This window comes from the organism of the source record quoted next, unplaced genomic scaffold (assembly GCF_019419815.1).
Source record: "Pyrus x bretschneideri cultivar Hongxiangsu unplaced genomic scaffold, Pyrus_bretschneideri_v1 Contig41, whole genome shotgun sequence".
Classification (NCBI taxonomy): domain Eukaryota; kingdom Viridiplantae; phylum Streptophyta; class Magnoliopsida; order Rosales; family Rosaceae; genus Pyrus; species Pyrus x bretschneideri.
In genome coordinates this window covers 2,562,375-2,704,730 of record NW_025999735.1, presented here as the reverse complement: position 1 = coordinate 2,704,730, position 142,356 = coordinate 2,562,375, and the positions used below count along the sequence as shown (strand labels likewise).

Below are 142,356 nucleotides of genomic sequence, written 5' to 3'. Positions count from 1 at the left end.
AAAGAAACACCTAAACATTCCAACAACTCAAACTTGAATTGTATGAACGTTTAGGCACTCTTCTCCTCCTCTTCGTTGTAGCATAAGGTCTAAGGGATGTTGTTGATGTGTTGAATGGATTGGGGAATTATGGAAATGGATGAGGAGTGGTGTGTTGTGTATGAAATGAGATGTTTTTGAATGAATGAATGCAAGGGTATTTATAGGAGTAGTGGAGGGAACATATGGCTATGTCATTTGTAGGTGAAGTAGGTGGATGTTGTAGGTGAAGTAGGTGGATGTTGTAGGTGAAGTGGATGTTGTAGGTGAAGTAGGTGGATGTTGTAGGTGAAATAGGTGGATGTTGTAGGTGAAGTGGGTGGATGTTGTAGGTGAAGTAGGTGGATGTTGTAGGTGAAGTGGATGTTGTAGGTGAAGTAGGTGGATGTTATGTTAAGTGATAAGTGATAAGTGATATGATATGTGGTTATGATATGATAAGTGGTTAAGTGGTGATGATAAGTGATAAGTGATTAAGTGATATGATATGTGGTGATGATAAGTGATAAGTGCATGTGGGTTAACTAATGAAGGAAATGCATGTGCAATGACAATGTGTTAGAATGGATGTGTGTTATGCATGGCATGATTGGGATTAGGAAAGGTTTAAATGTCCTAAAACTAAAGAGAACAAGGTTCCAACACTTTGGCTCCAATTAGGTCTTCAATTTCGTCCAACACTTTGGCTTCAAGCATAAGCTATCCGTCCTTAGCCCAAAAGTGCTCCAAAAGTCTCCAAAATGCATCTTTTTGCTCCTTTAGCCCTTTGGACCTACAAACACACGAAAATAGCTTAAAGTACTAAAATAACTAAAGAAACATAACGTAAATGTACGAGAACAAGCCATTTAAGTCGCATAAATATGCTCCTATCAGTGAACCACTAAATGGGGTTACACGTGAGGGGGAGTGTTGGTGGATCTCTATGTGTAAACCACTAAATGAGGTTACACGTGAGAATGAGTGTTGATGTGTTGGAATCTCATATCGGTGGGTGAAAAAGAAAAGAATGGGGTTTAAATATGATTACCTCTACTCTAACTAATATCAAGGCCTTTTATGATAAAATAAATTAAACAAGCCATGACTCTTAACATAGAGCCTGCCTCTGAATTCCATTTGCCGATGTGTGGATCTTCACGTGTGAACCACTAAATGGAGTTACACGTGAGGGGGAGTGTTGGAATCTCACATCGGTGGGTGAAAAGAAAATAATGGGGTTTAAATATGATCACCCTCACTCTAACTAATATCGAGACTTTTTGTGATAAAACCCCACACTTGACAGATTGGACAGGTGGTAAAGTTGGGGAACAATATTAGTGTTGTTAGAGTGGGCCTCACGGGCCCGCCGATCCAAAAATCCTACACATTTTAACAGAAATTTCATCTTTAGATTAAATTGCTAACGGTCTTTCACCACAAGGACGTAAATCCTATTTGTCTACCACGAAGGTCATCTTCCGACTATCCTATAACCACGAAGACCATTTATCCAACTAATCCTGAGATTTATGTAGTTACTAGCAAACAATATTTTTAACAACTTTCAGATCACAAAATAAATATGTTAAACATGTCGGAAAGCAAACCCGCTTTTCTCACAATTAAAATTCACTATTATTCAATGGCCAAAAGATCAAAAAATTATTCACATTCGTTTCAGCTTCTAGATCGATTTTAACCTATACAAGCAGCTTTGCCCACAGCAAACTGGAACATGATCAAAGACTTTCTTCACCAGCAAGCCATATTTAAGGATCAATTTACATTTATAACAGCCGGGTTTTGCGCGCCGATCGGATTCAAGAGGCGAGGCAGATCACTTGAGTTCTTCAGGTCTCTTGAACTCCTATTCCTATACGTTTATCTTGATGAACAAATTTTCATTGCAGTCAACCGACTTGGTGCCAAATCTATGCGTTAAGTTAACCTGTCATTTTTCTCGCTTGCTACTACTTTGTACTTAAACACGTACGATTCCTTCTGATGATGAATTTTGAATTTTGAGCAGAATCATCTCCGACCTTCTTTTTTCTTTTATCTCATTCAATTTGCTTCACTGTCTTCTGATAATTGCTCCACGAATACCCTCTCCCTTGCCCTCTTTGCCTGTAATACATACATAAAAAGGATGTTCAGATACTATTTTTTGGTGTATAGAATTGGAAAATTCTATCATTGAACAATATACATACATACTCTTTTAACTATTCGATCGACGTGACACGTTCAATTTTTCTTATTTTAGAAATGAAATGATAATCCCCGTTGAAAAAATAATGTATGTCACAGTCATATATCATTGTATTGTAGAAAACCCTCTTTTAAAAACAGTATTTTTAAATTAACAAATTACCGAGAGAAATATTTAAAGAAAAATTAATTGGGAGTTCAAACCTGTTTTGTCCAATTGGTGAAACAAGTGACAAGAGCAAGAAGAGCAGATTGTACAGCAGACCCGGCCACTATTCCAATCCAAAGGCCCTTCCCCCGTAAGCCTAGAGCAAATCCTAGTGCACAACCCAAAGGAAGTCCAAACAGATAAAACGCCCCGAGATTCACATATGCCCCTATATGTTGCCATCCACTTCCTCTAGCAATACCTGATGCATGCAGGAAAATCTCTCTTATATGTTCGTGTCCCAAGTTAGGGCAGGGTACGTACGGAATTGCCAAAATCGCTTTAAATAACCAAAAACTTGTTTGGAAGCGTTTCCATAAATATAGCTAGCAGTGTTACAAGTTGTAAAGATACTATTTAGTGCTTTCTGCAATAAAGTAATTTTTCAAAAGCTGTTGGGATTTTTAGTAAATTTAGTTGTGCTTCTAATAATAAAAGCGTCAAACATAAGTTCTTTATGTTTGACAGAGATGTTGTGGGAAGCACTTTTATGCCTAAGGCCATTTGTTGGAAGCACTTTTGAAAAAGCAATCGAAAACTCTTCAAATGAGCACTTGGCAAGTATTTCTTCAATGTTAAAAAAGTAAGTACTACTTTAAATGCCACTGAAAAAACTGCTTTTGGCTGTAGAACGTGATTTTAGTGATTCTAAAAGCCTCACCAAATAGGCGTGTAACATACATTTGTAATCCATGTGGCATTACTTGCGCCCAATAAACAAGCACATATATGAGAAAAAAGATGATGATATGAACCTGAAAGAACAGCTTGTAAGCTATCCATGAACACTGAGATACAAATCAGAGGTGCCATGACTTCAACATAATCCACGACTGGCTTCTCACTGCTAAAAACATGCCCCAAAACGTAGCGGCAGCAGAAGAGAGTTGTGCTCACAATAACTGCCTCAGTGATTGATAGAAACATTGCAGCCCATACAGCCACTCGAGCTGCTTGTGGATTGCCAGCTCCTAATTCATTCGACACCCGAATACTGTAAAAATAGTTGAAGTTTAGGTTTACTTCAGTCATTACTTCCATGCCCTTACCACTAAGGCACTTAATATTCAAAAAGGGTAAAATGGAGGAAAATGTTGAATAGTAGGTTATTTTTTCAGACTTTTGGAATTTTAACCCCTTGTGGGCAGTTTGAGCACTGCTCGAGTGGTCTTGAGGGGAGCTCGAGTATTGCTCGAGGAGTTCTCCCTAAATTTACCTAAAATAGAAAATGCGCTACAAACAATAACATGCTGAGTGGTACCTTGCAGCAGCTCCAAATCCATACGATATAGTGAAGTGCAATGTAGAGATTGTAAGGCTGTATAACCACAAAGAATACACGAGAGTTTAAGCACATCATCCGACGATCATCACCTATATAGAAAGTAATGTGATCAAGCACAGAAATTGAAGTTTACCATATTGAAAGCACCGAAGTCTCCAGCTTTGGATTTGGTAGAAGGCCGGACAGCAAAATAATCAGCTCACATGACCACCATTTAAGACTATATTTTTGGTCAAAGCAATACAAATTAAGATACATAAGTACTCATGAAGTAAATAGGGTCAATACATTTTGCAATCTTTTCATCTAGAACCAAGCACAATTTGCTTCGTTTTTGAAAGTTCACAAAAACAATAGTATAAAGTTAAAAACAGTTGCATCATTGATCCGTCAAGTGTTGCATCGAAAAACAACTATTAACTTGATGCTTAGATTAATGGATGTCAATGCTGAAAGGCAATCATTAAGTCTGTCACATATCGTAAATAAAAGGAGTAAGAAAATTACCAAATCATTACAGCGGAGGGGATGGCTAAGCGAAAGAACTGTCCAATATGGACCAAAGACTCCATAGAAAATGCAAGACGGGTTTCCTCGAAGGATGAAGAAAACATTGCATACAACCACAGCAGTACCACATACAACCAAGTTGACAAACTAAAGGATATGGCCGAACCCTTAACTCCTAGTTCCAGCTTATATATAAAGGCCCATGAGGTAAGAATATGGAAAAGAAGAATGACAAAGGAGGATAAAATCATTGGAAAAATTGAACTCTGAGACTGGAAATATCGAGTTAAAGGCTTAAGAATTGCACCGCCAAAAAGTGCAGGAATTAGCCAAACTGAGTATATTTGTGCTTCATGTGATATTTGGGGGTTTTGGCCTACTAAGGGTAATAATTTGTCAAAGAAAATCCAGAGGACACATATTGGGGGACAAACCAAGAGAAGAGAGATCATTGCAGTGCAAGTGTAAGTTCCAAGTTTTTGATATTGTCCTGCTCCAAATGCTTGCCCACATAGTGTTTCCAGTCCACCTGCCATTCCTGACTGTGATCAACAAATACATGCAAATGGGTTCATTAGTCTCAAATTGGTATTAAAAAATGGGCTTAGTCAATATAATTATACAATACTAGAATTATATCAATCAAATTTTTTTCTAATTAGCAACGTGTTCATGGACTTTGAAATGCCTTGCAGTTTCCATTTTAGTGCCAAGAAAAAGGAAAGAAACTTGATGCAAAGAAAAAAAAAAAAAAAAGAAGCGATGGATGTTGGATGATGAGAAGGAAGGGACTTACAAGAAGGCTAAAACCAGTGACATTGGTGAGAGAGATGGCAATCGCAACACCGGAGAGTGCGAGCTGATCAAGATGTCCAGCCATTATCATGGACACCAGTTGCAGCAGATACTGCAGCACTGAGACTGCCGCCATTGGAGCAGCTATAAAACCTTCCTTCTTCACCTCACTCTGGAATGTACCCCATGTTACGGCCCATGTCTTCTCTTCTTTCATCTCCGCCGTCGCTTGATCCGTCGTCGCCATCTGCACTCCTCTCGCTTAATTATACTTACCCTTTTATATGTTCGAGACGAGCTGTTTAATGTGTGAAGTGAGAGTGTAATTTATAACTATTCATATATACACACACATATATGTGTATGTATGCATTTGAGTTTCAGAAGAGAAGCACGAATGGCCGGACTATATTCCTCAAGTTGTCTATCAGTTTAATTACGCATAGCGTTATATGTTGTATGCCGTCTTTACCGGCCTACAGAAACAAAGTTGGACTCCTGCATTGATTTAGTTAATAATTAATCAGAGAAGAAAACAAATGCAGCGACATTTGTTTTATCTTTTTACTTTGCGACAGCAGCCCGTCAATAGTAACTCAAATGTAGAATTTTTAATTTACTTATTTCTTAAATGAATTATATTTGGCTTCTCAATAATCAGTAGAAACTCCTACTCTTCGTAGTAAATTTGTAGAATTTTATGCTTATAATCAAAATCGATTCATAGAACCACAATATTATAAATTACTATGTAAATATTATATATGTAAAAAATTAATTAAAACTAAGTTCGTTAATCAATTAACTATAATATTTTAAACCATTTATCTATTTACTCCAGTTGATTGACCAAATAACCTTGATTTTAATTGATTATATGAGGAAATGAGCTTTATAGAGTAATTTATAATACGATCAATTGCAATCATAAATATGAAATTCTATGATTCGACCACAAAAGAATTTGATTAGAATTTTCTAGTTTCATCGGTTATTTTTATTTTATATAACGTGCGTAAGAATTTGATTAGACCCGTTTGAAAATGTTTTTTTTTTTTTTTTTTAAAGCACTACTGCTAGAAAGTGTTTACAGCAAAAGCGCATCAAATTTTAATTAAAATGCATGCACATGAAGTAACATGAAAGTTTTTCAAGTGCTTATAGCTTTTTTCTGCGAAACAGGAGTAAAAGAGGTTTTGGTGATCTGGAAGTGCTTTTCGTTACCAAATTCCTCCTGTTGAAATAGATAGAGAAATACAAAACTTGTACAATTTCAAAATAAATGACTGATTGCAGATGAAGACTGAAACAAGCACAATAAGTATTCATATACCATCACAATCATCAACAAACATAAGCTCCTCCACTTTCCGACCATTCTTCCAACATTTGTATACCACAATATCTAAAATAAAAATGAACACTTCCTTGACTTAATGGCATTCATTTGAAAATCTCTTCGATATACGTGCCTGACGAAACTCTGAGATTAGCGGAATTCGTAAAAATGAGCAAAATGAGCAACTTTACCGGGAGAAAATGAGCATGCTAAAACGCAGCTAAGGCCTAATTCAGTTCTTGTGTTGAAGCCTCCCACTTTCTGCACCAGCATAAGGATCAATAATTACATTTATAACAGCAGGTTTTCGTGCGGAGAATGATTCTGAAAGGGCAGACTTGAGTTCTTCAGGTGTCCCAACAAGATATCCTTTGCCTCCAAATGCTTCAATCAGAATGTGATAACCCGCTTTTGGGACGAAGGAAGTGGGAGCAGGGTCATCTTTGTAAGGCCCACTAATTTCATCTGGGCTTCTTCGATCACCGCCATATACACCACCATTGTTAAAGACTATCACAACAACAGGTAACTGGTACCGAACCAATGTCTGCAGAAATCAAGAAATAAGCATACAGCAATGAACTATGGTCCTTTGTGCAGCCAGAAACACGCACGCACACGCCAGAACACAGACAGACACACACTAAGATAAAATTTAACAGTGAAGACATATTGACCAAGAAACATAGATGATATACTGGAAAGTTCAAAGGGAATCTTGATTACAGAAAAGAAACTGAAAAGGATAGTCATGAAAGAGCAATCAAACTTCATAACAAAACAGCTTCGAGCTCTCTAGCCTTAACAAGAGCTGCGTACAGTAATAAGGGCAAATTATGAATAGGACAACAGTCTGGCAATGTGTCCAGGTTAAGCTTCTGACTACCTTTTCTTTCCTTTTTTTTATTTTTTTATTTCCCGATTATACAGAAGACAACCGGAACCTCTTCAAAGTTTGGACCAAAATGAAGCTACCAACGACATCTCCCACCAGAAAAGATGCCAAAACCTTACTCCAACTATGGGAAAAGATGACCTTACATGGAAAATCCTATGTAGTAAGAAACTTATCGTTGCATGAATTCTCAATACAGCACCGACGTAAATGGAACCTTGTCCCCCTTCCACCGAAAGCTAACCTTGCTGAGGCTTTCATTAGCTAAGAGAGAGAGAGAGAGAGAGAGAGAGAGAGAGAGAGAGAGAGACAGTGAGAGGGAAGTGCCCTCAGGAAGCCACTGACCATCATTTATCAGTCCTAGAACAATTAAGACAAATATAGCAAATGTCTATTATTTGTTTATATGTCTTGAGGACTGTGTGCTCAAAGAACAAGAAACAACGATAGATATCTACAAAGGAAATCGTGAATAGAAAGGATTTCAATGGAAAGCCAACATCAGACATGATGTCGAGACCAAAACATTCGAATAAAGCTGTCTTTGTTAAAGATAAGTCTCTAATACAAAGTAAAGCCAACATCAGACATGATGTGGAGATCAAGGGGATCGCAAACTTTTGGAACAAAAAGTCCTTACTTAAGAAGATAGAGACAAAAAACCCCCAACTTCTAGAACCTAGAATGTGTATACTGCACGACAGTCACCCTCAAGGCCCAACTGCTCCTACCTCTCCAAGTGTAATCCAGCCCGGTTCTTAAACCCCGCCAGCACTTAACCTGCCCATTCCTTAAGGCTCTACCCTAACCTAAGCTGTCCATTTTTCAACCCCATCGTCAAATAAGTTGCTCACTCCCTACTTAGGCTAATCATATCTAACCATGCGACTGCAAAAAGTGAGACGACCGTTTAAGGTGTCCAACTACCTTTTCTTCTCTACTATGTCTTTTAAAACAAAAAGGAAAAACCAAAAGGAAAAGGTTACTACAATTTTAATACTACTTGTGCTACTACTTTCATGAACCCAATAAACAATACCTAGGTTGATACTCCAGCACACATATCCACTTATTAAAGTATCTCGCTTCCAAATTCTTTTAATTCCTATACTAACATGGGCCACCAAATTTTCTTCCACATCTTTTGAACTAAATGGAAACCGCATCAAAACCAACAACCAGAAATCAGAGCTCGGATGAACACAAATCAAAGCACTCCAACTCTTTAAACCATTAGTGAGATTTTGACCAACTCAAATCCAAAACAGATTCACTGGGAGATAAAAAATATCTCGGCAACAATCAGTGTCTGCTTTCTCATGAAACTAATTATGTAAACAAACAGGTTCTCCTTGCTAAAGGAATCAGTCACAGCTATCAAGCATACACTAGCAGATAATTTGCCACAAGTAATAACCATTAGCACATATTTTGTAAGAACAAGCATCAAAACGATCATACCTCAACTTCCATTGCACTGAACCCAAAACCTGAATCCCCTTCCACTGCAACAACAAGCCGGTCAGGAGAAGCCACCGCAGCCGCAATGCAGTAACCCAAACCAACCCCCATTGTTCCCCAAGTCCCTGCATCCAACCTGGTCCTTGGCTCGGTCTGAACCAACACAGACCGACCCACATCCATGGTGTTAGCCCCCTCGGAAACCAGTATAGGAGCAGGGCTCCCTAACCCTGCAATTGCATCTCTAATAATCTTCATTGGCGTCAAGAAATTAAATGGCACAACTTCCTTAGCCAACTGAGCCTCCATTTTTGAAACATTGTCCTTCACCTTACTCGAAATCGCTGCAACCCACGAATGAGACTTCCCCAAACAAAAAGGGTCATCCTTGATCCCCAAATTGATCTTTTCCAACACCAACTTTGCATCTCCAACCAGACCCAAATGCGGTTTTCGCAGCTCAATCTCTTCCTTACTAACATCAACCAAAATGAACTTCACATCCTTAGACCATTTGGGAGGCTCACCAAAGTGCAAAAGCCAGTTAAGCCTGGCGCCGACGACAAGCGCCACATCACATTTCCCGATCGCCAGAGACCTCGCCGCCGTTGCCGCCAGCTCATGAGTATCAGGCAACAGTCCCTTCCCCATTGGAGTGGGCAAAAATGGGATTCCGGTCCTCTCCACTAGTTTCCCCAACTCATTCTCCGCTCGAGCAAATGCAGCTCCTTTCCCAAACACAATCAACGGCCGCTCCGCGTGCCGGAGCAGCGAAACCGCTTCATCAATCTGCGAATTCTGTACTTTCAGAACCTTCTCCGACTCCGACTCTGCGAATTTCTCGGCAGCGGTGGCCAATAAGCTCTCAGCCTCCGCCTCAGAAATTGTCTGGTGCAGAACATCCGACGGAAAATCCAAATAACACCCTCCGGGTCGACCCGAACCAGCTTCAGCGAGAGCCTGAAACACGCAATCCGGGATTTCTTTGATTGATTTAGCTTTGGCGGAGAATTTGGAAAAGGGTTCGACGGCGGCGATCTGATCGAGCTCCTGGAAATCGCCGCGGCCGAAATCTTTCTGGTCGCACGAACCAGAGATCATCACCATGGGCCAAGCATTGGCCATGGCGTTGGAAAGACCGGCAAGCCCGTGGACGCATCCGGGACCCGAGACCGTGAGAAGGACCCCGGGTCGACCAGTTAGATACCCGTAGGCGGAGGCGGCGTAACCCGCGGACTGCTCGTTGTGGAAGGCAATAAACCGGACTCCGAGCGAGACCGCACGGTTCGCGAGCGAGGTAACAGGAATTCCCACGACGCCGAACATGCGGTCGACGCCGAACCGGGCAAGGGCCTTGGCGATCAGCTGGTTGCCATCGAGTGCGGTTGTGGTTGATTCATCCATTGAAGCTGATTGCTGTGATTCTTCTGGTTTGGTGGGAAATGAGTGTGTGGAGTGGGTACATATATAGGCACAGAAGTTGGAGGACGATTATGCCCTGAGAGATTGTTGGGAAATGTGTTATATGGGGGAGGTGGTGGAGAATGAGGAGATGGGTTGATGGAGAAATCAAATTTGATAAGGGATGATGAGTACAGTTAGCCGCCGTTGCTTTTCTGGTTTGGTGGGCGGGTCTGTCGATGCCTTAGTGAAAGGCTAAACAATATTTTTTTTTTTTTTTTAACAACTGATATTATTTACGTTAAAGAAAAAGGATGTGAGCTTGACCTCATAGTATACTAGTAATAATATAGTTCAAATTCACCTTTGAGGAAAATCGAATCTAAGACCTTGTGAAGAAGAATACCGTTAAACCGTAATACTATGTGACATAAGATAAACAATTTATTAAATAGCTTATTTACTAGTAATATTTTTGCTTATTTTTAGTTACGGCCTCTAGGATACAATTTTGATAAAAATGCAGCCACTACAAAAAGTAAAACAAATCTCAAAAGTGAGCCCGTAACAATGCCTAAGCCGAAAACTCTAGAATTGGAAATGAAAACCAGCCTACTCCGACAAAATAAACGCACTATCATTGTCAAGCAGTCGTCACCAAGAGGAAGAACCAACGAACCCAAAAAATGAAAAGAAAAAAAAATGGAGGTGAGCGAGCAACCCTTGCTAGAAGCGCTCCTATAATCATGCCAAGTAGTGCGAATTACACTTTAGCAACCACCAAAACTCGAAGCACGCCTCCAATTGAAGTCCATGGAGGAAGAACTTGAGGAGCCAAATCCGAACTCGATGGGCAGTAGCTCATGGTAGTTTGAAAAAAGACATGAAACTCAAATATGCGATAAGAATTGCCAACAATTGAGATAAAGCTTAAAGAAATTGAGACAAATCTCAAGGAAACGAGACAAGCTTATAGCAAAATTACTAGAAATCAAGGGCCAAATGAAAAGAAAAGGAAGAAGATGGGGTTTAGGGAAGAAGGAGAAAGGAATTAGTAAAGAAGGAGATGGGATTGCCACTGACCCCATGCAAGAAGAAAGGTTGGTGGCTAAAGGGAGAGTTGGGTTTTGCGGTTTCTGTCATAGGTGATTTTGAGCAAACGATATTATTCACATTAAGGAAGTGAGGGAGTAGGTTAAGCATCTTATTAGTAATAATGTGGTTCAAATTTGCCTTTGACGATAATCAAATTTAAGACCTCTCACTTACAAGTGAAGATGAATATTATTATAGGTGATTAAAAGTGGGAAGCAACTTCCTATGCCACATCATGAAGCTGACATGGTAAACGTGTAATTAACCAAAGGGAAAGGGATCCTCTCCAGATCCCTTTCACCAAATCTACCAAAGTCAAGGAATTCGTGCTCTTAAAATTTGGTCTAACGGTTAAAGTTGTTATAATTTTTAGGGTAAATCTCAATTTACTACAATCAAGTTTCGTGGTTTTCAACATTTGGTACATGAAGTTTTTTTATCCCAGAATCATACATAAAGTGTTAATTTTGGGTCCACATGGAAATTAAAAATTCAAAAAAATAATTATTTAAAGAAAAGTAATTTTAAAAAAAAAAAAAAAACCAAAACCCCCTTGGTCTTCCCCAGAATCCCCACCCGTGCCCACCCTTCCACCTCACATCACCCACCCTATCCCCCATCCCCTATCACCTGCAACCACTTCCCTCCCCACTTAACAAAACAGGGGGCTGATGGAGACGAGAATCCAACCGCTGTCACTCAAATTTGACGAAAGGATCTCCATCAAATCGAAGCTCAATGTGTTTAATGGGTTCAGGGGAACATGAGTTCGCTACTGCTAATGATCCTACTGTACGGGCTGGTGTTCTGTTGGCCGGAGGATGAGTCATTCATGGTATCGACGGTGAAGCTACAGCACAAGGTTATGGCGGAGATAAAGCAGATCAGGAAGAGGTCAAGGGTTCTGATGTGGGAGTTCAGGAGGTCGAAGGCGGCGATGGAAAAGCTAAAAGGGGATATGGATAAGAGGGGACCACAGGGGTGGTGGAGTGGGAAGAGGAAGGCGACGACGGGATTTTTGGGATGGGAGAAGGGAGTGTGTCACATCCCGGCCCGGGGCGGATCACTTCCCGGGCCCGCTCCACCACCGTAGCACGATATTGTCCGCTTTGAGCTTACCATTCCCTCACGGTTTTGTTTTTGGGAACTCACGAGCAACTTCCCAGTGGGTCACCCATCATGGGATTGCTCTAGCCCCCTTCTCGCTTAACTTCGGAGTTCCGACGGAACCCGAAGCCAGTGAGCTCCCAAAAGGCCTCGTGCTAGGTAGGGATGTGAATATACATTTAAGGATCACTTCCCTGGGCGATGTGGGATGTCACAATCAAATTGGTATCAGAGCCTAACCCTGGTTGCGTGTGTGCCGACGAGGACGTCGGGCCCCTAAGGGGGGTGGATTGTGACATCCCACATCGCCCAGGGAAGTGATCCTTAAATGTATATTCACATCCCTACCTCGCACGAGGCCTTTTGGGAGCTCACTGGCTTCGGGTTCCGTCGGAACTCCGAAGTTAAGCGAGAAGGGGCTAGAGCAATCTCATGATGGGTGACCCACTGGGAAGTTGCTCGTGAGTTCCCAAAAACAAAACCGTAAATTGTCACATCCCCGCCCGGGGCGGATCACTTCCCGGGCCCACTCCACTACCGTAGCACGATATTGTCCGCTTTGGGCTTACCATTCCCTCACGGTTTTGTTTTTGGGAACCCACGAGCAACTTTCCAGTGGGTCACCTATCATGGGATTGCTCTAGCCCCCTTCTCGCTTAACTTCGGAGTTCCTACGGAACCCGAAGCCAGTGAGCTCCCAAAAGGCCTCGTGCTAAGTAGAGATGGGAATATACATATAAGGATCACTCCCTTGGGCGATGTGGGATGTCACAGAGTGGGCTCGGGGTGGCGACGATGGGATTTTTGAGAGGGGGGATGGGGGATGGGAGAAGGGGATAGGCTCGGGTGGGATAGAGGCGCAGTGGGTAGGGAAGTGGTTGCGGGTGATGGGGGATAGGGGAAGGGTTGGGTGGGCACATATACGGATTCTGGGGAAGACAAAGGGGATTTAGTTTTTTATTTATTTATTTTTTTCTTTAAATAATTTTTTTTTAATTTTTATTTTCCACGTGGATCCCTTAATGACACTTGTTGCCCATTGTTTACATAGGTATTGCATCATCAGTTAACGGAAGACTTAATACCCAGACTAACGGATATATGAGACTGTCTCAAAATTAACAATTTAAGTATGACTTTAGGACGAAAAAACTTTATGTACCAAATATTGAAAACCACGAAACTTGAGGGTAGTAAATTGAGATTTATCCTAATTTTTTAAGAGAACCTGTCTTTAACCGTTGGATTAAATTTTAAGGAACCAGATTCCTTGACTTGGTGGGTTTGGCAGAAGGGATTCGGAGAGGATCCCTTTCCTAACCAAAGCAGCTCCTTCTTCTCATACCGCTAAGCCATCCCTCCCTTCCCTTTCTCCCCGCTCAGCCGCCGCCCTCACTCATTCAGTCATTCTCTCACTCTCTCTCTCCTCTCTTTCTCTCTCTCTGAGTTAGCAAAATGATAAAGCGGCGATTCTACAAGCTAGAACATGGCGACAGAGATGGCCCCTCCAATTCATCTTCATCCTCGTCGGATTCTGAAATGGAACCACAAGCCACAGACGACTCGGATGAAGAAGAAGAAGAAGAAGAAGAAGAATATGATGCAGTCCAAGAACTCAAGGACGATGCTCAGTCCTGCTCTACCTCCTCTGGTTTTCTCTTCCTTCCCGGCCCTTTAATTATATAATTTTTTGTTAAATTATTTTCTGAATTGATTAAAAGAAAAGGATGGTATTGATTAATATTGGCTGAAATTCAGTTTTTCTTCTGGTTTTTTGGTTTCCAGGATATCAAAGTGAGGATAGCTCAGCGACTGAACTTCCTGTTGACTCCTCAGGTAAGGCTTGTTTGGAAGAATATGAGCGTTTTTTTATTGTCAGTGAAGTTTTAGTTGTTCCATGGATATTGAGTTTTCAATTTTCTTTTTGGCATTGATGTTATGGATTGTTCTATCGAGATACATTGTCTATTGAAACAAGAAGTTTTCGCTACAGTTCGGATTGTAGAGTCTATCATAACTTTCCCACCCATGTTAGTTTTTGTCTTCCTCCTTTCATAGCACTACTTCCTCCCGAAAAATTGAATGAAAGAGAAAGAAATAGTCAGAAAATGAGGAGAAAATACGGGCTTATCAGTTTTACTTGATGTATTATTGTGCATAAAAGTTGTAACTCTCATCCTTAGGAGTGCCGTAAAGTTGATATGAAAATTAGAATTCAACTTCCAATCATGAAACACGCAGCATCTTGTTACGCCATTTTTGCATAAAAAATAGATGTTACTACATCCTCCCCTTGCAAAGAACAGAACCGTGTTAAGGGACATTTTCGGTTGCAAGATAGATGCTTACGTGGACTTAAGTATAGATCATCAAAGTTTAAATTTCGTAGAATAGTGCAGGTAACTAAAACTTAAGGATAGCTACGGGTTGAAATTCTTCACTCACAACTGTTGCCTTCACTCAGGTGCTATAAAACTTTTCACAAAAGGTTTTTGCATCGTATGGTCATATAATGTTGCACATAAGTAGAACTTCAGGACAGTGTTCGGGTGAACTTCTTAACTCACACAAATATTTCCTTCAGGAAGCTATCTATAAAAGGTTACACCTTTCTATTTCTGAATGATTTTAGGATGAAATACAAGATTGTAATTCTAATTACAACCAAGTGTCCAAAGAAGCATTAGAAACGGAAGAATGGTTTGATGACACAATGGTATATGGTCTTTGGAGGATTGAAAGTGGAGATGTTTTGAGAAATTGCTACTGCAACCTCTTATCATTTGTGGAATTATGGAACCGTGCAAGATACTGTTATCCTAGACAGTTAAACAAAGGGAAATTTGTATCATAACTTTCACAACTTGATTGATTTGCTTGCTTGAGTGCATTCTATATCTTAATGTTTGACCAGAATGATTACGCTTATGTTTTGACAAGATACATGACATCATTTTTCATGTTAGGTCTACCAATAACTGAAGATGATGATGCTTCAACCGGACATGAAAGACCGGCTCTTATGGTTGATCAGTTGCTTGGTAAAAGTGGTTCAAAATTACCAGAGGAAGAATCTAAAATCATGCCAGACGAGGAGTCAATACCAGTAGATTTACCAGACTGTATCGTGAAATGCAAATCAGCTTTTAAATGCAGGTTATGCCCTAGAATTGTCTGTTTGAATGAGGAGAGTTTAAGGGCTCATCTGAATTCCAAGGTAAGATGTGTGGCTTACGTATCTTTCTATAGAGTTAAATCATCAGTTGGTTTTTGCTACTTCAATTGTTTGTCATTGTATACGACTTGCTACTATTTCTTGACTGTCTCGGATATGAGATCATTTCCAATATGCGAAACTGGTAATGCAAAATGAAGAAGCGCCAGACTGATTGATACAGCTTTGTTGTGTTTGCTAGCCTGCATTTAATTGAAGAAGCGCCAGCAATTTTATGTGGTCTTATCAAGACAATTACTAGTGACTAATTATATTGTTGTTATTATTGCAGAGGCATGCTCGGTCTGAGAAACTATTGGACGAAGGTAGGCTGAAGACCATACTGAACGCTGATGGGAAAATTGATGAAGAAGAGACCCCTGCTTTATATGCTAAAATTCTAGCTAATTCACAGGTACGTCTCTCATTGCTAAAATAAACCAGAAAATATGTCGAGTGGGCGTGCAGGAAGCTAACCTTCTCCGCTAAATTATTCCAGGGTATGCCGAGAAAGAAAAGTAAAAGACAAGACAAGAATGGGTCGAAAAAGAAGGTAAAAAAAACATCACCACAATGTTAGGATATATTTAAGCTTTAAAGTGTGACGTCTCTTATAACGGATGGTTTAATATGCAGAGGACGAGATACGGTGGGAAGCAATCCAAAGGGAACCCGTCCAAGAGAAGGCGTGGATAAAGTGCTACGAATGTTGTTTTTGGTTGGGATTTTGCCATTTTGTACCGAATTAAGGAAGCTATCTTAAGATTTTCGTCGCTTTCGAGTGATGTGGCCAAACTGACTGCTTGATGATACTTTGCTCTGTTATTTAGTTTCAGCCACTTCTAAGCTTGTTATCAGAAGAATGAGAATGATCAGGTCTTGCATTCGTAAGACTTACTCTACAAGCATAATGTATTGCATATACATACCGACTGATGCGAATCCAATAATTTTCGACAAATTATACGAGTTATGCTAGGGACAGTCGTGCATGCTTTCTGACCATTTAACAGAGACTCGCATTCAACTTTAAGGGTTGAAAATTTCCCCTTAAAACCCTGAGACTCGGAAGAGATAGAAGAAGTGTAATAAAAGCCACAACAAAAATCATACACAACTTTTTAACAAACATCTGGTTGAATGGTTCAGCCCATCCACAAGCCAAAATGTAAGCATGGCTCTTCAGTGACTTAAATCAGTTAGGGTGCCGATGCAATAACCCCCAATAACTAAAACATGCTACCCCTAAAATTCTTGATACAGGCTAGCGGGGCCAATAACACAAGTGAAAGACCAAACCATTGCATTTTCCATTAACGACGATCCTTGATTAAGCAAACTTGAAACAATGAAAAAACTCCACAAAGTGAGATTAGTACAAAAAGTTAAGATCATACACAAGGTTCAATGAGATTTCAGGCTAATAGTGAACATCTGTCTCCTATTACTACAAATTTGATAATCCTAGTCAGCACAAAATATCACCTGAATGAAACAGACTTCCAACAACCACAAGTCAGCACAGCTTCATGAACCAATGTTACTGTATTTACAGGGTAGAAGTTATAAACTTCAAAACCCCTTCCCAGGTAGGGCCAAAGCATTTGGTATCCTTCGAAAATTTTGGCAATCGCCCAGTGAAACAATATGCATAAAGTTTTCCCAGAAAGAGGATAACGAAAGTCAAAAAGGAAGTGGAAGCCTGTGATTCAATACCTAAGGTTTCTGCTCCTCTGAAGGATTTACAGGCAAAACAAGCTGTTCTGTGCTTCCATCCGCTTCATTGGGCTGATCAAGTGGAGGGGGTTGTTCTCCACTCTCAGTATTCTCTGGCTGGAAATTGATGGGGAACTTTGTGACCCTAGGTTTGTCAGACAAAATGTTTCTTTGAACCCTATCAATCAAGACCTTTGGAGGAGGTTCTTCCCGCAGCTGCTCATCATCATAATCATTGTTAACGTAGTAGCCCACTCGGATAAATTCCTGACCAATATAAGAGCAGGTCAACAGAAGCACTGTCACACCAATGATGTCTTCATCACGAATCTTGGATGGGTCAGGAGGATCTGCCTGCAAAATGATCAACAAAATTAATGAAGGTGATTCAAATTCAAATGCACCTTGTGGATCAGATGTGAAAAGGATACGGTAGAAGGATCTAGTGGAAGCTTACCTGTAGTACAAAACGATAGTTTCCGACATTGACAGGCCCAACAAGTACACTCTCCAGGAGTTGGTCATAAGTCTCATCCTCAGCAGATCCCACGTAGATGAGCTTCCATTCCAAATCTGCGTTGCTATGAAAATTACTCAACAATTAAACAAGGCATCACTTTTAGAGTTCACCCAAAACTAGAAAAGCATGTGCAACTTGGTGCTACTTGTGCAAACCTCAGAAGGCATCACTTTTAAAGTTCACCCAGAACTAGAAAAGCATGTGCAACTTGGTGCTACTTGTGCAAACCTCAGAAATTCAGCTCCCCATTCTATTCAATTTTCATGCAAACAATCATCACCGTTAGCAGGGATGACTCATGAAACTGGAAACCAGATGACCCTAAAAGTCCTCTTATTTACACTCTTAAAGTTATTTAATGAGATAGGGTATGGAACTAGAAGATTAAACATTTTAACAAGAATCTATACATAACTATTTACTAGTCTGTTGTCCTCAATGAGTCCATATCCCTACCCGGTGCAACTCGGTGGTTAAATAATTTCCTGTCGATCAAACCTACAAAATTAGAAATTTTTTAGAGTTACAGCTCTACAAATTTTCCTAATTTACATACTGCTACCTTTTCACTCTTTCAGAGATACCTATCTATATAGACCTGTGCAGTACCTATGCAATGACCAATCACCAGTTGTAGCACCTCAGACAAGTACTATAATTACAGTCATGTGACTGAAACGTTAAACAATATTCCATACCTGAAGCACCTCAACAATGCATCTGTTGTTTGCTAAATTTTATTTCTATTCCAAAATTCATTCAACTCCTTTAGCTGTATTGAATTGCTAACAGTCTAAATAGATCCAGTTGCACATACGACATAAAGAACACGAGGGATGGGAAAAGGTTTCGAGAGGGGTCAAGGGTAAGGGCACAACAAAACATTGAAACTCAAATGACCACAATAGCTATACAGATATATATAATGCACCCTTGAAATGCAGAAATTACTTGTTATTAGCTAAGCTGATAAATCCAACATGGTCATGGATAGAAAATATAGCACCAATCTTTTTTCTTTTAAATTCATAAAGGAAACACAAAACGGTGTATTTTGGAACATATGCTCTCTTGAAATGCAGATACATGACATATTTGCGAAGCTGGTAATCGTGAATGCATACAAAACACAGTTGACTTCTTTGAGCATCACACCGCATCCACTGCGACAACATTTTCTTATTTTCTACTTCTCGCAGTGCTACAGAAATCTTCTAGCATACTACAATGTTCATTTTGAAAAACGAAAAGAAGAAGAAACACTCAACAACCAAGAAATCGTCCATGGGTTTCACTTCCGGCTCAAAAACCCTAGCAATAAACTCAATCAATTGGGCGTATGCCGCCAGTGTATCATATCAATAAAACATAATTATCCAAGCTATAGTATATGAGCTCCTGAACACCCATTTCCTTGCAAGCCAAGGAAACCCGATTTTCGGAAGATATCCTCTACCCATTCAACATTACATCTAACACTTCCATTTCCAATTGTACTACCAATTTCTCAATCAAACACGAAAAAACCCTAATTGAAACTCAATCACACAATTAAAAACAAAAAAGCAAGAGAGAGAGAGGGGAAACGGTACCGTCTTTGAGAGGAGTGTTGCACTCGTAAGAAATTTCAAACTGGAAGGGTGCGAGAAACAGAGCCGGATTGTCAAGCACCGTCACGTTTGTGATGTTAATGGCGCTCATTGCAACGAAACCCAGAGGAAGAAGACGACGACTGTAACTACTACTCTACTCGCGTAGGGTTCCTTGTACGGACGGATTGAAACCCTAGGTTCCAGAACCTTCATCGAAATCCCAACCGGAATCGCAAACTGCTTTCGGAACACTACGGTACGGTAATGAAAAGACAATTTGGTCTTATGTGACTGCATAAAAGTAGGGACAGTAATGTAATTCGCATAAATTAAATTAAATATTTTTTTATACTCACATTCATATCTAAATGTGGGTTCGGTTTTTTACCAAAATTGAAACCAAACTTTGATTCAGTTCGGTTTAATTTTTTTTCGATTTTTTTCGGTTTGGTATTGTTCGCTTTGGTTTCGGCACAGTTTGGATTTTTATTTTATAAAACTTGATCCTTTTTTAATATGAAATTTAGAAAAGAGGTTTGTATTGGTAAACTAATAATAAAAATATAGGTATAGTGCGAAAGTGGAAAAGTAGTTATACATATACAAGATCATATAAACCAATCTATTCTATCAACAACCTCATTTGCAAAGAAAAATGATCACCGTATCCATTAAAAAAGCAAACAAATAGAAAAACTCTTCCAAGTTCCAAAGCCTTCCAAAACTTTCCTCTATAACCAATGAAATATTCTACCTAATTGAACCAAGTATGCTCCTTGAAAAAACTATAAGCTTAGTTTTAAACTTGGCAACAAAGTTTCACAAAGAAGCATCATGGGCATAAATTCATAAAGTGTAAAGGGATTCGGTTCAGTTCATTTCCAAACCTCCAAAATTGAAACCAAATAAGGTTTGGTTTGGTTTTTTCCTTTTTGGTTCAATTTTTTTCAAATTTTCGGTGTTCAATCCCCTTTTGTTTCACTTTTCCATTTTTTGAACCCACCCTTATCCACATCGTCATAACATATCTCTAATTTAAAAAATATAATATAAAAACATAAATCTCTCCCTGGTGCCTCTCTCTTTCACATTTCTCTCCAATTTTCTCTCTCCCATATATTTTTCAAAAAAAAAAAAAAAAAAAATTGTTTCGGCTTACGCTAGTATAATTTATACGACTTATTATTGACAGTACACAAACCTAATTCTACACAAGTGTATTTTTCTTTCTAAATGTAAAATGTTGGGAGTTAATAATTAGATTTTTAGAGTGCCAATGACAATTCTCATATTTATTTATTGTAATTTAGGGTTTTCTTGGAGACGGAATTGATTTTTCGGTTCAATTTGGGAGTTTTGAATTTTGTGGGATTTGATTTTTTGTCATTTTAAAGAGCAAAATAGAAACGAGATAGTTATCTGATGGATACGGGCGATAGGCACTGTCAAAATGGCGGGAGTTTTTTTTGTGAAGGCTACTGAAACGGCTATTTAGCAGTACTAACTTGGAGCAAGAAGGGGGCAGAGCCTAAAAGGAAGGAAAAAAAATGGATTGACTAAGAAGTGATAATTGACGCAATGACAGCTATGTCATATCACTCAAAGCTGAAACTTAATAATCAACTCTCTCACACAATCTATCAGCGAATCTAAAGAGAAACTATTATGACATGTCTATGATTTTCCTGTATTTTAATTCTTGAAGGTCGAAGATGACCAAAATGCCCCAAGATGGGTAAGTGTTGACTTCTGTTGACCTTTGATCTTATGACACGTTTAAGCTATCACCTTAGTATATTCTTGTAGTCTCGACGATACAAATGCGTGAGCGCAAGCAAAATGAAATTTAGAGTTAAAACGAAGATTCTTATAGTTCAAAGGCGTTTTAATAATATTACTATATTCTGGATATTTTCCTTTAGCTTATTTTATTTATGTTTGCATTCAGGTCCAGAGGGGTTCACTCCATTTTTCTTTTCTTCCCACATGCTTTCTCTCACTCTGATTCTCTCATTTCCCTCATTTCTCTCTTTTTCCTCATCTATCTCATCCTTCCCCGACAACCTCAAAAACATCGGTAGCGGAGCCACAGTTCTCCGGCGAACCGAGCCACCCAACCATCACCATCCTGACCACTTTTCACCACGAACCATACCCTGGTTGTTGTTCCTTGAAATTCAAACCCAATATACCGATTTAAAGAACTCCAACATTGAGGAACTTTCCCAATAATTTTTCTGCCATTTTAGTGAAAGTAAGCCCTGATGTCACTACTGTTAGATATGCATTGAATTTATCAATTTTCATATATTGCATGTGTGAAATGGTTGAGAAATGGCGCAGATTCGAAGAGGAAAAGTCTATAGGTTCTCCAGCGAGAAAACCTAGAATATGTGAGAGGACGGAGGGGATTCCGGCTAAACAGCAAGGAATCGATCATCTAGACTTGTACTAATGTGTTCGTTGAAGTGGAGCAAAACCCAAACCTTGGATCAGACATTGAAGCAACGATGGTAGCACAGCGAAGACTTGACGTTTTCCAACCAATTCCCCATATTCTTTCAAGTTATAGTGGTAGACCAATTCAAACCCAGTCCAAGCCCAGTTCAAGCAGTTGAACCTCAAATATTTCAAAAGTATATTCCTTTCAAATTCTCATTAGATGCCAATGAAATATTCCAATGTCAATAGAATATTTCAATTTTATATTTCAACGGCGACATAATATTCAATTGTATACTTCAACGACGACGAAATATTCCACCGTCAGCAACCATCATTGATACCGGCTCGTGGCAACGCGTCCTAGCCCCTGTAGGCATCTGAAGGCCACATCTAGAATTACAAAGAGTGTGCAAGGCAAACTGACACACCCCAATCTGGAATGTCCAACTGGGCTCCGAATCGAGCTGTGTTGGCCGACATCAGCAAGATGATGAAGTCATAAAGTGCAACGATGTGGAAAGTGTGAATAAATTTAAACCTAAAAGTGCCTAAATGTAAGAGTGCGCTAGTGAGTAGGGATGAACCCATTCCACACGTGATGCCTGAGCATAAGTGAAGTACAGTAGAGGTAGGATGAGAATTATATCATCGAAGGTAATCTCCAATACCAAGATTGCCAAGAATCCTCGTCAATACGAAAGCTCAGCTACTAAAACTTGGAAGGGTGAAAAACAAAGGTGAGTTGGCCTAAAAAAATAGTTTTGTAAAAACCTTTTCGAAAACATAATAACACATCGCCGTAAAATAAGTATAGTTTCCAAAATATACATACTACATATAGTATGGAAATACTTATTGTAAATCGTAATATCTCGAACATGCAATATTTCACAATATCTCCTAAGTAAGCACATAACATCTGATAATCATCACATCTCGCACAAACGATATATCATATCGGGTGCTCATTGACATATGCTGACACACGAGTTCATGCAGAGATATTCTAGCATGAACAGGACTAGGTGTAATCTAGTAGTACAATCAAGTGAAGACTAGTGATGAGCGCATCACATACGAGTCCTAATCGATAATTCACGTCGACGTAATACTATTCACGGCCATAAATATAATTAAGGCATCCCGTAATAATATGCATACATGTGCATCCCATAAGATTATTCATAATTCTCCAACAATACGACATTTCCTTATAATCGTTAATTTAATTATGGCAATCACGTAGAAAATTCATTAATAAATATATGTGCGGAAACTATCAAATATATATATACACACACACTTACGGGGTCGCAGCCATTCAAACGAGTAAATACGAATCACTGATGTTAATTGTACCTAAGCATAATAGAGACCCATTAGTAAAACTCAATTAAAATGTTTGAATTTGGAGAAATGAATGGTGGATTCGAAATCAGCGCGTCGAAATACGCTAAGAATGGTCATGGGCAATTTTTGTAAAAAGTCAACGAAAAGTCAACAATCAACTCTAAAAATTCAACCAAGACGCCCTGGTGGTCAACTATGTTAAAACTTTAGAATTTCACTGAATGGACTCAAGATGTCGAAATTAGCCTAGGAGGGTTTTCGATAAGGAATATTCTAGGAAATATTCCAGGAATATTTAAGGATCCATTTTGGAATGGGCTGGATCAGATTAATAGACCAAAGCCTTGGGAAGGCCCATGGATCAGGTTTTTGGGCCGAATTTGGCTTAGGCCTTTTTTTTTTTTTTTTTTTTTTTTTTTTTTTTTTTTTTTTGGGCTCGCGGGTCGCCGGACCCAACGAAGAAGAAGACCAAATTTTGTGGAGGGAGGCCAGAAAACTTCAAACACCAACCACAAGTTCAAAACTCAACCATTCTCTATGATTCAAAAGGAAAAATGAAGCTTAGAGCATAAGGAACAAGAATCTTCCTAAGTGGGGTTGAGCTGTGGTTGGAGTTGATCGGAAAAAGCTTGTAAAGGCTTCAGGTCAGCCGAAAAATCTGAGAATTGAAGGGCAAGGTTAAATTCGTCGATTTTTAGTTCGAAAACAACCCAGATAGTTAGGAAAAGTAACAAGAGACTGGAATAAATCCAATTCAATTGGAGTTTACCTTAATTTTGTTGATTTCAAAGTAGAACTTGCCAGAGAGGAGGTTGGTAGTTACGGTGTGTTTGCAGAGAGAGAAAAGAGACGTGAGGGAGTCTGGGGCTTTTCTCGTTTCGTAAAATTCATGGAGATTGTGAGGTTGTGGTGGTAGAGCTCGTCATTCCGATGAAGGTGGTGATGGTGGTCTCGGTATTGCTGAGGGAGGACAGATGAGAGAGCGAGAGAAATGAGAGCTTGGAGAATGAGAGAGAGAAAGTCCAAGATTATGGAGGAGGAATTGCCATGTGGCAAGAAGAAAATGGAGGGTTTGTGCTAAGTGGGCCCTATGCCAAAATAAGTTATTAAAATATTAATATTCACTCAAAAAATATTAAAACAATATAAATAATATAAAATAATTTAGAAAACATTAAATAATAATATAATAATATATAAATAATATAAAATAATTAAAATAGTAATTTCTTAAAAAAAATAATCTTTCGGATTCGTAAATCCGTAAAATCTTCGTCGTAACTCCTAATTCGATTCCGCTTGCGCCTACGCATTCATACACTCGAGTACTTTGAGAATACGGTAAAATAATAGTTCAAATGCATCACGAAATGACGGACAATAAAAGTCAACGTTCTTGCTTTTAAGGGCATTTTCATCAATTTACTCTTTTAAATTTAATAAAATCGTAAAATTAAGGACGGGTTGTTACAGGTTGTGTGTGAGTGGGCTTTTTCTTTTAAACTATATTTGAAATTGGTTTTATGTGTTGCTTTTATATCATGCTTTGCTTTTACTTAGCTTATGCAAATGTTTTTTGAGATGTTGATGTTGTGATTTATGAGATTTGAGAACCTTTCTTTGGAATGTTATACAACTGTGCATTACTTTTGGTAATGCGATATTATGATTTGCAACACGTGTTATATGAGAGATTATCCATGCATGTTTTCATATAATTTATCCGCTCATCATGCTTACATGGTGCCTATAGGACTATCTAGGGCCAGGACCAACTTCACGTGTCTGGCTATACTATTGTAGGTGCGAGGCTATAGTTGAACGTAGATTTATACACCCAGCATGTTCATGTTACAATATTTCAGCATAAGCTCGTGTGTCCACATTATTTGATAAGCATACCTTATCAGCTTTATTGATGATTTCTAACACACCCACTCTCTTCTATTTATAATTTCTTTGAGAAGTGATTTTGGTTGGTGGTTTTGGAAGAGATAATGTCAAATTCATATATAAACTAAGAAAAATAATATGCAATGTATAATGAAGTGGAAATTTTCATGGTATTATTAACATGCATGTTATAAATTTAGTTGTTGATTTTGACTTGGCATGAAGAATGGTGTGAAAAAAAAAAATGAAAAACTAGAGCTACTTTTACTGTTTATGCAGTGAGGGAAGGGAAGGAAAGGAAAAATAGTAAATTTAATGCTCCAATTTCTCAATCACTCTTCACGTTTTCTGCAAGCTCAAATCTTATTTATGATTATAAGTTTGTAGTTATTTAGATTTTGAAGTTTTTATCTCTGATTTTGAAGATTTCAGTCTCTATATCGTGTTTTTGTTGTAAAAGAATGTGATTTTGTTGATGCTACCTTTTGAGTATGATTCTTTGATAGGTGTTGTGATCCATAATTTGTGTATCTTTTTGTGGAAATGATTCATAGTTGTTGTGGATTGTTGTTTCAAAACGGACGGCTTTTCTAGTTTCGTCTAAAGTTTAAGAACTATAAACGAAGGTTGAAAATTCCACTTCAAGGTGTTTGACAAAATAATTTACACTTACAATTACATGGTTCAATTTGTAATTACATTGAATCTTTTAGGATAAAACTTTACTCATGTTTGGCTAGGTGGGTTTTGGGGTCACAGTCTCACGAGCTGGCTGCCAAGGCCCGAAGGCCTAAGCCCACACGGCCCTGAGGCCTGAGTCCGAAAGGGTTTAGGGTTTCCAATTGGGCTAGGCATTGAAGCCTGTCCTTATTGTTTTTGGGTTAATACAATAAAATAGAAATAATTAAAATTGAAAAAGGTTTGGGTTTAAACGGGGCCTAAGGCCCGAGTTCTATACACGGCCCAAAGGGGCCTAGTTTGATTGGGTTGGGACGAGCTGGCCCAATGACCTGTTCTCGACGGAAAAAGAACGTTGGAGCTACCCAGCTTCGGTCGACGACCAAAATATCACCCTAGACTCCGATCTAGGTGCCAAAATGAAGGTGGAGGTGAGAGGAAGAAGTTTGTACATGTGGTTTACTGTGAGACGACCGGAGATGGCTGGATTTGGGCTCACACACCCACGGTTTTCGGGACCTGGGTTTGGTGTTCTCTGAGTACTCCGAAGCTTCATGAAGATAGTGAAGAGGAAGGGAAGGTCTACGACGGTGGTGGTGGTGCTGCGCCGTCACCAGGGTGCTTCTAAGGGTGTGTGTGGGTGTAGGTTCAATCGGTGAGAGAGGGAAAGAGGGATAGAGTGAAAGAGAGAAGAGTGATCTGAGTGAGTCTCGGGGCAAAAGAGAGAGAGAGAGAGATAGAGATAGGGGATGAGTTGGGGTGATGCCACGTGGCAAACAGAGATAGAAGATAATCTAAAAGGGAGGGTCCATATTGGTTAAGGATAAGGGGACCAAATTGAAAACTTCAAATACTTTTAGGGGAAAAGCAAAAATTACGAACTAAATTTGGGGAGGGGTTTTACAATCTACCCCCCTTAAATAAAATTTGGCCCCAAAATTTAAAATAACTTGCTACGTTGAAATACTCGAAAATAGGAAGAAGAATATATATATATATATATATATGTATGTATGTATGTATGTATGTATGTATGTATGTATACATACGTAACAAATAGATCAAGTCAGAGTGGTTGCACAAAAAGGGAAAATGCCACACCGTCATGATCAGTTTGGAATGATTCCATCTTTCATGCCTCCAAGCTCCTACTTTCTTCCCCCATCAGTGTAAAAGTAGAAACATACTTTATAACGAAATAAAGTCAAAGATGTAATAGTGTAGGGTAAAAAATATGTATGTAAAATACGGTAGCATCAAAATAGATATGTACTAACATATAGGTCGAAAACTTGTACAGACTTAAAAATGAAAGTGGAAAAACTCGACCAAACCTTTGTAATGTCAGAAAACAAATATATAACTATAATGAGGTAATTTACAATACTCATACTGAAAATCAAAAACGAAAATGAAGGTGGGTCTCGCCTAAACATATGTAATGTCACATACTATAAGAAAAGTTGTCTTTGGGTCGAGCCCCCAACAATAGTAAATCCGTAACAATTGCCGTAGATGGGTTTTCTTGCCCACTTGCTTAACGAACCCAACGAATAAGTTATCGAAACAACAGTCGCCCGCCCGCGATATCGATCACACATTTGTTGTCTCGATAAGCAAGCAGTTTCCATATTGTAAATTTGATCTTCCAAAAACCATTTTACCGCACAACATGAGAGTGTACAAAGATCGTCCGATTCTCACCTCGGCCGTGCCGTCATACCGTTCCAGAGCGCACTAATCAGATCTGCTAGAAGTGTTTCGACATCCATGTACTCATAACAATAAGGTCTTAAAGTGAAGCAGTGGAAAGATGCGTTAAGTCGAACACATCTCGTTGGAAAAGAACTATTAGAGTACGATATGATGTTTATGAATTGCAGTAGGATAATGAATGGTGACTATTCAATTCTGCGTGAAGATAGTGATGCAATCTGCTAATCACATGCACTACAATCTTCAACAATCTTTACTAAAAGATGGCTTAACCTCACACCTACATAGAACTCTTCCTGGTAAGTCTGGTAAACTTGTGGAAAGGTTACTTTTTTGAAATTGATGAGGATAGCGTCTGCTACCGAAAAGTCTCCCAAGAAAAGTATTTAGATGTTTTATATTGTCTCTTTTAGAGTTCTAGCTAGTTGTATGCTTTGAACACATTTCTCAATTGCATGTTAATTCATTATATTTAAATTTATAAGTCTTATTTATTTCTTGTTCTCAGCATTTACATTCAAATAAATGACTTTCGTCACCCTCAGGTGTCGGCCAGCATGTGCCTATCCTGATATTTGGGGAATATCGGGATCGGGGCGTGTCATGTTTGGCTACGGCTAGCATATAGTTAAGTTGGTGTTGGACTATTGGCTGTCTCGTAATTTGTGAATAATATTAATGTTAGACCATTGATCTCTTTCGATAAAACTTTGAAAAAAACTCATGTGACGTATTTTGACGTACATTAAGAAGAGGCGAGTTAGCATTGAATCCCATAACCACAGATTTGTATGCATCATTACATCCTTAACATACAGAACTCAAACCTATCTAATGGTGAAAAGGTGTAACCCCACGTTGAGGGCAAAAAACTTCCACCAGTATAATAAGTTTGCAGTAAATAATAAATACACACACTTCCTACAATCTCCCTTGGCTAAAATTCCATAAACAACCCTATGCTGTGCATGCCATAACTAATCATCACCATTTTTTTACGGAGACTAATGATCACCTTTTCTTTTATGGAGACTAATGATCACCTTGAAGAAACAGAAACTGCAGGCTCTTCTGCTATGGTATCCAGCAATGGCTTCTTTGACCTACTCATAGACAACCTGTGCATAAACTCCGGCGCCGAGAAATCTTCGATGTCATCCAAGTTAAGCTTTGGCGTCGCCGCCTCATGCTCCAAACTTTTTCCCCAACTCTTAATCCTCTTACACTCATCGCCTTCATTACCAAACTTCATGGGCTGATGATGATAAGCCGGCCGCACCCTCACGTTTCTCCCGGAAGCTCGCTTGCTTGCTGACCCAGCTGCGGCGGTGAGGAACAGTGGCCCCATATCAGCTGTTGTGACGGTGGAGTTGAGCCTCTTCATGGGGAACATGACGTAAACGTTGCCGATATCCAACTCTTCGTCGGCACTGAGATGCGAAAATCTTCTTCCCACATGGAGAGACTGGATATTTACGAGGAAGAAGTTTGGGGTGTCGACCATCAGCTCGGCGGCTATTATGGGGACATTGAATTGTTTGATTTCGCCGCTTGGGACGATCACTTTAGTGGCTGCTGCTTTTCCATGCTTGCTCAATATTTGGGTTGCTAGGCTACAAGAAATGTAGTTGCCCATGTTGCCGAGAGAGAGAGAGAGAGAGAGAGAGAGAGAGTTGAGAGAGAGAGAGAGAGAGATTGAGAGGTATACGAAATGAGATTAAACTTTTGGTCTTGGAAGTTTGAGGGAGTTGAAGATTTATACAAGGGAATTGATGAAGACGTCTCTCAACTAAAAATATGAATAAAAGCATTTACTTCTGCATCCAAACCTGAAGTATTATGTTCGATTTTTCTTCCTTTTATATAAAAACCTATGAAAAAGGATTGAAGATTCTGAAATAATAATAGAGCCAGTTGTGATGTATCTGGTTTGACATATTGTTGGTGGAGTCCGCGTTGGGCCAAAAGAGAAGAAAAAAGAAAGAAAAAGAAAACAAGAAAATGTATCGGAAGGTACGTTACTGCATTTCAGGTTGGTTTTCTTATAATTTCTTAATTAATTAACAAATATACTCCGTTAAATAACGTGTGGGCCCTTTCTTCATTGTCATTGACTTATTCATTTTTAGTTTTTGAAATGGGATTAGGAGCTTATCTGAAACAATAATGTTACTTGTAGTTTATAGATCGGTGGTGCTATTCACACTTTTTTTTTTTTTTTTTTTTTTTTTTTTTTTTTTTGACCTTCAACACATTTTAAGTTGATTTATGTTATTTGATTTTCTTCAGTTCATTTGATCTAACAATCAAAAAATGAGAAGGATGTGTAGGAAATAAAATGAAGTGTGTATACTACCACCCTTTATACATATGTGGATGATCTTTGTTATTGTATGTAGGACTAACTTGTATTAAAGAGTACTACTCTATCTACAAATTATTAGTTCTTCTAATACTATTGTGCTAAGTCGTTACATTCAAACACTAAATGTCTCATGTGCCAATATACATATCAGGGTTTGTTTTTTTTTATTTTTTATTTTTTATTTTTTTGACAAGAAGCGGTAGAGTGGTATCATCACAAGTAAATACAGAGGTCACACCAAATGGGTACATTGCTCCACTGACTAATTAAGAAGTTGATTTGAAGTGAATATGCACAATCAAATAAATTAGAGTAAACCCCTATACAACTATCAAAACACAAATCCACAAATGCCACCAACACATATGTGTGACCAAAAAAAAAAAAAAACACTAGACGCAATTAGAATATCTTGTTGGTTAGGAGTCATAGTAATACAATAAAAGCTGTAGTATATTCAGAATATCTTATTAGGTAGGAGTCATAGTAATACAATGAAATCTATAGTATATTCAGAGGTGAACGAAGACACAATATCGCATCATTTGGAGGCCAATATTCCTTCCGTGTATCCCTCCCCTATATTTCTACATCTCTCATCCATGAATTATGGATGATTAATTCAATGAAAGATACATATGAATGTGATAGCTTGGGAACCAAATAAACACTTGTGACTTGTATATAATTTACGTGTGAATTAACAGGAAAGCATGTGAGTCACCTTTTGAGATATATGCATGAATGAATAGTAGGGTTTGCGTAATCATCATGGGTGGCTCAGTGGTTGAGATGAATTATAGGTCTGTATTCCACACGGTATATGTCATGAGTTTAATTTTTACTACTGATAAATTGCACGATGGTGGTAAAAGGAAAGCTAAAATGTCTATGTGAGTCTTTTCGATTTCCCGAAAATATGGATTGCCGTGACGAAACTATCAGCTGATCTATTTTATAAGAAAAAAAAAATAGTAGAGTTTGCGTGACAAGCTAGGTTCAGGTCTTGCATTTTTTTATTTTTTTGTCGGTGGCGGTAGCGCGCGGTTGAACGAGTCAGTGGCGCCTGCCTGCTGCGTCACGGGATCGTTGGTGTCACATTTTCAAGTATCTTTCACACAATTCTTCCACTCACTCTCCCCATTTATTTATTCCATGCCAATTACAATATATTTATACTGTATTAACACAATACTATTGTTATTATTTTTTTAGTAAAGTAAAAATATTATTCCACTCACTCTCCCCATTTATTTATTCCATGCCAATTACAATATATTTATACTATATTAATACAATACTATTGTTATTATTTTTTTAGTAAAGTAAAATTGTTAGTGGCTAAATATTTAATTAGTAGGGGAAAAAAAATTGGTAGAGATCAAACCTAGACTAGTACATAGGCATAATTATTTAATACTACTGCGATAAAATATTAACTGCAATATTAATTTGGGCCTTATAAAAGTCGAATTCCCTAACATAGCTTTGTGTTTAATCTAATAGCATATCACTTGTTTGGAAATGCTTTAAAATGATTGAAAATATTTTTGATGCAAGTGTTTTTGAATTTCAAAAGCACTTGAGGTACTTTCTTCAGGAAACATCAGTTATATACTTCTTGCATGAATCATTTCAAGTATTTTTCCAGAATGTAGTTGTATTTTACTAAAGATTGATTCTAAAAACACTTACATTGAAACTGTTTCTAGTCATTCTAAAAACACTTCTAAACAAACCGATAAGAGATTTGCCGTTTAAAACGTATGCGACATAGATATATAAAGGTTTTGCTATTGTCTTGGTTTTACCCTCATGCCACTAGGTCCCAAACTGTAGCCTCCAATTCCTCTCAATCCCTTATTTCAATGCAACTGTAAATGATAGATCAAGAAAACCGTGCGTTTCAAAATGATATTTTTGTTTTTTTTTGGTTTTTTGAGTTTGAATTTGCAAACATCGTTAAGGTCGTGTAGATTTTTGGATACAAGTTGTTTCGTTAATTGAGTGAAACAAATGCTATATGTTGAACCTATTATGTACATATAATCTTTTCTGAAAATATGATTTTAACCCTTGAACTCAAGTTTCTTTACATAAAACCAGATATAGTCTTTTTACTTGAATAAAAATCAATGACTAGGCTTCATATAAGCAAATTCATTAATTCTGTTTGACTTTACACATTTTGCATTTTCCAAATGCCTAAAATACCCCTAATTACAATTTTAATGTATACATTTAATTCTATGCAGATTTGAAGGGAGGGATTAATGAAAAAAATGTATTAATGTTTAAATTCAATGCGTATTAATATATCATAACAAATTGTATGTTAATGCTTCTGGAAAAAAATAAAAAAAATAAAAAAACATTAATGTTATACTTTCCCTTAGATTTCGTAATTATTTTCCAAATTTGCATAAAATTAGACGATTTCAATTTAATCTTGTCATTTTCTTACCAAATGGAAACTGAAAAGGAACTATGGAGTAATTTACGTAAAAACATAGGTAAATTATTTGGACATATGTGTTAGTAATAAAACACTCCCAGTATATGTAATAATACATGCAAAATAATTTACCTACAAAATAAAAAAAAATGTTATTTGATTCAATATTAATTTACCTACAAAATAAAAAATAAATGTTTTTTTGATTCAATATATCTACTACTTTTTGTTTATGAATTTCAATTTTCTTTTTTTTTTTAGAAACATAATGTACCTAAAATATAATTTACCTATTGTTTAATTCTTATAAGTAAATAATGTACTTATAATTTACATATTGTTTAATTCTTATAAAAAATTAATTTACTTATACATTACATATAAATATAGATAAATTATTTTTGACACGCATACATAATAACAAATCAAAATGGCTAATGTATGTAATAATCTGTGTAAAATAATTTACCAACAAAATAAAAGAATATTAATTGATTTTTGTTTTGTTTTTTTATCAAACAATATTATTTGATGCAAAATAGCTAATTATATAAAGGATCATTTTTTTCATACGAAAAATGTGACATCCCACATCGCCCAGGGAGTGATCCTTATATGTATATTCGTATCCCTACCTAGCACGAGGCCTTTTGGGAGCTCACTGGCTTCGGGTTCCATCGGAACTCAGAAGTTAAGCGAGTAGCGCGCGAGAGCATTCCCAGGATGGGTGACCCATTAGGAAGTTCTCGTGTGAGTTCCTAGAAACAAAACCGTGAGGGCGTGGTCGGGGCCCAAAGAGGACAATATCGTGCTACGGTGGTGGAGCGGGCCCGGGAAGTGGTCCCCCCCGGGTCGGGATGTGACAATTTGGTATCAGAGCCTAACCCTAGCCGTGGTGTGCTGACGAGGACGTTGGGCCCCTAAGGGGGGTGGATTGTGACATCCCACATCGCCCAGGGGAGTGATCCTTATATGCATATTCTCATCCCTACCTAGCACGAGGCCTTTGGGAGCTCACTGGCTTCGAGTTGCATCGGAACTCCGAAGTTAAGCAAGTAGCGCGCGAGAACATTCCCAGGATGAGTGACCCATTGGGAAGTTCTCTTGTGAGTTCCCAGAAACAAAACCGTGAGGGCATGGTCGGGGCCCAAAGCGGAAAATATCGTGCTACGGTGGTGGAGCGAGCCCGGGAACTGGTCCCCCCTCCGGGTCAGTGAGACAGCCCGTTCTGGACTTTTCGTACCGTAGGGGTGAAATGACTGCCCCTAATATGTTTGTTTCGTTGTGTGGTCATTTTTGGGCTTTGGTTGGTGGAGTTTGGACCACACACACACCACACTCATTTCCTCTCTTTCTGCCTTGTCCCGAGTCCCTCTCTCTCTCCCTTTCCTATCTTCTTGTACGGACAACACCCAAAACCCTTGAAATCTTCACAGATCGAGGAAACAAATTACACAGTTGTGCTCGTGAGGTCCTTCGGAGTTCAACCATACCCATTTCAGGTAAGGATACCTTCGTTTTCACGTCGAACTCGAGATCCCCGATTTTGGTCACTGTTCATGCACACGTTAATTCTTGTGTTTTTGGGAATTTCAAGCTTGTAGAAAGCTTGGTGAGGTCCTTAGGAGGCTCGGGGTGGTTCGTTTGAAGGTTTTGAACGTCGGAATCGTGAGTTGCAGGTTTGGTCGGAGTTGGTGGTGTTTTTCTGGCGAGATTCCGTGGGTTTTAGTGTTTGAAAGTGGTATGGATTTGTTCCTCTTGTTGTAAGCTTCATTTTGGTACCAATTTTGTGAAATTTGGTCGAAAAACGAGTGAGATATGAAGTTTTGAATTTTTTTCCCGATTTTCCGGCGCCGGCGAAGGTGCCGGAGTTTGGCCGGAGAAGATGACGGAATATTCCATCAGTTTGGACGGAATATTCCTAACGGTGTTAACGGAATCCGTTAGAGTTAACGGAATATTCCTGACGGCGTTAACTGATGCTGTCAGTATGCCAGGCACGTGCATGCGCGTGTGGCCGTGCCTTGGCCGGCGCGTGCGGTGTCGGAAAATTATTTTCAAAATATGGGGATGTTCGTGAGGTTGAGTAGATCACGTTGGTGTATTCATACACCCCATTTGAGCATTGTATGAGAAGTTATTTCGTATTGTTGGTTATGTGCTTTCAAATTTACGTATTTATAGTTGTTTCACATATAGGTGAGACTTATCCCAAGGACGAGCGCGGTCACTCAAGGCAAGGGGTTTACGACCCTTCTACATACCAGTGAGTGGGCTTTTGGTTTTCTATATATACCTATATACTTATGTTTTTCCCAGAAAGTGAAATGAAACGTTTATACGTTTATACGCCATACATTATGTTTGCCTATTTAAGTATGCATTATTAGTTGCATATATATATATATATATATATCTATATATATGTTGGTGCTGCGGACGCACAGGTAAGTGTCTGGTAAGTTATGATTTATGTTTATGTTTAGTAGTGATTTGAGATGCATAGAGAGCTCATAACCTGCACCCCTGGTGTTAATGCTCCCGCCCAGAGTTGGGCACAATCCTTCACGTGATGTTCACCTCCCGCACCACACGCTCATCTTAGATCCAAGTTAGGTGCACAGTCCTGTCGTACAGACCACTTTAGGTGGTTCCGACTCATAGGTGACCAGCGATTATTCGCCCAGTCTTCACGTGATCGTAGCACTTGAGCGTACTTATTATACACCCAGTCCTATCGTACAGACCACTTTAGGTGGTTCCGAATCGTGTGTAGGTATAGTCAGTGAGTTGGAGATTTGAGCTCTAGATTCAGCCGTACAGGTCACGTTAGGTGACTCCAGCTGATAGATTACATGGCATTGTTTGGCATTACCTGAGTACTTGCATTTTATTTCGAGGCATTTGGCATGGCATATTTCTAAGCATGACTTATATATATATATATATATATATATATATATATATATATTTTTTTTTTTTTTTCTGGGAAGTATACAGGTTTTACGGCGAGGGGTTAGAACTTTGTTTGTGAAATGGTTTTTGAAAAGCTTTGTTTTTGCCCACTCGCGCTTTCTGTTTTGCGCCCCTCCAGGTTCTAGTTTGGCTAGCACTTTTGGTGGCTCCCCAGAGGATTTTCCCGGCTTATCTGATAGATTATCACCAGTGTAGGACCACCTTTAGGTGTGTTTATTTAGTGTTGTTTCGCCCGGACTGCATTAGGTCTTCCGTGCTCTGAACTTTGTTTCTCACACTTACGCTTGCACATGTATGTTATTACTTTGTGTATAGCTAGGTTTTTATTTATTCGTACTTTTATTATTATTTATTAGCTTCCGCACTGTGCATATGGTTACGTCACTTCCACGTGACGCTCAGCATGCCCTGATCTTGGTCGGGGTGTGTCAGCCAGGATGTGACAAAAAATGTGCCTATAATTGTTTATGAATATGGGTAATTAATATATATTTAAATATATATATATGTTAATAATATTTATGAAACAAAAAAGGTAAAATTTCCATATGAGGTTAATTGCTAATCATAATTAGGGTGAGTAATAATATTTATTAACATAATATGGGTTTTGTGGCATAAGTTGTAAATATGTTGCAATAATTGGTTATATATATTTGTCTACATGGTAGTCTATTTGAAATTTGGGTTTTATTTGAATGTTTAATATTAGTTGAATTTTTGTTTGAAAAATAGAAGTTTTAAGGGTCTTTCTTTAAAGAACCGGCGTGAATGAACCTCGTTATGTGAATTATAATGCTAATGAACCGGCGTTGAAGAGTGTTGAACTTTTAGTGAAATGTGTATGAACCTCGTTATGTGAATTATAAATGCGAATGAACCTCCTTGTGTGAATTATAAATGAACCTGCGTTGAAGAGTTTTGAACTTTTTAGTATAAGTTTATTAAGTGAATGGACCTCGTTGTGAATTATAATGTTAATGAACCTATGTTGAAGAGTGGTGGACCTTTAGTGAGTTTATTATGTGAATTAACCTGTATGTGACACACCCCGACCGAGATCAGGGCGTGCTGGCCGTCACCCGAAGGTGACGTAACCATGTGCGCGTGCGGAAGCTAATAAGAAGGTAATATAAAAGTACGAATAAATAAAAACCTAATAGCATACAAAGTACTAGTGTATGTGAGACACAATTCAGAGCAATTCTACAACAGTCCAAAAGGAAAAGATACGATGTATTTACACCCGAAGGTGACCCTACAATGGTGAGTGTCTGTCAGAAATGCCGGGACGCCCTCTGGGATAAACCACTGAACTTGCTAGACCACTAGAACCTGGAGGGGCGCAAAAACAAAAGCGTGAGTGGGCAAAAACAAAGCTCTTTGAAAACTCTTTAGCAAAATACATTCTAACCCCTCGCCGTAAAACCTGTATACTTCCCAGAAAATGAACATATATACGTATGTATAGGTATGTCAATCATGCTCCACATATGCCATTTATGCTCACAATATGCCATTCATGCTTGAGAATATGACACAACAGAATCTCATAATCAAATGTAAATGCTCAAGCGTAATTCACATCAATCACATATAAACTGGCAGCCGGGAGTCACCTAACGTGACCTGTACGGCTGCATATAGAGCTCTAAACTCAACTCAATATCTGAATCTGCACACGAGTCGGAACCACCTAACGTGGTCTGTACGACAAGACTGGGTGTAGTATATATACGCTCTAGTGCTACGATCACGTGAAGACTATGCGAATAATCGCGGTCACCTACGAGTCGGAACCACCTAATGTGGTCTGTACGACAAGGCTTGCACCTAACTTGGATCCAAGACGAGCGTGTGGTGCGGGTGAACATCACGTGAAGGACTATGCCCTGGCCCTGGGCGGGAGCACTAACACCGGGGTGCAGATTATGAGCTCTCTAAACATCTCAAACTACCATTGCATAACAACATAAATACCACTTACCTGGCACTTACCTGTGCGTCCACAGCACCAAATACACATTTATAACTGTATGCCGTTACTAATGCATGTAATGATGCATAAGTATTAATAATAAAATGTATGGCATAAAACAATAACCTTTTCTATTTAATTTCTGGGAATATAAATGTATATAGGTATATACGGAAAACAAAAGCCCACTCACTGGTAATTAGAAGGGTCGTAGCCCCCCTGCCTCGAGTGTGTACGCTCGTCTTCGGAAAACGAATCACCTATACGCAACAAAGTTACGAAAATATTAATTTAAAAGCACCTAAGCAACTTCTCGTAATAACTTCTCATACATTGCTCAAATTGGACAATTGAATATACCAACGTGATCTACACAACCTCAGGATCACACCCATATTTTTAAAATAATTTTTGGACCACGCACGTGCCCCCACGCGCCTGAACAGTCACTGACCCACGCGCCCCCACGCGCAGTCACGTGCACTGCACACTGACGGTGTCAACAGACGCCGTCAGGAATATTCCGTTAACCTTAACTGACGCCGTTAACTGACGCCGTCACTGCCGTTAGGAATATTCCGTTAAACTTAACGGAATATTCTTCTTTCTTCTCCGGCCAGTCGCCGTCGCCGGCGCCGTCGCCGGAAAACTGGGAATTTTTCAAACCTTGTTTTCTCCTTCGTTTTTCAACCAAATTTCACGTTCTTTATACCAAAATGAAGCCTAGGACTAGTAGAACAACGTTAGACTAGTTTTAAGGCCTAAAAACCATGAAATCTCACCTGTCTTCAAGGTCAAAACTCGGCCAACTTTGCACAGGACGATCGTGACGTCCAAATTCACCCAACGAACCACTCCCAAGCTCCTTGGGACCTCACAAACACATCTACAAGCTTAGAAATTCCAAAAACACACTAGTTTAGGTTTGCATGAACAGTGCAATAATCGGACCTCGTTGAAACTACGTGAAAACGTTCGAATTCTTACCTGGAATTGGTATGGTTGTGTTCCTCACAACCTCACGAGTTCAATGGTGTAATTGGTTCCTGGATTGGTGAAGGTTTGAGTATATGTGTGTGTTGTCTGTGTGTAGAAGAAGAAGAAGAAGAGAGGAAATGGACTCGGGGAGAGAGAGAGAGAGAGAGAGAGAGAGAAGACAGAGTGAGGGAATGAGAGAGGGAATCCCGGGAAAGTGAGGGTGATGTGTGAGTGTGTGTGTGGTCCTACAACACAACACTACACAAAACTACACGTAAACGAATAGATTAGGGGTAAAATCGTAATTTCCAAATGTACATTTCAGGACGGGCTGTTACAACCTACCCTCCTTAATAGAATTTCGTCCCGAAATTCAAAATAACCACATAACCCCTAGTGATTGAAAAACAATCTAGGATACAAATCCCTCATTCGTTCTTCTGTCTCCCAAGTAGCTTCTTCAACCGAGTGATTCCTCCACAAGACTTTCACCAAATTCACCGTCTTGTTCCTCAGAACCTTCTCTTTCCAATCCAAGATCGTTAACGGTTCCTCGTCGTACGTCAAATCTGGATTTATCTCTAACGGTTGAGGAGGTATCACATGCAACGGATCGGCAACATAATGTCGGAGCATAGACACGTGAAAAACGTTATGCACTTTAGCCAACTCCGGAGGCAACTCCAACCTGTAAGCTACCTCACCAACTCGTTCTGTGACCGTGTACGGTCCAATGTACCTGGGACTCAACTTCCCTTTCTTTCCAAACCGCACAACACCTCTCCACGGTGAAAGCTTCAGAAATACCCAATCTCCGACCTTATACGTTCTGTCCGTAGCATGTCGATCTGCTAAACTTTTCTGCCTGTCCTGAGCTGCTTTCAGGTTAGACCTAATTACCTGAATATTTTGAGTAGTCTCCTCAACAATCTCCGGACCTACTAAGACTCTTTCGCCAACCTCTGACCAACACAACGGAGTGCGACAAGATCTACCATACAAGGCTTCAAATGGCGCCATGCCAATGCTCGTATGGAAACTGTTGTTGTAAGCAAATTCCATCAAATCCAACCGTTGGTGCCAAGCATCACTGAACTGTAACACTGATGCTCGCAGCATATCTTCCAAGGTCTGAATAGTTCTCTCGGATTGTCCGTCCGTCTGTGGATGATACGCCGTACTGTAAAGTAGTCTCGTACCCAAAGCTTCCTGAAAAGCTACCCAAAACTTCGATGTGAATCGTGGATCACGATCCGAGACAATACTTACAGGGACACCATGGTATTTTACAACCCTTGAGATAAACAATTCTGCTAACCGGCTCAAAGAATACTTCTCTCTCACTGGAATGAAATGTGCCGACTTAGTGAGCCGATCAACGATCACCCAAATGCCATCAAAGCCATTATGTGTACGCGGCAACTTGTACACAAAATCCATAGTGATATTTTCCCACTTCCACTCTGGAACGGGAAGCGGCTGCAACAATCCAAACGGCTTCTTTCTTTCTGCTTTAACCTGCTGACAAACAGCACAACTGCTCACATACTCAGCTATCTCCCTTTTTATACCCGGCCAATAGTAAAATGGTCGAATGGTATGATACATTTTAGTTGCCCCTGGGTGCATGGCATAAGCCGAGATATGTGCTTCATCGAGAATTTCCTTCTTCAAATCCACATTACTAGGCACGAACATTCTACCCTCTAACATCAACATGCCATCAGAATCACGAACTCTGAGGTCTCGCCTCCTTCCTTGATCTCGAGCTCGAATTAGTTCTTGAGTCTGTTTATCAGCTACTTGAGCTTCAAGCACCCGATCAACTAAGATTGGCCTAACTTGAAAATTAGCAAGTAACGCCACTTCTCGATCTTCTGCTTCTAACCTTACTCCCGTAGCACGCAAGTCTACCAAAAGAGGAATACGACTAGCGTACAACGCATTAATACGGCCATGTGACTTCCTGCTAAGTGCGTCGGCTACTACGTTCGCACGACCTGGGTGATAATCAATCGTGCAATCGTAATCGCTGAGCAACTCCAACCACCTCCGTTGACGAAGATTTAGTTCCTTCTGGGTGAAGAGATACTGAAGACTCTTGTGATCTGTGAAGATCCTACACTTCTCTCCGTAAAGATAATGTCTCCACAACTTCAACGCAAAGATGATAGCAGCCAACTCCAAATCATGTGTAGGGTAATTCGTCTCATGGGTTTTCAACTGCCGCGAAGCATAAGCAATCACCCTACCATGCTGCATCAATACACATCCCAGACCATTCAAGGAAGCATCACTATAAACCTCGAAATCACCACTATCGTCCGGAAGTGCCAAAACAGGTGCATTAGTAAGACAATGCTTCAACTGCTGGAAACTTTGCTCACACTTATCATTCCACTCAAACTTAACATCTTTCCTTGTTAACCTCGTCAGTGGCAAGGCAATCACCGAAAAATCCTTAACGAATCTCCGATAATATCCCGTCAAACCGATGAAACTTCTTACCTCAGTGACGGTTCGTGGTTGCTCCCAACTCTCCACAGCTGCAACCTTTTGAGGATCAACAAGAATACCTTGAGCAGAAATGATGTGCCCCAAAAATGCGACTTGATCTAACCAGAACTGGCACTTGCTAAACTTAGCATACAATTGGTGTTCCCTCAACCTCTTCAACACCAAAGTAAGATGTCGAACATGCTCTGCTTTGGACTTAGAATACACCAGAATATCGTCAATGAAGACAATAACAAATCTATCCAGGTAAGGCTGGAATACCCGGTTCATCAAATCCATAAAAGCTGCTGGTGCATTCGTCAATCCAAATGGCATAACTAGAAACTCATAATGACCGTAACGAGTCCTGAACGCCGTCTTAGGAACATCATCCCTACTAATCTTCAGCTGATAGTACCCAGACCTCAAGTCTATCTTAGAAAATACACAAGCACCTCTCAGTTGATCAAACAAATCGTCGATACGAGGCAATGGATAACGGTTTTTAATCGTCACCCGATTCAATTGTCTGTAGTCGATACACAGCCTCAAAGTCCCATCTTTCTTTCTCACAAACAACACTGGAGCTCCCCAAGGTGAAGTACTAGGCTGAATAAATCCCTTATCCACTAATTCCTGTAACTGCACTTTCAATTCCCTTAACTCAGCAGGAGCCATACGATAAGGAGTCAAAGAAATAGGATTGGTACCTGGAAGCAACTCAATATTGAACTCCACATCTCGATCTGGGGGTAAACCCGGTAAATCCTCAGGAAAAACATCAGGGAAGTGTCTAACCACTCTCACATCCTCAATTCTGCTAGGAACGGTCTCCTCTAGCACCACATGAGCTAGATACCCCTGACAACCTTTAGACAACATCTTTTTCGCTCGCAAAGCCGAAATAACGCCGTGTCTTACTCCGCTCTGCTCACCCACCAAAGTAACCTCAGGTAATCCAGGACGGTGAAACGTAACTACTTTCCCGTAACAATCAATGTTAGCACGATAGAAGTGCAACCAATTCGTGCCCAAAATCACATCAAAATCGACAATATCTAACGGGATAAGATCAGCGGGCATAACAACACCCTCTACTATCACTGGACATCCTGGGTACATACAATCTACAACACATCTCTCTCCTCTAGGCATAGCGAACTCTAAATCGTACCCTAGAGGTGTGGGGCGAGGTTGCGTTACTTGAGCAAATGTATGAGAAATAACGGAATGTGTAGCTCCACAATCAATTAAAACTCTAGCAAAATAACCAAGAATATTTAACGTACCCATTATCAAGTCCGGGTTGTTCTGAGCATCCTGCAGGGAAATATTGTGAATACGCCCCTGGCCCTGCTGTCGTCCTCCACGACCTCTGCTCGCATGAACACCGCGACCTTGAGCTCCACGCCCCTGACTGGGCTGACCCATCTGTCTCGAAGATCCTGCACTACTAGTGGCATTCTCACTCTGCTGATATTGTCCTCCTTGGTACCACTGAGAACCACCTGTAGGAGCTGGAGGATACGGCAAGTAGTTGCTGGGATACATGGGATAACCACCTTGTGAATACGGATCCTGGGGGTACTGATACGGTCCCGGGGCATAGGGAACAGCATCACCCTGATAGTGATAGGCACCACCTCTACCTGCTTGACCATAATTACTCGGACCCTGGATTTGCAGAATCGGTGCAGGTGGCGGCATAACGGTCTGCTGCGGCTTCTGCTGCTGACCCTGAGGACAATTCACCGCTCGATGTCCCATCTGTCCACACGTGAAACAACCACCGCTGCCACGTCTGCACTCGCCGAAATGTCGGTTATTACATCTATGGCAAAATGGAACTCGGTTTCGGCCACCATCACCTTGTCTCTGGCCTCGAGCACCTCCATAAAACCTACCTCCACGTCCTTGTCCAGAGGCACTGAAACCACCACTAGACGAACTTGAACTTGCACCACCCCTTTTGAAGTTCTGAGTTTGGCGAGGCCCCAGCGATGTTTGACCTTTTCCTTTGTCGTCTTTCTTCTGATTGCCGTTTTTCTCTTCGTCACTATCACTTGACATATTCTCTGAGTCCTCAACCCTCAATAGTATTTCATAGAACTCCTGGTAGGACTCACAGTGAGTAGTAGTCACCATAGAACGCCATTTCTTCTTAGTGCCCAAGCGAAAACGACGAAGCATCTCGGCCGGATTACCAGCGACATCAGGATAGTAACGAGACAAATCAGTGAACTTACGATAATACTCGTTAGCCGTCATCTTTCGCTGTTTCAACTCAGTGAATTCCTGTTTCTTACGGTCGATATACTCAGGGGGTACAAATCTCCTCTGAAACACATCCTTGAAAACATTCCAATCGGTTCTCTGAGCTGGAGTCAACCTACGAAGTTCTTGCTCCCACCAAGCTGCAGACTCCATCTCCAGAAACCATGACGTTGTCTCGACCCACCTTTCCATAGGAAGGTTCCCCTGGTTATGCAACACACGGAAAGTCTTCTCTATGTGTTCTAACCAACGTTCTGCGCCTTCATGACCCTCGTTACCTTTAAACTTATCCAACTTCAGGTTATACATAGTCTCCAGAGGAGTCCTCTGGGGAGGGCGCATCACTGTTTGAAGGGCTGTAGCAATCACTTCCCCCAACTGAGTAAGATCAGGGAAACTAGGCTCATCTGAGCGACGTGGTTCCCGACGAGGCGGCATGATTCTGACAGAAGACACCAACTATTAGAATACTCACAAAGACACAGGACTGCCAAACCTAGGCTCTGATACCAAGCTGACACACCCCGACCGAGATCAGGGCGTGCTGGCCGTCACCCGAAGGTGACGTAACCATGTGCGCGTGCGGAAGCTAATAAGAAGGTAATATAAAAGTACGAATAAATAAAAACCTAATAGCATACAAAGTACTAGTGTATGTGAGACACAATTCAGAGCAATTCTACAACAGTCCAAAAGGAAAAGATACGATGTATTTACACCCGAAGGTGACCCTACAATGGTGAGTGTCTGTCAGAAATGCCGGGACGCCCTCTGGGATAAACCACTGAACTTGCTAGACCACTAGAACCTGGAGGGGCGCAAAAACAAAAGCGTGAGTGGGCAAAAACAAAGCTCTTTGAAAACTCTTTAGCAAAATACATTCTAACCCCTCGCCGTAAAACCTGTATACTTCCCAGAAAATGAACATATATACGTATGTATAGGTATGTCAATCATGCTCCACATATGCCATTTATGCTCACAATATGCCATTCATGCTTGAGAATATGACACAACAGAATCTCATAATCAAATGTAAATGCTCAAGCGTAATTCACATCAATCACATATAAACTGGCAGCCGGGAGTCACCTAACGTGACCTGTACGGCTGCATATAGAGCTCTAAACTCAACTCAATATCTGAATCTGCACACGAGTCGGAACCACCTAACGTGGTCTGTACGACAAGACTGGGTGTAGTATATATACGCTCTAGTGCTACGATCACGTGAAGACTATGCGAATAATCGCGGTCACCTACGAGTCGGAACCACCTAATGTGGTCTGTACGACAAGGCTTGCACCTAACTTGGATCCAAGACGAGCGTGTGGTGCGGGTGAACATCACGTGAAGGACTATGCCCTGGCCCTGGGCGGGAGCACTAACACCGGGGTGCAGATTATGAGCTCTCTAAACATCTCAAACTACCATTGCATAACAACATAAATACCACTTACCTGGCACTTACCTGTGCGTCCACAGCACCAAATACACATTTATAACTGTATGCCGTTACTAATGCATGTAATGATGCATAAGTATTAATAATAAAATGTATGGCATAAAACAATAACCTTTTCTATTTAATTTCTGGGAATATAAATGTATATAGGTATATACGGAAAACAAAAGCCCACTCACTGGTAATTAGAAGGGTCGTAGCCCCCCTGCCTCGAGTGTGTACGCTCGTCTTCGGAAAACGAATCACCTATACGCAACAAAGTTACGAAAATATTAATTTAAAAGCACCTAAGCAACTTCTCGTAATAACTTCTCATACATTGCTCAAATTGGACAATTGAATATACCAACGTGATCTACACAACCTCAGGATCACACCCATATTTTTAAAATAATTTTTGGACCACGCACGCGCCCCCACGCGCCTGAACAGTCACTGACCCACGCGCCCCCACGCGCAGTCACGTGCACTGCACACTGACGGTGTCAACAGACGCCGTCAGGAATATTCCGTTAACCTTAACTGACGCCGTTAACTGACGCCGTCACTGCCGTTAGGAATATTCCGTTAAACTTAACGGAATATTCTTCTTTCTTCTCCGGCCAGTCGCCGTCGCCGGCGCCGTCGCCGGAAAACTGGGAATTTTTCAAACCTTGTTTTCTCCTTCGTTTTTCAACCAAATTTCACGTTCTTTATACCAAAATGAAGCCTAGGACTAGTAGAACAACGTTAGACTAGTTTTAAGGCCTAAAAACCATGAAATCTCACCTGTCTTCAAGGTCAAAACTCGGCCAACTTTGCACAGGACGATCGTGACGTCCAAATTCACCCAACGAACCACTCCCAAGCTCCTTGGGACCTCACAAACACATCTACAAGCTTAGAAATTCCAAAAACACACTAGTTTAGGTTTGCATGAACAGTGCAATAATCGGACCTCGTTGAAACTACGTGAAAACGTTCGAATTCTTACCTGGAATTGGTATGGTTGTGCTCCTCACAACCTCACGAGTTCAATGGTGTAATTGGTTCCTGGATTGGTGAAGGTTTGAGTATATGTGTGTGTTGTCTGTGTGTAGAAGAAGAAGAAGAAGAGAGGAAATGGACTCGGGGAGAGAGAGAGAGAGAGAGAGAGAGAGAAGACAGAGTGAGGGAATGAGGGAGGGAATCCCGGGAAAGTGAGGGTGATGTGTGAGTGTGTGTGTGGTCCTACAACACAACACTACACAAAACTACACGTAAACGAATAGATTAGGGGTAAAATCGTAATTTCCAAATGTACGTTTCGCGACGGGCTGTTACATATGGGTTCTAAAATCATGGTAGATCAAAACCCAAAACAGTTCAACCATTTACTACATGATTTTGTAGAAACACATTCTTAAGTGTATAAAATAGGAAAGTTTCTTTGTTGGATTGGAAGTAAACGGATCTAAATTGATAAGCAAAGCATTCATGATTAAACCTAATATTTAATTACGAAATTGGTCTTATATCTGATTAACTCTTATTATTTTTTAAAATAATACTCCATTTAATATTAAATATTGTTTTTCTTTTTAATGATTTTTATAGGATGGTGCTATCCATGCATCAATTTTTACTTCTCACATATCCTTTGTAAATTTTTGTCCTTTGATTTTCTTCAATTCATTCTATTTAATGGCCGAAATTTGAGAAAGATGTGTATGAGGTATAAAAAAAGTGTGCAAATAGTACCATTCTTTTTATGTTGGTTGACAAAATATGGCGCATTTTAACTATGGTATTAGAGTTGCTTTCCATCTCATAAAAACACCTTTTCCTGTCTCCCTCTTATTGGACTACATCTCACTCTTTGGTATAGCCTTTGAGTGCCAGTGTGGGATATACATCTGTTTTGCTTGCATGCCTACAACATTCCAACGTTAATAACACAAAATTCGAAAAACACTTTACTGCTTACATGCAAGGTTCTAAAAAACGTTAGTCGCTAGTCGGACAGCGGACTGGCGCCTAGCGCCTAGGTGGCTAGGCGGGTCTAGGCGGATTTAGATAAATTTCTTGTATATCTTGTAAATAAGTGCATATTGACACTTATAAAAATTAAACTTGTATGAAATTCATAGATAAGATAATAAAAGAATAACAAAATGCAAAAAGAATATCCAACAAGTCCAAAATTTAAAAACACATTAAGCATATATGCCATAGAACCATAGTGATGAGTATTGTAGGATGACACATGTACAATAAGTTCACAATTTAAAACCACATAAAATGCAAAATAGGAGGAAAATAAGGAAATATAGTAATGTAGATAGGATTTTTTTTTTAATTAAAAATAAAATAAAATAAAATAAAAAACCCTTCCTAACCGCCTCGCCCGCCTAGAGTCCAACTGATTTTTCCAATCGATTTGCAAGAAAACGGCTCGGGTCACCACCGTCCAATGCCTAGGCCGTTTTTTAGAACATTGCTTACATGTAAAAAGAATTATTTCTTATTTTATGCATACGTAATTTATAGCTAAGAAAGAATAACTCATCGAATGCCATGAACCAAGCAATGCTCTACCTAAGACCTAGATTCCACCATTACTTTTAGTCATATTTGTTGATACAACAATAAATTAATACAAAAGGTGAGAAAATAAATTGGTATCAAACTTGATATCTACTAGATTCAAACTTAAACCCTCTCATTTACAAATGAAGAGAAATACTACTAGATCGTAATACTAAATGACTTACTTTGGTGCTTTTAAGTTAACCAAAATCGATAGATTTTGTTAGATTAGGAGTTAGATTAACCACCGACGAGGTTTGAGCACACTTTGTCATGCAAGGATCCAACACATTTTCACCACTGTAGTAAAAGACCACTTTTAGTGAAAATAGTTCACTCAATACACTATAGCCTCATTTGTTGTAGAGGGTTGATTAACGTGATAACTCACTATATTCAAGATGCAATGAAGGAAGTTAATGAAAAAATTGCTCCAACTTGAAAATGAAAGAAGGATTATTGTTTAAGAAAACTTATTCATTACAATCCCCTAAAATGATAGAATTAGACAGAATAAATTTCCTTCACATCTAATTTCTTATCTCTTCAAACGAAAAATCATTCACCTTCAGTTTCAACATCCCTTCAATTTTCTAAGTTACCCAATCCAATCATACATAAGAGTATCTCCAATGGAGTCCCTAAATAGGGACAACCATCGTATAAAATGGGTATAAAACATATATAGGGACAAAATGAATCGAAAAGTGAGTCCCTAATGTATAGGCACTCACCGAATACATAGTGTATATCCTTACATATAGGTATTGTATAAGAACAACCTTGAGTAGAAAACGAGACCCACAATCTTAATTGTAGCTTTCAATGCTTTTAATTTTAATGCTTTTAATTAATTAAAAAAAGTTGACATAAGCAAAAAAATGCGCACCTAATCAAATTATCACGTAAAACCATAACAACTTCAAATTTAGGGATTCTACTATAAGAACCCCACCATTGTTGGCAATATTCCTTTAGGGACACAAAGATTCCCTTTTAAGTCCTTAAATAAGTATTCAAAAGTGGTGGTGGGAGTCCCTAAATAGGGACTTCCATTGAAGATGCTCTAAGGCCTATATATTCACATACCTTTAAATTTTTACTATTACTAAGGGGAGGGGGATAATTCGAAACTACTAAATTAATTTGGGAAAAGAAGCATTTAGAACCCGAGAAGCATGGGTATAAACCCAATACCCTGTCCACTAAATATGAGATAGTAAATAGGTCAATATTAACCATTGGGGTTTCCATTATTACTATCTTTTTTGTTGGCAAAAGGTTAAATAATCTCACATCCGTCGCAAAATTTGTAAGTGGCACTTCAAACTCTCAATACATCAGAGCCTGCAAACATCAATCCAACAAAAATACCTCATTCGGACATTGCCATAACTACCGTTTGTGAGCACAAGCATGCTGTTTGTAAGATCTCAGACTCAGAGCATTAGGACCTGCAAAAATCAAGAGACACAAACCCGATCCCATTTCTAAGGGTCCGTTTGAAACTAAACTCTACTTTTCCATGGTGAACGTCCCCCATTTCCTCAAATAGCCTGAGCCACATGTTCCGATGTACTAGATGCTTCTAGCCTGCAAGTACATATAATCAGTAACACAATCATCAGACGAGGACTTTTTGTTGCTCATATAGACCAAAAATAATTAGTACACAAAGTAAGCCACATATAGACCAACTGTACGTACGGTGTCCAAATGTTTAATAATGTACGTCATACTATACAACTGCTTAGAGTTGATCAGGTATAAAATGCAGCCTACTAAATATCAACCAGCATTTGATAACCATAGTTTTCGGATTCGGTGGATGAGATTATTGGCTTATATGCACAAAGGAAATATGGAAACCTTTCAGCTCCCACCCAAGGATTTTTTAATAATGAAGTTAGATCGAACATCAACGGTCAATTACTTCTGAGAGTATTTAGGATGAATGTGAAGCATAGAATCCATTGCTGTGATCCCAACCACATTCATGTTGACACAGTAGTTCAACGATAAAAGCCAAATCAGACAACAAAACTCCCAGTAGTTATAACTAGGTAAAACAACAATTATGAAGATGATAACCGCAACAATGTTAACGTTCCTGATCATGATAGATGAAGTCGATAACAGGATACTATGAAATATGGCCATTAGTCTAGGCACCAATCAATTATGTTACTATAGCAATGTCAAAATCATAATAAGACAGGAAAAGCATAAACTATAAGCAAAGAATTTCTACCTCTGAATTCCTTCTCCCACTTCCATCCTGAAAAAGCTCTCAATCTTCACAGGTGATCCGACTTCCTTAGACAGATTTTCTAAAAGTTTCTGCAGATAAGTTGTAAGACACGAGTCAGCAAATGCACAACATAGCTTGTACATGCAGGTACCATTTTACAAACGACAAGCAACTAAGATACTACAAGTACATCAAAATAAACCCAGCTAACAATTCCCTGACATTCCTCAAAAAGCAAGGAGGGTGAAGTTCAACAAATAGATATGAAGAAATTTGGGGTAGGCAAAGGCCTAACCTGATCTGACATACCACTGCTGTTTAGTATGTGTGCATGCATGAATGAAATATTTTGTATATGTATACATGGACTCATGCATTTATGTATGTAAATCAATGATGGATAACTGTTTTTCCATGGTATTTACAAGCATGATGTATGTGTACCTGGATTACAAAAAAACAACATGAATTTACACATTTTTGTATGTACTTTTATGAATACAACAGTTAGATTTCCATATATTCATACAAGTTTACACATTTTCCAGGCACAAGTTCTCATTAGATATTATCAACACAAAGAACTTAGAATGGGAGAAATAGAATCCTCTGCTGATCCTGTTGATCTTGATCTTGTTCTTATGTCTAAAACAATTCCAGTTTGAAGGTTAAGGGTTGAGGATTTTGGATTCAGAGTTGGAACATTTATGACATAAACACAAGAATACCAGAAAGATCAATAGGGGATCTGGACTAACAAAATGCACAGTGGGAAAACAAAATTCTTGTTATGTTTGAAACTCAAGTTTTACAAGGTGCAGTTAGTGTAATTCTTTTCTTCCTTTTCATTTACACACTTTTGCTTCATTCTTTACAATTCCAACGTTTTTTAGATAATAAATACATTTTATCTTATCATTGAAATTCTTTAGAGTATATCACTATATCTAACAAAATTTTAAAATAAAACAGTACAACAATTGTGCACCTTTATGGTTATGGTATCGCCCATAATAAACTTCTGCTCCATAAGGACAACTTCCTCATAGTACTTGCGCAAGCGACCTTCCACCATTTTCTCTATTGCCATTTGAGACTTCCCTGTACTTTCAGCCTGACATCAATAGAAAACAAATGTTATTACTACTGGCTAGTAGGTGGTTATTAGAAGCAGTAATTGGTATAAACACTTGCAATAAGAGAGTTTATTTCTTTTCTCTATATATACAGATGAAAGGGATCAGCACAATCATTGGTGAAACATCACCATCAACTGAGAATGAGGATCAAGCTGAGTGTGAACTGTGAAGTACAGTAAAAGAGCATACATGTTGATGTCCCCAAGACTACCTAATAAACTCTAGTACTGTGGTGAAGCGACATGTTTAGCCAATAATGAAATAGAAAGAAAGAGAATGGCTTCCACATTACCACTATGCTTAATTTCTCAACAAATCTGAAAAGTTACTTGTCAATAGCAAAATTTCTTTTTTGGTCAATAATGCTGCTTTGCAGTTGATGTCTCATACATAAAAAAATCTTTATGCTCTATTCGTAGCAAGAAATCATAAATATTTGTTTCGCGACCACGGTGTGCTGCTAATTTGGTGAAAAAGACCACTTAGCCACAAACATTTTGGAGTAATGATGCAAAGTTCAATTGAAAAAAGTTAAATTTCGCAAAAATTTCCATTAGCGGTAATGTTTGGTGTCCCTTCTAGCTTTGACAAAATGCATCTATATTTTCTGGTTTACAAAATAAATATCAAATTATCAAAGCTTCTGTTATGCTCATTTCAGGAGAAAATTGTTTTTGAACCTCAGTAATTGATAACTCAATGGATAGCGAACTACCAGCATTAAGTTGATCCAAAAAGATGGATTTTCGGTGATTTCTTACCCACTGTAGGAATTAGTAATCCCAAAAATGGTGACCCATAAAAACATGAAATCAAGAAGTTCAAGGAAGTTATTAGATGGCTAAAAGTATTACACAACTAACCTGATGTTACAAAAGGACAATTGATAGATAGAATTGAATGACAAAAATTCATTAAATTAGAATCCTACATCGTGTTATAAACAAATAGAAAGGCGATATCTACATGTAATTAGATAAATTTAGACTTGCTTGACAGAGATCACCATTCAATTCATGTTTACAATATTGCTAAGAGGAGGGTATATTAAAGAAAACGTGATATCACTAAGTACCTGAGACTTAAGAATTTCACGCTCACTTTCTAATGCATCAGAAGAAACGAGTTCCTTTGTTAAGAACAAAGGCTTCGCTGCCACCACATGCATTGCCAATTGTGAACCAATGCGCTGGATAGGATCCAATTGAGTAATTTTGTCCTCTACTGCAAGAGATAAAACTCCAGCAATACGACCTAAACCTGGAAATAGATAAAACATGACAACAAAGTGAAAAATGCTTTTCAACTCAGATATTTTTAGTCCTGCATCAAGATAGTATCTGAATGACTGGAACACATAGCATTTAAAGTCAATATTTTGCGTGCAGGTAAACACTTACCTGGTTGAGGACTTGTATGGAGGTAGGTAGAAACAACACCATGTGAAGATGTAGACATCACAATACCCCTTCTAAGTTTAACGTTTTCCCCCATTACTGCAGCTACTTCTGTAATTGCATTCTGAACAGTTGTTTCTCCACTAACTTTTGGATGTCCAAGATCTAACTTCAAGTCCTGGTAGGGATTGAACGACTTAAGAACAAGTTTCCAGGAATCCAATTCCAGTTAAAGTTGTAAAGAGGGATTGGAAATTAATTCAATTCAACTAATAGGTTTACTATAAGTTAACAAATATAATTTACTTCGGAAAATTATTAAGATCTCCGATTTCGATAATTGCATATTTAACTTACAACAAGCATAGAGTGCATTGCTATGGCTATAACTAGGTTTTATCAATACTTCGGGGTATATATAACAGTCGCCATTTTTCCTACTTTAAGGACAACTTTTCTCATTTCAGCCTTTTCTTTTGAAAAGAATCAAACTTTTTTATTCAACACAAAATGAATAAGATGCATCGAGCAGTGGAGAACGAATACACCAGAAATAGAAATATTATATCTCAGGTCTATTACAAAGATTAAGAGCAACCATAAATCAAGGTAAATGAACCATTATGGTTTCCACTCACTAAATCAAAGATCAGTGCATGATAATGTTCTTAAAAAGACTCATCATGTTAGTGGCAGAGCAATCATAATAACATTGAAGACTAGGAAATTGCATATTGATTCTAGACCAACATATGAAAAGTTGAAAACAATAACACTACTAATAAAGCAATGCAAAATGCTTACCTCCAAATCCTTGGAGGCAATGTTTAAGACCCCAGAAACCAGTTGAGAAGAACATTCAACCAGCAACGCTTTCTTTGCTAAAGCTAAGGCCTATAAGAACGGTAGAATCGATTATTTATGAGCTCCAACGTCTAGCAAATTTGTGATATATTCAAAATGAAAGACGATAAGAATGGAGTGTAAATGTTCGAGGAAAAAACCAATGGAAATTACTTTATTTCTTATGAAAACAAAAACCATTGGTGAGAATGGTCCTAAATGAAAGTACGCAACCATATACTTACAATAACAACTAATCAAATAGAACTCAAAAACTATGGAGGAATCATATCAGTCACACTAACCAAGTATTGAAAGATATCATTTCGAGCAACAAAGTCAGTCTCACAGTTAAGTTCAATAACAGCAGCCTTGTTCTCATTCTGAGCCAGTGCCAACAAGCCCTCGGCAGCCATCCGAGATGACTTTTTCGACGCCAAAACCTTCCCTCTCCTCCTCAATTCCTTCTGAGCAGCCTCTGCATTTCAATAAAGAAACCAACTTTAATAAGGATTAAAAAAAATACACAGATAACCGATTCAAATTAGCATAAACAAAAATGGGGAGAAAGGGGTTCTGACCAATGTCCCAATTGCTATCAATGAGAGCAGCCTTAACGTCTTTGATCGGCGCACTGGTTCGCTCCCTCAGCTGCTTAATGAGACTCATTTGATCAGCAGAAGAAGCTTCCACGCTGAAACCTCTAAGAAAGAGAGCAGACCCACATCGGGTACTGGCAAATTTCGGAGGAAATGAGGCCGGAATCTCCGCGGCGCGGGCAAATGAAGCCCTTTTGCTCGAAACCCAGGTAGAAAACCCCCGCCCATTAGCAGCAGAAGAAGCAGCGGAAGCTGTGGAAGAAGTATAGCTAGTGTTCGGCAGCACCCTGCTACACAGGATTGAACCCAGAGAACGCTTTGCACCTCCACGAAAAGCCATGAAAATAGTCTCTCCCCTTCACTCTAATCTAAAATTCAAAATTCAATCAGAAAATTGTCATACAACGGAAAATTCAAACTTTCTGAGATATTTTCCGTGAGATTTTCTGAGGAAACAAACAGAGAAAAGATAGAAGAACTGAAGCGAAAACTGACCTGACTAACGAAAGAAGGTGCGAACTCTGTTGCTACTGAAACAACTGCAGTTCAAAACGGTGATACAAAAGTTTGCGATGCAAAGTCTGCAGATACTCGCTGGGTTTTAGAGGCACCTCCATAGTGGGTCGGGTTTCCACCCGAATTTGATTCAAGTTTTCAAATTACTTTTGCCTTTTTTTCGAGTACAACCATATATTTACTGTATTATAAAACCAGCCCCTACTTCTATGGTTATGAGCGATACACCTCGGTTAATTAATTTTCTCTACTTCTCCCTCTTTGAGCATTAGTTTAGGTCATGATTCCAACACTTATTTCTTTGATATTTTTCTTATTGCCTCACTTTGCTGCGAATATTAGACTAATCGGAATTAAGTCAATTAAGTTTTTAATTTTAATGCTCGAAAATTTATTAATCATAAAAGTATCATAGTGGACAAGTAGTAAATCGTTCCACCTTAGATTACTAAGATTTATTGAATTCTAACACCTAACTTAATTTAAATTGCAATTGTTAACATTAAACAATGATTGATAATTTGAGAAAAAACCAGGAAGCAAAATTTAAAATAAGAAGTAGATCGGATTAGTAAAATGATCAAGAGTTATGGGGAAAAAAAAGAAGATATTTTGTGCTATTATAAGATAGCTTAGCAACGACGTTTGTTGGAGGTGACTCATAACAAGGATTTTTGTAGACGATTATCAAAGGATTTTTGCCGATGAATCAGATTACTAAAAACAATAACAAGCTATAATGATTCATCAAATTTCAATGAGGAAATCAATCATGATGAGTAATGATCGTCAGTAGGCATTGAGAAGCGGCACAGCGGGCAGAACCGGCTTTTCTCCAACCACTCGACAATGCACTCCTCGTGGTAAAAATGCAAACACGGCATACCAAGTGCTTCGGAACCAACCACAATCTCCGCCAGACAAATCGAGCAACAAACCCCCTGCGACGAGGCTTCCACTTTCACCCTCTCTAACTTCTCAATCGAAGATTTACTCGCCGGCACGAACGCAGGCTGCACATCAACCGGCGGCTCGTCGTCAACCGCATCAATGCTGATGGATGCCTCCATGTGCACAAGTACAGGGTTGGTGCGACCTTGATCAGCACCATTGATAACAACAAAACTCCTATCTCTTGCAACAGCACGCGCATCCCGTAATATAGTAGCCGCGGCAGATAAAAGATTCCCAGAACGGACATGGATCAGTTTGGATAGCTCCTGAGTTATGGTATCCAAAGTCCTTTTTGTGGCATTGTCCCCCATCAAAAGGTCAATCTCAAGTTTTTCCTCGTACTCGACGACGTCGGTGGTTTGTCCCATTTGATCATCTTCTAGTAACATTACTTTGTAGTGGTCCTCCAACTCCTCCTCATCCTCTAAATCCCTAGGCAGCACCATTACTGTAACGGTGGCCTTGATATCAAGCCACAACTTGGAATATTTCTCCGATTTTGGTAACTTCAAAACGTCGAGTAGTCGTGTTTCGCAGTAGGTGGTATCGACCACCACATCCCAGAACTCATCACTTTGGCCCTCCACAGTGTCCATGTTATGTGGTATATGTGATAGGGTTTCTAAGTTTTGAAATTGGAAGCAAAAGTCTAAACAAGCTAGGATGTTCAGTGGGTATAAATAGCAATCAAGGGGTTTCCTAATTGGTTTAGGATTTGGAGTCTTGCCGACTAAGAACTAGGGTTAGGGTTTTATGTAAAATGTGGATTTGGGTTTCCTACTTGCTTTAGGAGAATGATACTTGGTTCGCAAGAAAGATAATTAAGCGAGACAAAAATGTACAACCCTACCTTGCCTACTAGTATTTGGAAACCCTAGCTTGCCGCTTTTACTAATTATATATATACATACTACTAGACTTTCTAACTCTCATAAATTCTTACCTTCCAGTTTCTTCTCTTTCAAATTCTCTATATCTTCACATCCAACTAGCTTTCAGAAAACCCTAGTTCTTTTTTCTTGATCTAGTCGAGTAGAATTCAACTAGCTTTCAGAAAACCCTAGTTCTTTTTTCTTCATCTAGTCCAGGAGAATTCGAAAGCACATACTGACCTACAATGATTCATTCAAATCTTCTTCAAGAAAAGACGACGATGTTCATCAAGAAGTTGAGCAAGTTCCGGTGCTCCAACAAAAGCTATATAGCTTTAAGCAAGTCCGAGAAGCCCAAGAAAGGTTATGTACCCTTGTCCGTGGGAGAAGAACGAAAGAAATATCAAGTTCCTCTGAAGTATCTCTCGGACCCAATTATCCAACAACTCATCAAGAAGTCACAACCGGATGTGTTCGATGCGAAGATTAGCGGGCCACTGGAGATTGCATGTACGACCGACACCTTTGATCAGTTGCTCAAAATCTTCAAGGAGTACTAAAATCACATGCATGCACGCACTGTTTTCTGTTGATGACTTTTCTTAGCGGGTCTTGGCTTCGTCCACCCGCTTGTATCTAGTTATTTTATTAATTTTAATGATATAAGGTGGAGAGGGGACGGGCGGGGGGTTTCTGGGTGTAATGGTCCTCACCCTTTCAGGGGAGGGTAGGTGCCTCACACGCGATCATTGCCGAAGAGCTAATCTCGCCTAATCCTTCTCTATTGCTTAAAAAAAAAATTCACAAGTATGTATTCAAGTTCTAATTAAAATTCAGAAAAGAAAAAAACTATTACGTTGGCATGTATAGAATTTGAGATTTTATTGAATTCAGTCGTAGTACAGTTAATCCTGACGCATATATATATATATATATATAGAATGCATGTTGTTCAGAACGCCAGCAATGGCTAGAATGGTTGGTTCTCATGCTGAAGTTTTTGGAACATATCTGTGAAACATTGATTTGGGATTGAGTTGCACCAACATGGCAGACAACAACGACAGTTCAACCGGAGGAGCGGTGGCGGCACCACGAGTGCTTTGGCAACGGTGATGGTGCTTATAGTTTTCGGGGTTTTGTATAAGTAGGTTAACATTGTTTTTATTTTATTTTATGATTTCTTTCTATAATATTAATCCCAGATTAATACATGTATTTAAACAAAGTGAAAAAAACTATAAAAACATACAAAATTATATTTAAACTTGAGTACTTTTTTTGTATTTTCACATAATCGATATTTAAATTCCGTACGGTAATTTTCACTACAGTTATCGTTACTTCTATTACACTATTGCTCGAGATGACACAACCCTATTTCTCCCAAACAAATATTTTTTTATATAAAGCCTTAGACGTAGCAAGAGCATCTCCTTTTGCCTTCACCCAGTAAAACTGGGTACCTAGTATACTGTTTTTGAACAACTTTCATGACACAAATATACCGACACATAGCGTTTCGTATCAATAAAACAAAGATACGTGGATAAAAACACTCACATTTTTTATTTCATTAGAACAAGACTCTACACATGGCGTTTCGTGTTGATAAAACAAAGATAGAGGCATCAAAATCACACATTTGGCAAAAGGATTATCAAATCATTTTCGTTTATATCAAGTTGTATCTTCGAACCCTATCATGTTCAGGTTCGTTTTTGTTCGACACACCACATTGTAGATTTGGTGGATTCGCGTTCAGTAATATTAACATTTCTTCAAGATGACCAAAAAAGTCTCCAAATTATGAGTAGCCACCGACTGATCTACAGGGCCCATTGCCGTTAACAAGATATGAAAAACGAAATCTAAAAATGCAACATTTATCGACGGAAAAAATGGAACGTTTATCGACAGAACTCGGGGCTTCCCGATTTTCCTTTCAAAGTTCCAAGGTACAGATAATTTTACTTCAACTCTGTACAATTGCGGAATTTACAATATTGTACATCATGACAAGAATGAAGTTATCACTACCCAATAGTGACGTTAGGACGAAAGGCCGTTTGCCATGAAAGAAATTACCACAACAGATCTGTAACAAACCAAAGAGTTTCAGCACATCACTTCCCGTGCCTTTGCCTCTACTACCAACCGATCTGTCACAAACCAAAAGAACGAAACTCACCACATTAAAAGGAGGTGGATGTACCACAAGTGACCGAAACTCTACGCACATCACTTCCGATGCCTTCGCTTTTGTTCAGCTCTTTGCCTTTTCTCATCCTCCCATTCATACATCCTGGGACATAGTTAAGGTGTTCTACTATCCGATACACGATTGCATAACTCAAAACAGAATGGCGAAAAATATATGCATATCTTGATAATCATAAATCAGTGTCACGATGATACATGTATTCGTGAATGTATGTTCTCAGCATTTAGCAATTATCTATTATATGCAGAATGACATGAAACATTGACATTAAGGATACGGGTCAGTGTCACGACGAGCCATTTTGCTGGGTACTTCTTTACCATGAATCCTCGGACTTGGTTCCTCCAAGTAACCTGACCGCTGGACAATGGGTCCTTTTCGGTCTCCCCTATCCCTTCCATCGTATGACTGGGACAAACTAATTGAAAGAGGAGGTGGAGGGGGAACTGGTGAATACTCACCTGCTTCCCCGGAAGGCAGATGCTCTCTTTTAAGTTTCCGCCTCTTAGAAGCCGCAGTTGCATCTGTATCCTCCTTCAAGAGGGTTGCTTTCTCCCTCTCTCTCTCCCTCTCCCGTTCCCGCTCCTCTACCTATACAGAAAAGAGTAAAGCATAAACATAAAAAATCACACCTCATGTACAATGAAACTAATGAGAATTCCATTTGTAGTTTGAACCAACTGCGTGCCTCAGGTACACTCAACTGTTCTAAGTATTGAATCATGAAAAACTTGAGATGTTGAGAAATTAGGAGCGGACATGGAATGCCAAAAAAATGCCTAACTAATAACTGATAATGGACCTATTAAATTGACAAACTAAAAAAACAGCAAGTTCTCAATGAACAAACGCATGCTTATGTGGCCCTAAAATCTATACTTGAAGAGTAGAGGCATGTAAAGTACTAAAAATTACATAGCACTTGGCGTGATAGTGAAGCTACTAAAACTGATAGTCGCACATAATGGTAAATGTGGTATAACACAAGGAAAGTGAACTGTGATTGCGAAAAACAAGGCCTTTTGACCAACTATGATAAATATAGGGGACAAAAGCACATGTCTCGACAATTACATCGAGATATTACTAATTACACTTATTTTAGGCATCAATTTAACATATGGTGTTATAATCAGAACGGAAAGAGTCAATAATGACTGAATATGGAACCACTTATTCTGATATATTGTAAGAAGTGCCTCAAATGAAACTAAAAACAACTAGCATATCGGGGCATACCTTTATTGACAGCCCCTCACGATCTTCGCGCTTTCTTTCTCGAAAATCATCTTCTCTTCTACGTTTTGAATCATCTTGAGAAATTAAGGAATTATCTTCAGATCGTCTACGGTCCTTCTCATCATGCCTCGGGGAAAGCCTCTGAGTATGCCTTGTAGTTCCAAACCTTCTATCTTCATCTTCATCTCTTTTAGCAGAACTAACAGAATGTGGAAGCATGTGAGGAGGTAAGGGTGGTGGCGGAGGTAAGCTTTGTCCATGATATCGATCATCAACATGAGATTTTTCCGCTGATACATCATTGTACCTTACTTTACCTCTGTCATCCTTAGATTTGTCAGGAAGTCTATCCAAATTCCTATCCATACCCCTCTCCTGAAGTTTCTCTACTGAACGCTCCCTTCCATGTCTCTCCATTGACCTGTCCCTGGATCTCTCATTCAAATCATCTCCACGCGACTTTTCAGGACGCTCCAATCTTTCCCTATAATCCTTTTCATGTCTTTCATTGCCCTTATCTTTGGACCGGTCAGAAGGCTTATCAGTGGCCTTGTGAACACTTTGATGATCAGTACCTGAATTTTCAGGATCCAACAGTCGAGCATCAACAGACCTCTCTCGGTCTGACACTCGAGCTTCGCCCTCAAAATCTCTCACTTCAGTTGTCCCTTTCCGCCGTTTGCTCTGTCTGTCAGTTTCTTCAGGACTGGTTCTCTTTTGCAGCTTATCACTAGATTTTGCAGCAGCAGCAGAATTATCATGCCTAGGAGAGTGGACAAGTCGAGAAGAATGGGGCCTTGGTGCATCAGAATTTTCACCACCATCTTCCTTCGGAGCAGAAATCCTTGTATTCGAAGATTTTGCAGCTGTAACCTCCACCTTTGATTCAGTACCATGAATGTCAGTCCTCGCAAATGAAGCTGAACCTTTAGCTGACGCTGAATCTGTGTTACCATTTACTGTGGCGGAAGAGGAAACATTTGAAGTCCCAGCTGATGCATGGGACGGAATATCTCTGTCACTCATACTAGAAGTTCTGCCAATTGCTTTTCCAGATCTACTATCATCTTTTGCAACATCTTGTTTCAGCGGCTTAGTAAGTGATCCAGTAGGAACTGACCGTTTTGCTTGAGCTCTCAACTGTCAACAAAAGAAAATAAAATTTAAGGAAAAAAAAAAAAGAACAGTGAGATAATAAGAAAAATATCAGTGAAATAATTGCTGGAAATATAACCTAAAGCTCAAAGAGGGAGAAGTAGAGAAAATGATTCAATCAAGGTATAACACTCATGACTAATAAATAAAATTATGCATTTAGCTCTTATCATTTGGCCATGAAATCTACATACCAAATCCGTGAACACCAGGGTGCAGGAAGTAGGAAAGTTTTACGACTCAACAATATGCACACCAGGCTTGGAAATAAAATCTTCAGTACCACATGGGTCAACATTCATTACAAACTCAAGCAAGTGAAAGGATACAGCTTGATTGCAGATGTTCCAATAATCTATATACAAGCAGACCACAGATCATTTTTTTTTTTGTCAATAGTTAGGGGGTAAGGGGAAAGGGGAAGGGGAACCTAGAACCAGGGTGAGAAGGGCCACAAGGGTGCTAGATTTTCACTATAGCACTAGCCCTCCTCAGATATATTATATGGTTCAAACATATGAACTTTGCTGGTTGCATCTAAATTTAACCCTGAAGTAGTGCAGAAGTATCAGCTTCACCACATCCCCACAAACTTGCGTGGGGTGATTTCAGACATGAGTGTCTAGCAAGTTCCTTAAATGTCGTTCATTTCCCTTGCCAACAACAACAACAAAGCCTTATTCCATTTAGTAGGGTCGGCTGTATGAATCCTAGAACGTAACTGCACTCGGTTTTGTGCCAAGTCTTCCGTTTGATCCAAGTACTCCAAGTCTTTTCTAGTCTCTCTTTCCTAAGTCTTCCTAGGTCTTCCTCTACCCCTGTGACCTTGAGCCTCTGTCTCGTAATTGCCATATTCTAACCAGAGTGTCTGTAGGTCTTCATTTCACATATCCAAACCAACTTAGCCAATTTTCTCTCATCTTATCTTCAATTTCGGCTATTCCTACTTTACCTTGGATATCCCCATTCCTAATCCTATCCTTTCGCGTTCATCTCCCTTACCAATATGAAAAATTCCCACATATTTACTACATTAATATCTTTGATTGATTTAGCAAACATGATGCAAATGATGGCAAGGAGCACTAAACGAAGGAAATGAAATATAATAAATTTTAAATTCCTGTCTCCTACCCATCCACGGTGCAAAATGCATTTTGCCACCACAACCCTTAATTTCTTCCACTAGACAAACATTCATCTTGCACTGACCTAAAACTGGTCATCACAATGCTGATTAGACTACAGCATGAATGTGACCAATATCCCCAATCATACAATAGTTAAAGAAAGAATTTTTTTTTATGGGCCAACATAATACCTCAGATTCTGTAGAGTTCTTTGGTGCAGCTTTTCCCATGTTTTCATCTGAGGCTTTATTCGAGAATTCATTCACTTGTTTTTTATTTTCAATAGATCTTGCCGTTGCAGGTTGGAAAGCAGCTGAGGTTATTGATGGCTTCGCATCTGACCCATTCACCGATGAGCTAGCTTTAAGTTTTACATGCCCTTGATCAGATTTTGCAGTTGGGCTACTTTCACCTCTTTCCAACCTCCCATCTACAAGTTTTCTTTTTAGAGTCGGGTCTTTGCCTGAGTTCGTTGAATCCGAGTGTTGGGAGGGTACAGCTCCAACTCTTCCTCCCATAGGTTCACCCTGTGCAGCTATTGAATTACCAGCAGAAGACTTTGACCCATTTTGTCCATTCTTTAAATCAAGATGTCCGTTACCAAATTCCTCATCTGAAACCCATGAAGGCTGCAAATGGGAAACATAAAATTATTAAGATTCGTTAATATATAACCTGAAAACCATGCCTCCAAAAATTCACACAAACCTTTTTAGCAGCAAGAGAGGCACAGACACCTGTTGCCAGCACCTTGAGGTCCTCTCTCTCGTCACCCTTTATCTTGGAAACCTGCAAGGAAGGTGGCAAAAATTAGAGACACAATGATGCCACTGCAACAAAAACCAAATCAAATGACTATTTGAAATCTCTTACCCGTTTTTCAAGATTAATCCCAGTTTTTCGAGTAACTGGAAAAACACTAGATATTTTTGTCAACATTATGAGTGCATTTCGAATTTCCATGTACTCGGTTGATTCCAGACATTGAATCAATAACTTTGTAATCCTTTGACTCCATTTCCAGTGAACCTATAACAAAATTGAAAAACAAGGACATCAGAAAAAAATGCAACCATAGAATACTTTAAGGTACAAGATAAATTACGAACTTGAACTTGACTTTTAGAAAGGTTCAAGTTCAAACTAGAATCTCAGAGTATATATGGATAAAACAGACATTATGCACAATCAAAAAATGAACAGGAACTACTTGGAAGGACAAGAGTTAGCAAAAACCTTTAAAGGAAACTCAGAATCTCCACTTTAAGACCAAAAGTAATCATTCTCTGCTTAGTGACTTTTGTGGCATAGGGAATTTTTTTTTTTTTACCTTTTTTCTATTTGGGGAAATATAGCCCAAGTAAATTTTAGACATAAAAAAGACCTGGACTCACCTTGATGAACTGGCCATAAGTAACTCTCTGGCTATTTGGATATCTATAATATACAGCAAAGCCTGGCATGTTTCCACATTCGCGTTCATAAATAGATTCGTCGCTCTGGAAGACAAAACCAGGATCAGCAAGACAAAAAATAAATTGGAGAAAGAATATGGCAGTTTCTGGTGCCTGAGTACACCCTCTTATATGTTCATGAATTGTATGATCAGTGTCACCAAATCAAAATACAAAGAACAAAAACATAAAATTGTCTATCACCTTCCAATAGTAAGCAATCCTCAACGTCTCACAGAGAAACTTCCCAAGTCTACCTACTTCATATTCAGTACAGCAGCATATCATAGGCTGCAAGGTTTTACAGATGAGAACATCAATGTGGTTGACTGTGTTAAAAAATGGTGTCCCAAGGGAATGAAGAGTGTGCACAAACATGGCACAATACACAGCATCTGGCATACTGAAAGTACAGCGTGGAAATATACAACGCTGAAGGAACTCCATGTTGATCTTCAAAGTATCAGGGCAAGAACTCAACCATTTGTCCTTCTCCCGAGATAAGCGTTTACGAACAGATGCGACGTTTTCTTCATGCTTACGGAGTTCGCTAGTCAGGCGATCTAGGGATTCTTGAATTCTTTCTTTTTCTTTCTTCCGTTTGGTTATTGCTGAACTTGAATTATCAGAAATCTCTTCCAGAGCTTTAAGAGCAGCATGCTGCTTTGCAATTTCAGCCTCATAACAATTTCTAGGGACATAAAGATCATAGAGCGTGAGCCCCCAAAATGTAGTATAGAGATCAGGTGACAGGCTATTCCAGGATTTTGAAGGCAGCATCCTTTCAGCAGTACTAAGAAGATCCGACCACCTGCTTGCAATTATATAAATATAGCATAGAAACACAAATCAGTTAGGAAAAACAAGGGAATTCCTCCTGTCTGCAAAAATAACTAGATGACAATAATCTTTTACGTCAAGATGAGTGCAAATGCAATAAATAAAACAACAGAAAGCACACTAAAAAGTTTACGTTATAGGCTTCCATGGAGACCCAAGATCCAGAACCACATTTCCAGAATGCTCTGTAGCTTCAGACTCTGAACTTGCAGACGTGATACTTTGAGTGTCAATATTGTCTAGAGGCCAGAAGACATCAGAACTCCCTTGGCACTTGAAGAGCCTCATTACAGGGCGATAAATTAAGAAAGCAACCTATGTCATGGAGAAAATAGTGAAAACCATGTATAGGTAAAAGATTTATGCTATTGTAGAAACTGTAATTAAAAAATCAACACTTAATTGTAAATAGATTCAAAGATTACGATTATGAAATTTACAAACCAAGCACTCTGATTATATACAGATCAAAGAACATAAATCGAGAGAGAGAGAGAGAGACAGACAGACAGACAGTCAGACCGACCTCTGGATCAAGATGGTATTTGTGAACAAGATCATCAAGCGAAGGAATTAGCTGAGCATAAGCCGATGCCGGTGTCACAGCACTGCAAAGAAATTCCACAAATTGAAGGAGGGTTCCATGACATCTATCAAACTGTTCACTAACCATCTTGATGTACGGTGCATTTGCCTCTATTATGACCCTGCAGTTAATATAAATAAATAAATAAACTGTCAGGTATCTAACTTACCATGCGTTAAATAAAAAAGTGTTCATATGGCGCATGCACAAAATTAGAACTGTCATGCCAAACCCAAATGAGAGGTGTTTTATCAAGATGTTAGAGCCATTGGTCTAACTGCACAATGACCAACCCAGAATCAACTTCAAGATACCTTACCACCAATAATATTTGGTATCAAGAAAAACTAATGCTTCTTGAAAAGATTGTCATTTAGTATTATAATGCAGGAAAAAAAAAAAAAGAAGCAAGCAAATAAGCTCTTCAGCCTTACACAGAACGATGCTGAGCAAGAAGTATTAGAAGGGGGATTGCCAACTTGGATTCATCCTTTGGTAGCAGTGAGTCTCTTAGCCTGTTGGTGGACTTGATTAGTGCCTGTTATCAATATTAAAATGAACATTAACATCTTCAAATTTAGGCAACTCAAACATCATACCATGCATTACAGGTCATCTCAAACATCATAACATGCATTACTGGTTTAACATCACATCTAATACAATCAAACATTACAAGGCACCTTGTTATTACGAGTAACACCGAAAGAAGTTGCCTGATAACGCAGCGTCTCACTGCCTGCCATGGCATCCAGTTGATCATCAGTCAGATTCTCAGTGTAATGGACATTTGCCATTTGCTGAATAAGCTCCTGATATATATCATCCGCGAAATTCACTTCGTCAGCAGGAAAGCATAAGGAATAATCATACGAAATTGCTGGTATAACACTATAACCACTGAACCTGGTAAATACCTCGAGGAGAACCAGTTCAATTCCTTGGCCCTTTTTTAGTTGGTTCACAAGATACTGGAAAAGCCCCCTCAATTCCATAGATGGGTATTTCTTACACCTAAATAAAACAAAAAACTGAGTTAGTCAGCTTTCTTAAAAGTTAAATGACATATTTAACTTAATTCCAAAATGAAAAAACAAGAAGAAATAAAAAAATATAATAACAACCATCTTGAAGGGAAAAAGAAATAGGAACTATGTTATAACTACACATTCATCACCTATATCAATAAATTTTATATGAGTTGAGAAGAAACTAAAAAGTGGAAAAAAACAGAAAGGACACAGCATAAATCAAGAAAATAAACAAAGAAGTACATATCAAAGGGTTAAGAAAACTTGATGAATTGATCCATAAATTGAACCCAAAAATATTCCTTAAGAATCCCATAAACAAAATGTAAAATAAAAATATTGTTACAGTAAACTATGTGAAGAGAATTTTAAGTCTTTAGACCAGTGGCTAGAAATTATATCTCCATACAACATGAAGGGGTAAAAGCTAATTTAGCAAATATATTGTCTATTTAGACACTCTAATCGGAATTCCCCCTTTCAGTTTCCACATATTCCCAGATCCACTGATACGGCCTTTTTCTTTTCGAAGATACCAAATTTTATTAATGAAATGGAAATTACAATCTGCAAACAAGAAATCCACAGCAACGGATATAAAAACTAAAACTAAAATCTCAACTTTCACAAGAACAATCATCAAACTAAAGGTACAAGGTGAGACAATTACAAGTAAACCATAGACCACAAGAAAAATCAACTGTAACCATCCATCAATGCACAGATGCTTTCCAATATAAGTAGATAGAATTCTTGAATTCCACCGAAACTGAGCCCAAAAGACAAGACCAAAACTTTTCTCTTTTTCCCAGCGCACCTCAATCCGACTCCTTATGACATTCTAAACTATACATACCCCGACCACTTTAGCTTTTTTACCCTCCCAGCCACCTTGTGCTTTTCAAACAGTAGAGTTAGGAATAAAGGTCTCCTCCTTTGAACCATATTGCAAGTATTGACTTTACCAACGTGCCACAAGCCACACGAAAAATGTTTCACTTTTGATTGTTTCCAAGTCTGCCCTAAAGGTTGAAAAGAAGTAACTTTTTGCTTGTCAAAAAGAAATCTGACAAAACACTTGAATGATCCTGAGCATCTAACATACATTTCCTAGAACTTGGCCTACCGTGAGAAAGGTGCGCACTTTTTACACAACAACAGTATGCAGACAGTTCCTCCAACTCTGCCTTATTCAGAATTCTCCCGAAGCCAAAGTCCCAACTATGTGGGAAATAAAACAAACCACAAGCCTGGAAATGTTCGAATCTCTACATCTCAGCTGCAAATAGTCTTTGAATTATTCCTAGAGTTCTTTCCCCACCCAACGATCCTTTCAGAATCTTACCCTGGCACACCCACAAGCAACAAATAATTCCAGCACAATAGAAAAGGTTGGAGTAATGAGAAGCATCTTTCCATGGATTCCACCTTTAACCTTTTCCACCAGCTTGGTTATCCCAACCGTTGAGGCCTATCCCATATTTGCTTCTGACCACAGAACGCGATAAAGCTTCCTCCTCCAAATGGAATCCCAAAAGCCAATTTCTAGCAAATCTTTCTTCTTTTCAATAAATTCCCAACACCAGGATAATCCGCAATGAGGAAACTGAAGGGAAGTATCCAACAATATATCTAGACTCTGTATAGCAGTGAAAACAGGCATAAATGCCATCAAACGTTCAATGCTAGAAAAAGGTAAGAGGAAAATGAAAGGGATGAAGACCGGTATCTGACAAGATGGAACAGGCTTGTCAAAAGGAAATCTGAAAAAACACTTGTACGATCCTAAGCGTCTAACATCCATTTCCTAGAATTTGGTGTACTTTGAGAAAGGTGCACACTTTCTACACAATGCAGACAGTTCCTTCACCTCTGCCTTATTCAGAATTCTCCCGAAACCAAAGTCCCAACTATGTTGGAAATAAAACAGACCACAAACCTATAAATGTTTGAATCTTTAAATCTCAACAGAAAATAGTCTTTGAATTAGGCTTCCTAGAGTTCTTTGCGCCCCCCCCTCCAACAAATCTTTCTTATTCTTCAATAAATTCCCCAACACCATGATAATCTGCAACGAGGAAACTGAAGGGAAGTATCCAAGAATATATCTAGACTGTATGGCGGTGAAAACAAGCATAAATGCCATCAAATAATCAATGCTAGAAAAAGGTAAGAGGGAAAAGAAAGTGATGTAGATCGATAATAAACAAACAGAGCTCAAGAATAATCAAATTGCACAAAACCCAAAAAATAGGCCAACACATTTAACCTACTAAGTAGCGTAAGAGAATATAGTATTTCAAAACAAACGTATTTAAAAAGACAGAAACAATAAGAAAAAAAGACATACAAGTGACCCCAAAATGAAGCCAAAGATTGAAGCCAGTCTGACAAATTAAGTCCATCATCTTTTAGCTTGTCACGACCTCCTTGAGCCAGACGCTCAATGACAACATATTCCAAAACGTCATACTCCAGCTGTACAGAAAAACATGCATATAAGAAAGAATTAGAAAGAAATCACAGGTTTAAAATATGGAACGCTTATATATACACCCAAACAAGAAAGCCAAATGCAATAAGTGGACAAGGAACGTCATAAACCAGATAGAATGATGGCTATTCAGCAAAAAGATGCCTCAAGCTAGAGTATGATGTTTCAAGAAATGCAATTAAATATCATGCTGAAAAAGTTAAAAACTGAGCCAACCACAAAGTACATATCAAGAAGTATGCTTCTGAAGTGCCCTGCAATGCCCTAAAGATGAAAATGAATTTGAGGAATACTATTCCAATGATACTTAAGGCCATATGTCGGAAAAATCAAAATTATTGTAGCCTCCAAGGAATCTAAGTCAAGACTCTAAAGATTATAGGTTTAAATTATTGGCTATGACTACTATAAATTCATATAATTGAGGCATCCTTCTGAGAAATGACAAACAAACAAAAAATCACAATTGAAATCTTTCAGGATAAGTACCGTACTGGTAATAATCATGCACCAATGTCAGCATGACTAGTTCAAAAACTCAGGTATGACATAGTATGACCCGTTCTAAAATTCCATTAATAGATCTCTTAGAATCCAAAAGGTAATTATGATGACAATTACAATATTTACACCTATATGGTGTTTCCAAGGACCAGAAAATTTCCATGAAGAGCTAGATTAGAGATCACTAAGTGGATGACTGGCCAAGAAATAGTCATACATAATTATTAAGGTAAAAGGCATATGAAGAAGTGTCAAATTTGTTTCGATGTCACTAAGGAGAATATCAAGTAGTGTCAAATAATGTTTGACAATAGCAATCAACTATAGGTTCTTTTCATAAAGAATGCACAAGAGTTGGGTACAGAATGGCATGCATGGAAACACGTGTTGCATGCATCAATGTGCTCAATAGACAAAATTTCACACAAAATTGTCCTACAAGTACAAACCACAGGACTGGCCTAATAATCAGAGGAATCATCAGGATAATTATTATGGGTAAGATAACAGAAGGGTCAAAAAACAGAGGGCTGATATCTAGCTAGATATTATTAACAGTCTAAACAGTAATAGGAGTGAAGGAAAAAAAAAAAATACTAACACAATAAAAGAGAAATTCACACCTGAGTCAAATACTTAAATGCATCTACAACAGGAGCAATCATATCTCTGTACGCCTCAATCTGCAGGTTGTGCCAAGATATTAATAAATGCCTTTAAAATTAACAGAATTATTCATTAAAAATAAAAGTAGATCAGTACAAATTAGCCAACAAGGATTCCACTTCTGGCAGAAAACAAAACAAGAAACCTAAGCAACAACATGATATGAGAAATTCACCAAGATAGAAACAGAATATCCAAATAGCTACAAAATAATCTGACAAAATACAGAGAAAGTTAACTCCCTAAATCAAAAGCTTCAGATGCCCACAAACAAGCCCAAAAACACCATAAACACTCCTAACACATTCTCAACACCCTCATATTCCTTTCCGCCCAGAAAATATCAAGAGATTAATAACACCTCCGTGCACAAAAAATTCAAATGCCAACAAAAATGAAATTGAAGATTCCAAAAAAATAGGTGACGGTATATTCATCAATAAGATAAGACCTGATGAACAATTGTTCTTAGTACAGTCATTGGATTTGCGTGAGCTAATTTTGCAACCATCCGACCCAGCTGCTTCAAATTTTCTTTTGCAAGCCGTTTCAAAATTCTTCTTGTGTCCAACTACAAAAAGAAAAAGAAAAAGGCATACCAATGATACTTTTAGGGAATCAAACTTGCAAGTTGCAACATACGATATAATACAAGAGTAAATGCAAGCATATTCAGAAAGCACAGGAGATTCAAGACGAATATATATGATGTACCTTGGCTGTTTGTCTTGCAGCTAAAACCATAGGAATCTGCTCATCTTCTTTCTCCCACTCACCATATAAACGATACCGCGCCTAAGAAGACAAAATTCATTTAGCAAGAGTGTCTACCACAAAATAAATTCTCAACTGAAGTATCAAATGACTGATGTAAGGCAAACCTCATAGGGAAGTAGATTCATCACTTCCCAGATCTCCTGTCCAACAGCTGGATTTGCAGGTACCAATTGTAAAGAAGGAAGTAGACATGTTCCCAAAGCTTCCTCTATCCTTGACCTTGCTTCCTTAAGATGCAGACGAGGATTACCTCCAAAAACATGATTGGGATCTATGAGTCCTTCACCACTGTTTACAAGCTGAAGCGCAGACGAGTAATAACCTCTCAATACTCTACATACCTACTCCAAAAGAGAGACAGTGACAAAGACCAACAGACACATAGTCAACTCTTAGGTCATTAGGAGATATAACTCAAATAGACAAATCAAGAACATTAGAAATAGATAATTGCACCTTCTGCAGCAACAAAGTATTACGATAAAGATATGGTCCAGCACAAGCAAGCATCTGAAAAAGTTCTTTTGGAAGTTCTATAAATGATCCATGGATTGATGCATTTTCTGTATTCATCACATCAATACTAGTTCCTGAGGAAGCCCCAAATATTGGAAGATGTGCTCGACGAACAGTGTCATAAGCAGAAGAGATTGATTTTTCAATGAGCCTGGACTCAAGAATCAAATAATTATTATAAAAAAAAAAAAAACAAAAGTAGATGAACAGCCAAAGCTAAGAATGACCATGCACAACAGAAGAAGGCTACAGAAAGCCAAGTTAATTAACTTTTCAAGTGCGCTCAAAGAAATTATGCACAATCAGCCACCTATGTGCACTTGTGTGTTTTTTGTGCATACATCTTTATGAGAGCACATCCGACCAAATAAACAGATACACAATTAGCTCATAGCATAAAACGAACGTAGAGTGAAAGAAAATACATTAAAATTTACCTAAACAAGCTGTCGCAGATTTGAATATGTTCAACAGGATGGAGAGGTGAGAGCCGCTCAAATAGTAGATGTGCATGGTACCTGATGAGAGAAAGTAAAGTAACAAATGAGATACTTTAAAATGAATACAAAATAAAAGCTACTAAACCTAGTGTACAAAGGTGAAATCAGTTATAAACTTCAACAAGCTGGATACATAATATTTTTGGAAGACTTTAAGACATCCACCTTTGTGTGTATTATATGCATTCAAAACAAAAATCAAATACCAATCTTTTATGCAGACAGCCAACAAAGGGCTGGTTAGAAGTTCTCAATGTTTATGCAGAACAATAAGTACACACCATTTTAGCTTTTCACATAATTTCCAAGCCCTAATGTTGTGAACTTCCACTCAACTGAAAGCATGTTGGTTCACAAAATGTATTGAGTACTATACAGTATACAACAGGGTCCAATGATCACCAATACTGTTGAAAACATGTAAACCATACCTTCACAAAATTTTCACATGAGAAAATTAAAAAGAATCATCAACAAGGAAACACAAGAACCTCTATTGCATAAACGATTTCATTAAACAAATGACACAACAATTGGAAAAGTACCCTTCAAAGTAGGATACAACCGCAAAACAGACAACTAATAGGCTCAAGAAAGGGGCAACTTAAGCCAGCAGCTTACATTATAATAATCAATGTAAACAAGAAAAGAGAAAATAAGTATAAATTCAGGAATCATTTAGGGGGAACAGCTGGGAGCTAGAAGTTCCAAGTACAAACAAGCATACCAGTCATCTACGGAAAGAAAACCAGTAAGCAAGCCCAAAGTTTGATTATTTTCACACTCTGCAGACCGCTCACAAACTGCACCTGTTTCCATGTCTAAAGCGGCAAAAAAATCTATTGTCACATCTCCTTGTTTCTCATCATCCATCAGATCCTTCCCGGTTGCAGCAAGATTTATTTTACCAATTTTATTAGCCTGCAAATGACCAGATGTTCATGTCAAAATAAAAAGGCCAAGTCTTTTGCATAAAAGGAAAGGGATTTTGAAGGTGTGTTAAATAAGCAAGTAAAGCCATCACCATAACTAAATGACAAAATACATGAACACTCAACAAAAAAGTAGAATCCACGGGACAAAATATACACAATTCTCTAGTCAATCAATGCCCTAAACTTTTGTGTTGGGAAAAGAAAGCACATAACATATAGCTGAAACATAACATGTAGAATCAAAATAAGTTATGGCCTCATGCATTGATAACCATTCCAAGAAACTCCACAATTACACACACACACACACACACACACATATATATATATATATCCGATCTGATAATCATCCATATTTCATACATTTAATAAGTTATATCTCATTTTTCACCAAAAAAGAAAAATTTTTACCTCATCAAGTCGCTTGGAAGAGAAAGCACTATAATGCTCAAATGCCTCATTGTCCTTCGGAAGTAGATGAGCATATCTGTCAACGACATAAATTTAATTTAATTCAAAAATAAATAAATAAATAACCAGCAAGCCCAGCACAATTAGAACTCTAATTCAGACCATCATGGAAACTGAAAAGCAGATAATCAACAGCACAGTAGAACACATAACAATGATTCTAAGATATATATAGCTTAACCAACCACAATCAAGCTAAAAGATGTACAGGTGGACATAAACATGAACTAATTCTACACTCCAAGTGGTTCAAACATATCTTAATCCTCCTCTAGCTCCATGCATATTTACAACTAAGAAATATCCATTATAAACCTTGCACTCATAAACACAATACCAAAATTGACACAACCTTAGGTTCAATCACTGTTAAGGTCTAGCGTCTAGGTCAAACTGCACATGCAGCAGAAGCACCACAACCCTCAATATTGACTCATGGACCCCTAAGAAAGATGTGTCGCAACTGGGTGCCATCATACCATGAGGACTCTATGTATAGTACACTGTTTAAAAAATGCACCTTAAGGCACGCCTAGGCGGCTTTGGAGGCCGGGTGATGATGAAAACGCCTCAGCCCAGCAGGAGTAGGCTTAAACTCGCCTAGACGTGGTCAAGGTGCACATAGGCGCCTAAGGTGTTCCACTAGGCCTTTTTTTTATCTTTTGAAAGAAAGGAAAAAAAAAAAAAAAAAAACCTACCCAAACCCCAAAATGACATCGTTTTGGGCTGGGTTTTTTAAAACATTGATAGCACACAAGCCGATCCTTAAGCTTACCAGCTTTTGTACTTAAGTACTAGGAAAGAGCCCATTGGCCATGACAAGGAACAAAGAGTTTATACATACCGATAAATATGGCTGCTACATAAACATAGTGATTGATGGCAGCGGGCATATGAAATCTATTAGTAATTACTGCTTTGCAAAAGCAATTTAGCTCCCAACCATTCCTATCAGCTTACAAATGTAATTATGAGAACAACTGAATCCATGCTAAAACCAATTTGGACATATGGCCCATGGTGGTAGTGTCGCACTACCGAAAACCATAAATCTTGTAGTGTCCATGATTCCCTCGGGGTATCAAGGACACTAGGCTGCACTTGTCCTTACTAAAGCTGAACACAGGCCATGGGTGCCAAGTCTATGTCTCACACTGGTACTGACATTGCTGTTTCATGTGTTCCAAGAGGTAACATTATCCATGCTTGAATCAAGATAAAGGAAACTTAGCAAACAATATGGTTTTCCTATCAAATACCAAAGTAAACAAAGGAAAACTCACATGCTATCAAGATCAATAAAGTCCTCTTTCACCAGCAAAGCTGTTAGCTTATAAAGTCCAAATGGTACTGGACTATTTACTTCCAAACGCTGATAGTATTGAAATTTGAAACCAAGGACTTGTGAAGCATGAGACTGCAAAAGATGTAACGTCAATTAAAGATTTTTGAACTAGAGAATACAGCTTTAACTGCGTCAATAGAATATCCTTACCTTTGGAAAAATTGGTATCAGCTCCAAAAAGACATCACTATCTGGTTGAAGTTCAAAGCACTCCAAAACCTAATAACAAAAGTATGGAAGGTAAATAGTGATATAGATTAGAACTCCAAATTCTTATTAAATGCATCAGAGAAAGGACAGTACTTGCTTCTGTCAAAAAAAGGACAGGTACTTGCTACTGATGCATCATGAGGAGCTCCCCTCTATATGGAGATGTGCCTCATCTAGAAGTGGACACTTGCCCAAAATTAAAATAAATACATAAAATTTGAAACAAAACAAAGAACTCCTTGTTGGGTTGTTCCAGCCCATGATGAGTTGTACCAAGGCTATCAGGAATTATAATCTTAGAGGATTAAATTGTTTTTCCCAATTGGAGTTAGTTTCTCAATTGGAGAAAGATTCATAACTAGATTCCAATTAGGATTAGTAATCCTTATTTAAGAAGACCTTTATTATGTCTATATAAAGGAGCTATTGTACTAGTTTTGAATCGGAGCAAAACAATATTTTGTATACCACTCAAGGGATTAGAGTGAGAGAATATTGTAAGGGCAAAGTGTGTGTGAGAGAAAAGAAAAGAGATAAAGAGTGTATTTCTTGTTCTTGTTCTTTCAGGTTTATCGTCAAGTTCTTAATTCTAGACACTTGGCAAGATTATTGGTTGTACTCATTATTGATATAGTGAAAGATAGTTGTTCCCACCCCGTGGACAGAGGCACATATAGCCTAACCACGTTAATTCTCGGGATTGTTCATCTTGGTTATTTTGTTTCGTGATTTCCTTGTACATTCTGTTTTTCCCATTCTTAAACGCGATATTCTCAAAACTCCTCCTGATACATCAGAAGCCAACTATTGTCTCCCAAAATAATACAGGCTATATAGAAAGAAAAAAGTACAACTAAGGTAAACAGCGACAACTTACAATATCGAAAACATGATTTGGGTCCAGATCAAAATGCCCAATTAATGACTGCACAAACCAATCTAATTAGAAAGTTGAAAAGTATATATAAAGAAGCAAAAAAATTGTAGAGAAAACAGGACTTAAAATCTACACCTTTATAATTCCTATTGTTGCTGCTGCATTGTGTGATGAAGTTTCTGAGTTTTGGCAAAGAAGAGTAACCTACAAATGGACAAACAATGAAATATACATGATTAAATTTCTCAAATCTGGGTAAATTAATTTCTCAAATCTGGGTAAATTAAAGCACATACTTCAACCAAGGTGCACCTAAAGAGAGGACAACACAAACATTAAAATCATACTAATAATATACAACTTAATTGTGACTTCTCCGTGGAATGGAAGTAAACAAAAATGGAGAAACACAACACATTTGAGAGGAGCAGCACTTGTAAATAAATCCAAATACAAAAGATAGAATTGACAAGACAATTATCTTTTTTTTCCCAAAAGAAAACCAGCAAGCACTCGAAACCAGTAAGGGAAGATTGTTGTGAAAAGAATATTGTAGAACACTGAACAACTTCGAAAAGATCATCAACAATAATCATACCAGCTTGGCATAGCCCTCGCTCTCTTCTCGGAGAAGGTTAAATTTTGTTTGCTGATATAGAAGACGGGTATTTACTCTGACCTGAAATTGAAATCAAGTGCAAATTAAATTTTATGGTATTCCCAGACTACTGCATCAACATATTGATATTTAGGTAATAAACTTGTTACATAAGATGCTTTTCATAGTAAACTTAGCATGCCATACTTTGTAAGGAACTTAGGGATCATGCAAGTCATTACACACAATTCCGAGCTTTATTTGTTCAACCTTTAACAACTAGTGTCACAGGTTGATTCATCCAAAAGTTCATATTATTATCAATTGACAAGAAAATATACAAACAAAACAGTGCAAGGTAAATAGAATGAGCATCAACACGGCCCTTCATCAGATAAAAGAAATTATAAGTTTACCAGGGTAAAGCAAGATTCTTTTTGGACAAGCTCGTGTGAGTATGACACATTGTTATAAGGTGAACTACAACATAACATCTGCTCATATTATGGGTAAGGCCCCCATCATCTAAGCATATAGCCACACGGTAATGATCTCATTACCTCTTTACTCTTCAATTCCTGAGCCTTTATCTTGATCATTTCAGCCTCCCACAAAAATTCTTCCTACAATTTATAAAGCATATATGCATAAGTTCTATTTCATACAAGTAAAAGAAAGCGGAGATCGAGCCCAACGAAGAAAAAACCATGACCAGATAACCATCCGTAAACTAGTATAAAGGATGAGTGCTCACCTCACAGCGCTCCTGGAAAAGTCTCAACGGAACTAAGGAAGATTCCACCAACCATTTGGCCTGATAAAGAGAAAACAACTGAACAATTACAAACAGTGAAGACACACCAATAAAAAAGTACTATTAATGACTAGAGCAATGAAGTAGCAAGAAGGCAATGAACACCAATATGGTACAAGACTCCTACTTTTCAAATGACCAAAGTACTAACCAATTTTACTAGACGAACACGATCCTCTCCAGGCATTCTAATCTGCAAACGAAGCGAACGTGCACGGGTCAAATAATCACACATTTAAACCCAAATTCATCTATTTCTCAATCTTGCACAATAATCACACACTTGGCAAACCAAATTACGAAGAACTCACATCTTGAGACAATTGGGTGATGATATCCACAAAACAGGAAGGCAAGTCTTGGTCCGAAACCTCGTCGGAGAACTCAACCGAATCCAAGGCCGCTTTACACTTGTGAAGCGGCAGTTCCCCACATACCTAGCAATCAGAGCGCACACAACATTCAATCCAAAACCCTAGTAAGTACCAAAATTGAAGACACGAAAAGTGGGCGGGCACATTGAGCTTACCATGGTGGAACAGAGCTCGTAGAGAAATCGAAGCATCGGAACAGGGTCCGGGAGCTTGAAACTAGGGTTTCCATTCTTCCATTGACGAAGGCAGTCATCTGTGACGTACGCACGCTCTACGGGCGGGAGAGACATGGTCGTATGCAAAATTCTACTGAGAGCGGAGCTCGAGTACTTCAATTTTCGGCCGGTAGAAAACTACAACGACGGAGGAACCCTAGCCCTAGCCCTATGTTTGGTTACAAGTATAGCGCAGTTGGACAAGAGGGGATTTTCCTTTACGTTTCGGGTTGTTATGTACTGTGATTGACTTAATCACGATTACCTTAATGTGGAAGCAAATGGGGTCAATGTGCAAATTGGATCTTTGTTATTAATTTGTTGGCCAGCTGGCATTTATCTTTGTGACTAATTGAACAATGGCTTATACAACCATCTTAGATGGAAATGTCAAATTTCATTTTTATAGCTGATATGGCAAAATAACATTTTATAAAATTATATATACTAAAACTCAGTTAATGATCACTGTTCATTAACAGTGATTTGACCGAAATGCCCCTCTTTTGATCACCATGGCCCGTTGTTTTTTGTGTTCAGCACAGTGAAATTACGTGTTTACCCCCATTGTCCACCTGTCGATCATCGTGAAGGTTAGCTGAATTGGGTCTGCTTCGAAACAAACTCCACTTTTGCTTCCATTTCGTCTTCTCTCTCAGAAACATTACCCTCTCTCTCTCTCTCTCTCACTCAGAAAGCACCAACAACATTGTTTGGCTTGCATAGGTTCGTGAATTTGATGAAAATTAAAATGAATTTAAGGAAAGGAGTTTGAAGAAAGCGAAGGTATGCAGATGCTACATGTTGAGATACTTCTGTAAGGTTTACAATCACACTACTTTTGTTGAATATCTCTTATGGCAATCATGTTTCCTTAACTATGTACTACTGCCTTACTCAAGCTTTTTATTCAGTTTTTGTACACTCGATTGGTTTTTTCTGGTTGGTTCGAAATACTTTTGAGATTGGGAGACAAACCAGAAATTCAAATCAAAAAAAAAAAAAAAAAAAAAAAAAAAAAAAAAACTTGAATTTGGTCCCGATTAGAAGAAAATTTTAAGCCCAGAAAAAGCTGCTTTCCCTGGTGAGTTTTTCGGCCAATTTGGGGTTGATAATTATGTGATTTGAATATTCTGTGTTTAGAACTATATATTTGAATTTCAAAATGAGTTTGATTTGCAAATTTCCCTTTTTTATTTTGGGGGTTTTGTTTTCAAACTTGAATGCCTTTGATTTCTCAAGCCCTGTATACTCAAGGTAAGCAATTTAAAGTTTTGTTTAAGTTTTATTATATTGGAGTTGAATTTGGTTGCACCTTGGAGTTTGATTTTGTTTAAGTTTATATTGAAGTTGAATTTGGTTGTTCCTTGGGGTTGACTTTGTTCAAGTTTTGGTGGATTTATTTATTTATTTTTTTTTTCATTTTTCTTATCCATTTCTTTTTGTGATGATACATGCATGTAAAGTCCACTGTAGGAGTTCTGTAATAACAGTTCTCCTTATCGTGAGGGAATATATTGTCATCCAGTTTGTAGGAATGAGAGGACTAAATTGATGTAGCCTGAAATAGTTTAGAGGAGTGCATGTATAAATAATAAACGTAAAACTTATTTTTCGTGTTTTTGTTTATCTTATTTATGCTTTTAACTACATGGCATAGGTCTAACATGATTAGAACTTTAATATCATGATGTGTGATGCTAATTAAGCACAATATGAGTATCTGTACCAAGAAAAACATGAGCATCTATATGTTCCTATTGAGTCAAGTGAGGCATCTTATGCACAAGCACGAGTCATGACTAATTAATGACCTACGAAATAAACCATTTTTAAGACCTTATATCATTTAGATCTTTAGTTATGTAACAAGCTGGTCATTATGTTGCAGATTGAGACAAGTTTTGGAAAAGAAAACGAATTTAATTAAGTTTGGAGTTGATTTTCTTTGAGTTTAGAGGGTAAGTTCTTTAGCCGATTTGGGGTGGGTAATTTTGTGTTTAGAACTGTAAATTCTGTGCAAATTTCATTTTTCTGATTTTGGGGGTTTTATTTCCAGGCTAGAACGCTGTCGTTTTCTGAAGCCCTCTGTACACAAGGTAAGAAATTTATACTTTTGGTGGATTTGGAGTTTTGTTGAAGTTTGATCACATTGTTTCGCTATAATAATTTACATTGATTATATTGGAGTTGCAGTTAAATTTCATTGCGTTCTCGGATGAGTTGGTTTGTTCTAAATTTTGGATAAAGAATAATTCCCATTTGGGTATATATACATTGAACTCCAAACATTATATAACCAAAAGTATGCAAGAATCAGTGTTGATTTAAACATACAGCATTATGTGTGTATTAAAAAATAGTGGACACCAGAGTAAACCTATTTAAGTATTGACTTATTAGTTTGATCATTTTTCTCCTCCTCAAACAAAATGCAATTTTTAACTGTGCAAGGTTAGGAATATGCACCTCTCTCCTTGGGGTTTTCAGTGAGGTGTTTTAATTGAATTACAGATTTGAGTAATTAGATTTTTCAATGCTGTTATTTTTTTAACAATTTATGATGCTATTTGTAAAAATTGGTCAGGTATTTTTTTTAACAACTATAATATCATTTGATTTCAATTCATAATTACTTCTTTTGTTAAATTTAAGCTTGATTCTGTTAGTAAATTTTTATACTTTATGTCCAAATACATATATAGTGTTTTATACGTATAATTTATTAAGTTTTATAATGTTGCTGAGTATTTTGAGTACGTTCTTTTTGTGTGTAGAGAGTGAAAAGTGCATTGTTCATAAAGGCAAAACAAAAGACAGCTTCTACATGTTGGAAGAAGAGAGGTTAGTTTGATCGTGATTTCTTTATTGATTTGGTTAAATCGAAGTTGGCTTGCGTCTAATTCAGTCGTTTTGCTTGCACAGGTTGAAGTCACTAGCTTTGTTAATGGTGGTAACCGAAATCAACCCAAGCTCATGTCAAAACGATACATAATTTTCGATATGGTGAGAACTTAGACCATTTTTTTATCTTTTTCATTTTTTGAAATTTAGAAATTGAATTACTTTTCTATACTTTTTTGTGATCATGCACTGAGAATTTGTTAATTGTGTTAATATATATGAGGTAGGATTTATACTTTCTAGATCCATTTCTCATGTTTAGAGATTGCTTGGTTTCGTATTGTCAAATAGTTTATGAATTTCCATATTAAGTGCGTCAATATGTTGTTGCAATAATTTAATTAGATGTGATATATGTTGATATGTTTATACCTTTGAAACGTAATTTTTCACACAATTTCTAATCCCGCAACAACGTGCAGGCAAAACTTTCTAGTGTTCTACTATAATTGAGATATCAAATTAAAATACTTTTTGGTTATCTATAAAATTAGGTGGGTCAGAATATTATAATAAATTAATTATTAAGTGAAGAGAAATAAAGAAATATGTGGGCAAACATTATATTAGAACAAAACTAAATTTGATATTGCTTTTAAATAGACCTGGCATTCGTGTCGTGTTGCCCGTATTCGTGTCGTTTTCGTGTCATACCCGATATCTTAACGGGTCGTGTCGTGTAACACCCATTAAAATAAACGGGTAAAATGACCCGACCTGAAATCGACCCGATAATATTAACGGGTAATATGACCCGACCCGTTACCCGTTAAGAAAAATATATTTTAAACTAATAAATAATTAAATAAAAAACATAATACTTTTTTGCGTGAAAAAAAGGTTGCACGCCCAAACTAATAACCCTAAACCTAAACCGACTTATTACTAATAACCCTAAACCATTCCTCAAATTTGATCTTCTACCAACATGTCAAATTGTGATAGACTGATAATCTATAATGATAGATAATACATACCATATTGTCACATTCAACCAAAACATAAAAACACAATTTTCTTTTAAGTATATTTACATATCCAAAATAAGAGCATAATAAAAAAAACATTAGAACATTACAAAATATCAAATGTTCAAAAGATTTGCAAAATTAAGGACATTGGAACATTAGAACATCTTGCACATTTTCTTCCAATCAAACCTTTCAATTTTCCTCAATCACCATGGGAAAAAGTATTGGAACTTTGGCTTGATAGATTATCTTCAAGAGTTATATTGATGATGTTTTCATTGAGGCTTTCCACATTAGCACTGTCACATCCTGGCCCGGGTGGGACCACTTCCCAGGCCCGCTCCACCACAGTAGCACGATATTGTCCGCTTTGGGCTTACCATTCCCTCACGGTTTTGTTTTTGGGAACTCACACGAGAACTTCCCGATGGGTCACCTATCCTGGGAATGCTCTCGCGCGCTACTCGTTTAACTTCGGAGTTCTCATGGAACCCGAAGCCAGTGAGCACCCAAAAGGCCTCGTGTTAAGTAAGGATGAAAATATACATTTAAGGATCACTCCCCTTGGCGATGTGGAATGTTACAATCCACCCCCTTTAGGGGCCCGACGTCCTCTTCGGCACACACGCGGCCAGGGTTAGGCTCTGATACCAATTTGTCACATCCCGACCCGGGTGGGACCACTTTCCGAGCCCGCTCCACCACCGTAGCATGATATTGTCCGCTTTGGGCTTACCATTCCCTCACGGTTTTGTTTTTGGGAATTCACACGAGAACTTCCCGATGGGTCACCCATCCTGGGAATACTCTCGCGCGCTACTCGCTTAACTTCGGAGTTTCCATGGAACCCGAAGCCAGTGAGCTCCCAAAAGGCCTCGTGTTAAGTAGGGATGGGAATATACATTTAAGGATAACTCCCCTTGGTGATGTGGGTGGGACCACTTCCCGGGCCCGCTCCACCACCGTAGCACGATATTGTCCGCTTTGGGCTTACCATTCCCTCATGGTTTTGTTTTTGGGAACTCACACGAGAACTTCCCGATGGGTCACCCATCCTAGGAATGTTCTCGCGCACTACTCGCTTAACTTCGGAGTTCCCATGGAACCCGAAGCCAGTGAGCTCCCAAAAAGCCTCGTGTTAAGTAGGGATGATAATATACATTTAAGGATCACTCACCTTGGCGATGTGGGATGTTACACTCCACCCCCCTTAAAGGCCCGATGTCCTCGTTGGCACACACGCGGCCAGGGTTAGACTATGATACCAATTGTCACATCCCCGTCCGGGACGGATCACTTCCTTGGCCCGCTCCACCACCGTAGCACGATATTGTCCGCTTTGGGCTTACCATTCCCTCACGGTTTTGTTTTTGGGAACTCATGAGCAACTTCCCAGTGGGTCACCTATCATGGGATTGCTCTAGCCCCCTTCTCGCTTAACTTCGAAGTTCCTACGGAACCCGAAGCCAGTAAGCTCCCAAAAGGCCTCGTGTTAAGTAGGGATGGGAATATACATTTAAGGATCACTCCCCTTGGCGATGTGGGATGTTACAAGCACTCTCTTCTGCATAAACTAAACATAGAAAAATCAAACATTGTATGTAAACCATTCAAATTATGGGTACTAAAAATAATTATGAAAAGATAAAAAAAATAGTTCTATATTATATAAACGATATACTACCTCCTTTTCCAAAAAGCCAATCTCGTGTACGCAGCAAAGCTTGAACCGTGTCTAACAACAATGAAGTACGATATTGATCTAGCACTTTACCCCCAATACTAAAAGCAGATTCTGACGCAACAGTTGAAATAGGAATTGTTAGCACATCTCATGCTAACTGAGAAAGTATTGGATAATGAAAACGCTCCATTTGCCACCAAAAAAGAACATCTATATCTTGTCTTCTATCTAGTCTTTTATCATCCAAATACTTCTGTAATTCACCTTTTTCAACTGAGTTTAATTATTATCAAAATCCTACATCAAAAAAATAAAATAAAAACATAAACATCATAAAAATTATGCATAACCCAATTTCTAATATAATATTAATAGTTTTAAAGTACTATGTATAAAAAGGAAAATAAAAACTTTATGTTACCTCAAAGAGAGCATCTCCACCTTCTATTTGATGATTAGGCGTCGAGTTCATTGGAATATTTGAATAATTAAAATGAGCATATATTTCCGAGTACACATTAAAGAGAGCAGTCAGTGTGGCATAAACATTATTATATTCCATAGAATTCACGCCATGAAGCTTTGTGTGAGCCCAATCCACAAAATGTAGCTTATAACGAGGATCCAAGATGATTGCAATTGACATAATCAAACTGTAATCTGACCAATACTTCTCAAACTTCAAGTGCATATAATTCCCCATCTTATTCATGAAACTATCACAGTCATCAATGGCTGCCTTAATTTGAAGCTGAATTACGAACACTTTAGGGAAGAATAAATTTGATGTGGGGTACTTTATTCCAGAGAATAAGCATGTAACATCATAAAAGTACCCCAAAAACTTCGAAATCTTCACCACTTTATCCCACTCTTCAGAAGAAAGACAACTTTCAAAATTTGAATCACTCAATCCTAAATTAATAAAAACATATCGATAGAAAATGGCAATATCTAGCATAAGATAGGTTGAGTTCCATCTAGTAGGGACATCTTGTCTCAAACCTCTCTTACTATCCAATATCCCTACTTGCCTAACACATTCTTGAAACTTTAGTTTCCTAGCCTCAGAACCCTTTACATACTTGATGCATTCACGAATTTTTATCACCGAAGAATCAATTTCTTTAAGTCCATCTTGGACTATCAAATTCAAAATATGAGTACAACAACGCACATGAAAGAAATCACCATTCATCAAGAGAAGACCTCTAATATTTAATTGATTCCTCAAAATATTAACAAAACAAATATTTGAAGAAGCATTATCCAAGGTAATAGAAAATAACTTCTTCTCAATCCCCCACTCAGTCACCAACGCACTTATTTTCTCACATAATGCAACACCAGTATGCGGAGGAGGCATGTGACAAAAACTTATAATCCTTTTATTCAATTTCCAATCCTTGTCTACAAAGTGAGCAGTAAGTGCAAGATACCCATCAATGCACTGAGATGACCATAAGTCTGATGTCAAACAAATTCTACCTTTAACCGAGCCTAACAAATTATGCAGTGCTTGTTTTTCAGTTTTGAACATCCTCAACACACAAGCTTTGATAGTATTTCGACATGGTAGTTTAATATCAGGACATACATATGCAAACAAAGCCTTAATTCACTCATGTTCAATAAAATTAAAAGGAAGATTATGCTTGATGATTGCCTCTACTAATAAGCCACGGAATACCAGAGGATCAAACTTTTGGGAACACAATTCAGATTCCGACATAAACAATTCAACATTATTCTTTGCAGGGCATGTATTCAAATGTCTTTTCATATTTCTTGTCCCATGATGACTATCATCTATCACTACTTTCTTACAATCTTTGCATTGAGCATGACATTTACCATCTTCAAAAATAGTATCCAATTTAGTGAAAGTGTTCCAAACAGGATATCGAAGTTTTATTGTTCTAGCCTTTTTCTTTGCAAAACTCGTATTTGTATTCTCCATACTTTCGCTTCCAAGATCTCGTTCTGTTCCCATTATAATCTCAACGGACTCCTCATCGTTTACTGAATCTGAATCTCTAGCATCCATTGCTTCTAAAACAAAATGGGTATAAATTAATTAATAGCTTTTTAAATAGGTAGGATATTATATTACTAACAGTAACAATGGATATTACTAAGCAATTACGCATTCGCCATTCAGCATTAGACAAGACAATGATCCAAAATAGTACTCTCCAAAGTTGCCACTGCTTATTCTTTTCTCTAAGTCAAAATGGTCATACGCACAGGACAACATACCTTATTCTTGAATCCAAATTAAAAAGAAGCAATGAGAGACAAAAATTTCAAACAAAATGTATAAAATTAAAATAAAAATATATTACGATGAGGGAGATTAATCCGAAAGATAATGGAATATGTACAATTGGCTAAGCATTTAGTAGGCATACAAATTAAAAAGCAATAAAACTAGGGCTTGAAGTTTTGCTAGAATTCCTCTTCCTAATAAATTATAATTAATTCATAATTAACCCGGACACTTAAAACAAGATTTAATTTCTATCCCTCATTTTCGTTAGGGTCACAACAATGATCCAAAATAGTACTCTCCAAAGCTGCCATTGCTTATTCTTTTCTCTAAGTTAAAATGGTCATGCATGCACACGGGACATACCTTATTCTTGAATCCAAATTAAAAAGAAGCAATGAGTGACAAAAAATTCAAACAAAATGTATAAAAATAAAATAAAAATATATTACGATGAGATTAATCCGAAAGAAATTGGAATATGTACAATTGGCTAAGCATTTGGTAGGCATACAAATTAAAAAGCAATAGAATTGAGGCATGAAGTTTTGTCAGAATTCATCTTCCTAATAAATTATAATTAATTCATAATTAATCCGGACACTTAAAACAATTTTCCAAGATTTAATTTTTATCCCTCATTTTCGTTAGGGTTACAACAATGATCCAAATTAGTACTCTCCAAAGCAGCCACTGCTTTCAGTTCAGTTACATTTTTTCATTTCCAATTTTCCATGAATGGAGGAATAAAGAGGGAGAAATACTTACATAGAGAAATACAGAGGAAGTGGCTGTACGAATGGAGGACGAGAAGATCGTGGCTGTCGGATTAGAGTTTTTTGGAAGAACAAATGGTGGGAGAGAGGGCTAGGAAGAATAAACAGCGCCGCTGGTCAGGACTTGGGTGGGACTTGGGAGAGACAGATAGGGTTACGGCTTACGGGATGGGAGGGGAGAGAGCCGAGAGACTAGAGAAAGGGATTAGATTTATTATTTAGGGCTGGGCATTTGCATTTGGGTAGTGGGCAGCCTGGGCTCAAAGTCAGTGGGCTGGCTTTGTTAGTGGCTTTTGTTTTTTTTTGTATTTTTTGTTTGAAGACTACTAGTAGTCTAGTAGCTTTCCTTTTGTTTTGATTTGATCAAATCACTAGATCAGTGAGTCAGGGACTCAAAGTCGGAGTCATATGGAAATAATGGAAAATATAAGGGGTTTTTTGTCCAAAAAATTTTTAATAATATAAGTGAAATATAATCCAACGGTACAGATTTACTCTCATTTATCTTACGGCTGTTATTTAAGTAAAGTCTTTAATAGTTTTTTAATTAATGTAGAAGTATAAAAAATATAGAAAAAATATATAAACGCTCGTAATAACAAGCTTTACAACTTTCGTGAAGAACTTAACTTTGAAATCGCCACTATAATCATATAAATCATAGATCAAAATTTAACTGTTGATTGTTGTTTATATTTACGCTTCATTTTTCTCATCAAATTTTGTTTTTTCCAGATATTTTTTTTTTTTTTGAAAACATGATCTATTAGAGGATGCCAGAAGATGAACGGTTTGGATCGTTGATATTATGTTCAGAGTTTTATGGTTAGTGAAAATATTGCTTGATGTTTACAAAGTTTCTACAAACTATATGACATCGACTCATATTTCAATTAACCGTAAATATCGAAACATAATATTAAAGATCTAAACCGCTCATCTTCTTACATCTGCCAGATGATCATGTTTTCAAAAAAGAAAATTTAAAAAATGAAATTCAGTAACAAGAATAAGGCGTAAATGACAATCAACGGTTAAATATAAATTTAAGGTTTATGGATTATAGTGTTGGATTTCGATGCTGACCCTTCATGAAAGTTGTAAAGCTTGTCATTATGAGTGATTGCATATTTTTTTTTACATTTTTTACACTTCTACAATAATTATTATTAACTTTATTAATTTTTCCCTCAAATAAAAAACATTATTTATGAGGATTTGGAGGATTTTAAAAATCTAAACGATAATGTAAGTGTAACCATTATATACTGGTAGAGGAATAATGATGAATCACAAGTGTTTATATATTCTTTCACATTTTTCATACTTGTATGTATGTCTTCTTAGTTTATTTTAATTTTAGACAACAACATATTAAGTAAAATTTATTATCTTAAGCTTTTCAAGGGTATTGAGGTGGGCCTGGCCCACGGTTTCCTTCTGGTAGCATGGTTTTAGCCTTTTAGGGAAGCATATTTGATTTTATAAGTTGGACTCTCTCTCTCTCTCTCCCTAAAATCAAATGCGCATGGTTTTATAAAATCAAATGAAGCAGCATGTTAGGACTCCTAACCCTTTGGCCTTTGCTTGACAACCTATGGGTCAGAATTTCCTCCTTCAAGGAAGGAGAGCTCCCATATGATATCCTAGTAATGATAATAAGGAACTCTCATAATAAAAATAAATAATGACAAAAACCTTTTTTTTTTTTTTAACTTATATAGAATAATAATACAAAACTATATATTTAATATAGAATATATTGTACTTATATTATATTAATAGGGCTATTGTATTCTATAATAAATCTTTTAGTAATTAAACTTTAAAATTATCAAAATAATTTTTTTCTTAACGGGTCACCCGATAATGACCCGATAAGTTATCGTGTTGACCCGAAACCCGTTATTTTCGTGTCGTTTTCGTGTCGTGTCAGAAACTGCTGGGTTTACTTTTAAATTTAGCAGCAAAGTGGAGAATGTCAATCTATGTAGGATTTTGGCATCTCCTTTGGAATTAGAAAATCACCATTTTTTTTTTTTTTTTCAAAATAGTCCTCGTAGGATTTTTTACATCTCAAAAATGAGATACTCTATGCCTTTCTCTTTCTTGTAAGGTCAGATTGAATCAAAAGAATATTTTATTGGCTTTTCAGCCAAAATAGTCCCTGAGATTTGCATAACACATCACCTTGCTCCCTGGGATTGAAAATCAATAGAAATTGTCCCTGAGATTGTCCACCATCCATTATTTTTGTCATTCCGTTAAAAACTTTGTTAAGTGTCCCGGAACTCTTGGCCGAAAGTTTGAGCAGTTTTCAAAGCTTCGTAACTCAATCGTTTCTTAACCAAATTCGACCCATAATATATCAAAATGAAGATAAGAAAGTGTAGAACAAGATTATACCTACTTGAAAGCCCAATGTTTGTCGGAGATGGCCGGAAAACAGCCTAAAAGGCGACTGGTCGGCGGGAAAACTGGAAAACTCGTCGGAAACTGGGTAAACTTTAAACTTACATAACTTCTTCAATACTCAACAAAATCGAGTGATTCAAAAACAAAAATCATACTTCTTGAGAAGACAAAGAGAATGGTACCTTTCTTGACGGCTAACTGGTCATGGTATGGCTGAAAAACGACTCGAAAATGGATGTATTGGTCTCAAGTTAGCCACTTTCGAGCCGTTTTCTAGCCAAACCACGGTGAATTTGCCATCAAGAAAGGTACCATTTTTTTTGTCTCGTTTAGAAGTATGATTTTCATTTTTGAATCACTCGATTTTGTTGAGTATTGAATAAGTTATGAACATTTAAAGTTTACCCAGTTTTAGGCAAGTTTTCCAGTTTTCTGGCAGACCAGTCATATTTCAGGCTATTTTCTGATAATCTCTGGCAACCATTAGGTTTCCAAATAGGTATAATCTTGTTCTACACTTTCCTATCTTCATTTTGATATATTATGGGTCTGATTTGGTTAAAAAACAATTGAGTTACGAAGCTTTGAAAATTACCCAAATTTTCGATCAAGAGCTCCATAACTGACACACCCCGACCGAGATCAGGGCGTGCTGGCCGTCACACGAAGGTGACGTAACCATGTGCACGTGCGGAAGCTAATAAAATAATAATATAAAAAGTACGAATAGTTAAAAACTAGCATACAAAGTACTAGGAACAAGTGCTAGCGTAATTGAAACACAAGTTCAGAGCAAGCCTACAGCAGTCCAAAAGAAAAGATGCGACAATAGTACACCCGAAGGTGACCCTACGCTAATGGGTGTCTGTCAGAAATGCCGGGACGCCCTCTGGGAAAACCACCGAACCTACTCACTCAACTAGAACCTGGAGGGGCGCAAAACAAAAGCGTGAGTGGGTAAAAACAAAGCTTTTCGAAAACCATTTAATAAAATACATTATAACCCCTCGCCGTAAAACCTGTATACTTCCCAGAAAATAAATATACGTATAGTATATATGCCAATCATGCTCAATAATATGCCATGTCGAAACCTCATAACAATATGCAAGTGCTCAGGTATAATCATATCAATATCATGTAATCTGGCAGCCGGAGTCACCTAACGTGACCTGTACGGCTGCATCTAGAGCTCAAATCTCTATCTCAAATACTGAACCTGCCCACGAGTCGGAACCACCTAAAGTGGTCTGTACGACAGGCCTGGGTGTAACATATATATACGCTCTAGTGCTACGATCACGTGAAGGCTGTGCAAATAATCGCGGGTCACCTACGAGTCGGAACCACCTAAAGTGGTCTGTACGACAGGATTGTGCACCTAACTTGGATCCAAGCTGAGCGTGTGGTGCGGGAGGTGAACATCACGTGAAGGACTGTGCCCTACTCTGGGTGGGAGCACTAACATCGGGGGTGCAGGTTATGAGCTCTCTAAGTATCTCGAACCACTACTGAAAATAAACATGAATAACACTTACCTGGCACTTACCTGTGCGTCCACAACACCCAATATGCATATGTATATGTATACCACTACTCATGTATGCAATGATGCATAAACGATAATAATATGGTGCATGGCATAAAACAATTAACCCTTTTCAAACAATTTCTGGGAAAATAAATGTATATAGGTATATACGGAAAACCAAAAGCCCACTCACTGGTATGTGGAAGGGTCGTAGCCCCCCTGCCTCGAGTGACCACGCTCGTCCTCGGGATACGTATCACCTATATGCGAAACAACTATAAAAACGTCAATTTTAAAGCACATAACCAACTTCTCGTAATAACTTCTCATACATTGCTCAAATTGGACAAATGAATATACCAACGTGACCTACTCAACCTCAGGAACACACCCATATTTTTAGAAAAATTTTCCACCGCCGCACGCGCAGGCACGTGCCTGGCACGCTGACGGCGTCAACTGACGCCGTTAGGAATATTCCGTCAGTTTTGACATATTCCGTTAACGGCGTCAGGAATATTCCGTCACCTTCTCCGGCGAGCCTCCGACGACGTCGCCGGCGTCGGAAATTGGAAAAACCTGCAATTCGTGTTTTCTCACTCGATTCTCAACCATTTTTCACGATTTTTGCACCAAATTGAAGCCCTAGACTAGTAGAACACGTCCAAACAAATTTTAAGGGCTAAAAACCACGCGATCTTACCTGTGCAAACTGTCCAAAACCGGCCAACTTCGAACCAGGCGATTCCGACGTCCAAATTCTTCCAACGAAGCACTCCGAGGCTCCTTGGGACCTCACCAAGTCACCTACGAGCTTCAAAATCCCAAAAATGTGCTAGATTTAGTTTGCATGAATAGTACTCAAATCGGAGCTTGTGAAATCGACGTGAAAACGTCGGAGTTCTTACCTGAAAATGGTACGATCGTGCTCCTCTCACCCTCACGAGCTCGAATATGGGTTTAGTTCCCTCGATCTGCTAAGGTTTGATGGGTTTGGTGTGGTGTCCGTACGTTCGAAGGAAGAAGAAGAAGGAATGGGAGCACGGGGAGAGACAAGGAAAAGACAGAGGGAGAGGGAGAGTGACAGTGTGTGTGTGTGTGGCCCAACACATGCCAACACCACACAAACAACCAAATAACATAACGAAAACAAACTAGGGGCAAAAGGGTCATTTTGCACGTACGTTTTAATAATCTCGGGACGGGATGTCACAATAACACTTAACAAAGTTTTTAATGGAATGACCAAAATAATGGATGGTGAACAATTTTAAGGACCATTTTTATTGATTTTCAACCTGAGGGATGAAAGAAATGTGTTATGCAAATCTCAGGGATCATTTTGGCTAAAAAGCCTATTTTATTCATTTTTGTTTTTATCATTTCCTTCCTTTGTCTTTGCCTCCATTATTGTAAGGGTCAATGTTGAATTGGACTCAAGTTTAGATCTTATCATAGGGATCATCCATCGATCATGGTCTCCCTTCCATGCATGCTCCGTTAAACCGCTAATACTAGATTCACTATAATGGATTCCTTGGAGGCTTCCATGTCGCGTTATTGATGATGATCAAATACACTATCTCCAATGCTCTCGAAATCAAACTTGTGGGGAAGGTCTCTATGATCTTCCCATCTCTGTTGCCCCTAATCTTTGTGAGATCGATCAGATCCAGCACCCTAAGTGCCTGATCTGTGCTGGCAAAGGACAATTATTGTGTTCACAATGGTCACAATAGATCATCTCGATCCATTGGCTTAGATCTACAAGGGCGACCAATTCTTCTTCTTCTACAATACACTAGTTCTTCAAAAGGTCGTCACCGCATCTTTCCATCTCTAGGGTGAGGCACTTCGGTTATGTATGGAAAGATAAAAATAAAATGACTACAATTTTGGGTATTCATTTAATCTTGTTAGGTATAGGTGCTTTTCTTCTAGCATTAAAGGCTCTTTATTTTGGGAGTGTATATGATACCTAGGCTATGGGCGGGGGAGATGTAAGCAAAATTACCAACTTAACCCTTAGCTCAAGTATTATATTCAATGGTTCTGCTAAATGTTTGTATCCAAACAAATCTTCGTTGAAATGATATTTCCAAAGCCTTTTGTAGAAAGTTTGGACCTTCAGAGTTTGAGGACAACGCTGAAGCTTTGTTCAAATTATGCCAAACATATCCTTTAAGGGATAATATTGCGGAAGTTCGCAAATTAGCAAATAGGACTAGTGATGTTGATCATATTCTGTTGAAGAGTTGTTTTTTTTTATTTATTTTTGGTTTAAAACGTGAATTGAATTATCCTGTGAAATTATTTAGGCCTGCAAATATTCATGAGACAATTGTTATCATTGTGCAATTAGACATTAAGTTCATTGAGCTCAAGGTTGGCTAATCTAAGCCACCTATAGCTACTAGACCACAGTTCATTATTGATGCACAAAACCTCACACTGTGTCTCAAATTGGTATTTTCCATTAAGAAACTTACTTCTGAAGAAATCCAACACGAGGGAAAATGGTGAGTTCTGTTTTTGATTGATAAGTGGGTTAATAGTCATAAATGTGGCCTAAAACAATTACTTGTTTTAGATGTGGTGGACAATGAAGTAATTGATGGACAAATCTCTAAAGATGCAATCTAAATTCGAACTTTGTAAGTGTGTTTTTATGACACCAATGCTGAACAAATTGTTCAAACTACAAAGGTAGAATGAATGGTGAGGGATTAACTTGTCAAAATCTTGTTGATTACTGAGAGCACACAAAATTTCATTGATTATAAGTTGCTAAAACAATGTTGCCTTCTCTTTACTTGAATTATGACAATTTCTTACATTTTTGTTTGGCCCTGAAATTCACAGTTTACCCAAATCAATGTTTGGACCTAATTTTGCACCATTGACCCATTTAGTTGAGGCAATTGGATGAATTAATATATTTTTTTTCTAGATATTACTGCCAATCTTAATTATTATAGTAATTATCTTGGTATGAGCTTCAAAATGAGGATAAAACCAAAAAAGGTTGTTCAACAAGAAGATGGACTCCATGATTTTCTTGCTAAGTTTTTTTAGTAGCCGAGTAATTGGATTGATTTGAATTTATACAAAGACCATGCATGCCAAGCATTATCCATTGCTGATTATTTAATTATCCTTTGGATAAGGATTTTATTTGTTAGTCAGACAAAAAAAAAAAAAAAAAAAAAAAAGGATTGATCTTGCTAATTTTTTGCACCCTACACACACAAGAACAAAAACATAAATTTCTAGAATGGGATTGCATGCACAGATTGGCAATGATCCTTCTCATTATCCAAGGATATTCTAGTCGTTCGGTCAGGATGGATTATTATGCAAAGATTGGTGATGTGATTATGACCACATGCTGGTCAAAGATGAAATATAAAAAAACATGGGATAATGGTCAGAGGTAGTAATGCAATTGAAATGTAATTTGCTTTATCATTGCATGGATGCATTTGGACAAACAACATGAATAAGGGAGTCACCTTATTGGAATATGAAGCATGACTTAGACACTATCACATGGTCTTTCATTGGATCAACGTGAAAATATATGACAATATCAAGATGAGCTTTGTCATTTGCTCATCAAGCAAATTCAAATATTTCACTGCTATAAATATTGGATGATGTGCAACAAGAAGAGCCTCTTTAACTAAAAAAACAACTTAAACACTCTACATGAAACCTCACCTTATGCAAAACCTTCTCATGCCCCTAAAAAAAATACTAAGGACCCATTTCTGTAGTTGTAATCAGAATCAAAGGGCAGAATTATTTCCGATTACGAGATATCCTGACGTTTGCCCAATATTGGGGAATAAAAAACGTTGTGGGACCAACCCGAATTATGGAACCAAATTCCAAAATTTGGAGGAACTATACCTAAATTTAGGTGGTATTCTGATTCCGGGTTGTTAGGAATCCATAATGGATTTTTACTCGTTATAATATCCTCCTTATCTCAAATATTACAAGATTGCCATTCACATCTTCATCTCTCTTCCTCTCTCACGACCATTCAACCATCCAAGGCACACTCTGACCTGACCACCCCTAACCCAGCCCAAACCACCATTTGTCTTCCAATATCAATGTCTCAAGCTTTCACTGTCTTTGACTTTACCAAATTAGGATTTTTCAATCTCAGTAATCCTTAGAATCCCCTTCTTTTTCTCATCTTGTCATTCAGATTCATCTCCAAACTCTTATTTGGTACTTGTTACAAAATCTACTTCGACTTCACCATGTTCAGCTTCTTATTTTGAAAAAAGTTCGAGGACGACTAGAGGTGCCATGACACACCCTGACCCACAATGTCCACCTGAACTCCAAATCAAGTTATGTTAGCTGACACCTGGAAGGTAACGAAACCATAAGGTGTAGTGAGGTGGAAAATGTAAGTAAATTTAAGCCTAAAGGTGTCTAAATATAAGAGTGTGCATGTGAGCAGGTTGAACCCAATTCACACATGATCCAGAGCATAAGTAAAGTACAATAGAGATAAGGGGAAAATTATACCCTCGAAGGTAATCTCCAATACCTAGATTTGCCAAGAATATTCGTCGATACAAAAGCTTAGCTACTAAAACCTGGAGGGGCAATAAAAACAAAGGTGAGTGGGCCTAAAAATACAACTTTGTAAAAACCTTTTCAAAAACATAATAACATCTCGCCGTAAAACAAGTCTAGTTTCCAAAATATAAATACTACGTATAGTATGAAAATACTTACCGTAGCCTGCAATATCTCAAGAATTCAATACGTCATAATATTTTGTGAATAAACACTTAAAGTCCAATAATCACATAATCTCGCATAACAAACATATCATATTGAGTGCTTATCAACATATGTTGACACATGAGTTCATGTAGAAATATTTTGACATGAATGGGACTGGGTGCATTAATGATTTACGCTCTAGTACTACAATCGCATGAAGATTGGCGTTATACGCATCACATACGAGTCCTAATTGCCTATAGCAATCTAGGACATGACTTGCATCTACAATGGATCCAAAGTGAGCGTGCGGTGCGGTGCGATATGAACATACAGGTGAAGCCTAGCCCTGGCCTGGGCGAGTACTAACACCAGTGTAGCACACGATAAGCAGATAGGCTAAATATGATCATGCCACAGTAATTCAATCATTCTAGTTATAAATATAATTAAGGCATCCCTGTATAGTATGCTTACATGTGCATCCCGTAGGATGATAATGATTTCCTAATTCTTATTATTACAACATTTCTTATAAACGCTAATTTAATTATGGCATAATATATAAAATTCGTTATTAGATGTATATATAGAAACTAAACATAAATATAAGAAAAGAGCCACTCACAGATACTTGCGATGTCACATCCTTTCAAAAAGCTGGAGTCTCCGTTAGTAATCGTACCTAAGCATAATATTAGCATCCGTTAGTAAAACTCAATTAAAATAATTAAATTTAGGAAAACAGAGTGCGGATTTGGAATCAGGGCATCGAAATACGTTAAGTAGGGTCCCATGCAATTTTCATAAAAAGTCAACAGTCAACCATAAAAGGTCAATCGTGCCGTCGAGGTAGTCAACTATGTTAAAACTTCGGAATTTCATTAAATGGATGTCAAAAACAAACTCGGGGTGTCGAAATTAGACTAGCAGGGTTTCCGAAATTTTTTTGTAAAAGTCAACACAAGGAATATTTTGGAATATTCCAAAAAAAATTCAGGAATATTTCAGATCCATTTTTGGAAATGGGCCAGATCTGGTCAACGGGCCAAAGGTTTGGGCTTAGGCCTTTTTTTTTTCCTATACTGGGTCGGCACACGTGATGCACTCTTAAGCACTTTTAAGTTTAAATTTATTCACATTTTCAACATCACTACACTTTATGACTGCGTCACATTTTGGGTGTCGCCCAACATATCTCAATTCGAAATCCAGGTGGACATTCTGGGTCGGGGTGTGTAATGCCAGCAAGAAGATCTTCGAGAATGTAGAGTTGGTGATGGGCGGTGGGCTTGCTCTTGAACTTTCCCTTTTCCCATTGTTTGAATCCAAAATGAAAACGGAACAACATTGGAAAATTCCTGTTCAAGAATTTGGTAAAGAAATAATTGGAAATTTTGGTGGATTATGGTGTTTATTTGGGGGGCAGGGTTCGATAAAATTTGATTGCGAAAAACTCTAGACGAGTCATCCATTTTTGATATGTGAGCTGCATGTTTAATCTATTTACAATAATTATATTTTAATTCTTCACTTTAACTAAACAAATAAAAATAACTAATTGAAATGTTATTAAAAATAAATACAGGGATATAATAAAACAAAAAACAATAAGGGCATTTTTGTAATCATATTAATTCACATTCAAATTCAAATAAATTAATAAACAACTTATATGAACTCAGTTCACTTCTTCTTCGATTCCAAAACATTTAAGTAAACAATTTCAACAGGAATCAAATTATGACTCTTCCTCATTCCAACTCCTTCTCATATCAATTCTTCCTCATCATATTCCTCCTAGTTTGATTATAGTTATGTAAACAAGCCATAACTATCCTAACCCTTTCGCCATATATCTTCTATTTGGATTAACAACATTGTGTTGGCATTGAATTTGGATTAACATAACTGAAATCGTAGAATTAGGCAACCTGGGAGCATCTTTAGTTTGGACTAATAATACTGCTTCTGTTTCAGTTGATTATTTATCCAAGTCTTTGTCGGTGAAGAGTCATTGATTCTCTCGCTGAATGAGGTCACTTTATTTGTTTCTTGGCGAAAGAAGGTGTTACTCAGGTTACTAAGTGTTTGGCACATTAAAAGCCAAATCTTTTATTGAACTTCATGGTAAATGCAATTTGCTTTCATGTTCCAGAATCTTAGGCCCAGAGTGTTCCTTCTTTGGCCGTAGTCGCTTAGTTTAGAAATCAGTAGCATGTTCGAAACCATACCACCACATGTATTCTACTCACCCGTCCAAGCTCGGTCACGAGTTGGCATGTCCACATTCACAAAAAGGATGTAGTTAACTCGGTAGTTGCTTGACCTAGGCTTTGTAATTTTTAGGGTCAACAAATTTGTATCAAAGTTATGCCCTTGCAACCAATTTCTTTGTAAATTGTAATGTTGGGTAAATTGTTATCGTAAATAAATGAATTATATGTTATCGTAAGTTCGAAATGTAGGTCTAAAAATCGAAAGACATTCTGCAGTAGTAGTGCAGCAACATCGGAGCTTTATGGGTTTCTTGACAGCTGAGTGGAAGATGAGCATGCACCTCAAAAACCCATGAGGAAATACAAATACCTCACAAGAATTCACAACTAGAAAGTGCGTGAGAATTATTGAGGGGAATTTTGTATAAGAATTATTTGGCAGATATCAAGCTTGTCCAAAGTCGAACTTAAAACTAATAAATTTTTGAAGGGCTATATTTACCTCTTTCGATTGAAATGGGACATGAATATGATCCAAAACTTCATTAAAAAATAATTTTTTACATAACTATAAATTTAGACGCGCCATAATTAGGTATGGTTTGGCATTGAGGTGCTGAAAAAAAAGCTGCTTATTTTCAAAGTTTTTATGTTGAAGATATTTGGTAAACTAAAAAAAAAAGGGGATTATTTTGAAAGCTGCTGTGATTGACAGCTGAAATCATCAGAAAAGCTGAAGCAGCTAAATGCTGATTTGGAAAACTGGCTTTCTTTCACAGCACACTGAGCTACAGTACACCTTTAATGAAACTTTCTAAAGTCCAATAACACCCTCATCATTTTTACAAAATGACAAGCCTTGTTCTTGATACTTAAACTGGAATCTCTCACAGCCGTTCACCCCCTCGCATCAAAGTAGGACCGCAGCCGTCCCGCCCACTCCCGCTCAACACCGACCACCACCAAGGCACCAACATTCATCCCTGTTCTCCTTCCAGATCCTCCAAATACACAAATTAGAAAAAGATTCAATCTTTTTGAGAAACCATTTTTGAAAATTTGCCGATTGGATCGAATCCCAGAATCTGAGTGAGAATCAACCCAGAATCTGAGCAAGAACCAGTCCAGAATCCGAACGAGAAAAAGATTCCTGCTTGCAATATTCCCTCTTCAACCCAGAATCCGAGTGAGAATCAGTCGGAATAGATGAGAGAGATGATCAGATCGGATCCAATGCTACATCTCCGGTCATCAAAGAAATGAAGTTCCGATTTAGAACAAGCAATCAAGAAGCTGAAAACCAAATCGAGAACGATAAACAAAACCCCAAAATAAAAACACATACCAAACATCGACTGGGAAATATCTAAACCAATCCACTGATGCCCACTCTCTGACAACCTGCAATGAAAACCTCAATCACTCACTCAGCTTTTTTCACCATTTCAGTGAATAAAATCAAACCCCTTTTGGATTTTTTACGAAAAATTGAATTGAAAGATTGGGGGAGTTAGGGTTTTGAAATATTACCCATGTTGAGGAGCAGCCTGGGGATGCCATCGTCGGGAAGAGCGAGAAGCTCGAGGGCTGGTGTTTCTAGAATTCTAAAGAGAGATTAAAATAAAAAATTATAAATAAATAAAATAAGTTATATTAGATAATTATTGTTTTATATTCTCTATCTTTTATTTATTAAGAAAATTAAATTAATGACACATCTAATATTATATCATTTTTTTATCATTTCACCCAATCATTTTACATAAAAGTTTATTAAACACTATAATATTATTATTATTATTATTTTCAAAAACACTTTTACATAAAAATTTATCAAATATTTTACTGTTTTATTTCAGACTTATTCTCAGGTAAATAGTTTTTTTTGAAATCACACTAATACCAAACCCCGTTCGGTTGGGTCGATCGGAGACGGACTAATCGCGAGGCTTAACCGAATCTAGAGGTTGCACTGATCCAATTTTAGGTTGTAACGCTTGACCACGTCGATTCAACGAATCGACACTATTCTAGCAGTCAGACAGTCCACATCCAAGAGTTTGTTCAGCAATGGCTGGATTCCGGTTGGGGTCAGATGACTCGGAGATATCGCAGCAGAGCCGAGCAGCACCGCCTGATCTCGTCTCCGACGACGACCGCTCCATCGCCGCCGACTCATGGTCCATCAAGAGTGACTACGGAAGCACTCTCGACGACGACCAGCGCCACGCCGATGCCGCCGAGGACCTTTCTGCTGCTAACCTTCGCGCCCCCTCCGAGTACAGGTTTGCTTCCTCTCTACTTCCTGTTTGGTTTCCAGGAAAATCTTTGTAAATGAAATATTAACTAATTAATTAATTAGTGCAAAATTAAGTTATTAAGACTAAGTTTTTGCATAGCTTGTTGTATTTATGCTTTTGCAATTCTGAATTTAGAGGAAGAATTCATAGGCTATTAGTTTAGGAAGAAATTTTCTTTCTTTTGATATGGTGGTATTTGCAGTTCTGACAAGGAGGAACCAGATGCTGAAGGAGTGACATCAATGCTAGGTCTTCAGAGTTACTGGGATGCTGCATATGCCGATGAGTTGGCGAATTTCCGGGAACATGGTCATACCGGTGAAGTTTGGTAAGCTTTTCGCAACCGTGCAAATTAACTTGTTATTCATTTGTTATGGCTTTGGGGCACAGCAGAAAACAGCCAAGTGCTAACATCAAAGAAAAGTCCCGAAATACCCAGAATCGAAGAAAAATCTTGAAGGGCGAGCGAGAGATTATAGAGAGAAAGCTTTAGTATTGTCTGAGAAATTAAAATGAATCTGATAAACTCTGGTATTACAGAGGAATTATTATTAGCTTATATATTTAAGCTAACTGAAGCTAACTAGCTAACAACCACAATACCAAAACTGTTAAAAATGATCTAAACACCATCATGTGAAGATCACATGAGTTAATTTTTAGTAACATACTAATTAGCTATATGATATGCATTTACTGCTACTTTCAAAGAGCCTTAGGAAAAAGATATTCATAATAGTGAGGGGAGATTGAAGAAAAAGGTGTTAACAAGATTGATATCATTTACATTTCAACTATATAAAATGAAAAGGAGTTGATATTAAAATATTATTGGCTGTGAAAATCAATTTTGTCGTGATTTACCAGAGTTTGCTAACCTTTAATCCTTACTTTTATAATTCCACATTAGTGAGGGATTCGTATTTAGTATCCCTTTGTATTAAAGTGAGTAGGTACTGTAAGACGGGGAGCGTTTGATGGTTTCAGCCCTCTGTTTCTGTAGGTTTGGAACTAATGTCATGGAAGTTGTCTCCTCTTGGACCAAAAGCTTATGCATTGATATTTCTCAAGGTCGCACACCAAATCATGATAATAATAAGTCTGATCCTGTGGAAAAAGGTGATAAGTATCTTGCAGGCTGGAGTGTACTTGACATCGGGACTGGCAATGGATTGCTTCTTCAAGCACTTTCCAAGCAGGGGTATTCTTTTATTCTTCAACTTTATCTGGTATTCTATGCTGAATTAGATTGAAATTCCTGTATGGAAGCAAATAAAATGCAAACTAGGTGAATCATATATCAGATTGATATGTCTAGATTGGAGACCATAAGGCTTCCGCAGGTCTCATTTTAAGGTCAACAAGTTGACCATAGATGAGAATCTCAGTATTTATACGCTACTTGGTTAAAGTCAATTGTGCATTTAGATTTAATAGAATGATGTAGTAGTGAAGAAAGTGAACTATCTTAAGATAAATTGGTAACAAATTTGATGGAAGTGTATATGTGCTTAAATATTTATTTGTAGTGTATAATAAGTTTTCGGATTTAAATGAAGAAACTTGAATGATCAGGAGGAGGAGCTAACAGAGTCATTGGTTGTCTTATAGAACAATTACTCTAGCTTCTTGTGTTGCATTATTCTGTGAGAGGTTTAAGTGTTTTTATGGAAAAAGATGGGCATGGTGCTAGGGAGATGTGCTGTCATGGAATGGAAATCTTATGGATGGTATGGATATTAAAGAATAGAAGTGTTTTTTTTGATTTTGAGGGAGCAAGGGAATGAAGAGGTGGATCTTCTCGGCAGTAGGAGGTCATTTTTGGGCTCTTTTCGGGCGTCAGTACGGTGGTATTTCCAGAATTTGGGAATAGTTTTTTTTGAGCTATATTGTATTGCTGGAACTCTGCTGTACAGTAGTGTTTTTATTGGTCTGCTGCCATATATCTTTGCTTCTTAGCTACGTTTTGCAGTCTTTGTTGAAATGTTTAGCTAGCATCTTGTAGCTAGTTCAGTTGACAACTTGGTCCTCTCTATTGTTTGGTTCTTTTTTAATGATATTATGTTCCTGTTCCTTAGAAGAAAAGAGTAATCGGTTCTGTGGCTTAGTCTTGAAGAGCATGCAATGAGTGATGCACAAAAAAAAAAGTTCCACTTATTTTAGGATACATGCAGGATTAAAAACTACTTATGTTTAAATGAACTTTAATTATAATTATTTAGTAGGAAATTTGGTGTAGGCCAATAAATAATTTCATATTTTCAGTTATGGTCGATGGACATTTCATTTTCTAACATAGGTAGAAACAATTTTCCTCTTCAACTAAGATCAATAATTACAAGTTTCATTTCCAGCTCAATTCCACTTGCTAAAATGTCTCTTAATTGACCTCTCATTAAAAGCAAAAAATATTGACAGACTCAATCTTTGAATTGAAAATATGTTGTGACCTCAATCTAATTACCCCTTAATTTATTCAGAACGATTTAGGTTAGGGTTTAAATTAATAGTTTAATAATGAACTTGATTTTATTAATATAATTATTATTCTTGTTATTGACTTCTGATTATGCTAGTTATTTTATTATTATGAGATTGCATGTATTACATGGGCCTTATTGTTGTAATGTTTTAGACTTTCTTATCATAATCCAGTCCTTGATAATCGAATCAACACTGCTATCAAGTTTCACTAACCTACATACTTTCAAGTGCAATCACTGTCACCACTGCACATACGACATATTTGCCGCTGTTAGATGATGCTTCCTTTACCCTTATGGTTGGGTATTTCACTATTTTGTTATGTTTCATTCATTCCTATGTAATTTATGTTTGTCTTTGGTCCCCAATTCACCCCAAAAGAATATCATTCCAAAAACTATGCCTGATGAATGTCCTTTTTTGTCCTTTGATTTATTTTTCCTTCCTTGTTGGATGGTTGTGAAGAAGGGCTGGGAGTGTTGTAAATAAAAATTCAGTCCATGATTTCATGAAATTTTAGTTAATGACTTGAATTCCGTTGTTTTTCTAAATTGTCACATCAGAGACCTTAATGAATGAAATTTTGGTGTTTTGGGTTCAGGTTTTCTGATTTAACAGGAACTGATTATAGTGAAGGGGCAATTGATCTCGCTCGCAGCCTTGCTGATCGTGATGGATTGCCAAACATTACTTTTTTGGTATGCCTTTTCTTTTGGCAAATGTTTTCTGGTGTGTCTAGACTCTAGACAAAAAAATATCAGATTATAACCTGCTGTCTTCAATTATCCTCTTGGACGTTTGTATATTTCCGTTCAATGAAATTTCTCTTCTTAGCTTTAATGTCGTCTGTATCTAGCTTGTTATTAAACTATTTTTTTTAATACATTCTTTCCCAATAATTTTAAATGAATTGTGTGCCACTATTTTTTAGGTTGATGATGTTCTAGAGACCAAGTTGGACAGGCAGTTCAAACTAGTTGTGGATAAAGGAACCTTGGATGCCATTGGATTGCATCCAGATGGTTCTATCAAAAGGTAAAAGCCAGCATAGTCTGCAACTCTTTATATATTTTCTGATTGATAATTCCTCCATGTCTGTATGAATGATTTGTTTAGCCTATTTAATCGCTTGTGGTTATCGAAGAAAAGGAAACTAGAGTGTGAAATTGTGAAATTGTGTTTTTGTTATACAGGGTAATGTATTGGGATTCCGTTTCAAAATTGGTGGCTCCTGGTGGATTAGCAGTAAGCATCTTCACTTTGGTTAATACTGTTACTTAAAACTGCACTTACCTTCATTTAGGGCGTGCTTTCAAGTGCTAAAAGGAAGAGTATAGATAACGTATGTCGTTATGAACCATAGCGCTTCCTGCATGATCACTTTGAAAGTGCTTTGGTTCTGTTTTCGGCCATATGAGAAGCACTTTTAATTATTTGAAATTGCTTATGGCACGTGCCAGAATCATGCACTCTTTCTTTTCTCTTTAAATTTCTCTTTAAGAAGTTTTTGTTTCGTTCGACGCTACCTGATGTTTCATTGCTTTGGGGAACACCTTGGTAGGTGATCACATCATGTAACAACACAAAGGATGAATTGGTTCAAGAAGTGGAAAGTTTCAATCAAAGAAGTGTCATCCAGGAACACGAAACAAGCGAAGATCCTCCTAAGTTTCAATACCTTAGTCATGTCCGCACATATCCGACATTCGCGTTTGGTGGATCTGTTGGATCGCGCGTTGCCACTGTGGCATTTCTCCGGAACTGAATCACTAATCCTTGCGAGTTATAGTTACGTTGCGCATTGAGAAAGCACATGTACTGACTTATGCAAGTTCTTTTGTTTGTTTTGAGAACCATGAAACACTCATTCATTCTAAGCTGTTTCTTCTGTCAGGGCTTCTGCGAGTTACGCAAAAATTATACAGAAAATGTACATTATCAATCGAAGTCACAGTAAGATGGAAAGAAAGCTACGTGATGAGGCCGATCGCCCCTTAGAAGTGAAGTCCTATTTCAGACTCTTTGAACGGGGAGGAAGTGAAAAGAAATTTTAGAAGTTCCAATTTCGAGTAGAAAAGGTTGCTCTTCTTACTCGTCTATCGTTGCTAGTTCCTGTAATGTATTTTGGTGGTTTACAAACTGCGTTATCGTTTCCTCTAATCCTACGTTCTATATATATATATGATTTAACTCCTTGTTTTATTCACGATAACAACATTGATCTAAAGACAATTTAAAAGAGCATTAAAGAATGGGGATGTAGAAAAGGCATAAAACGGTAAAGGTAAACCAAATGGTCGACGAAATGCCTTATTGAATAAATTAGAAAAATATTTTGGTATTGCGTTCGCCATTGTTGGGATACAACAGAAATAGAGTTCCGCATCCATCACTGCTTAGTTGTGCCCATGATGAACTAGCTTCTATCTTTGCTCCTACTCGTCATAGATGGAGCCCGCATTAGATTTATTTTGTGGCACTTGATTTTTTTTTCACTAGTAATAATTTAATGTTAATCGTGATTAAGCCACCTAATATATCATGTACCCTTAGGATGATGGTGAGAAGTCACTATGAGACTTTAAACCCCAAAATCATGAAAAACAACTCCGAAGTTGCCCTGCACACATGGTTTTGCACACTTTTGTTTATTTTTTGTTTCTTAGTTCTTCTTTGATTTATACAAATAAAAAATTTAATTGCGTTTTTATTAAAAGAAAAAGTATCAGAGGGTTAAAAAATAAAAACAATAAACATTTACTCGCAATGTTTGCAGAAATGCTAGTAAATTAGCTAGTCGAATAAAAAAAATGTTGAAATGCATATTGAATGGAGCTTTGCTGTAGAGATTTTAGCCTTACATGTTTTTTTCTTGGAATTTTACGGTTCGTTTACTAATTCGTACTTAGAATGATAGAAATCGAATTGAGGAGGAGTTGGATTATGGTGGAGTCAAAGTCAGATTCATGTTGCACTTCTTTACAAAATTTCTTGAAATCGGAGTAGGAAAAGAAGATGGAGGTGTGTTAGGGAAGGTTGGCTTGAGGATAAGGAGTGGGATAGGAGAGGGAGGTGTTTGCGACGGAAGGAAAGGAGAGGGAAGGTTCTGCTGGGCAGCGATTGGTGGTGTTGGGTAAACGGAGGGAATAATGAAATTTTAGAAAAAAAATTGAGAGTATAATGGAGAAGAAAATCCACTCTCTAATAACCTAAAAGTCAAATACCACCAAATTGCAAGTTCCCCAAGTTTTGGAGTTTTGGATTCTAAAATTTGTGTGGGTCCCATTAAATTTTGGATTATTTTATATTCAGTAAGCATCGAGTATTCTGTAATTTAAATTCAATTTCTTTTTTAATTCTAATCATTTTTACGTAAACGTGCCACTAAAATGAATAAAAGTGCTTTTGATAAATACATTTTTGAATTTCAAACGCATTTGAAATGCATTTTAGAAGAAATATCAATTCTATTTTTTTTATAAAAAAAAAAATTCGGTTACATTTTTCCTAAAAATATACAAAAAATAAATACTAAAGAACTTCAATATCAACCTCAAACGTCACAATGTTTTATTTGTTGATAACTTCTCTCTCTAAAACTACAGCCTGAGTTACCATCAGGGTAAATTATTACAGTTTTATTCAAGTAACCCAATAAATGAAATGTACTAAACTGGTGAAACAAACTACCGTAAAGTAATTGCAGTTTCCGAAAATTCGTTTTATCCGTAAATGCCGCGGGCGCCCATCTAATAAAATTCACTAATTCAGGAGGTGCCCAGATTAAGTTTCCATTTAATATATAAAGTCCACAACATAGTCTAACTGATTTGTCATCTACTCTCTCTCTCTCTTCTCTCTCTCCCCCCTCTTTCTCTCTCTACAACTCCCATTCTACTGGTGGAAAGAAAACTGACTGTAAATTCCGGCATTGACTGACTGACCCAGCTCCGACGACTCTCAGTCGTCTCACCGCCGGATCGGAGAGAGCTGAGCTGCCGCTGCCTCCCCTCAAATACATTTGCTATTTCTGTAAGCGTTTTTACATTTCAGAAATCGAATATTCTCTCTGTAATTTACATGTTAGGTGGGAGACTTGGTCTCTGAAAAATTTCTGAAATTTTCCGATTTGTGTTTCTTTCCGGAATTTGAATGTCGATATGGTAATTTGTAGCAATTTTCCGGTAGCGAGCGGATGCTGATTGTGTTATGCATTGCGTGGTAGGTGGGAGAGTATTTGGGTGTTTTGGCACCGGTTGTTTCCGGCAATGGGGATAAGAAACAGGAAAACCGGCGGCTTTCGATTTTCGGCCTAACTTATCTGATTAGGAGGCAAGGGAGAATGTTAGTAGAGATTAATGTAACAGACAAGTCAAAAGAGACTTGGATGGTTTGAATTGTAGGGAATCAATCAAGGATGAAATTTGGAGGGGGATTTTTGATTCCCCAGGATGACGATTTACGAGTCACGGATTCTTGGGTACCGGTGACTCCACAGAAGCCGATTCCAGTGAAGCCTCATCCGGTCCCGGTCAACCTTTATGGGAACCTCCGTCAAGGAGGAAATTGGCAACAGCAGTTGACTGGAATTTCAAGGGAGCATGTACCGGTGGGGGCTAGTTACAATGGCATGGCTCAAGCTGTTTGCTCAAATGATCAGCTACTTAGAAATGGTTTTGATGGAAGTCCGGGGGAGAACATTCAAATGATCAATCACATTTCGGACTCCTACGTTGCAGGATCCTTTACACAGTTGCTCTTTGATGACAGCTCAAGTTGGAACGATAATCCAATGACACAACAGCTGGTACATGATAATGCTGCGTATGTTGCCTCTGCAAACAGAAACCCGAGCAGAAGTGTGGACATAGCAGCAAACACACCTCTAATTCCTAAGTTGCATCCTGAAATGAGCAACCAAGGAATCGACTCGGGCAGCTTCTTGCTAACCAACCAAAATTGCAACAATGGTTCATATCCTTGGAGTAATGTGGGCATAGCAACGAACACACATCCAATTCCTAAGTTGCATCCTCAATTAAGAAACCAAGGAATTGACTCGGACAGTTTCTTGCTAACCAACCAAAATTGGAACAATGGCTCATATCCTTCAAGTAGTGTGGATGTAGCAAAAAAGACAAATCAAATTCCTAAGTTGCATCCTCAATCGAGCAACCAAGGAATCACCCCGGGCAGTTTCTTGCTAACTGACCAAAATTGCAGCAATGGTTCATATCCTTCAAGTAATGTGATGAGCACATCATTGGTTATGGATTTTCCTTCTCAAGTTGACAACAGTTGTAGAGATTCCAACTCAGTTCATTGGTTATCTGCGGATCAAAATCACTGTTCAAGTTCAAATTCAAACCCATTGAGTAATGGTGACGGCTCATCCCAGACATGCCAGTGTAAGCATTTTAAATTAGTTCATATCTGTGTCATACTTTGCAAAGAAAGATTTCGACCATCTATTGTTTTGACTAATAAAAAACTGAAACTTTGGAGAAACAAAATAAGTAGGCATTTGATATCATGTACCACAAATCAATTTCAAGTCACAAAAATCATGTCTTATGTGACAAATAACTGATTCAAATTTTGGAATATTATCATATATGAGATCATTTCCAAGTGGAACTTTCATGTCTTCATATATCAACTCAATTGCACGTATTTATTGCATTTAAAAAAGAAAGTTCTAATAATAATGTAATAATTCACATCATAAACAACCGTGTCTTTATGTTTCTCTTGTAGTTTTGAAGCAACGATGCACTATAACTTGTTTATGATATAAGACTTCTAATGTAGATTAAAAAAACCAAAACAAGAAACAAAAACAAAATACGCTTAAACCAGCTTCATTTTGGCACAAACACTACCTTTGAGGAATGACTTGATGTTACTGGATGATGTTAACCTAAAACAAAAGAAAAGCAGCGGGAAGCGGGGCAAAGAAAGCAACGTAACACATTTTGAATGCTGCTAGATAATTGTGATTCTTAGTATTATCCTCCCTAGATACCCACTTAAACATAGATGTGATGGTTGCCTCTCAAAATCCAGTGGCTAGTTGCACTTGAAAGCCTAAAACCTTCACACTTGCACCGTACAACAGCCTTAGGCAATAAACCAACAGAAATAAGCAATGCATGAAATGTTTCAATCTCATTTGAGTTCTTTCGAAAATCAGAAATTTACGAAGTAGAAACATTTATCACTTGGCTGTGCCATACTGCATTTTGAGTGGTCTTGAAATCATAATCAAGTTCAACTTTAAGGGACAAAATATCTTAATGACCATACAAGTCCGAAAATCCCTTCACTGTTAAAATTGCTTGACAGAAAAACTGTTTTTCTGCACAGATGGTTTCCCTTCACCACTCCTGTCAAGCTGTGACCTAAACTCCTTACCAAGAATAGAAGCTGACGCTTCCCCATGTGTTGCCAGCCAACACCAGTTCACAACAGACCAGAACAAGAATTTGGAGAACGACCAGCTTTCTGCAATACTGGAATTCTTGAAGGATGAAGATTCTGGCAAGGAAAAAGACAATCAGGTGAAACTAACCATGTCTATAGAAGATGAAGCAATTCAAAAATATAGTGACGAACTCTTGCAGAACATTGTGGAGTCGTCATCTGCAGCCATTTCTACACCGTACAAGGAAAACAAAGATTCTGACAGGGAAGGTGACAGAGGGATTGATCTAAACATGACACCGCAGCAGAAAGCACCAAAGCGAAGAAAACATAGGCCCAAGGTAATCAGAGAAGGCAAGCCCAAGGGGACACCAAAGCCTGCAACTCCAAACAATACAGAGTCTAAGGAAAGCCAACCAGCGAAGAGGAAGTATGTAAGAAAGAGTGTTCAAAAGGAATCCCCAAGTCCACTGGGAGATGGTGCAAGGGAAACAATGGACCCTAATGGTGGAAAAGGTGCAAAATCATGCAAAAGAGCTCTGGATTTTGATTCGGAAAATACCATGGATGAAAACCAATGCAAAGCAGGTGGTCAACAAGAGCAGATGCAACAAGGGATCAATATGAATTTTGATTCTCAAGGGAAACCTATGGTCCCTGGAACTAACCAGGGTTTTAAAGCCAGGCCATCCGAACAAAGTGTCATACAGAGCAAATTGAAGGTCGAAAACCAGATTCCAGGAACTATGAATAACTGCACCTCTTCCATGAATCTTATCTCAGATAACTTTGTATTCCTGCCAGAAAGGCGACCATCAGCATCCCTACTTGCTACAACAATAGACATGCATCTGAAAAAATCGCATGTTATGGGGAGACATGTAGAGAATGGGAGTTCTGATTTATCTCATAGAAGATACATAGATGGATACACTCCCTTTCAGCAACATACCCATGCTAAAGGAGTAGGTCAAGATGCCATTCGAGCGAAAACTAGCAGTGAAAGCCTTCAGATGAAAGAAAATATTACCCAGGGTAACTCTCAGTCAGTACAAAAGATCCTCTCCTTCTCTCTTCCAAGAGAAGTAAGGGGATCCAAGAGGGAGTATTGTCGAATGGTTGAGCATACACATCTTTCAACAAATCATCCACCTAGTTCACTATCTTGCCAAGATATAAAACAATTGGATGGCCATCAGAGAATGCTCAGCCAGGATATCTCACTACGTCATAAGCAGCAGAAATTTGAGAATGGATATTTGAGCATCTATAATATGCCTTGTGAAGTTACACCGGTTGAGGAGTGTCTGGGAATATTTGAAAGAACAAGGCAAAATACAGTCAACTCAAATGGATTCGCATCAAAGAACCATACAATGTTAAGTTCTTCCATTGAAAGTAATGAAAGGATGGACAGACAGAACAAGGGCATAGGCAGGTTTATGAGTGACGGTTACACTCACTCAGTCGCTTCTGGGAATAGTTTTCTAAATCCGCAGATCTCATCCGCACATTCATGCCAAGATTTCGCTCAAGTTCTTAGCTTTTCCACCCATTCCACAATTGAAGCCTGTAACCAACTAGGTTCATCATATCCCAGAAAATCCTTTCAACCGGGAAACAAGGAAGTATCTCAACCTCGCCACGATAATATGTTTAACATGAAGCAGACTGTGGGACCCACACAGGCAGGTATAGATAATGTCCCGCAAGAGAAGGATGCCTTATATGATTATCAGCAACCTTCTGCAAAAGCAATCGGTACTTTCTAACTTAAGAAACCTCTGAAAAATGTATCATCACAATAATTATTTTTAACTCATTTAGATAATGACAAACTCTTGATTTTGATGCAGGGTTTCCAGTGAGAAGATATACTACATTACCAGATGACATTGTACATAAATTTAATAATCTAAACCTGAATGGAAGATGCAGCAAAATTTTAGAGCATGAGCAAAATGCACTTGTCCCATACAAAGGAGATGGTGCAGTAGTTCCCTATGAAAGATTTATCAAGAAACGTAAGCCACGGCCCAAAGTAGAGCTTGACCCGGAAACAAATAGGATATGGAATCTCTTGATGGGAATGGAAGGGAGTGGAGGCATTGAAGGAAATGATAAGGAAAAGGAGAAGTATTGGGAAGAGGAAAGAAAGGTTTTCCAAGGCCGAGTTGAATCATTCATTGCACGCATGCATCTTGTTCAAGGTACAATACCTTATATTTTATTCCTAAATTGGATTGTCATGAACTACCATGCTGCATATGTTATAAATTTGTTACATCAACATTGCCGTCTACATGTTTGAGAGCTCTTTAACAGATTTAATTGCAATGTGTTGTAAAATATTGAAGCTTTGAACTAGAGAGGAAAGTTATCCTGAGATTCATTACTGAACTGTACTGCCTGTCCAACTGTGAAACTGTGAAACTGTGAAATGCAAGTTAAGCCACCCACCTAGTAAGCTAGAAAAGTAACACGTCCTTCCTTGTTTTAGTATTTTTATTTATATTTGTATTTATTTTAATTCTTTTATTTTTTGTTACAAAAGACAGGTTTTTCAGAACTAAAATAGAAGACTGAAACATTTTAAGGTGTTTTAGATAATTTAGATGTCTTGAGAAACAATAGCTTTACAGAAGATATATATATATATATATATATATGTATATATGTTGTGTGTGTGTGTATTCTTTTTTCAGCACAATAGTAATAAAAAAATTACATAAATTTAGGCCCTTATTTGTAATTGAGTGAATATGTAAACTGTAGATTAATAAGCTTGATAAGCAGTTGATGTAGTCCCTTCTTAATCTAAACTCCAAAATAAGCAATGATTGATATACAAGCCTTCTCATTACACAAAAAATGATTGCCTAGGAAGGATTCAAGTAAAAAAAAAGAGGCTAAAATATAGATAAATAGCATTAGCATTGTTATGTTAGCATACACATATTTTCCTAATTCAAGTTTAAAATCCACCCAAGAAAATAAGTTTATAAATTATCTTAAAGACCAGCTGTAGAGCCATGGCCAAATGGTTAAACCAGTGAACCATGACCTATTTGTCAGAGTCGGTGTCCGGTAAAACTTTGATAAATATGCAATGAGGCTCTGTCTAGCACAAAATTTGACCAATTTAAATGATCACAGTAATGATTATGTATATGAAGAAAAAAAATAATGATATTGTTATTAACAAAGATTTGAATGTTTTAAATTTCATACCACTTGACCACTTGCTAGGCTGACCTACCTTCCCTTTCCTCCTTTAGCACCAAATTTTCTGGCTCACATAACTACTTTAGTGGCCATCTGCAGAACAAATGCATTTTCTGTCAAGAAACCCGAGTTTTCAACTTTAGAGTCAATATTGAAAATGCAAACTCAACCAAGTAAACTCTAACTTGACTACTTATGAAACATATATAAACCAGGCCGGTACCATTTTTTATAAAGAAGTTTTTAATGGGGAAAGATTGTACGATTTGTAGTTCTCCCAATTAGACAACAGGTAAAAAGTGCTTTGGCTTCTCATGTACCGTAAAAATATAAATTCATTACAATTTTCTTCAAGTAGTGGATAGGTTCTTAAAGATAACATGCATGCCAACCCTTGATAAAATATTATAATCTATACAGGAGACAGACGTTTTTCAAAATGGAAAGGATCAGTTGTTGACTCAGTGATTGGAGTTTTCCTTACTCAGAATGTTTCAGACCATCTATCAAGGTAAGTTCACAATTTTAGCAAGTACATGCAACCAGATTCCCATACGTGAATTTCTTGAATTGAACAGTATTCTTTTTGTTCCTTTCACCTTTTGTAGCTCTGCCTTTATGTCTTTGGCTGCACGATTTCCACTTAAGTCAAGCAATCACCAAGCTCAACCCAAGGTTAGGACAAACATATTGGTTAAAGAACCAGCAGTTCACATGACAAGTCCAGATGATGCCACCAAATGGCGTGAAGACAGGTCAAGTCAACCAATCTATCACCCGATTTCTATGACACTCCATGAATCTGAAGAAAACCAGAAAGACAGAGAGACCTCAGGGACAGAAAGGAACTTAGTGGATGCACAAAGTCAATGTTTGGAGGAAGAATTTGTATCTTCTCAAGATTCTTTTGAATCCTCAGTCACTCAAGGTGCTTTAGGAATCAAATCGTGCTCGGGCTCCAACTCAGAAACAGAAGATCCTATCACTGGGTGCCAACCCAAGAAGGTTCATGTCTCCATTTCAACATGTCAACAGATGGAGAAGGGGACCAAGTTTCAGGACTTTTACAATCAAGTAAATGGAATTTCACTGTCATATGATGGATCCAAGAACGGGCATTTTAAATATGCACAGCTAAAGAGACAATCAGACAGAATCGATCATCTCAATGGCACTTCCTTCAAGGATCCAATCAATCTTGACGACGAAAAAATGCAAGTACCAGTTGCTCTTTCCAGCAACAATCAGTTTCACATGAACCCAGATTCTGGAAAACCAGAGCTGTGGAAATTTGGAAATTTTAGTGAGGAAAGCATATCCTCTTGGCCTACAACTGCTTCCAGGTTCAATATTGAACAGGAAGAAAATTGCAAGAGCTTAAGAACTGAGGAACTGTCAGGCAGTGTCGTTAATTCCTCCATGCAACAGAATACTTTGTGGAGTTCTCAAGGGACACCAACAAAGGACCCGTATCCGTCTTTCAGAGAGCACTCGACAGACCAGCAAAGTAATTCTCAACCAAGGTCAAGCACAGGATATAACCAACCTTCCCTCTACAGTCACCAATGCGAGGGGAACCCAACCTTCCAATCAGAACATAAATCAGTCACAGAGCCTGTAAAACATACCGAACCATTTCTGCCAAACAAGAGTGATAGCATGCAGCATGTCCAAAATGTCAGTGAGCTCAATAAAAAATCTTTCAATGTCATTGATAGTATCTCTGTAGCAAATAAGTATATACACATTGAAAATCATTTGGTTGATTCCAATTTACAGGAGAAATTAAATTCTTATGGTCAGTCAAATAGTGGGACAAGCACAAAACCTCCAAAAGGAAGAAAAGGAAAGGCTGAGAGCGAGAAAAAGAATGCAGTTGACTGGGACATTTTGAGAAAGCAGGCGCAAGCCAATGGTAGGAAAACAGAAAGAAAAAGAGAAGCAATGGACTCGCTGGACTATGAAGCACTCATAAATGCTAATCTCAAAGAAATATCTGACGCAATCAAGGAGCGAGGGATGAATAACTTGCTAGCACAACGAATGCAGGTTCTCTACTATTAGTGCCTAGTCTAAAGACCTCATGTTTGTTAATTTCCCCCAAGATAACATCACTGGATAGGTTTAACAATGATTGCAAAATGTTTGTAGGAATTCCTAAAGCGACTGGTTAGAGAACATGAAAGCATCGATCTGGAATGGTTAAGAGATGTTCCCCCTGATAAAGCAAAGTATGCCATTCCAAATAATTCATTTTCTTAAATAACATTACAACTGCCCCTTTTATCCAGAAGGTATCCAAATGCATGAATAATGCACTGCAGTGCATCAGTATGTAATTAATTAGTTGTGACATGATTATTCTGCAGGGATTATCTATTAAGCATACGAGGATTGGGCTTGAAAAGTGTGGAGTGCATCCGGCTTTTAACACTTCACCACCTTGCTTTCCCGGTAAAAATTGTGTGGCTACTATTTAGTTGTTTTCCTACGATAGTCTGGGAACATCTTACAATATAAGAAATATTGTTTCTTATTTGCTCTGTAAAGGTTGACACAAATGTTGGAAGGATAGCAGTAAGACTGGGATGGGTGCCCCTCCAACCATTACCTGAATCACTGCAGTTACACCTCTTAGAACTGTAAGAAATAATATCTTGACAATTGAATGCTTAAAACTTTTCCTGTACTTGCAAATGCTAACCGTATTCCTCTCTAGGTACCCAATGCTGGAGACAGTTCAAAAGTATCTATGGCCAAGATTATGCAAACTTGATCAACTAACCCTGTAATATCATAGTACCCTGAATCATTCGTATTAATATTGACGGCAGTTCTTTCTTTTTTACTTGCTGTTTTACTGATTAGCTGACTATTGAACCACAGTTATGAGCTGCATTACCAGATGATTACATTTGGAAAGGTACACATGGCGCTTCATTACTTAGAAACATAATTTTTTATTAATAAAAAAAATAAATAAGAGCCTCATATTTTCATATATATGCAGGTTTTTTGCACAAAGAGTAAACCAAATTGCAATGCATGTCCAATGAGAGGAGAATGTCGACACTTCGCAAGTGCTTTCGCAAGGTTTGAGCAATAATCTCTGGAAAAATTACAAGTATATTGATGTCATTGTGCAGGAAAATAAACACTGAAGCGTGTCACGAGAACCTTTACATTTTTTGGGGCATGAGATTCAGGCCTCATTAATGAGTAATCAGAAAGTGTTTAAAGAACTTAAACTAGTAGATAGTTTCATGGAGAGAATCTGTAGTTTGTAAAAAGTACTCCACGTTTCACTAATCACATGAAGAGAAAAAAAAATACAATATAATATATTATTATGACACTGTCAGAAGAATTAGACATAGTATTAATCAGATTAATACCAACCTTGTCTGGTGCAGCGCAAGACTTGCCCTGCCAGGGCCAGAAGAGAGGAGCATTGTCAGTTCAAGTGTTTCCAGGGAAGCCGAGATAAATCCTGAAATAGCTGTCACTCCTATGTCACTGCCTCCGCCTGAGAACAACTCACTCCAGATAGCAGGTACTGTAACTAAAGAGTGTGAACCAATCATCGAAGAGCCAGCAACGCCAGAACAAGAGTTGACCGAGGTATCAGAAAGTGAAATTGAGGACTTCTTCTGTGAGGACCCTGATGAGATTCCTACGATCAAACTCAACATGGAAGAGTTCACAGCTACATTACAAAACTATATGCAAGAGAAGATGGAGCTCCAAGAAGGTGACATGTCCAAGGCCTTAGTTGCCTTGAATCCAGAAGCTACTTCTATCCCTACACCCAAGCTGAAGAATGTCAGTAGACTACGAACAGAGCACCAAGTGTAAGTCCCTGTCTTCCCATTTCACAATACCACATATGAGTAGCAATACAATCAGACACAAATTCGGCTAAAGTAGGACCAAAGTCTACTTTAAAGTTTGCACTAAATGTTTTAATATCTACGAGTGGGATAAGTAACAACAAGGCCCTCACATGTTCAATTAAACATAACATTTTATGTTGTCTCAATAATGAATTCGCTACCATCAGAATTCTTGTACTGCATTTTAAATAACTCTATGCCTAGGATATGTTATGAGTTTTGACATACATACCTATACAGAGACGTATGCACAGACATAACTATATTTGTTTATGACAAACTTATACATTCTGTGCGGATATAATGCAGGTATGAGCTACCTGATTCACATCCACTCTTGGAAGGGGTAGGTTAAAATTTAATTTTGTATCTGGAACACATGAAGCATTCTTAATCTCAATTACTCACTGTTCAACTTTACAGATGGATAGACGGGAACCAGATGATCCAAGTCCATACCTTCTAGCTATATGGACACCAGGTAAGCTTAAGAAACCACTGATAACTGAGATACATTGTTTGAGAATCTTGTACACTTTTCTAAGTGATACATTTGTTCTGCACCGCTGTATACCAGGTGAAACTGCAAATTCAATTCAACAACCAGAAAGCAGGTGCGGCTCCCAAGATCAAAACAGATTGTGCAATGAGAAGACATGCTTTTCATGCAATAGTATAAGAGAAGAAAACTCGCAAATAGTCAGAGGGACGATTTTGGTAAGGAAAATTTAATTGAAATAATATGTAAACAAAATAGACCCCCTGCAGTTGTTTACAAAAAATTAATTCAACTTGTCTCAGATACCTTGTAGAACAGCAATGAGAGGGAGCTTTCCCCTCAATGGAACCTACTTTCAAGTTAATGAGGCAAGTCTTCTTCACTAATTTCCTTCACCTTCATCTACTGTGCACAATCTGGACTAAGTTAATAGCAGTCCAGAAAGTACACCTTATCTAAGTTAGAGGCACTCCTCCAACCCAATAGGTCAAAAAGAATCTGCTATCTGCCTATAACAGAGTGCTCGAGCCATTAATTTCCACATTTATAAATAAAACTCTATCATGATGCAGATGTTCGCAGATCATGAATCTAGTCATAACCCAATTGATGTTCCAAGGGGGTGGATATGGAATTTGCCAAGACGGACTGTATACTTTGGAACTTCGGTATCAACAATATTCAAAGGTATGAGAAATTGAGATACCAGGGTTACTTTATAAGATCCCAAATAGAAATGTAAAAGTAACTCACAATGAAATACCTGTCTATCAGGTCTATCAACAGAGGGAATTCAATACTGCTTTTGGAGAGGTATGTGATGCTGCCTTCAGTTCTTCATATTAGTTTGAGCCTTTGAGAAAACGATTTAGGAACATATGACACTGACTTCAGCTCTTTATATTATTTTAAGGATTACTAGTTAGGAACATAGTACACAAATGAGAAGATAACCCAAGATCATGAATTTAAATTCCAACACAACCTACTTACATGTTTGCAACTACGTCTAGTTTAAGAACTTCATCTAGTCGATTGATAACTAGATATAAATGCACCCACGATATTAGAATATCCAAGAGTAAGTCAATAAAAAACCAATTGTATTTGATCATTGAGTAAATACATCACGTTGGCATAAAATTATACTATTTAAGCACCTATAAAGTTAACACATGGAGAAAGAGGTGGTTAATTTACACATCTCTAAAGCATAAGTTCTTAAGGTGGGTGACAGTTGAAAAAAGAAAACATTGTTTTGCAGAACCGATGTCTGCTATTTGGCAGTCAACTGACGAGATGACAAACAAGTTCCCTTGTGGATTAATTCATTTACTTGCAGGATATGTTTGTGTGAGGGGATTCGAAAGGAAAACAAGAGCACCACGGCCCTTAATGGCCAGATTGCACTTCCCTGCGAGTAAGATGACTAAGACAATAAATGAAGGGAAGAAATAAAACTGACCATGGCAATGGCACAGAGAAGATTTTTCATCAGATTTGCAGAAGACTACTGACTGTATGAGAAGAACAACTACTAACAAATTCTAGCACATTCAATTATTCTTCCTCTAGCATGAGATGCACACATTATATGACAGGCGGGCAGCAGAAAGCCAGCATCATTCAGAAAATGTGAGATCTCGCGATGAGTTGATTGTATTCTGTACAGATTAGTTGTTCAATAAATTCCCAGAAAGGAGTAATCCTTTCAATAAATTCCCAGAATATCCGAAAACATTATAACGGTTTATACAAAGAAACTGGAATGAAAGACTTTATATACAGCTGAAGAAGGTGTGAAGTCGAATCATTTAACAAGTAACATTGTAAATGATGTTTACCTGCACTCATTGGTTACTGCTGATGAATAAACCCGTTCAAGCTTCTGGAGAAGATACGCTCAGTAATTCTGTCAAAGAACAAGAATTTTCCTGAACTTGTTGAAATTTTCAGAAAAATCAATTTATTTTGTATTAAAAAGGAAATATAAGGATAATCGTCTAAACACGAATCAACAGAACATATCAAAATTAGTATTGTCATAAACCGATTAAAATCCCGTGAACCAACACTCTAACGAGAAGGAGAGAAATCAATGACAAGGGAAGAAGGCTGATGCAACCATATCCAACACATTTTCTATCTATATTTTATTTATGCTAATACCATACAGAACCGAAGCAGGTAAGATGCTACCTTCCACCCTAAGAATGATCGTTCTACGACAGATGATTCAGAGTACGGTTAAAAGCACAACAATGTACCCTAAGATCGTAAGATCGTAAGATCGCAAGATCATCTTCGCACGAGCTAGATATACGCTGAGATGATTTCCAGACTCTAATTCGGATATAATTTAGAGGCATTCACATTCACATTTCGACAAACTAACTGCAGGAATCTCATTAGATCCATCAAATCCTACAAGCACAAAAATATATTGCAAGGAAACCTATAAGATCCTGTATGCTTCCCATAATAAATATTTTCCTAACTACGAAAAAATCACTCCTAGATAAACCAACAGACATATCCGATATTGATTTCACATACGACCCTTAGTTGTACATCTCTAAATTTCGAAAATAACTGCTATCAATCATAAATTATGATAATAATTTCTAGCATTACTGAAAGAAAGTGCACAAATAAACCCAGAAAAGCATTCCTTTGTTATCCTCGTTTCGAATCCGATGGATTCCAAAATTTACAGGATACTAGATTTGTTGATATTTGTAATCTGAATGTCAATAATAAACAATTCCTACTGTTTAATAAATGATACTTTTTTTGAAACGGAAAAGTGTTGATTGCAGTAATAATTATCAAATACTAAAAAACCAATGGCGGATACGATACGAAAATTAAACCAAGTACAATTGAAGTGCCCATCACAATTCTTACTACTATTTTCTTTTGACATTCCACTGTTTTCTCGGCAACCAAACAGCAAATAGAACGAGAAATAAAAAACAGAGTGAATAGAAAGCTAGGGTTTGAGAGAATGAACCTGCTGAGCGTATCGGAGACGAGTTGAGAGACGGCAATGAAGCTGCGGAAATCGGAAGAGAGATGGAGTTGCATTGAAATTGCGGGATCCCGATCCAGTGTTAGGTTTTGGGGATGAGTTTCAAATTGGAATTTTACCGCCTTTTGCACTTTCCCTCCATAAATGGAAACTTCATCTCGCTGACGGCTGGGATTATATGACTTCCCTCAGACTCTCACCGTATGGCAACGTGGAGAAAAAGTAAATAAAAATATTGGGGGTGTAATTGTCAAGATTTCATAGTCGTGTTAGCGGCCCATTATTAATCATATTGATATTGTCTCAACTTAATCACATGTATAACCGATGAACATGATGTTATAGTTGATAAAAAAAACGTGAATTCTGGCACAAAATAGTGTTTATGCGAGTCACTAATGATTTTAAGTTTTCGACGTTTATTTTCGTCTCACGAAGGTTTTTAGCGTTTTATTATCGTTTAGTAAGCTAAACACTAAACTAAAATATCTTTCAAGTTTCAAAATTATTTTGGAAGTTTTAGAATTTTATGTTTTGCTTTCCTTTCCTTTCGAGACTAGTTTTTCTCAAACTTCTAGTGTTACATAAACTGTCAGAAGGTGATCGTTCGTAATTCTTTTACCTTTAAAAATTTTACTTTTTTTAACAACATTCTTGATTATCGATGTGGAGCCTAAAATAATCCCAAAAAATCTAGAAGCAACACGTGAACTTTTGCCCAAGAAATACAAGATTGCCCTTAATAAATGGGCAGGTTCCTCAGATACTCTCACGTGCAGCTCACATCCTTGAAGGTCCCAACAGCTGAATACGACTGCTCACAGCTCACCTACCCTTGGCAAGGAAAATTCAAAGCATTAAAGATAAGGATTAATTACCCAAATCCTATCTTTAATACATTCCCAATTGAAGATTGAATCCATTTAAGTAAGTAATCCCTATTTAATTCAATTAGGGATAACTACTTCATCATCTCAAGATATTATTCCCTATTTAATATTTGAGATAAATATCTCTCCATAAACATTGGCCAATAGGATGCCGCCATGTGTAGGGTAAAACCCTAACACTATGGCCAGCCCTCTCTTCCTATATATACCTCATATTCTACCAAAATTAAGAACCTTTTGCTACCCTAAAAAACCCTAAACACTTTACTCTTCTCAGAGAAACTAACTTAGGCATCGGAGATCCATTGGCCTACCCCCTCCCCCACCTCGTGGACTCGTCAGTCTTAGGTCCTTGATCAAAGGTGTTAATTGTTTTGTAGGTGCATTTTTGTTAAAGCTAGAGACTGCATAAATTTGCATTGACAAATTGGTGCTTTCATTGAGAGCTGATTCAAATACTCGAAGAAGTCTCTTGCATTTGTTTCTTGAATTTTCTGTTACATTGAATTTCTCACACGTCATATCAATTAATTTTTCCTAGAAAAGTTTCTTGATCAACCCTTGGAGAAATGATACAATGGTAGGAAATTTGGAAACCACAACGAGTGGAACCCCGTACGTACAAGGATTTGGACCGGAGAATGGAGACGAGGACATAGCCCTACGACGGTGATCCTCGAGGTTCAACGCGACGGTAGGAGAAGCCCCACTACCGTGGAGCTGCACCACCACCGTTGTTGGGACCTAGCAGCCACGACAAGGCCACCAGGACATAACCCAAGTATCGGCATCGCTGCCCTTGCAACATCCTAACCCTCAAAACCCTAGGCAGAAGGCCCATCCCATTCCAGCAGCAAGCTTAGTTGCTGCCAGCTAGGCATCTCAATTGGCCTAAGCCTAAGCCACCCAGCCAACAAGCCATGGCAAGGCAGCCTAACGGTCAGGATGGCTCAATCCGGTACAGGCCTAACATAAGGAACCAACATCGACTCAACGTGAAGCACATGCCTAAGGCTAGTTGCTACACACGCGAGCCTAGCGCGCCCAATTGCATGTTCCAACCATAAAGTCAGGTTGGCTTGCCTCGCGACCAGCTTTGACGACCTGGCTAGCGGCCTAATTCAACCTTAGGCCACATCTGGTGATCCAGATTTTAACCACCAGTCCCGCAATCGACTCAGGGTTATTTTCATCCTACTTTTCTGCATGAATGCCTGCTCTGGGCTCAAGCTTCGTACCTGCAGTCCATTACATTTCCACCACACATGGAGACACCTATTATCTAGACTCTTCCAATCCAAATGGTAAGCACCATCTGCCTCAACAGGTTGCCAATTTGACAAGCGCCTTCGCGCAGTAGACCACTTTGGTGAACCAACTCCTAGAGCGCATCGAGATGCAGCGCCCCCCTAGACGAGGTATCCCCAAGTAGGACAAAGGCAAAAAAACGTGACTCATTTCAACAACGTCCTGGTAAAGAGTCGCTCAGCCTGTCACGAACCGTGCGTTCACGTAGTGTGCACTCTTGTTTAGGCCCTCGGGAAAACGTCTTACTCTGCCTAGATGCATAGAGAAACGTTCATTCTCAACTCGACTCACGAGTCAATGTGCATTCGAGGTTGGGTCCACACTCTAACGAGCACTCAGAACATTCCAGGCAAAGCATCCACACAAGGTTAAACCCATAAGGAGATTCTCTTGCGAGGCACCGGAGCAGGCAGCCACATGGCGGACTGAAAAGAGCATGAAAGCAGTCTAGCTCAAGTTCCACTGGTAGCCCCCGCTAAGTACGATGACGAGTAACACAAAATGAACCATGTGTACTACGATCGCGGTATAGACGAGCATGACATGCCGAAGAGCAACATGGACCGGCAGGTCAACACCGAGGGCAGTTAAAGCTTCCACTGCCCTACCAGGCCCAAATCCAGAAGGAAGTACAAAGGCTCGTAGTAGAACAGTCGCGCGAATTCCAACATATTGATACTACCAACGATGCCCTTCGTAGAGACATGGCCAACATGAGCAGGTCATTGTTTACAAACGAGAACGAGCAGATGGAGTCACCGCAGAAGTTTAGTCCGCTACATTTCACCTTGTTCAAAGGAGAAGAAGATCCAGACAGACACTTGATGCACTACCAAAATGCCATGACCATCTACTACAGTAATGATGCTTACTGGTTCCACACCTTGTCGCCACAATCAATTCAGAACTTTAGTGAACTTTCCTTGGTTTTCATTAAGGAATATTCGTTTCATTGCTCGATCAAGAAAAAGTCTGACCACCTTTTCAACATGAAGAATGACCTGAATGAGTCACTTTGCACATATGTCAAGAGGGTCAAGGTGGAGAAGATGAAGATTGTCGAATGCAATGACAACATTGCGTACTCAACCTTCCGGAAGGGGCTTCCAGCAGATCACTCACTTTTCGAAGAACTGATCATGAGCAAGAACTTGACCCTAGCAGACTTTTATGTTTTGGCAGAAAAGCACTCCTTTTAGGATAAGGCCAAGCGCTCCCAAAAGCCTCTTGAGCAACCGCGCAAAGGTGCAGAGCTGACTCAAAAAAAGGCGAGCGTTAAACCGCTTAATGATAAAAACAAGCTAGGAAGCAGATGTAGGGATCGATCCCTGACGAAAAGAGGCACAACGTCCAAGAAGTACACATTATATGCTTAGTCCCGATCAACCGGATCATTTGCGACCTTAAGGATAAGCCGTGGTTCAAAATGTTGCAACTCATGAAAAGGGAACACCTCCAAGATGGACCAGACAAAATACTATGCATTCCACAGAGGTCTGGGCACGCAACCAATGATTGCACCACATGAATGAAGTACCTTGAGAACCTCGTGAAGGAACGCAAGTGCGACTAGTATGTCGACAGGCCAGCTGCTCGGCCAAGGCGAGAAGCAAACGCCGATGACGAACTTCTAGCCAAAACGATCCAAATCAATGGAATCTTCATCGAATCCGAACATCTAGGGGTCACCAACAGTTCCAAGAAGATGAAAATCCAGTAGGCAAGATTGGTCTTTTAGGTTCAAGCCATAGATGCTATACCTGGACTAATTGTCGACTTCACCGAGCAGGACGCTTAGGGAGTAAACTTTCCCCATGACGATGCCTTAGTGATTTCTGTTCAACAGGCCCACGCCATCATTGACAGAATTATGGTGAACAATGGCAGCTCAGTTAACATCCTACAAACGTCAGTCATCTAGAAGATGGGCCTGTAAATCATGATTAGACACAAAGCTTAGGTCTTGATTGGATTCAACGGACTTACCTCGACTGCCATTGGCACTATCATGCTCGACGTAACCAGCCCTCCAATTATCTTATTGCAGACCTTTATGATCGTTAGCGATCCATCTCATCATTATGGGATATTAGGCTGACCTTGGCTAGTGAAGATTGAAGTTGTGACCTTGATCAAGTATCAGAAGATCCAATTTCTCATCCCGAGAGGAGCATTTTGAGAGATCAAAGGTGACAAGGCCATGTCTCGTCGATGTACTATACAAGTTCTCAAGGAGTCAAAGAAGAAGTCTTTCATCCCAGCAGTAGCAGTTGAAGTGCAGAAAGATGATTCTACCTCCGCCAAATAGCAATTACAGTAGATAGATCAAGAAGTGTCGTTAAGGTCGACAATGCCCTAGTAGATGAATTAGGATGATGGAAACCCGAAGAAGACGACGATCATATCTTGCTTGACCCTAAGAAGCGATTAGACCACTTTGAACGTACATCCAACAAAGATCTAAGCGATCAAGGCAATCAGGACTCATATTGAGACAAACGGAACGACAAAGTACGAGAAAACATTACAAGACTTGAAGAAGTACCTGACATCACCTCCCCTACTATCCAAGCCAAAAACAGTGTATGACCTTTACATTTATATAACGATATCTGAAGTAGCAATAAGCTCTGCCCTCATACAAGAAGAGTTGAAGGCCTGTATTCCATACATCTAAAGCTCTCATCGATGAGGAAACCAGATACCCGAAGATTGAAAAACTAATTTTGGCGCTAGTTGTTGTAGTTCGAAAGCTCATACCCTACTTTCAAGGACATCTGTTCATTGTCATGACCTAATATCCACCACGATCAGTTTTTCATAGTCTAGATGCTTCTCAACAAGTAATGAAGTGGGCGTTGAAACTTGGCCAATACTACTTAGCATACCAACCCTGCACGACAATGAAGGTCCAGACATTGGTGGACTTCATAGTAGAATTCACTGCAAGCCTGAAAGACGCAACAACTCAGCCCAAAAGTTCCCTAGCATGCTGTAACCGCACCAGCCCCACCTGTAGGAGATTTCTAGCGTTTGCAAGTCGACAGATCATCCAACTACCTAGGATCGGGAATAGGTTTAGTTCTTACTACCCCAGACGGTTAGATGCCGAGCAGGCGATCACTCTAAGCTTTAAGGCATTAAACAACGAAGCAGAGTATGAAGCCTTACTAGCAGGTTTTTGATTAGTGAAAGACTTAGCGGTGAAGAAGCTCGCGATCTATTCCGATTCTAGCTGATCACCAACCAAACCTCAAGGGAGTACGCAACAAAACATCGAATGATGGCTTGATACCTTGAGAAAGTACGAGAGCAGCAAGCGACGTTCCATGCGTGCACACTCACTCAAGTTCCACGAGTAAAAAATGCATACGCAGACTCACTAGCAAGCCTAGGATCTGCCTTAGACCATCAACTCAAACGCTTCATCCCAGTCGAGTACTTGGATAAGCCGAACATAGATGAGGAACTAGCAGTTGAGGTGGTGTAGATCAGCACAACTTCGAGTTGGCAAGATCCCATCATTGACTATATAGCCAACAGAACGCTCATTATAGACAGATTGGAGTCCAGAAAGCTCCAAATTAAGGCAGCACGTTACTACATGTGGAACATCATGCTCGTTCGTGGATCATTCTTAGGACCACATCTCTGCTGCCTATCACCTTCCTGCGACTTAAAGATTCTTAGCTCAATCCACGAAAGCGTTTGTGGAAACAACTTTAAAGGCCGCTCCCTGGCACAAAAAGCTCTTAAAGCTGGCTACTACTAGCCAACCATACATCAAGATGCCAATGAGTATGTACAAAGGTACGATAGCTGCCAGCGCTTCAAGTCATGCTTGCATTAGTTGCCAAGGAATTACACTCGCAGGCGAGCCCTTGACCATTCATGTAGTGGGCGATTGACCTGGTAGGACTAATGTCGCCTGCTGTTGAGGGCAAATGCATGATGATCATAGCGACCAACTACTTCACAAAATGGGTCGAAGCCGAGCCCATAACTACAATTACCCAGACGGACATAGAACGCTTCATATGGAAAAACCTCATTTGCCGTTTTGGTATCCCTCACTCCATCGTCACAGACAATGGTTCATAGTTCGTGGGCAAAGACTTGGCGAAGTTCTTAAAAAAATATGACATAAAGTGGCACATATCCACGCCCTGGTATTTGCAGGGTAATGGGCAGGACAAGGTGTCCAACAAGGCCATTCTCGACTGCCTCAAGAAGTTTTTCTTAGACAAGAAGGGCAAGTGGCTAGACGAGTTCCCCTGGTGTTCTATGGGCATATCGCACCACTAAGAAATAAGCAACCGGCAAAACTCCATTCTCCCTAGTGTATGACACTTAGGCGATATCCTTCCTAATGTCATAGTGCCAAGCATCAGCACTGTACTGCCGAATTTCAAGCAAAACGAGAAGGAGATGGCCATAAACCTAAACTTGGCAAAGGAAGAGCGCGATAAGGTTATCACCTGCATTGTGGCCTATCAACAGTAATTCATCCCCAGCTACAACAAAAAGGCGAAGATCTAGCAATTCTAGCTAGGAGACTTAGTCCTCAAAAAAGCCTTCATAACCTCCTATTGGGAAGGCTTTAAAAAGATAGCTTTCACCTGGGAAGGTTCGTACAAAATCAGTTGAGTGGGCGGAAAGCGTAGCTACACCCTCACCACTATGAGCGACAAAAAGATCGAAAAGCAATGAAATGCCTACAACTTGAGAAAGTGCTACGTGTGACCTCCCACCATTCCTTAGACCCTGTTCAAGACAAATAAAGTTCGAAGACTCAAGCAGCTCGACGAACAAGACTTTGCATGCCAAGAACTATCAGTTGTTATGCATTACTGCCTACAAGCCTGGGTTGAATGCATAAATAAACTGATCACCCCTGTGACAGCATAAGATGCCTATGCCCTTGCTGACATGGTGTATGCTCTCTCATTAGGAAAGGGTAAATTGATCCAGGATATCTAGACATGGATGAGTTTTACGACTGCTCAGTGCCCCATGAATGCATCAACTACCTACGCCGGATAACTCCTAGAATTTGCCATAATAGTCTTTCTCTTAGAAAAACTTAGCTGACTGAAGGATTCAATTCCGCGGGAGCCCAGGTCTCTAACCGGAAAAGACGATAAGTGCATGATTCCTGCCCATGAAAGAATTTGCGTGACTGGATGGTCTTTCCTCGATGTGCAAGTCTTCATGAACATAACTCGGCTCTAAAGTGGTGCAATAATAGTTAAGTGACCTGCGAAATCAAGTTATAACTCGAAAGGATATGACCTATGAGGCACAATTTTGCTTACACCTTAAGCCTAAAATGCCTCTGAGAGCCAGAGATGACGCCTAAGTGGTCATGCGAGCTATCTACTTTTGTAAGTAAGACACTCGGCAGTCGACGACCCAACGGTTGGTAGCCCAAGGTAATCTGTAAGCTGAGACTTACATATGCAATGACTACGTGGACCATTTGCTTATTTACAAGCAGCGCTTTTGGCCGACGATCTACGATTTAAGTTTTGTTAGAATTAAACCGAAATGTACAACCATAACAACTACACATATTCCTCTGTTTTCTACGAGAAGCATGTGTCTGGCCGCCTAACTATATACATTAAAAATTTCGTAATTTATGCCCCGGAATGGCCAAGGCTCATGCAGCCGCTAAAGCCAAAATGTATGACTATAACAGCTATGTGGATTCCTTTGTTTTCTACGAGAAACACGTGTCCATCTATTGGCTCTATAAGTTAAAAATTTCGTAATTTATGCCCCGAATAGGCCAAGGCTCGTGCAGTCGCTAAAGCCGAAATGTACGACTATAGTAGCTACGTGGATTTCTCTGCTTTCTACGAAAAACAAATGTTTGGCCACCAGCTCTATAAGTTAACAATTTTGCAATTTATGCCCTTGGGGGGGGGGGCAAGGCTCGTGCGCCCACTAAAGCCAAAATGTACGACTATAGCAGCTAAGCGGATTCCTCTGCTTTCTACGAGAAACACGTGTCCGGCTGTCGACTCTATAAGTTAAAAATTTCACAATTTATGCCCCAAGAAGGCCAAGGCTCATGCAACTTCTAAAGCTGAAATGTACGACTATAGTAGCTACGCGGATTCCTCTGCTTATTACGAAAAGTATGTGTCCGGTCGCCGGCTCTATAAGTTAAAAATTTCTCAATTTGTGCCCTGGGAGGGCCAAGGCTTATGAATTCTCTAAAGTTGAGATTCATGACTATAACAGCTACGCGAACTCGCCTGCTTCTTTCTGAGGCTACAAGTTTGGCCGCCAGCTCTATAAGTTAGAAATCCTGGATTTTTTCCTCTTGCAGGTAAAGCTTCTTGAGCAACAAAGCCGAAACTAAACCCTAAGTGATGACGCGGGATTGACGGCTTCATTGAAGCATTTCACCCAGCCGCCTGTCTTATGGTAAAGTTTTGTAAAAGACATAGCTAAATAGAAGGATGAAGCAAAACAATGAAAGCTGTTTATTAAATTTCTAGCAAATTGATAAACCAGCTCGAAGGTCAACAAAGTCCAAATAAAGCAGAATAAAAAGGAAAAGAAGAAAATTCCAAAGTCTAAGCAAAAAGACTACTCATTGGCAGCTTGCGCAACCACTAGTTCATTGACTGCCACACCTTCAGCAGCCACACCATTCTTAGTAGCCAAAGCTTCCATCAACTCATCCTCAGCTGCCCCTACCTGGATTGCCTGACCCTCAGTTGCTCCACCAAAGGCAGCCTGAAACAAGAAGTCAAGCAGATCAACTAAAGAAATGGAGAAAGTCTCGAAATCCTTCTTGGAAAACTCGTAATTCGATGGCCTACCTTGAAGAAGGTCTACATAGCCAAGCTTGTAGAAATTGACCTGACAAAAAACAAGCGCCAGTTCGTGACCGACCTTCTCATTATTCAGATGCACATTCTCCTTAACAAGCCTAGTGTGAGCCTTCTGTAGCTTACCCAGTTCATTTTTTCAGGTTCTTGCTAGTAGATAGCGTACCTTGCAAATCCACTTCCTTGGACCCAGGCTTACTGGCAACATCTTTGAACGAGACATTTCAGCATGCATGAAGACAAGCTCCTCGTAGCTTCGAATTGACATGCTCAAGGTCATTGACCACTGGTGTAACACGACTGACTTCCTTCTTTGCAGCTTCCAACATCGCCTGAGTTGCACTAAGCTTAGCCTTTAAGTGGATGAGTTTTTGATGAGCGGTCTCTAATTGCACAGAAGTGGGGGCAGAGACATCAAACCTTTTCAAAACGACAAATTCATATTTGAGCCTCTCGATCTTTTCAGCAATCGAGTGAAGCTGAGCCGTCAATGCCATTTCGGCCTCCTTAGCACACTTGACAACATCCTGATCATGCTTGTCAAAGAAATAATGACAACGAGTATTATGTTTTCCACGTGCACGGTTAAGGGGTGGTTGATATACGTAACAAGACTTTTCAAACTGTCACTGTAACCTTATATATGTAAAAATTATGGTTTAATTGTATCCACTATACCAATATGTTGCCGTTAAAGTTTATCCCGTTATGTGCATATCATGTGCATGTACCATACATATTATGTGCATGTGGTTTGATACTCTTCGCATTAATGTAGTTTACTACTTTTTCCTTTGATTTAGATGCAGGCCTTGCAAATACGAAAAAAGCGAACAAGTTTGTGAAACAATTTCCTTTGATTCATTTGGGTTCTTTCGTGCCCATTCAAATTGCAATTTTCAAATCCTTGAAATATTTCAACCCAATCAAATTTGATACCAAATTCAAATTAATGAATGTTCGATTCTTCATATGAAGTTTAGGGTTATTTACCTGATTGCGTCATTTTTCTGATTTCAAAGAGAGAGCTATGAGCTATGGATTTTTGGGTTGAGCTCAGATCTGTGAGCATAACATGTGCATGTCGTGTACATACAGTGTATGAGTGAGCTTAATATGAAGAGAGCAAACGAGTACGCAAAACAATTTTGTCCATATCTTTCTCTCTTCTTTGTTTCCAATCTGATTTCTCTCTTTTCTCTCAAATTTATCTCTTCTCCAAAAGGCAATTGACCTTTAATATGTTTTTTCATTTAATTGCAACAAAAGCCAAACCCTATTTTAGTGCTTGTAAATTTGAATCAAGAGAGGGAGCAGAGGGAGGGAGAAGACAGAAGATATGAAAACCCACATATAAATCAGAGAAATGATAAAAAAAAAAAAAAAAAATGAAGGATTTGGGTTTCCTACAAGAAACACCAAGCCAATCACTTCAACTCCAAAAATCCATCAATCAAAAAGCAAAATTAAGCAAACTCAGTTCACAAAACCTATAAATGAAAAGGTAAAAATTGAAGAAGATGGGTGGGTTAGAGAGAGAGCTCTTGTGCTCGAAATGTAGAGAGAGAGAGAGAGAGCTTGGATGAAGAAGATGAGTGGGTTAGAGGGAAAGCTCTTGGATGAAGAAGATGGGTGGTTTAGGGTTTTTCAAACTGGAATTGGGCAAGAGAGATTTTTTCTCTCTCCTCTATGTTTCTCTCTCTACAAAATGAGAAATGAGGGATGAAATTTCTGGATAACCCATTTATATGGGAGGACAATTTGGTCATTTATATGGGGAAAATCATATTTATGTCCAATTGTTGTGCATGATGTTTGCATGTCGTGTGCATAGTCGAAATGTCTTATTTCTATCCCAAGATTAAGAAATTGTCTTATTTTTGGGTATTTCCCATGAAATTTTGGGGAGAGGATCCTCTCCAGACCTAATCTGTCCAGATCCTTCTTCTTCTTCTTTTTCTCTGCATTTGTTCCTTTGCTTCCTCATCTCCTTCAATTCTTCTTCAATAATCCTTTCTTCTTCCACTCTGAGTCTTCTTCTTAACTTTTTTTTTTTGTTTGTTTATCGGGAAACTTCAGAACCACGAGTCGTCGACAACTATTACGACGTTGTCGATAACTAGCTTTGGCAAGGCCATGATGCTGATTCTAGGGAAGCACAACACCGACTTGGCCTTTAAAGAAGAAGGATCCGGTGGGATTGGGTCCGGAGAGGATCATTTCCCTAAATTTTGAACCTATAAATTGCAGAAAGGAAGCCAGAAGCCAGAAGCCAAAATTTCAGCCTTCACCACAAAATTGAAAAAAAATCCATATAAATAAACATGATCTAACCACAACATTAACTAGTAAAAACATCAAACATTAACTGCCCAAAACATTTCCAAGGACCAAAATATGAACTGTCATTGAAAATGCAGAAAACCTGCCAAATTATCCATAAATGCACCATTGCAAGGTTCAAAAAGCATACTAAAATCATCCAGCACCTACAACCCAAAATACAACTACTACAAAAGACAGTTCCTACATCAGCAATTCACAATGCTTCCAACATTAGAATTCAGTTCTAACTTTACAAAATACAACTATTTATGGGAAAAAAAAAAAAACTATTTCCAGATGCCCAAGGTATTGGTTTGCCTCATCTTTCGCTACATGGTTCCTCTGGATGATTCAGCTCCTAGATTTGCAGATGATGTGCTTAGATTTGATGCCTAAATCTAATATTGATTACAACAATAAGAGGTAAACTAAGGGTATGTTTTAACATATTCAAAAGGAGATGATGAGGTTATTACCCTTGATTTCTTTGTTCTCTTTCTAGGTGCAGCTTCTGGTGGATTTGTTGATGTTGACTATTTTTTTTTGTGCAGATTTGGATGGATCTTGAGAACCAAGGGTATGTCATCTTCTTGAGCAGCTTCCTCTTCACACTCTTCTTGAGCAGTTTCTTCTTCATAATTGATAGGCACATTAAAGATGTATGATCGTCATGCTGATCATCATAATTCACGTTGAAATGCGGGTAATTGCACAACTTCTAAATGTAGATACTCGAGATTCGTACCGTTGAATTTCTTGTAAACTTAACGCTTGTCTTTTCTAGTACACACATGTAAGACCTAATGTACGCCTAGATAAATGCTATGGAGAAAATGAAATAGGAAAATTTTATTCAAATCCATACCCAACTTGAAATTTGGATGTAAGTTGTCTTTCTACTCTATATGATACAATTACTGCAAAGGACAATATGCAATTAAAATCAAAATTTGTCAGTGCACCCTTCCAACTCCACTCCTTTTACAATAACTAAAACCTAATTTGTAACCAAAATTACATATTACAGTAAGAAACAGTCAATTAGTTAGTATAAGAGCAAAACCATAACCAGGATGAAAATGAAAATGAAAATTGTGTATTGTGATAAGGTTAGTTTTAAGGAACTGAAATGTGTGTATGTGAGCGAGAAGAACATATTATTAGTTGAGTAGGTCAAATTCATTCAAAGTCCAACTTACTTATTATTAGAGCAATATTAGAAAATATGAAAACAATACAAGAATTCCAAAGATAATAATCATTAAAAAAAAATCATAACATCAATTATGTATGAGATTAATATAAACAACTAGGGAGAAAGAAAAACTAACAAACTTGGAGATTGAGGCTTGCATAAATGCAATGTCCTAAAGATAGAATTTCGTCCTTACCCTTGTGCTTATAGTTTGGTAGACATTCGTCTCCCAAGATTCAACAATCTATAATTTGAAGTCTAAGCATCGCAATCTTCGGACTCTATCAAACTTATATTCCGTACGCTCAAAACACGACTTGAAGTTTGACAAACAAGAATAAGAGAAATAGAGTGGGGAAATCCTATTTATCAAGGATAAGAATTAACTCTAATTTCCTACTCCTTAATGCCAATGGTTTCATGGGTTTATATAGAACCCAAGTACTACTTATTAACGGGATGTAACTTTTCATTAAGTAGACATCATTTAGCAAGAGAATGTACCTAAATAACATAGCCTTTCTAAGAAATTCGATTAACACTATTTTTCATTCAATTATTAAAATTATATATTACAACATTTCATATTATAATATATAATTTCCAACATCATTATAAATATACGTAGCTCTTTGTATAATTGATTGATCTTGTGAAATATGTTGACATGTGGCTCGATATAAACCTTGATCAATTACTTTGTATTGGTTATCCTTGTTTTTCTCTCCATCATGAACTTGTTTATGGCTTTACATATTAGAAGGGAAATGATTTGTTTTGTAATAAAAGGAGCTCACGTAGAAAAACTTTGGGTGAGCCAATTTCTAAAATTCTCTTTGTATATTTGTTGTCTCAATCAGTTAATAAATTGAGAGTTATTTCTTTCATTTTATTTGTTCCATTTGGTGCTCTAGCACAATGATTGGTATCAGAGCCACTAGGCTCATTTGTGTCAAAGTTTGTATTTGAAACTTGCTTGACGAAGATGGGTGATCAATCGGAATCGGGAGGTGCACATCCTTTGTTGGAATCACAAGCTTCACATTTGGCAAAGACGACAGTTCAAAATGCAAAGTTTGAAGTTGAAAAGTTCGATGGAACAAATAACTTTGGCATGTGGCAATGTGAGGTTAAAGATGTGTTGGCTCAACAAGATTTGGATCTAACGTTAGAAGATAAGCTGGAGGATATGGAAGAAGCTGAGTGGAATAAGTTAAATCAAATGGCTTGCTCTATGATTCGCTTATGTCTTGCAAAACCTCATAAGTATTTTGTCATGTGAGAAACGTTAGCTAAGTCACTATGGCAGAAATTGGAGCACAACTACATGACAAAGAGCATTGAAAATCGCCTCCATTTGAAAAAGCAGTTGTACCGATTCCAGTACAAAGAAGGTACGAAAATGAATGCACATCTCGATTCATTTAACAAATTAACTGCTGATTTGTTAAATTTAGATGAATATGTCAAGGATGAAGATAAAGTCTTGATTTTGTTAAATTCAAAGTACAAAGCCATATTACTGTTGGACTAATGGTTTAGGGTTTCTTTGTAAAACTGTATTCGTCAATTTCTTTCCACTACAAATGAATGTCTTAATGGTTTTGGATTTATCTAATTTTTTGTAAGGATGATCAATGAAAGATGTTCGGATTGTTGAATACAATCCGGGAGTAGACCCCATAAAAATGTGGATCAAAAGTTGAGTAAAAAAGTAGTCCCACATATCTAGTCCCGTACACAATTGACCCAAGTTGGGACCATAATTTCTTATGACTATGAGTAAGTTATTACTTTATAGAGTATTACTATAAAAATGTTCTACTTTATTGGTTATAAAGAGATATTGATAGATTGATAAATCAAATAGAATTAGGGTGTAGAAAGTAAGTTGAGCCCAAAAATACAAAACATGGTTCGAATAAAATTTCTAAATAAAATATCATCTAGTATTCCTAAAGACATTTTTAGCTTGTTTTTCTTCTAAAAGCAAGCTATACTAATTAAATTAAATTAGTTTTAATTTAATTGCTCTTTGTTTGGGAGACTACATTATATACTATTTGTGTACCTTTGCCAAGTGATGTATACATGACACGCCCATTAATGAATTTATCTCATTAGATGTTCATTGTGTGCATCACTTGTCGCATGATGTAGTACCCTAAATGTGATACAAATCCCACAGTTTTAAAAATCCCTGCCTAGCGCTGCCGATGCCTTGCCTAGGCATTAGGCAGCTGATCACTGCTCCGATTAATGCCTAGGCGCTAGGTGGCGCCAATTTCTTGATAAGATTTTTACCACTTGCGCAAAAGGGTTAAAAACACCTAAATTGCAAGAGAAACAAGGTTATTGTAGTATAATTGGCTCAAGCAAGGTCGTTCTCCACAAGGATTAATTTAAAAAGATCAAAGAGAAATTAATTCTCAACTAATTAATTAAAACAAAGTTTTTGGAATAGGTGATTTAATGACCTAAATTAAGAAAAACGAATTTAATTAAAAAGATTACTTAAAAACCATAACTTTAAAGAAAGATAAAGGAAACAATTTTTAGAATTCAAAGTGAGAAAGTACTAGGGTTCCGCCGTCACCCTAACAATCCTATGTAGCTTTTCTAAATTATTTACGAACCATACATTCATATTTTGAAGGTTAGGTTTTCCTAGAGTATATCTTATTTGGAACCTCCAACATAGAATGTATATCTAACATGCAACCCGTCTGTGGTATCCAGATCGAATGTGAACATGGAAGACTCATTAAGTTTTATGAAAACCCTTTGAAAAACCATAAAACCCTTAAAACGTGTCGTCCATCCTAAGAGGTTACACATATTAACCACAAGAAGCCTTAGTCAATTTTAGGGACAGCCCTCCGCCAAAATTGCATTAAATTACTTATCTAAATATCCTAATGGTCGCGAATCACTAAGACAAATAGTAGTTTAAAGCACAATGATTAACAATCCAAACCTTGCATGCATAAATTCATAAGAAAATTAAAAAGAAACTACATATTCTTGCTAAGGATCATGGCCTCACCCTAGCAAAAAGGATTAGTTACGTATATTCATAATTAAAATCAACATAATTGTATTAAACTAGAAAAAGAATGAAAACACCTGAAAGTATAAGTCTTGAAATCTCTAAGCTCTAACCAAAATCTTCTCCCAAAAGTTGCATATGTAGAAGAGAAAACCCTAGGTCTTACCAAAAGGCTTATTTATACTACTCTAAATAAAATCCTCCTAGTAAAAGGTCTTAGAATAAGACTAGGAAACCTAAAAACTTGAAATAAAATAAGAAACATAATCCTAAATTGACTCGGTAAATTCGCCTAAAAATTTGCATAGCCACGTTTTGAACCCAAATCAGCTTCAAAACTGGCCCAAAATAGCTGGATTTAAAGCTTGAACTATTCTGAACACTTCTCCAAAAAGCCATGAACCCATCTGAGATCATATTGGGCTCCAAAAACGCACTTTAAGCCCAGAAACGTCACTTTCCAGAATGCACACTGCTTCTTTATTTAATCACCAGAAAATAACCACTTGGTAGAAAAATCCCAAATTTTGATACGAAAAAGCTAAGAGACACACGAACGTCCTCGAATTTGAATTACTCTAAAATTCGTCTGTTTGATCATGTTTTGCTCTAGAGGAAGTCAAATATCCTATATTGAGAATATAAAGCAAAGTATCAAAATTCTACCAAAATAATTACCAAATTATGCTAAGAATAGGGTGAAATATATAATATAATATTGACTCATCAGTGCCTAGACCGCCTAAACACCCACCTAGCCCGCCCAGACTTGCCTAGGTTGCGACTTACTCAGGCAAAAATAGATAACTTTCATTTTGCATTTATTTTTTTTAATAAATTGTAAGAGACTTGTTGAATACGTAAATGAACACACATTATATGCTTGTTTCCCATGTTTTCATTATGTTCCAATATTTCATAATATGTATGTCATTCTATTCTGTAGTTTATGATGAAATTATATATATTTTAAGTATAAATAGACACTTACTTAGATGAAATATAATAGATTTACTTAAATCCGACTAGTCTGCCTAGGCGGCCGCCTAGACCTTGCCTAGCCGCCTAGCGCCTTTTAGAACCTTGGGTCTCCCTAGTATTACTTTTTTTTTTTTTTTTTTTTTTAAATAAATTTCAACTGGTTACCCAAGTCAATAGTCACTTAGTTAAGCAACACTGAGTCTTTGCTTTCTTAAAAGTTTAAGTTCGTTTAGCAACATTGAGTCTCTGCTTTCTTAAAAGTTTAAGTTTTCATGAACGATAATTTTTGTATGACAAATAAATAAGTTGTCTACCCATTAAAGGGAGGGAAAGAGATGTACACTTTTTTTTTTATTATAAAGACAGACGTTCATCCATACATATAGCATTACCATTGATTCAAACGAACCAAGATTGATACAAGGACAAGGAAGAATGTAGCAGTAAAACAGGTAAAACCAAGAGTCACTCCCACCAAACGTATGAGCTCAAAGAACGTCGATACCTCGCTTGCTCTTCTGAGTTTGTAATTATATCCCGGTGAATAATTCCAACCATTTTGTTGGTGTTTGCAGCAATATTTCTCAAGTCTCTCCCTCATCTTAACGACTGCCATCTTCTCTCTTAAAACGCTCAAATTTGAATCCACAATATTCCTTGATCTACCTGCAGATAATAGCAAGAATCAAACATATAACACGTGCAAGCTCACGTTTTTGAATATATAATTGGAAGCTAGTTACAAGTGTACCACTATAATATGCTCATATGCATTATTGGAAAAGTGTACCACTATAATATGCTCATATGCATTATTGGAAACTATGTATTCTGTTAAGAGTAAATCCTATCGGGGAAGGGAAGGACTTTACATGTGTTTATAAGTAAGATAGACTACTTCTTATGTTGCCAATTGAATTTATGAGCTTCAACTTCTTCATGGTATCAAACCAAGTTGTCTTGTTGGAACTAATTATATGTATACGCTGTGCATCCGTCAAAAACTAAATAATAAATTATAAACAATAAAGGAATACTTTGATTTGCGTGTTCTTGTGTAGACTATTGCTAAAACTACTTGACAGTATATTCCGGAAGGAAACTGGAAAATACGAAACTGAATTAAGGCAATGAAAGTTCGTCCTGCGCACGTATGTATCCCGAATCATTAACAAAGCTGGGGATCGAGAATTTGAAAGTTTACCTTCATCTAAGCTCTGAGCTTTTACTTGCATGGTCATATGAAGACGAGTACTGCAGCGGCTCTTGATTGTAGATGGCTGTACAAGATTGCACAGAGAAGGTAGAGAAAAAGGCTTCGCCATGCTGCTTCTATTTACCTATCATCTCATGATGTGTCATATGAATACAAACAAATATTATAAGAACAACAAAAAAGGAATACAAGGAAAAAAGGGTCCCCGATCTCCCTTGAATACAAGAAAATAAAGGTCCCTGATCTCCCTTTTCACTCTTCGGAGATTGATCGCCCTTTACTCACTTTATTTGGAGATCGGTCTCCAAAGAGTTTTGTGATTTAGGAGATGCGTTTTCACTCTTCGGAGATTGGTTGCCCGATTCTCTCTTTCTTCGGAGATCACTCTCCGAAGAGTTCTGTGATTTAGGAAATGCGTTTAATTCTTCACTAATATTAGCTGGCTTCTCTACCCAGAAGATGCAATGTATAGAATGAGAAAGTGGAGATATTCTAAAACGCCAGCTTTGGCCGTGTATATACATACATACATACATACATATATATATATATATATTGCATATAGACTTGGTCGTCTATATATAGTATATACTGGATATGGACTTGTTTTCTTTATGCATGCATACATACATATATATATGTATATATACACACACACACGCACACATTTTTAACAAAAGGGTGTCCCCATTTTTTTAGAAAAATGGGGATCCCTCTTGTTAAAGGATTCTTATATATAATATAAACCCAATAAGCTAGCTAGATGGTTAATTTTCCGGTCAACAGATTACTATGTTGCCAGCTCCAGCTCGATTAGGCTGTTCTAAATTTCCAACGACCAGTGAATTAATTAAGTATACTTACGGCGGCAACATGAGCAACGTTTGACAAGTTTTCAAGGAAGTTGTCCTGCTTGCTTGTATTATTATCTCACCCAGGGATAGAGAGGTCAAAATTGTCATAGGGCCACAAACAACTAATTTGATCTGACTTTTGTCGCTACGTGTAGAGTAGCAACTGCAGAGGAAAGGTGCGATAACAGCGAAGAAATAATTTGTGGAAAGCTTAGCTTTTCTTCATCGATTTCAACGTACGTATATAAATATTACAAATGCACAGGAGTCCTGTGCAAAGAGATATACAACTCAAACTAACTTATCAACATTTACATTTAAATTTGAGTTCTAAGATAAGAAGTAGAACTTTCACGTTGACTTGTTCTCTTGGTGGACGTGACGTGACGGTGCTTGCGCAAAGCGCAAACCTTTAGCAAGTCTATTGGTTGATCAACATAAGGCAGAAAACGAACATGATGGCTTCCTAAGGCCACACGCTCATGAACGAAGTGGTAATCCAGTTAGACATGCCGAGTGCGAGCATGAAAAATCGGATTTGCTGTCATGTATGTAGTAAAATTATCACAGTATTAGTGAATGGGAAATGGTGTAGGAATACCAACTAATGGAATAAATAGGAGAGCCATGCCATCTAAGCACAAGCATGGGAAAGGGCCCTATATTCTGACTCCGCACTGGATTTAGAGACAGTAGGCTATTTCTTCGAGCACCAAGATAGAAGATTAGCCCCATGACGAATCCAATAACCTGTCGTTTGTTGTTTTCTGTATTTTGTATGGTTTTGTGCATGAGTTTTCTGGAAAAATATGAACAACAGCAAGAAGAACAATGGAGCTCAGGAAAAAAAAATGGAGAGTACGTTGCTCTCTCTATTTCCTTGGATTCGATTACAAAAGCATTGAATCACAACCCACACACCTGTTATGAAGGGATGCAAAGGACAAAATAACCATTCGAGCTCACATGCTTGAGCGGTGTAAGCTAGCTCACGTGCAGCTCACGGTGCAAACATTTTACATTAAAAAAGAATATGTGAATTCTCAAAAGGTATTCAACAAATTGAGCGTGAGAGCCAAATGAATCAAAATGTTCACGTTTGGTTCGGGAAGGGATTAAAAACATAAAAAAACTAAGGCATATGGCGCACTCTTCGTCATTTAGATGTTTTAATCCTAGCTGTCTATTTCACTTGATTTATAAATTTCAAACTAAGAACATTGAAATGGATTTCGAACGCACTACGATGCAATCCAGCTCCCTTGATCATCAGCAACATCCTTATTCTGGAACACTCCCTTCTAAGGTTATTGCTGGCTTTACTCCAAGCATTCCTTTGAGATAATTGAACCTGTCTTTAGGCAAAACTTTAGTGAATATGTCTGCAAGTTGTTCCTCAGATTTGCAGTACACTAAATTGATCACATTGTTCTATAGAGCTTCCCTAATGAAATAATATCTTTTGTTGATATGCTTGGACCTTTGATGAAATATTGGATTTGTCATGGCTATGGTAGAGGTGTTGTCACAATATACTGTTGAGAGTTGTCCCACATCGGTGAGGGACAAGGTTTGCTATGTGCTTATATGATCTTGGGCTACTCCTCATATTGCCAATTGGTTTTATGGTGGAACCTCAATTTCATCATGGTATCAGAGCGGGTTGTCCTCGTGTGAAGCCAAACGGCCACACGCGCTCCACGTCACCCAGTTGTTGTCCACGTGTAGGCTTGAAAATCCGCCACACGTGCGGGGGCGTGTTGAGAGTTGTCCCACATCGGTGAGGGACAAGGTTTGCTATGTGCTTATATGATCTTGGGCTACTCCTCATATTGCCAATTGGTTTTATGGTGGAACCTCAATTTCATCATATACAAACGTGTAAATTCAGTTTGCAACTCATCAAAATCTTCTAAGACAATCCTAAGCCAAATTGCTTGAGTTGTAGCTTTTGATGCACTCACATACTCAGCTTCTGCAATGGAGAGTGCCACAGTGTGTTGTTTCACTAATGCCCATGAGAAAATGCCACTGCCAAATGAGAAAGCATAGCCTGATATGCTTTTTAAGTCATTCTCCACTCCAGTCATTGTTACACTGGCCAGTTATTTTTGCCTCATTGCCATTTTCATACTTAATTCTATAAGCCAATCTTCCTTGCATGTACCTTAGCACTCTCTTGGTTGTGCCAAAGTGTCTTTGTAGAACTATGCATAAATCTTCAGAGTAAGCTAGCTGCAAACACAATATCTGGTCTTGTAGCAGTCAAATACAACAAACTCCCAACCATTTGTCTATATAATGCTTCATTTGCAGCTTCATTACCACCTTCCCTCCTTGAGTTTCTCATTCACTAGCAAGGGAATATTGACAGGTTTGCAATCCTTGAGACCAAACTTGTCCAAGGGTACAGTAGCATACTTCATTTTGTTAAGATGCTATGCTCAATTTGAACGATTCCCATTCCAAAAAAATGATAGAGGACCAATATCAGTTATCTCATACTTTGTCATCATCTTATTCTTGAACTCTTTTATCAACTCAACACTATTACCAGTGTATATAATATCATCAACATATATTGACATTATCAATAATTCATCATTTTTGAATTTGACATGTAGTGTAGCCTCACTTGCACTTTTGTGAAAAGCACAACTCAGCAAGTAAGAATTAATTTCATCATACCAGGCTCTTAGAGCTTGATTCAATCCATAAAGAGCCTTTATGAGCTTGTATACCTTATTCTCAACTCTTGATTTCACATAACCTTTAGGTTGATCCATATAGACCTCTTCTTGCAGTATTCCATTTAAGAATGCAGACTTTACATCCAATTGATAGAATTTCCAATTTCTTTGAGTAGCAAGTGCAATTAGAGTTCCGATTGTGTCCAATCTAGCAACTGGTGCAAATGTTTCATTGAAGTCAATTTCTGGCTTCTGTGGATAACCTTTGGCAACCGGTCTAGGTTTGTGCTTCTAGATAGTTCCATCTATGTTGAGTTAGGTCTTGAACGCCCATTTGACACTCACTACATGTTTCTCAGCAGGTTTATCAATAAGTTCCCATGTTTGATTCTTCTCAATCATCTCTAAATCCATTGACTAGTCGTAAGGTCGAATCCTACCTGGGGAGATTTGATTCATTCTGAATCCTTTAATTTGGAATGAAAGGGTTCGTTTTGACCTTTAAGAGTAGATAACCCATTCTCTGTTTCTTTGTTTCTATTGGATTCTATCTCATTGTATCACATTCTATTATGCGATATTTGAGAATCACCATCAATACCTCGGTGTAGGTTCAGGATAATCCTTTGTTCCACAATCTGGGGCTATTTACAACTATCATATTAAGATTTCTCAGAAGTACTAGCAAGTGCATCAAAGATGCAGTCATCAATTCGTTCGAAAGGCCATAATTATTGAGAGCAAATATATTAATAATGAGGAACGCATTTTTGCTATGTTACTAATACTTGTACTTGCTTTACTATTCTACCCTAGCTTGGCTAAGGAAGAATTACAGGGTGTAAAACAAAAAAATATACTGAATTGCTTTTGTGACTGAAAAATCCAAATTTTGTTTTTTAATAAAATCAATTGAAAAAGGGGACCAAGCTTCATCCCTACTTGCTTCTTCAAAACCTTATGGTTCAACAATACAAAGGTTGCATCTAGCATAGACTTCACTCAAGCTTCTTAGCTTCACTAGTGTTTAATCACTTATGCTAGATTCCCCCAATTCACTTTGTGAGTCTTGAAATATATGAAATGGACAGTACTTCATTCTAACTGAGTAACCTCTTGGTTTTCTACAATCTCAATTAGTGCAATGGACTTTTGTCTTTCTTCACATTGCATTATCACAAGAATAGTACTTGGACCTATTTCTTCATTCTTCGAGTCTCATATTTCACTTTCATGAAAAATCACACTTATTGACAACATTATCTTCTTGGTTTCTAGGTTGTAAATTATGTAACCTTTCTCAGCTTTTCCATATCCAACAAATATTCCTTTCACAAACGATTATTGTAACTAATGTCTCAACTCACTAGGAATATGGTTGTAGCACACACATCCAAACACTTTCAAATGCCCAATTCTTGGCTTCCTTCCGCTGAATGCTTCAAAAAGAGTTTTCTCAGCAAGCGCTCATGTAGGACATCTATTTAATATGTAGATTGCAGTGTTAACACCTTCACTCAGCAGGAAATATGGCAAGTTTTTTTTTTTCATGTAGCATACACTTTGTCGTTTTCGCTTTTGTCCTATTCTTCCTTTCTGCAACTTTGAAATTGGTACCAGGTGGAATATCTTAATTAAAAACACAGTTTGCTAAACTAACTAGTCAAACTCACTAGTCAGCTAAGTACTGGACCGTTAGACAACCAAGCATATTACAGGTAAATCAACTTAGGTTACTAGGAGATATCCTAGTTAACAATTGTCCTGTTCATTACTTATTATTACATTGAGTGAGCATGGTTGTAGGCATATATTAATCAGCAAGACAAAAGATGCAAGTAACATGTGCTAATAATGAGATATGTGATAAGCATTAAGTAGCTATAAACACAAGTTGATTTTGTTCGGAAAAACCCACCTGAGGGTTAAAAAATTGAGGACTCCACTATGTCCAATCCACTAGTGCAATTAAGGTTCATACAAAGTACGACATCAAACTCACTTCCTAGATCTAATCTAAGGCGTAGCTTTACTTTTGTGCAACCTTACTTTGCACGAGATGGTGACGTTTTCAGTCTTCATTAGGAGCCAGCTCCAACTTTGAACTTTTATCCTTGTGGCACCAAGACCAAGACCACCTCTGTGTGATGATGTAATGATGTAGATGAGTGAAATCTGGATTCAAAAGACCAGTCAGTTTCGCCAGTCAAATAGTTGAAGGAAGAAACCAATGTGAATCTGAAAGAACTAGGTTGAGAGAGGATTTGAAACTTCATACTAGACCATGAAAACAATGCAAACCTATTTCTCAATGGTTAGGTGTTTAATGCATGAATGAGGTTTAGCAGCTAGGGTTTCCTAAATGAGGAAGAGGAGAAGAAAAGTTCAAAGTTGTCCATGCACTCTAACTCTAACAAACATAATCTGAACAACCAAGCCAATGAAAAACTAGCTTTTGTTTTTATCAAAGAAGCATGTTTGCTTTCAGCTAACAAGTACAAGAAACATTTGTCAACCCATAAAACAATTTGAGCAAATCAAAGGCTAAAAGATGTCCCTCAACAAAAAAGTGATAGTTAGCCCATGTTGGCAGTCTTAATTTACGTGCCTAACTCGCAAGAATTTAGCAAGCAAAACTGACGAGACAACTAAGTGTAACATGAATTTAGACGTGTAATGCATATGCATAACCAAACCTTTGAGGTGGTGTGCTACAATCTTGAATACTTATTCCTAGCAGCAAGGGCCCTAAAGGAAATATTGCAAAATCTAATTACAGCATGTGTAGTACAATTACAATATTGATAATGAAAGCCAAACAAATAAGTCTAGAATTCACAAACTCCATTTGGTTGAGGGAATAAGCAATAGTGAGTTGTTTTTCAAGTCCATAGTCTTCATTGAACTTTACAAAATTAGTTCACCACCTCTGTCACTCCTTAGCTTCTTGATCTAGTATCCAGATTAGTATTCAACTATTGCCTTGAACTTTTTGAAAACAATAAGCACTTTAGACTTGAACTTTAGGAAGTAAATCCAACACATTCTTGTGAAATCATCAATGAATGTGAGAAAGTACCTATTTCCTCCCATTGTAGTGACATGCATAGGA

General features: G+C 38.1%; 13 protein-coding genes and 5 long non-coding RNA genes across 23 annotated transcripts; 5 read left to right on the top strand and 13 right to left on the bottom strand.

Annotated features, from left to right (window-relative positions):
• Positions 1-1,639: 1,639 nt before the first annotated feature.
• Positions 1,640-5,916, bottom strand: LOC125469286 (protein DETOXIFICATION 8-like). Its single transcript, XM_048566444.1, has 7 exons — positions 5,035-5,916; positions 4,236-4,780; positions 3,862-3,948; positions 3,705-3,761; positions 3,199-3,437; positions 2,440-2,645; positions 1,640-2,151 (listed from the first exon to the last, which is right to left on the bottom strand). The coding sequence occupies exons 1-7, from the start codon at positions 5,278-5,280 to the stop codon at positions 2,089-2,091; spliced, it is 1,443 nt and encodes a 480-aa protein (XP_048422401.1). The 5' UTR covers positions 5,281-5,916; the 3' UTR covers positions 1,640-2,088.
• Positions 5,917-6,233: 317 nt separating this feature from the next.
• Positions 6,234-10,147, bottom strand: LOC125469285 (2-hydroxyacyl-CoA lyase-like). The gene is made up of 2 exons (XM_048566443.1): positions 8,729-10,147; positions 6,234-6,919 (listed from the first exon to the last, which is right to left on the bottom strand). Exons 1-2 carry the CDS (start codon positions 10,130-10,132, stop codon positions 6,605-6,607), a joined length of 1,719 nt encoding a protein of 572 aa, XP_048422400.1. The 5' UTR covers positions 10,133-10,147; the 3' UTR covers positions 6,234-6,604.
• A 3,470-nt stretch (positions 10,148-13,617) lies between these two features.
• On the top strand, positions 13,618-16,436 carry LOC103961045 (protein SQS1). The gene is made up of 6 exons (XM_009373555.3): positions 13,618-13,982; positions 14,117-14,167; positions 15,298-15,548; positions 15,838-15,960; positions 16,045-16,098; positions 16,182-16,436. The coding sequence occupies exons 1-6, from the start codon at positions 13,787-13,789 to the stop codon at positions 16,239-16,241; spliced, it is 735 nt and encodes a 244-aa protein (XP_009371830.2). The 5' UTR covers positions 13,618-13,786; the 3' UTR covers positions 16,242-16,436.
• A 452-nt stretch (positions 16,437-16,888) lies between these two features.
• LOC103961044 (histone chaperone ASF1B) lies at positions 16,889-19,644 on the bottom strand. The gene is made up of 3 exons (XM_009373554.3): positions 19,374-19,644; positions 17,719-17,834; positions 16,889-17,615 (listed from the first exon to the last, which is right to left on the bottom strand). Exons 1-3 carry the CDS (start codon positions 19,480-19,482, stop codon positions 17,262-17,264), a joined length of 579 nt encoding a protein of 192 aa, XP_009371829.2. The 5' UTR covers positions 19,483-19,644; the 3' UTR covers positions 16,889-17,261.
• Positions 19,645-28,494: 8,850 nt separating this feature from the next.
• On the bottom strand, positions 28,495-29,091 carry LOC103961061. Its single transcript, XM_009373568.3, has one exon. It carries the CDS (start codon positions 29,089-29,091, stop codon positions 28,495-28,497), a length of 597 nt encoding a protein of 198 aa, XP_009371843.2.
• A 7,434-nt stretch (positions 29,092-36,525) lies between these two features.
• LOC125469277 lies at positions 36,526-38,131 on the bottom strand. The gene is made up of 3 exons (XR_007251621.1): positions 38,012-38,131; positions 37,423-37,489; positions 36,526-36,586 (listed from the first exon to the last, which is right to left on the bottom strand). It is a non-coding gene; the product is annotated as an uncharacterized LOC125469277 (long non-coding RNA).
• Positions 38,132-41,574: 3,443 nt separating this feature from the next.
• On the bottom strand, positions 41,575-42,848 carry LOC125469250 (heterogeneous nuclear ribonucleoprotein U-like protein 1). The gene is made up of 2 exons (XM_048566344.1): positions 42,047-42,848; positions 41,575-41,630 (listed from the first exon to the last, which is right to left on the bottom strand). Exons 1-2 carry the CDS (start codon positions 42,846-42,848, stop codon positions 41,575-41,577), a joined length of 858 nt encoding a protein of 285 aa, XP_048422301.1.
• An 876-nt stretch (positions 42,849-43,724) lies between these two features.
• LOC125469278 lies at positions 43,725-45,330 on the bottom strand. The gene is made up of 3 exons (XR_007251622.1): positions 45,211-45,330; positions 44,622-44,688; positions 43,725-43,785 (listed from the first exon to the last, which is right to left on the bottom strand). It is a non-coding gene; the product is annotated as an uncharacterized LOC125469278 (long non-coding RNA).
• A 2,883-nt stretch (positions 45,331-48,213) lies between these two features.
• Positions 48,214-53,576, bottom strand: LOC103961043 (elongation factor Ts, mitochondrial). Of its 2 annotated transcripts, XM_009373553.3 has the most exons (8): positions 53,201-53,576; positions 52,925-53,097; positions 52,581-52,670; positions 51,780-51,954; positions 51,455-51,639; positions 50,229-50,354; positions 49,241-49,329; positions 48,214-48,582 (listed from the first exon to the last, which is right to left on the bottom strand). In XM_009373553.3, the coding sequence occupies exons 1-8, from the start codon at positions 53,556-53,558 to the stop codon at positions 48,537-48,539; spliced, it is 1,242 nt and encodes a 413-aa protein (XP_009371828.2). In that variant the 5' UTR covers positions 53,559-53,576; the 3' UTR covers positions 48,214-48,536. The 2 variants fall into 2 exon arrangements, with proteins under 2 accessions (XP_009371828.2, XP_048422244.1); XM_048566287.1 differs by lacking the exon at positions 52,581-52,670.
• Positions 53,577-54,504: 928 nt separating this feature from the next.
• LOC103961060 (probable E3 ubiquitin-protein ligase RHY1A) lies at positions 54,505-55,284 on the bottom strand. The gene has a single exon (XM_009373567.2). The coding sequence runs from the start codon at positions 55,282-55,284 to the stop codon at positions 54,505-54,507; it is 780 nt and encodes a 259-aa protein (XP_009371842.2).
• Positions 55,285-57,455: 2,171 nt separating this feature from the next.
• On the bottom strand, positions 57,456-76,753 carry LOC103961040 (THO complex subunit 2). 2 transcript variants are annotated; one of them, XR_007251639.1, is made up of 33 exons: positions 76,456-76,753; positions 76,238-76,363; positions 76,078-76,119; positions 75,867-75,926; positions 75,673-75,735; positions 75,113-75,193; positions 74,650-74,718; positions 74,515-74,562; positions 73,578-73,646; positions 73,366-73,499; positions 72,023-72,098; positions 71,404-71,597; positions 70,614-70,694; positions 70,117-70,327; positions 69,765-70,001; positions 69,598-69,678; positions 69,335-69,454; positions 68,841-68,900; positions 67,570-67,697; positions 65,106-65,202; positions 64,872-65,000; positions 64,623-64,726; positions 64,129-64,309; positions 63,736-63,917; positions 62,967-63,573; positions 62,703-62,807; positions 62,182-62,337; positions 62,017-62,097; positions 61,500-61,937; positions 59,024-60,163; positions 58,062-58,375; positions 57,752-57,865; positions 57,456-57,658 (listed from the first exon to the last, which is right to left on the bottom strand). XR_007251639.1 is itself a non-coding variant. In XM_048566473.1 (32 exons), the coding sequence occupies exons 1-32, from the start codon at positions 76,588-76,590 to the stop codon at positions 57,802-57,804; spliced, it is 5,613 nt and encodes a 1,870-aa protein (XP_048422430.1). In that variant the 5' UTR covers positions 76,591-76,753; the 3' UTR covers positions 57,456-57,801. The 2 variants fall into 2 exon arrangements, 1 of the variants encoding a protein (XP_048422430.1); XM_048566473.1 differs by having other exon boundaries at positions 57,456-57,865.
• A 223-nt stretch (positions 76,754-76,976) lies between these two features.
• LOC103965714 lies at positions 76,977-79,325 on the top strand. The gene is made up of 2 exons (XR_007251577.1): positions 76,977-78,614; positions 79,293-79,325. It is a non-coding gene; the product is annotated as an uncharacterized LOC103965714 (long non-coding RNA).
• Positions 79,326-96,723: 17,398 nt separating this feature from the next.
• Positions 96,724-97,639, bottom strand: LOC103961042. Its single transcript, XR_007251640.1, has 2 exons — positions 97,382-97,639; positions 96,724-97,278 (listed from the first exon to the last, which is right to left on the bottom strand). It is a non-coding gene; the product is annotated as an uncharacterized LOC103961042 (long non-coding RNA).
• A 343-nt stretch (positions 97,640-97,982) lies between these two features.
• LOC103961039 (EEF1A lysine methyltransferase 2) lies at positions 97,983-102,708 on the top strand. The gene is made up of 7 exons (XM_009373551.3): positions 97,983-98,321; positions 98,539-98,664; positions 99,340-99,537; positions 101,422-101,518; positions 101,752-101,855; positions 102,014-102,065; positions 102,382-102,708. Exons 1-7 carry the CDS (start codon positions 98,107-98,109, stop codon positions 102,583-102,585), a joined length of 996 nt encoding a protein of 331 aa, XP_009371826.2. The 5' UTR covers positions 97,983-98,106; the 3' UTR covers positions 102,586-102,708.
• Positions 102,709-104,655: 1,947 nt separating this feature from the next.
• On the top strand, positions 104,656-116,647 carry LOC103961038 (transcriptional activator DEMETER). Of its 4 annotated transcripts, XM_048566483.1 has the most exons (22): positions 104,657-104,852; positions 105,046-106,063; positions 106,157-106,228; positions 107,187-109,004; positions 109,100-109,453; positions 110,889-110,979; positions 111,077-112,145; positions 112,248-112,517; positions 112,620-112,699; positions 112,838-112,922; positions 113,019-113,110; positions 113,188-113,256; positions 113,355-113,391; positions 113,479-113,561; positions 113,882-114,319; positions 114,671-114,707; positions 114,785-114,842; positions 114,939-115,078; positions 115,163-115,228; positions 115,433-115,547; positions 115,635-115,673; positions 116,203-116,647. In XM_048566483.1, the coding sequence occupies exons 2-22, from the start codon at positions 105,238-105,240 to the stop codon at positions 116,316-116,318; spliced, it is 5,955 nt and encodes a 1,984-aa protein (XP_048422440.1). In that variant the 5' UTR covers positions 104,657-104,852; positions 105,046-105,237; the 3' UTR covers positions 116,319-116,647. The 4 variants fall into 4 exon arrangements, 3 of the variants coding, with proteins under 3 accessions (XP_048422440.1, XP_048422439.1, XP_048422438.1); XM_048566482.1 differs by having other exon boundaries at positions 105,046-106,228; XM_048566481.1 differs by having other exon boundaries at positions 105,046-106,228; positions 111,077-112,517.
• Positions 116,355-118,073, bottom strand: LOC125469296. The gene is made up of 2 exons (XR_007251642.1): positions 117,874-118,073; positions 116,355-116,772 (listed from the first exon to the last, which is right to left on the bottom strand). It is a non-coding gene; the product is annotated as an uncharacterized LOC125469296 (long non-coding RNA).
• Positions 118,074-120,793: 2,720 nt separating this feature from the next.
• LOC125469249 lies at positions 120,794-121,288 on the top strand. Its single transcript, XM_048566343.1, has one exon. It carries the CDS (start codon positions 120,794-120,796, stop codon positions 121,286-121,288), a length of 495 nt encoding a protein of 164 aa, XP_048422300.1.
• Positions 121,289-134,801: 13,513 nt separating this feature from the next.
• Positions 134,802-136,224, bottom strand: LOC108868217. Its single transcript, XM_048566504.1, has 3 exons — positions 135,986-136,224; positions 135,689-135,824; positions 134,802-135,150 (listed from the first exon to the last, which is right to left on the bottom strand). The coding sequence occupies exons 2-3, from the start codon at positions 135,807-135,809 to the stop codon at positions 134,873-134,875; spliced, it is 399 nt and encodes a 132-aa protein (XP_048422461.1). The 5' UTR covers positions 135,810-135,824; positions 135,986-136,224; the 3' UTR covers positions 134,802-134,872.
• Between the last annotated feature and the right edge of the window lie 6,132 nt (positions 136,225-142,356).

Coding starts and splice junctions, on each gene's coding strand:
- LOC125469286 (XM_048566444.1), bottom strand. CDS start 5,280: ATGGCGACGACGGATCAAGCGACGGCGGAGATGAAAGAAGAGAAGACA. Junction 3,762..3,861: donor ACTTCGGTGCTTTCAATATG/GTAAACTTCAAT, acceptor GTGGTTATACAG/CCTTACAATCTCTACATTGC. Junction 2,646..3,198: donor CTTACAAGCTGTTCTTTCAG/GTTCATATCATC, acceptor TGCATGCATCAG/GTATTGCTAGAGGAAGTGGA.
- LOC125469285 (XM_048566443.1), bottom strand. CDS start 10,132: ATGGATGAATCAACCACAACCGCACTCGATGGCAACCAGCTGATCGCC. Junction 6,920..8,728: donor TCAGTGCAATGGAAGTTGAG/GTATGATCGTTT, acceptor TGATTTCTGCAG/ACATTGGTTCGGTACCAGTT.
- LOC103961045 (XM_009373555.3), top strand. CDS start 13,787: ATGATAAAGCGGCGATTCTACAAGCTAGAACATGGCGACAGAGATGGC. Junction 14,168..15,297: donor ACTTCCTGTTGACTCCTCAG/GTAAGGCTTGTT, acceptor TTTTCATGTTAG/GTCTACCAATAACTGAAGAT. Junction 15,549..15,837: donor GGGCTCATCTGAATTCCAAG/GTAAGATGTGTG, acceptor TTATTATTGCAG/AGGCATGCTCGGTCTGAGAA.
- LOC103961044 (XM_009373554.3), bottom strand. CDS start 19,482: ATGAGCGCCATTAACATCACAAACGTGACGGTGCTTGACAATCCGGCT. Junction 17,835..19,373: donor CAACACTCCTCTCAAAGACG/GTACCGTTTCCC, acceptor ATAGCAACGCAG/ATTTGGAATGGAAGCTCATC. Junction 17,616..17,718: donor ACTATCGTTTTGTACTACAG/GTAAGCTTCCAC, acceptor ATCATTTTGCAG/GCAGATCCTCCTGACCCATC.
- LOC103961061 (XM_009373568.3), bottom strand. CDS start 29,091: ATGGGCAACTACATTTCTTGTAGCCTAGCAACCCAAATATTGAGCAAG.
- LOC125469250 (XM_048566344.1), bottom strand. CDS start 42,848: ATGGTGACTACTACTCACTGTGAGTCCTACCAGGAGTTCTATGAAATA. Junction 41,631..42,046: donor ACGACAGCAGGGCCAGGGGC/GTATTCACAATA, acceptor GTGGGTGAGCAG/AGCGGAGTAAGACACGGCGT.
- LOC103961043 (XM_009373553.3), bottom strand. CDS start 53,558: ATGGCTTTTCGTGGAGGTGCAAAGCGTTCTCTGGGTTCAATCCTGTGT. Junction 51,955..52,580: donor TTGCCTCCAAGGATTTGGAG/GTAAGCATTTTG, acceptor AATCCCTACCAG/GACTTGAAGTTAGATCTTGG. Junction 51,640..51,779: donor CCATACAAGTCCTCAACCAG/GTAAGTGTTTAC, acceptor ATCTATTTCCAG/GTTTAGGTCGTATTGCTGGA.
- LOC103961060 (XM_009373567.2), bottom strand. CDS start 55,284: ATGGACACTGTGGAGGGCCAAAGTGATGAGTTCTGGGATGTGGTGGTC.
- LOC103961040 (XM_048566473.1), bottom strand. CDS start 76,590: ATGTCTCTCCCGCCCGTAGAGCGTGCGTACGTCACAGATGACTGCCTT. Junction 70,002..70,116: donor ATACTTTGTTGCTGCAGAAG/GTGCAATTATCT, acceptor CTTTTGGAGTAG/GTATGTAGAGTATTGAGAGG. Junction 58,376..59,023: donor GTGAGGGGCTGTCAATAAAG/GTATGCCCCGAT, acceptor TTTTCTGTATAG/GTAGAGGAGCGGGAACGGGA.
- LOC103961039 (XM_009373551.3), top strand. CDS start 98,107: ATGGCTGGATTCCGGTTGGGGTCAGATGACTCGGAGATATCGCAGCAG. Junction 98,322..98,538: donor CGCGCCCCCTCCGAGTACAG/GTTTGCTTCCTC, acceptor TGGTATTTGCAG/TTCTGACAAGGAGGAACCAG. Junction 102,066..102,381: donor TGGCTCCTGGTGGATTAGCA/GTAAGCATCTTC, acceptor ACACCTTGGTAG/GTGATCACATCATGTAACAA.
- LOC103961038 (XM_048566481.1), top strand. CDS start 105,238: ATGAAATTTGGAGGGGGATTTTTGATTCCCCAGGATGACGATTTACGA. Junction 112,700..112,837: donor GTTCCCCCTGATAAAGCAAA/GTATGCCATTCC, acceptor ATTATTCTGCAG/GGATTATCTATTAAGCATAC. Junction 113,111..113,187: donor CAGTTACACCTCTTAGAACT/GTAAGAAATAAT, acceptor ATTCCTCTCTAG/GTACCCAATGCTGGAGACAG.
- LOC125469249 (XM_048566343.1), top strand. CDS start 120,794: ATGGCCAACATGAGCAGGTCATTGTTTACAAACGAGAACGAGCAGATG.
- LOC108868217 (XM_048566504.1), bottom strand. CDS start 135,809: ATGGCGAAGCCTTTTTCTCTACCTTCTCTGTGCAATCTTGTACAGCCA. Junction 135,151..135,688: donor AGCTCAGAGCTTAGATGAAG/GTAAACTTTCAA, acceptor TATTATCTGCAG/GTAGATCAAGGAATATTGTG.